This window comes from Cervus elaphus, chromosome 29 (genome assembly GCF_910594005.1).
Source record: "Cervus elaphus chromosome 29, mCerEla1.1, whole genome shotgun sequence".
Lineage (NCBI taxonomy): Eukaryota > Metazoa > Chordata > Mammalia > Artiodactyla > Cervidae > Cervus > Cervus elaphus.
The window spans coordinates 40,162,614-40,306,792 of NC_057843.1; the positions used below are offsets into that span (position 1 = coordinate 40,162,614).

The 144,179-nt window shown below is 41.9% G+C and overlaps 2 protein-coding genes and 1 long non-coding RNA gene across 13 annotated transcripts; 1 reads left to right on the plus strand and 2 right to left on the minus strand.

Moving 5' to 3' along the window:
* Positions 1-21,418: 21,418 nt before the first annotated feature.
* Positions 21,419-71,705, plus strand: PUM3 (pumilio RNA binding family member 3). 10 transcript variants are annotated; one of them, XM_043891001.1, is made up of 19 exons: positions 26,232-26,333; positions 27,129-27,238; positions 30,827-30,918; positions 31,674-31,889; positions 35,964-36,099; positions 36,695-36,770; positions 40,905-40,998; positions 41,249-41,315; positions 42,496-42,670; positions 43,633-43,736; positions 44,661-44,739; positions 46,891-46,989; positions 48,052-48,105; positions 51,742-51,822; positions 63,088-63,230; positions 63,831-64,053; positions 66,077-66,164; positions 68,453-68,555; positions 71,403-71,705. In XM_043891001.1, the coding sequence occupies exons 3-19, from the start codon at positions 30,837-30,839 to the stop codon at positions 71,533-71,535; spliced, it is 1,953 nt and encodes a 650-aa protein (XP_043746936.1). In that variant the 5' UTR covers positions 26,232-26,333; positions 27,129-27,238; positions 30,827-30,836; the 3' UTR covers positions 71,536-71,705. The 10 variants fall into 10 exon arrangements, with proteins under 10 accessions (XP_043746940.1, XP_043746943.1, XP_043746936.1 ...); XM_043891003.1 differs by having other exon boundaries at positions 68,465-68,555; XM_043891007.1 differs by having other exon boundaries at positions 30,827-30,867.
* On the minus strand, positions 21,572-26,030 carry LOC122685963. Of its 2 annotated transcripts, none has more exons than XR_006338589.1 (3): positions 25,872-26,030; positions 24,634-24,718; positions 21,572-23,910 (listed from the first exon to the last, which is right to left on the minus strand). It is a non-coding gene; the product is annotated as an uncharacterized LOC122685963 (long non-coding RNA). The 2 variants fall into 2 exon arrangements; XR_006338590.1 differs by having other exon boundaries at positions 25,867-26,030.
* A 50,665-nt stretch (positions 71,706-122,370) lies between the features above and the next one.
* Positions 122,371-135,955, minus strand: KCNV2 (potassium voltage-gated channel modifier subfamily V member 2). Its single transcript, XM_043890560.1, has 2 exons — positions 134,543-135,955; positions 122,371-122,652 (listed from the first exon to the last, which is right to left on the minus strand). The coding sequence occupies exons 1-2, from the start codon at positions 135,953-135,955 to the stop codon at positions 122,371-122,373; spliced, it is 1,695 nt and encodes a 564-aa protein (XP_043746495.1).
* Between the last annotated feature and the right edge of the window lie 8,224 nt (positions 135,956-144,179).

Below are 144,179 nucleotides of genomic sequence, written 5' to 3' on the forward strand. Positions count from 1 at the left end.
TATGGATGTAAGAGTTGGACTATAAAGAAAGCTGAGCGCCACAGAATTGATGCTTTTGAACTGTGGTGTTGGAGAAGACTCCTGAGAGTCCCTTGGACTGTAAGGAGATCCAACCAGTCCATCCTAAAGGAAATCAGTCCTGAATATTCATTGGAAGGACTGATGTTGAAGCTAAAACTCCAGTACTTTGGCCACCTGATGCAAAGAACTGACTCATTGGAAAAGACCCTGATGCTGGGAAAGATTGAAGGTGCGAGGAGAAGGGGACGACAGAGGATGAGATGGTTGGGTGGCATCACCGATTTGATGGACATGAGTTTGAGTAAGCTCCGGGAGATGGTGATGGACGGGGAAGTCTGGCGTGCTGCAGTCCATGGGGTCACAAAGAGTCGGACATGACTGAGCAACTGAACTGAACTAAACTGATATAGCTAAGTGGGCTTTCCCTGGTGGCTCAGTCAGTAAAGGATCTGCTTATGTGTATGTGTATATGTATATATATATATTTTATGGGCATAGTTGCTTTAAAGTACTGTGATGGTTTCTGCTGTACCATGGAGTGAATCGGGTATGTGTATACACGTATCCCCTCCCTCTTGCCCTGTCCCACCCTCCCAGGTCATCACAGCACTGAGCTGAGCTTCCTGTGCTATACATTATGTTCCCACTAGCTATCTGTTTTACACATGGTAGTCTCTGTATGTTAATCCCAATCTCCCAGTTCATCCCACCCCCTTCTCCCCACCGTGGCTACACTTATTATATGTTTGATATCGTAGTTAATAGAGATTCACTTACAACTTTTGCACAGAGATGAAGGCTTTTGCAGAGAGATGAAACATAAGGCTTCTTTTTTTTCAAATTCAAAAGAGGAGAAAATATTTATTTTTGTAAAGTATTCTCTACCCTAAATAAAAAGGCTAAAGTGCATTTGCATTGCATAAAATTAAGATATGCATACAGAGTGTGTTACCTGTAATTACCAACCAAAACTTAGATTCTCTGTTGGACTCGTCTAATCCTTAAGTCACCCTCTGCAAAACTTACCCAGGGTATTTTTGTTCTTGTTGCATCAGTAAAATACAGTGGTAGAAAAAAAGACTGAATAATAGAAATCCAGGAATTACTTACATTCCCATTCTATTCCATCCTGGCTCATCCCTTTAATGAGTATTATTTGAGCATCTATTCTACACTCAGCCCTGTGCTGGGCACCAGGGACACCGCAGTGAAACACAAGTCTCTGTCCTTTTGTAGGTCAAGTTTTAGTGTGGGAAACAGACAACAATAAAGTAACTATACAGATGACTTCGATAAGCATAAGCAAGGTGAAGAAAGTAAAGCAGAACGGGGGGACGGAGATTAACAGGATGAGGGTAGGACAACTTTGAGACTAGAAGGCTGCCTGTTTTCTGTTACTGTAACATTTGGACTTTGCAGGCTTTCATCAATTACTACACCCTCCCTCTTCCTCCTCCACCTCTGGAGGGGGAAGAAAGGGAAGAAAAAGGAAAGGACAAATGACTGAGCATTGGTTCTGGGACTGGGTGAGACTCATCTTGATTTTGGATAAAGAAAGAAAAAGAGGAGCCAAGGAGCCCGGGAAGCGGCTTTGGCTTTAGCTGCCAAAGAGGAGGGGAGAGACTTCAGGAAGAGAATGTGGTAAAGAAATTGCAGTGCTTCAGAGGCTTGACCAGAAAGGAGGGCCAGGAAAGGAAGGGTTGTCATGAACTCACTCCTGCTTCGACTGGAACCTGGCTAGATGGAGTGAAGTTTTGCTTTCTTCAGTTGGCGACATGTGTGATTGACTGGTTAAAGAGTCATTGAACAAGGATTGTTAACCTGGGGTCTTCCAGTCTCTAAGAGGTCATTAAATAGAATTTAAGCAGTCCATGAAGTGAAATTGTAAGAGAGAACAAAATCAAATATATTTTCATTAGGTTCTGCCTCTAAAGTAAAAATCTGTTTCATCAAAAATAATCACCACAAACATCACTTTACAGTTGATGCAGATACTTTGAAATGTGGTGACTCAGTTGATAAAGAATCTTCCTGCAGTGCAGAAGATAGCTTGCAATGCAAGAGACCTGGGTTTGATCCCTGGGTAGGGAAGATCCCCTAAAGAAGGAAATGGCAACCCACTCTAACATTCTTGCTTGGAAAATCCCATGGATAGAGGAGCCTGGCAGGCTACAGTCTATGGGGTCACAAGAGTTGTACATGACTTAGTACCTAACCACCACTAACTAAAGTGAATCTATTTTATCAAAAATAATCATCACAAACATCACATACAGTTGTTGCAGATACTTTGAAATATTATTTTTAAGTTAACTTTTTTTTTAATGTGGACCATTTTAAAAGTCTTACTGAACTTATTACAATATTGTTTCTGTTTTATGTTTTGGTTTTTTGTCCCTGAGGCATGTGGAATCTTAGCTGCCCCACCAGGAGTCAAACCAGCATCCCCTGCATTGGAAGGTGAAGTCTTAACCACTGGATCACCAGAGAAGTCCCTGAAATAACCATTTTTGCTCATTGCTATTTCAGAACTACAATGTACAAGAGGCTCCCCCTGGATCTAATTTATTGGATTATTAAAGAAGCACATGTATTAGTATATCTCACATTTTCTTTATAGTCTTATGATTGCATTTCAGTATAATTGGCTTAGTTTATAATCCTTTCATTTTAAATCCTGTGCATTTAAAAACATGATGCTGAGGAGTTCAGAAGCCTAGCAGACTGCCAGAGGGCTAAGAACTCCCATATTAAACTCTGTGAAGAGCTTGATTGGGAAGAAGAGAATCCTTCAATTTATTCCATGCCAAGAGAGCCTGCAGAATTGCCTAAGAACAGATCCGGCCACATTCATTCCTTGCCTCTGGGGCTTCAGGCACTGGACTTTAGGTGAAGCTGATAGTAAAGACTCTATCTTGCTAGGGAGTCACCCATCCTGTGGGTTTAGAGACTGTCAGACATTTCAGGGGAAATAGTGCCATCTAGTGGCTAATGTTCTTCGGCCACACTCTTCTGTCTTAGGGGTAGGGAACTTTCAGGGTGGAACATTTAGAGTGATCTGTCCATACCCATAGAAAAGAAATGCAAAAAGGCAAAATGTTTGTCTGAGGAGGCCTTACAAATAGCTGTGAAAAGAAGAGAAGCGAAAAGCAAAGGAGAAAGAGAAAGATATTCCCATTTGAATGCAGAGTTCCAAAGAATAGCAAGGACAGATAAGAAAGCCTTCTTCAGCAATCAATGCAAAGAAATAGAGGAAAACAACAGAATGGGAAAGACTAGAGATCTCTTCAAGAAAATTAGAGATACCAAGGGAACATTTCATGCAAAGGTGAGTTCGATAAAGGACAGAAATGGTAGGGACCTCACCGAAGCAGAAGATATTAAGAAGAGGTGGCAAGAAGACACAGAAGAACTGTACAAAAAAGATCTTCATGACCCAGATAATCACGATGGTGTGATCACTCACCTTGAGCCAGATATCCTGGAATGTGAAGTCAAGTGGGCCTTAGAAAGCATCACTACAAACAAAACTAGTGGAGGTGATGGAATTTCAGTAGAGTTATTTCAAATCCTGAAAGATGATGCTATGAAAGTGCTGCACTCAATATGCCAGCAAATTTGGAAAACTCAACAGTGGCCACAGGACTGGAAAAGGTCAGTTTTCATTCCAGTCCCTAAGAAAGGCAATCCCAAAGAATGCTCAAACTACCTCACAATTGCACTCATCTCACACGCTAGTAAAGTAATGCTTAACATTCTCCAAGCCAGGCTTCAGCAATACGTGAACCGTGAACTTCCAGATGTTCAAACTGGTTTTAGAAAAGGCAGAACCAGAGATCAAATTGCCAACATCTGCTGGATCATCGAAAAAGCAAAAGAGTTCCAGAAAAACATCTATCTCTGCTTTATTGACTATGCCAAAGCCTTTGACTGTGTGGATCACAATAAACTGTGGAAAATTCTGAAAGAGATGGGAATACCAGACCACCTTACCTGCCTCTTAAGAAATGTGTATGCAGGTCAGGAAGCAACAGTTAGAACTGGACATGGAACAACAGACTGGTTCCAAATAGGAAAAGGAGTACGTCAAGGCTGTATACTGTCACCCTGCTTATTTAACTTATATGCAGAGTACATCATAAAAAACGCTGGGCTGGAGGAAGCACAAACTGGAATCAAGATTGCCAGGAGAAACATCAATAACCTCAGATATGCAGATGACATGACCCTTATGGCAGAAAGTGAAGAGGAACTAAAAAGCCTCTTGATGAAAGTGAAAGAGGAGAGTGAAAAAGTTGGCTTAAAGCTCAACATTCAGAAAACTAAGATCATGGCATCTGGTCCCATCACTTCATGGCAAATAGCTGGGGAAACAGTGGAAACAGTGGCTAACTTTATTTTTCTGGGCTCCAAAATCACTGCAGATGGTGATTGCAGCCATGAAATTAAAAGACGCTTGTTCCTTGGAAGGAAAGTTATGACCAACCTAGACAGCATATTAAAAAGCAGAGACATTACTTTGTCAACAAAGATCTGTCTAGTCAAGGCTATGGTTTTCCCAGTGGTCATGTATGGATGTGAGAGTTGGACTGTGAAGAAAGCTGAGCACCGAAAAAATTGATGCTTTTGAACTGTGGTGTTGGAGAAGACTCTTGAGAGTCCCTTGGACTGTAAGGAGATCCAACCAGTCCATCCTAAAGGAGATCAGTCCTGGGTGTTCATTGGAAGGACTGATGCTGAAGCTGAAACTCCAATACTTTGGCCACCTCATGTGAAGAGTTGACTCATTGGAAAAGACCCTGATGCTGGGAGGGATTGGGGGCAGGAGGAGAAGGGTACGACAGAGGATGAGATGGCTGGATGGCATCACCAACTCGATGGACGTGAGTTTGAGTAAACTCCACAGTTGGTGATGGACAGGGAGGCCTGGCATGCTGCATTTCATGGGGTCACAAAGAGCCGGACATGACTGAGTGACTGAACTCACTGACTGACTGAACTGTGCGTAGCTCTGGGATTTCCCAGGTGGCACAGTTGGTAAAGAATCTGTCTGCCAGTGCAGGAGACAAAAGAAATGTGAGTTCAATCCCTGTGTTTGGAAGATGCCCTGGAAGAGAAGGAGACAAAAGAAATGTGAGTTCAATCCCTGTGTTTGGAAGATGCCCTGGAAGAGAAAATGGCAACCCACTCCAGTATTCTTGCCTGGAAAAATACATGGACAGAGAAGCCTGGCAGGCTACAGTCCATGGGGTCGCAAAGAGTAGGACATACTGAATACGTACACGCGCGTGTGCACACACACACACGTGCATAGCTCTACCCTTTGTTTCCACTGCATGTGTCCAGTCTTGCCAATTCCAGTATCATAGATTTGAATTGGAAGGACTGATGTTGAAGATGAAACTCCAATACTTTGGCTACCTGATGTGAAGAGCTGACTCATTTGAAAAGACCTTGATGCTGGGAAACATTGAGGGCAGGAGGAGAAGGGGACGACAGAGGATGAGACGGTTGGATGGCATCACCGACTCGATGGACATGGGTTTGGGTGGACTCCAGGAGTTGATGATGGACAGGGAGGCCTGGCGTGCTACGGTTCATGGGGTCGGAAAGAATCGGACACGACTGAGTGACTGAACTGAACTGAATAATTAAGAATTATTAATTATTACAGAATAATTAATATAATTATTTATCTATAATTATTTATCTGTAGATAATATCTACAGAATCACTTTATGTCTTCTTTTAAGAAATGTTCAGTAGCACACAGTAATTGGCAGTGTTTAATTTCTTGTGTTCGTGGGGCTTCGATCATGGTGACAGTCTCCCCCAAAAAAGGATTTTCATTTGTAATAGTGCTTATGTGTGTGTGTTAGTCACTCAGTCATGTCCAACTCTTTGCAATCCCATGGGGTGTAGCCTACCAGGCTCCTCCATCCATGGGATTTTCTAGGCAGGAATACTAGAGTGGGTTGTCCTTTCCTTCTCCAGGGAATCTTTCTGACCCAAGGATCGAACCTGGGTCTCCCACATTGTGGGCAGACTCTACCATCTGAGCCAGAGCATTTCAAATGTAAGGTGTATAGAGAGATAGGAGAGCTGCGGGGGAGTCCTTTTCTGTCTGGACTCCTGGAGGCTCCAGGTGGTGTTGATCTTGGTGGATTCTGGGTTTCTGTCACGCCGAGCCTGGGATTGCTTCCTTGCTTTGGTCAGCTTGTCCTTGAGTCACCAGTTGTGACACTGGTCCCTCACATGGGCCCTGCTACTTCTCCCCGCCTCCCCTGTCATTCCTCATGACCTCCACCGCTCCCTCCCTGGTCCAAGCCACAGCCTTGCCTTTCAGCTTGTCGTAACTGCCTCCTAACTGGGATTCCCTTCCTCGTTTGTCCCGAGTCCATTCTCCATGTGGCCGAGAGTGATCCTATAAAAACACAAGTCAAATCCTCTGCTCGAAATCCTTCTCACTCGAAGTCAAAATAGAAGTCTTCACGGGATCCTGTGAGGCTCTGTAAACAGTGAGTGAGTGAGTGAGTGTGTGAAGTCGCTCAGTGTGTCCGACTCTTTGCGACCCCATGGACTATAGCCTACCAGGCTCCTTCCTCCATGGGATTCTCCAGGCAAGAATACTGGAGCAGGTTGCCATTTCCTTCTCCAGGGGATCTTCCCAAACCAGGGATCGAACCCAGGTCTCTTGCATTGGAGGCAGACGCTTTAACCTCTGAGCCACCAGGGAAGCCCTATAAATAGACCTACCCCTAACTCTTACCTCACCTCCTCCTGTCCTCACCCTTGGCAGCAATACTGCCTTCCTTGCTGTTCTTCAACCAAACCAGGCATGTCTCTGCATCAGGACACTGAACTTACTGTTCCCTCTTCCTCATACACTGTTCCCCCAGGAACCAACATGGCTCATTTTTTCATTTCTTTCACAAGACCAGAGACCCATCCCCCTTATTTAACTTTTCTCTGTAGTACTTGTCACCATCTAACACTAGATGCAGATGGGATGGCAGGTATTCTTGCCCCCTTTTGTAGAAGATCCAAGAAGATAACTGACTTGCCAGCCAGGAGGTCTAAATTAGGATTTGAATCCAGCTTGGGCCCCAAATCCAGGACTCTTTCCCACCACAGCAGAGCAAAAGTCACCCCTAAATGAGGTTGTAAATCCATCCAGAACTACCTTCTCCTTCATGATATGTTTCTAACTGTGTTTCCTTCTCCGTGAGACTGCAAAACATGAGAACAGAAACCAGGCTGCCTTATTTACTCAGAGCCTAGTGCAAGTTATTTGTTGAGCAAATGAACAATGAATGAATGAATGCAGCCTTTGCACCACTGGCCCATTTGCTCTGTTGTTCTCAGCAAGTTCACTGTCAGACTGGGTGGTTTCGTCGTGTTTTGGTGGCTGCACTGGCCAATGACTGTTCCACTCAAATGCTGGTTTTACTCCAGAAACACCTGAGCTCACATTTTATCTAGATCAGAGGAGCTGCCACAAACTCTCTTTTCTTCCCTTTTGCTCAGCCCATTTCTGCAGCTGAATCATTGACTGAGGCATCGGCATGAAGAAATTAAATTTCTGTCTGCCCAAGAGTCCCACACCAGCCGACCTGTTACAGGTAGGCCTCCGTGGAGTTAGCTCTCTTTACCAGCAAGTCAGAGCGGAAAGAGAAGGGAAGGGTGATCTTCATTAAGATGTTTCATCCATGAGTTAGTTTCTTTCTAGATGATTCTAACAGCTCCGTAAAAACAGGAAAAGTCTCATCACCTCTATTCAGTGATGTTATAGTCACATTACAAGTCTGTGACTGGAGCTGGGAACAGTATTTCTCAACTCGGCGTCATTGACAGTTGGGCCCGGATGAGGCTTTGTTGTGGGGGTGAGTCCTGTGTGTTGCAAGACTGTAGCAGCACCCCTCACCTCTACCCTCCAGATGCCAATCACCCCCACCCCTGTGTAGTTAATTTTGTGCCACTGTCTGGGGCACTGTGCCCAGCTCTGCTCTCAGATGTTATTCTGGTTGTTTCTGTGTGGGTCTTCTGGATGAGATGACATTTATTATTTTTCCTGTTATTTATTATTTTATACATACATTTTAAAATTTATTCATTTGCTTGTGCCAGGTCTTAGTTGCAGCACGTGGGATCTTTAGTTGGGCCTTCACACTCTAGATGTGGCATGTGGGAATCTAGTTCCCCAACAAGGGATTGAACCTGGGCACCCTGCCTTGGGAGCGTGGAGTGTTAGCCACTAGACCACCAGGGAAGCCCCTATTTTTTATGTTCTATACAATATTTATTTGTATATATTAATAAAAGTAATGTACTGTTAAATAAGTGTAATATTTGAAGTCTAGTTGATTTAAGATGCTAGTTTCAGGTATATAGCATAGTGAGTCAATACAGATTATACTCTATTAAAAAGTCATTTTCTCAAGAAAATGACTATAATTCCCTGTGCTACATAATATATCCTTGTTGCTTATCTATCTTATGTATAGTAGTTTGTATATGTTTTCTTTTTAAATTAATTGCTTTTTAAATCAACTTTTATTGGAGTATTGTTGGTTTACAATGGTGTGTTGGTTTCTGCCGTATAACAGTGTGAACCAGTTATGCATGTACATATATCCCCTCTTTTTTGGATTTTCTTTCCATTTAGGTCACCACAGAACGTTGAGTGGAGTTTCCTGTGCCTTACAGCAGGTTCTCACTAGTGACTGTTTTATGCATAGCAGTGTATATCCGTCGATCCCAATCTCCCAATACATCCCACCCCTCCTTTACCCCGCTTGGTAACCATACGTTTGTTGTCTACATCTGTGTCTCCATTTCTGCTTTGCAGATAAGTTCATCTGCACCATTTTTCTAGATTCCACATCTAAGCGATACTATGCGATACTGGTTTTTCTCTTTCTGACTTAACTTCATTCTGTATGACAGTCTCTGGGTCCATCCAGGTCTCTGCAAATGGCACTATTTCATTCCCTGATGGTTGAGTAATATTCCACTGTATATATATACCACATTTTCCTTATCCATTCATCCATTGATAGACATTTAGGTTGTTTCCATGTCCTGGCTATTGTAAATAGTGCTGCTATGAACATTGGGGTGCATGTCTCTTTTTGAGTTATGGTTTGCTCTGGTTATGGATGAGATAACATTTAAATTGGTTGACTTTGAGGAAAGCAGATTGCCCCTATCAGGTGGGTGACTAGAACAAAAGACTCACCTCCTACAAGCAAGAGGGAATCCTGCCAGCCGATGGCCTTTGGACTTGAACTGCAGCGTCAGATCTTCCCTGGGTCTCCGTGTTGATGGCCTTTCGCCTTGAACTACAGGTTTCGGACTTTCCAGCCTCCATAATCATGTGAGTTGATTCTCTAAAATAAATTCCTCTGTGTGTGTGTATACACATACACAGATTCTATGGATTCTTTCTCTAGAGAACTCTGACGAATACAACCCGGTAGTAACAATCCAGAATATCTCCAGGCATACCGGGTGATTCCCAGAGGGTAGAGAAGTCTCAGTTGAGAACCACTGCTGCTGACAGGTGAGGCTGGCATTCTTTCATGGCATAGTTCCTGACAAGGCTGACCTGGCTAGAATAGTCCAGAACCAAATGAAAGCTAAAATACTTCCTGGAAGGTGTTCTGTATGTGTGGTTCCAAGCCTGGTCTGACAGCAGAGGTTTCAAGGAACCTCTGGAATAATCTTGAGCTAAAACTAGTCAACTTGGCCTTGAGCCATTAAATTCTCTCTTCTAGAAGAACTGTATCATATTTGCCTAAGTTTTACTTCAAAGAAAAATTAAAGCATATCACCTTTGAATCTAGTCTTTATAGATACTCTTATTTATAAGACTTTCTCTCAATTACCTTGTGTTGATAAATAGCATATCGCTTAGAGAAGAAGAGCCATAAATTAGCTGAAATCAATATAGATTTTACATATGAGTAGAAGGATCCTGAGATAATCAGTTTTTTTTTTTAAGGGGGCAAAGAAATATTATTCAATCATTATTACTGGGTGGTAAACTTGAATGTTCTAAGTCCTTTCTGAAAACAGTATTGGGTGACTCCAAAAGTACCTCATGAGAAAGGCTGGGTTGGATAAATTGCAAACTGGGATCAAGATTGCCAGGAGAAATATCAATAACCTCAGATATGCAGGTGACACCACCCTTATGGCAGAAAGTGAAGAAGAACTAAAGAGCCTCTTGATGAAAGAGGAGAGTGAAAAAGTTGGCTTAAAGCTCAACATTGAGAAAACTAAGATCATGGCATCCGGTCCCATCACTTCATGGCAAATAGATGGGGAAAGAGTAGCAACAGTGGCTGGCTTTATTTTGGGAGACTCCAAAATCACTGCAGATGGTGACTGCAGCCATGAAATTAAAAGACACTTGGAAGAAAAGTTATGACCAACCTAGTTCAGTTCAGTCACTCAATCGTGTCCGACTCTCTGCGACCCCATGAACTGCAGCACGCCAGGCCTCTCTGTCCATCACCAACTGCCGGAGTTCACCCAAATCCATGTCTATTGAGTCGGTGATGCCATCCAACCATCTCATCCTCTGTTGTCCCCTTTTCCTCCTGCCCTCAATATTTCCCAGCATCAGGGTCTTTTCAAATGAGTCAGCTCTTCGCATCAGGTGGACAAAGTAGTGGAGTTTCAGCTTCAACATCAGTCCTTCCAATGAAAACCCAGGACTAATCTGCTTTAGGATGGACTAGTTGGATCTCCTTACCGTCCAAGGGACTCTCAGGAATCTTCTCCAACACCACAGTTCAAAAGCATCAATTCTTCGGCGCTCAGCTTTCTTTATAGTCCAATTCTCACATCCATACATGACTACTGGAAAAACCATAGCCTTGACTAGATGGACCTTTGTTGACAAAGTAATGTCTCTGTTTTTTAATATGTTGTCTAGGTTGGTCATTGGAGAAGGCAATGGCAACCCACTCCAGTACTCTTGCCTGGAAAATTCTATGGATGGAGGAGCCTGGTGGGCTGCAGTCCATGGGGTTGCGAAGAGTCGGACACGACTGACGCGACTTAGCAGCAACAGCAGCAGGTTGGTCATGACTTTCCTTCGAAGGAGTAAGAGTCTTTTAATTTCATGGCTGCAGTCACCATCTGCAGTGATTTGGGAGCCCCAAAAAACAAAGTCAGCCACTGTTTCCACTGTTTCCCCATTTATTTGCCATGAAGTGATGGGACCGGATGCCATGATCTTAGTTTTCTGAATGTTGAGCTTTAAGCAAACGTTTTCACTCTCCTCTTTCACATTCATCAAGAGGCTAGTTCTTCTTCACTTTCTGCCATAAGGGTGGTGTCAACTGCATATCTGAGGTTATCGATATTTCTCCCGGCAATCTTGATTCCAGCTTGTGCTTCCTCCAGCCCAGCATTTCTCATGATGTACTCTGCATATAAGTTAAACAAGCAGGGTGACAATATACAGCCTTGATGTACTCCTTTTCCTATTTGGAACCAGTCTTTGTTCCATGTACAGTTCTAACTGTTGCTTCCTGACCTGCATACAGGTTTCTCAAGAGGCAGGTCAGATGGTCTGGTATTCCCATCTCTTGAAGAATTTTCCACAGTTTATTGTGATCCACACAGTCAGAGGCTTTGGCATAGTCAATAAAGCAGAGATAGATGTTTTTCTGAAACTCTCTTGCTTTTTCAGTGATACAGTGGATGTTGGCAATTTGATCTCTGTTTCCTCTGCCTTTTCTAAAAGCAGCTTAAACATCTGGGAGTTCAAGCCAGGCTTCAGCAATACGTGACCCATGAACTTCCAGATGTTCAAGCTGGTTTTAGACCAACCTAGACAGCATATTAAAAAGCAGAAAGATTACTTTGCCAACAAAGGTCTGTCTAGTCAAGGCTATGATTTTTCCAGTAGTTATGTACAGATGTGAGAGTTGGAGTATAAAGAAAGCTGAACGCCAAAGAATTGATGCTTTTGAACTGTGGTGTTGGAGAAGACTCTTGAGAGTCCCTTGGACTGTAAGGAGATCCAACCAGTCCATCCTAAAGGAGATCAATGAGTGTTCATTGGAAGGACTGATGTTGAAGCTGAAACTCCACTACTTTGTCCACCTGATGCGAAGAGCTGACTCATTTGAAAAGACCCTGATGCTGGGAAAAATTGAAGGCAGGAGGAGAAGGGGATGACAGAGGATGAGATGGTTGGATGGTGTCACTGACTCAATGGATAAGAGTTTGAGTAAACTCCGGCAGTTGGTGATGGACAGGGAGGCCTGGCGTGCTGCGGTCCATGGGGTCGCAAAGAGTTAGACACGACTGAGTGACTGAACTGAACTGAAATGTACCTCTATTGATGACAAGGATATTTCCATCAAAAATGAATATGAAGGCTTTATTAAAGGAAATGTGAATGGAAGCAAACAGTATTTCCAAATTTGTATCTTATTTTAAATGTGCCTTTGAGTTGTTCATATCACTAAATAAATTTAACATCACAAAGAGACATTTGACTCCTTATAGATATTGGTTCCCTATATCTATAAATTTGGCTCAAGTGTATTTTTGCAGACTGTCTTGCTGACACAGGAAGGAACCCTGAATAGTCAGCATCCTTGGCATTCTTAAGGCAAAGGGATCAAAGTCACCCAGCTCCTCGCCTTCCTCCTTCCACCTTTCTGCTCTGCCTTTTTCTCCACTTCCCTTTCCCATCCATCCCCACCCCACACATCCCAGCCTCCTCCTTGGTTTCCTTAAGCTCCTTGTTTTCTCCCTCTTCCTTTCACATATGTACTTTTCAAAGATCTCCACCCCCTTGTGCTTATGTACCTATTCTTTTTCTATCAAATTTGATGGAAAGAAGAGAAAAATTTAGAAGAAGGGGATAAGATTGATTCTTCTTCCATTCGTGTGAGTGTCAGCAGGAGAGGCCTCCACAAAGGAACCAGGTCTGGGGAAAGTCATGCAGAGGACGGTTCCATCCTTACACTTGGCAGAATGTCACTCACTGTCCTCCCATGTGCATCTCAGTACGGATGCATAGTTTCAACAAAGCAAACAGAGAAAGAAAAGTCAAGATTATATAGTTCTTCTACTGCAGGGATGAATTTGCTGTAAGAATCAGCATTTTTTCCTTTGAAATCAGCTTGGTTTGGCTGCATGTCCACCCATCAAAGGTAGTGAATATTTTCAGCTGGGTCTTAGAATCCTCTGCCTTCCTCATACATCCTAATGAGTCCTGTAGGACGTTGTTGTTGTTCAGTCGCTAAGTCGGTCTGACTCTTTGCCACCAAATGGACTGCAGCATGCCTGGCCTCCCTGTCCTTCACTATCTCCCAGAGTTTGCTCAAACTTATGTCTATTGAGTCGGTGATGCCATCCAACCATCTCTCCCTTTGTTGCCCCCTTCTCTTGCCCTCAATCTTTCCCAGCATCAGGGTTAGCCACCCACAGAACTGAGGAAGGGGACTTTAATCTTTGTGACAGTGGCTGAGGAAATGCCCATTTCCCAGGTTTCATGACCTTCTGAGGCAGGTCCCTCCACTTCACCTTGAATCCCCCGCATCTCTGGAGTCCCCGAGCCCACCCCCACTGCACTGCACATCATATTCCCCTGATTTTGCTCTTCTGGTACCTCAGCGTTTTCCCTCCTGGACATTTCAGCTCTTTTCTTCCAGGAGCATATCCCTTTCCTTTCCTTTTCCTATTCTTTTCCTTCTTTTCCCTTCCAAGTGTGACTGTCTTGCCAAGGAGCACACGGGTGAGAAAAGGAGGTAATACCTCTTATCTTCTTAGTGACAACTATGAGAATGAAGCTGAATGAATGCCTCAGTAAATTATTCTCCCATGCTTCCATCTTCTATCTGCATTCTTTGATGAGTTTTCTCATAAGCTCCTGCTAGAAATATTTGAACAAATGATTAGGTTGTACTTACCTTCTTTTTTATTTATTTGTTTATTTTCGACTGCACTGGGTCTTTGTTGCTGCACGCAGGCCTTCTCTAGTTGCAGTGAATGGGGGCTACTCTCTAGTTGTGGGGCATAGTCTTCTCAATGCAGTGGCTTCTCCTGTTGCAGAGCACAGGCTCTAGGCACACAGGCTTTAGTAGCTGTGGCACGTGGGCTTAGATGCCCTGCAGTATGTGGAATTTTCCCAGGGCAGGGATCGAACTCGTGTCCCCTACATTGGCAGGCAATTCTTAACCACTAGACCACTAGGGAAGTCCATGTATTTACCTTATTTTTTATCTCCATTATTCATAGGTAATGTTCCTTGATTTACATGATCTCTGCGTTACTTTTCCTCATGTTCCCATGGAAAAGATGAATTGGCTAAAGGGAGCAGGTCTGGAATTTGGACGTGTGTTGCTCTCTCACAAGTATATAAACTTTATCACACCTTTGCCCAGATCCTTTCCCAATAAGTGTATTTTATAGGTGTTTTTGGGCTTCCCTGATAGCTCAGTTGGTAAAGAATCTGCCTGCAATGCAGGAGAAGCTGGTTCGATTCCTGGCTCGGGAAGATCCACTGGTACCCACTGCAGTATTCTTGGGGCTTCCCTTGTGGCTCAGCTGGTAAAGAATCTGCCTGCAATGTGGGAGACCTGGGTTCGATCCCTGGGTTGGGAAGATCTTCTGGAGAAGGGAAAGGCTACCCACTCCAGTATTCTGGCCTGGAGAATTCCATGGACTATAAAGAGTCAGACACGACTGAGTGACTTTCATTTTTCCCTTTCATAGGTGTTTTTAAATGATTAGTCTTATACATACTTATTTTCCCTAATGTGTTCAAAAGAATGCATGTGGGACCAGTTGGACTTTTTTCAGAGGTTAACTCCAGTCATTAAATAGGTTGAGTCACTTGTGACCTTATAAGGCAAAGGTCTATAACACCAAGGCTTGCAATTCTTCCTTTATAGAAGCTCTTAAGCTGTCCCTTCTTTTCATTCCCTGTTGTCAGCACATTGGTCTGAACCCATGTGACTCTCTGGCCGAGAGGTCTCAATCTATTGCTGTTGCTGCCTGTAGCCAAACCTGCCACCAGCCTGTCTGGACCACGCACCTTATCTATTTTGCACACTATCTAGCCCCCCATTGCCAGCAGGTGCATTTCTGACTGAGGGCTTCTCTGATGCTACCAGATGCCATCATAATGCCTGGGCATCAGGCGGGGAGTTCTGGGGAACCTCGAATCCCCGCCCCCAGGAGCAGCCCTCAAATCGGTGACTGCTGGGAACTCATGTATAAACACCTCGGCTCCTGCATCCCGTGGGGGGACCCCTCGGCTCTCTGTGTTCTACACTGGCTCCCAGAGTCCCCCAGCAAGGTTAATCTCGTTACCCAGAGTGGTAAGGTACCTGACAGAGAACACTTTGCTGGCTGCCTGTTATTTCCTACCTCTCCCCACTAGTCCCATACTGGTATTTCCTGGCATCACCCCCCAAAATCACTTATTTTCACTTGAATCTTCATCTCATTGTTGACTTCTGAAGGAACTCATTCTGAGACACTGCCTCTCATGTCAGCTCCCACTAAGCAGTCGTGTTATATTGAACTTTAAAAAAGTTCAAGGAGGTTAAAAAACAAAAACTTTGTTAACATCATCTCCGCTCATAAATCATTGGCAACTTGCAGTAGATAAAGTACAGATGGTCATAGTCTGTGGCTTGAGATTCTATATCATGTGGCTTTTTTCTACTCACTATAATCCTGTTTCCTACAACTTCCTTCCACTGAGAATGGAGCTTCCAGCCATTGCCAGGGGACACAGTGCTCGCCTGCACCTCCAAGCCTCTGCCAGCACTGTTCCCACTACTTGAGCACACCACCGCCACCCCCCCCAACCCCACCCATTTCAGTGTATCTAAGGCCACCAACCATCGTGACCATTGTCCTCTTTATGGGCCTTTTTGCTGAACACACTACAAAACTTTGGTGCGTTGCCTCTACTTCTTTATTCTGATATTTACCATATTTTTGTTTATTCCCACCCTGGCCTCCCACCTGAACTCTAAAGCCCTCTTAGAGTAATGTAGCCATTTTCTGTCTTTAGGACCTGGAAGGTAGCTCTACAAATACTAGATGAGGAGACAAAATTCATACTCTGCCATTTATTAAATGTGTGACTGTGGGCAGTATATATACATCATCTCTTGGAGCTTGTTTCTGTATTTGTGATATATCTGTAAGGTAATACTACATACAGTTTGGATGATTTGAGTGACACAATACATGTGAAAAATGCTCTTAAAACTATCAAATGGTATCTAGTTAGTCATGATTAAGTGGTTGGCAGATAGTTCCTCCTGCTGCTGCTGGAAGTGGGAATGATCAAGTTACATAAGACAAGCAGCTCCCTAGAGATAAAGAATGAGTGTCAGGAAAAACCAGCAAAAAAATAATATATCATCATGATGAGTTTTATAGAACCAGTTCATGGGCAATAAAATAGCATGATTCTATCTACTTCACATATTCATTAATCCTGCAAAAGTTTATTGTTTGGATGTCAGATCATTTTTCTCCCCTCCATGCTCAGCGCTTCTTTTTCACTCAAGAGTAAAACCCAAAGTCCTTAAAATGGCCCAAAAAATCCTTTCACCCTCTGCAAACCACTCCCACCCTCCTCCTGAACTTATTTCCTGTTACACTTCTCCCTGGCTGACTCCAGCCGCCCACCCATCCCTCCCCTGTTCCTCAAAGACAGAGTCAGGAGGGGTGATGACTCCTGCTCTCGGTCCTTTGCTTCAGCTCTTTCCTCTGCCTGGAAGGCTCTTCTTCCAGATGTATGTTTGGAAGACTCCCAAATCTCTCCTTAGTGAGACCTACACTTACCACCTTATTTGATAGTATAACCTGTTCTGGTCTGGTTCTCTCTTTACTCAACTCCATTCTTTTTACTATAGTACTTCTAACATATCTTATCATGCCCTTGTTTATTGCTTGTGGTTGTTGGTGTTTTTTATCAGGAAGGCTTAGATTTGTTGACTAATAGATATCCCAGGACAGTGCCTAGGACAGAATAGCCACTGAATGAATATAGTTGCCAAATTTGTTGACTTAAGTTCTTACTGTGTGCCCGCAAATAAAATAGCTGTGATCCTTATACTTGTGCAGTTATAGCTTAACAGTGATACCCATCTAACCAATCTTATCGACAACTAGTTATGTGCCAGGCAATGTATAAGGCCTTAGAGATACAGTGGGCTTCCTTGGTAGCTCAGATGGTAAAGAATCTGTCAGTCATGCAGGAGACCCAGGTTCGATTCCTGGGTCAGGATGATCCTCTGGAGAAGGGAATGGCAACCTTCTCCAATATTCTTGCCTGGAGAATTCCATGGACAGAGGAGCCTGGTGGGCTACAAGTCCATGGGGTCGCAAAGAGTCTGACACAACTGAGTGACTTTCACTTTCACTATAGATACTACAGCAAAAGAAGGACAGTTTCCTTGCTCTCAGATAGCTAATCCTTGTGAAATGATATGACGTTTTAAAAATTCAGATGTTAACATATGTGAGATACTCGGCCACCAAATTTAAAATTCTCGATTGCTGTTTTCACCTCCCTGTCTTGCAGACAGTCCCCACGAGCGCCCCGTCTTGCACATAGTCAACCTCAGCAATAAGGTGTCTTAAAACAAACACTAGATTGTGTAGTTCCCAAAACCTGACTTCTACTTTCAGTGTGAAGTCATATTTTAATTGTATAGTATAATTTACTGTCCAAGGAGCTATTTTTTGAGATTTTTTTGAAGACCTGTTGCTTTGAGTTGCTAAATACTAGATAATACATTGAAGAATATATGGCAGAAATTAATCTTGTCCCCTCTCCCCAAATATAGAAAAGACATAACATTAGGCTTCTAAAACCCTGGTGACCATTCTGGTTCTTGTCCTGGTCTTGCCATTAAACCAGTCACATAACAGTGACAGGCAGAGAGTGTACGGCTCAGGTCTTTCTTCAAGAGGACACCTGCTGTAGGAGGTGAGAAGTGGGTTGGCTGAAGGCCTCCACGCTCTTAAACCTTCAGCATCTGCAGTGTCCAGACCAAGACCAGGGGCTCTGGGGCTGCTGCAAGCCACAACAGGATGGGGAAGGATCGTACAGGAAGAGCCCCCAAGAACAGCTTTGAGGATTCTTTGGGCTGGCTGGTGAAGACTCAGAGCCAAGACTGGGGGGTTCGGTGTCTACAAGGAGAGTGGACGTGGAGGATTCCCTGCAGAGTGACAATGAGAACTGGAATCAGATGGTTAAAGGCTCACGGAGGAGGTGGAGGCATCCCTGGTCACTTGCAAAGAGGCTGCTGTCTCTGGCAGGGGAAGAGGATGACATGAAAAGCAAGCCCAAGATTTCAGGAACTGTGCATCTCCAGAATGTTTCAGTGCTTAGCCAGGGCATCCTGCTACACAGGAGCCAGAGCCCTGACCGGGACAACCTGACACCATGAGCTGTGAAGTGGGTGCATGAATGGGTGCCCCCAGTTTGGCTCTGCCGACAGCCCTGAACATGCGAACTTGCAGAGGTAGCCCGCACTGCCTTGTTAAGATCCAGACTCTGCTTGAGCAGGAAGACACCATAGAGGCCTCTCCCTACAAGACAATACCTGCTCCCTGACCCCCTGCCCTCAGGAGCAGCTCCCACTGCCTCTCCTGGCTGCCTGGCCAGTCACCTGGGTTAAACCCAACAGAGGGCATGCTGAGCTTGTTGAGGGAGGAGAGAGATTATCCCCCAGAGACCAGCAGGAGTTGGCCAGCATACACTGTCAGGGGAGAGGCCCTCCGAGGGACTGGGGTTTGAGGGGGTTGGAAGGCCAAAGAGAACAAGCGGGAAAACTTTGATTTGGACTCACTTTCTAGGAACATGGGATTTAACACTCCAGCATGAACCCCGGAAGAAGGAAGCAAACACTAAGTTTTTACTCCAATCGCAGAGCAGAGGTGAAATGCCTGAGTTACCGCAGCAGATGGTAAAATAGGATAGAAAAAGTATATGGAAAATAGGATCAGAAACAGTTCACACTCCTTGGAATGAACAACGGTATTCATTTACAGTTTTGCACCAGGGCTGTGTTAGCTCGCCCACCTTCTGTCTTAATATAGTCCAAAGAGATCTGGGCCATCTGGACATCCCGCAGAACAGCACACCAATTCATTACATTTGTGAAATAAAGACATGACTAGTACGCTCGGGACCTTGGTAAGAAATGTGTGTTCAAGAAGATGGGAAATAAATGCTGAAGAGTTTCAAGGACAGGCCACTTCAATAAAGCTTACAGGAGTCCTAAGAGTAGGAGTGAAAAAAAGGCGGTGCACATTTTTAGGGTCAGGGACATGTCAGGGTATCCCTCCAAAGTGAAGACACATGGTTGCATCTCGGATTCCCTATTACAAAGAAGGAAGTACATGCCTGGGGAGCCTTTTCACATTCTGGCGCCCAAGTACTTCACATCTAGGAATCCTGCTCTGTCTGGTCCGTGCCCTGGAGGGCATGGCAGACTGCCAGCTTTGAGTGGAGCCTGGGGCAGGAAGGACTGTACAGCAGGGCCAAGATTAGCAAAAGCAGCCTCCCCACTTAGAGCAGAACATCTGTAGACCCTGTGGTGTGGGACGTGTCAGTGGTAAGAAAAGATGCAGCATAGCGTTCATGGTAAGCCCAAGGAGAATCACAGCTTAGAGCCTTGGGGTTCTAGAGCAAGGCCAGAGCATCTATAATGGGGAATTAATTATATGCATCTCCTAGCATGTTACTGAGATCTGAGAGAGGCAGTGCGTGACCATAGTGTCCAATGGCCGTCCTCCCACAGCTGTCCACTGGGGGGTGGGTTCTGGCTCCCCTGTCATTCCGTAAAGTGCAAAGGGCCCAGCAACAATCCATTAGAACATGGAAATAGTATGTCCTAGCTTGAGCCCAAGGAAGACCAGAGGGCATGAGTGGGCTGCACAAATAGGAAGCCTTGATCTCCGCATCACCCACGTGATTGCATCAGCCCTCCTTCCTCAGCTCTCTTCTGTGGCCATAGAGCCTTACAAATAGCTGATGGAGGAGGAAAAGGCCCCAGCAGAGTTGACAGGTGAATTGGCAAGGTTTGGGGGTACAAACTGAAAGTAAATAGTAGCATTACAACCTCATTCAGGTGAGAGACAGTAGAGGGGGGAATCTTCCTAATGGGCAAGAGTATACCTAGTCATCCAGGTTATGGGGAAGAAGAAATGGCCCAAGGTGAGAGCATGTAGAAATTGCTGTCATTGGCCAATGCCCCAACCCGCCCAGCACCTGGAAGGAAAAGGACAGTGGGAAACAAGGTCCAGGGTAAAGGCAGATGGGAATGGACACAGCAGGTGACCATTTTCACATGATAATGCCCAACGAAGTGTTAGTTGCTTAGTCGCGTCCAGCTCTTTGTGACCCCATGGACTGTAGCCCACCAGGCTCCTCTGTCCATGGCATTCTCCAGGCAAGAATACTGGAGTGGGTAACCATTCCCTTCTCCAGGGGATCTTCCCAACCCAGAGATCGAACCCAAGTCTCCTGCATTGCAGGGCAGGCAGATTCTTTCCCATCTGAGCCACAAAGGAAGCCCTCAAAAGGCATCCACAATAACCACTGAAAAACCAACAAGACAAGCTGATTCAGCCAGTTGACATTAGTGAGCTTGCAACACTAGACACTCTAGAGCTGGCCAGGTGGGTACATGAACGTAGTAGCCAGCGTGACAGTGGCAGAGGCTACAGGTGGGCCAAGCAGCGTGAACTTCCACTTACCAAAGCCAGTCTAACTACTGAGTCCTCTGAATGGAGACCCGCCAGCAACAGAAACCAGTGCTGGGCCCTTGAACTGGCACTGTTTCCCAGAGACCAGCAGGTCACCTGCTGATGAGCTGATGACATTGGGCGCCTGCTGCTCTGGAAGGGCCAGCTGTTTCTCCTCATAGATAAAGAGAGTCCTATTTCAAGTATGGACTTGCTTTTCCTGCCCGAGCCTCAGCCAGGACCACTGTCCAGAAGCTAAGAAGCACCTGATCTATAGTCATGGAAAACTACACAACATAGCATCTGAGTAGGGAACACACGTCACAGCAAAGGAGGTCATGTGATCCACAGACACATTACACACTGCTCCCCCAGAGGCAGCCATGCGACACAGCTGCGCTTTGGCTTTTTAAAGGTGCAGCTGAAGCACCAGCTCAGAGGCCGTCATCTACAAAAATGGGATGCTGTCCTCCAGAATGCAGAATAAATCCAAGCGAGAGATCTCTATATGGTACTATAAAGACGACAACTACATAGGCCTGGGAACTAAGGAGCAGAAGCAGGAATGGCCCCACTTGCTATCATTCTAAATGGTCCTCTGGGGCAATTTGTGCTTTCTGTTCCTACAGTTCTGGGCTCTGCAAAGGAGAAACATTCTTGGCAGAGGGTAGAGCAAGAGTTCCGCTGAGCTATGGATGCTTCCTGGATGTTCTGGACTCACTGTGTCCAGGACCAACAGTGAGAAGAGGAACTCCTTCTCAACCATGTTGGCAGCAGTGATGAACTCACATCAGCGGGAAGAGGTAAGGCTGCTTTTCTACATCAGGGATGTGTGCGATCACTGTAGGGCCCAGGTGATCCACTCAGGCGCCTCTCAGTACTTCTTAGCCCCCATGGTCACTGCAAAAGGATCTCTGTAGTAGTCTTCACCTTACAAGGGTATGATTACCAGAGTCTCAGAACCTTCAATCAAAAGATCTTTTTACCACACCTTTCTCCTGTTCATCAGTCCCTTTAGATCAGGATTTGATCAGTATTGTGGCCTGAGGCTTCTGACTTAATCCTGTTCTCTCTCTCCTTGTCTTTCATAGGCTTCCCACCCCCAATACATGTCTTGGCCTTCTAATTCTATCTTGGCATCTGTTGGAAAATTCAAAGTGACCTAATGGGTTTAGGTTATTGGTTAATCTTTTTTCCATCTTGAAATAAGGAGGAAAACTGAGTAGGTATATAGAGCTAGACATCATTGTTAAGTACTGACTTAACATTTCTATAGTTTTTAAAAGTAAAATGGGAGAAATAGTTATAAAATGATTCATTTATTAATGAGCTTGCTCGGAAATCAAGGAAATCACAAGTCAAAACCAGTCACTAATTTGCAGAGGAAATACCTTCCATAAAGCCTGAAAACAAAAGTTCAGCAAAAAGTTAAACCAAACACATGTTCATTGTTCCCATCCTTGCTAAAACCTGGTACCCGTTGCTTGAGGAGTTATGTTCTATGATAGTGCAGTGTTAAGTATGACTCATGGGCTTTAAGTGATACTAATCTTTGATATGATCTTTCATTAAAAGTGGTATTTTATACTACAATCAGATACATTTTCATCTTATTGATCTGATATTTCTGTGGCTCTTAAGAGTGTCACCAAACAAAGTATAATTAGGACAAGGTCAATTTTATGTTTGGTGGTGCTGGTGGTTTGGTCACTAAGTCATGTCCAACTCTTGCGACCCCATGGAGTGTAGCCCGCCAGGCTCTTCCGTCCATGGGATTTCTCAGGCAAGAAAACTGGAGTGGGTTGCCATTCCTTTCTCCAGGGGATCTTCCCGACCCAGGGGTTGAATCTGGGTCTCCTGAATTGCAGGTGGTCTCCTGCATTGCAGGTGGATTCTCTACCAACTGAGCCACCATCTTATTGATCTGATTTTTCTGTGGCTCTTAAGAATGTCATCAAAGAAAGTAAAACTAGGACAAGGTCAATTTTATGTCTACTACACAGTAACTGGAAATTCAGAATGCACAATTAATGTTTATATTTGTGCACTTTTTAGCAAATGTGTATTGAAAGACATAATCCACTCTACTCAGAAGCAGTTCTTTTTTACTAAAGGAAAATGTGTTGCCAACTGCTCCGTTTCCATGGATTTATGATTCTAATAGGTCCTGAAAATAAAACCCAATCGTTGCCAAAGTCCCACTTATGTTTTACATCAATAACATGCCCTTTATCCCTGCTTATGCATTGGGAAACACAAAAAGAACATCGTTAGTTAAAAATCCATTAGTTAAAACTTTAAAGAACTGATTTGGAGGGAGGGGAGATGTGTGGGAACTGACACCTAACACTTTATTTTTATGAAAAAGAGGAAAATTGCACAAAATAGTAACAAATTGGAAAAAAAAAAAAAAAGCGAACTTTTTCCAGAATACATTTGAAAGCTTATAGTTCAAATTTAAACCGTTTTCAATATGTAATGATGTTAACTCACTGCAGGAAGTCTCAAGCAATAAGAGAGATACAGTTATATCTAAGACATTCTACTTAGAGAAACAAGTGCACTTTACATTTAATTCTCTAATTCTGCTGACCACAAAAAGAGGAACCAGAAGGTTACAGGGTTTAATCCTCATTTAACTGGAAAATCAAATCAAATCACCAACTTGAACTCCATTCCCTAAATAAGCAGCTCAATTTTAGCCACACCTTAGTGTGATCTGGGGGAACTTTCCAAATTCTCAGTGGCCAGGTCCCACCTCAGACTAATTAACTCAGAATTACTGTTGTTGGGTTTTTTTTTTTTTAATCCACAGGTGATTCTGATGTGTAGCCAAGATTGAGATCCACTACCTTGGATACCACAATAATTTTAAGTTTTAGCTTACTAGTTAGAGTTATTTTAAGTTTTAAACCAGATTAAATAACAAATCTCTGCTGCTGGATGAAAGCATATTTGCCAAGTTACCTGTAATTTTAATACAGTACTGGAAAAAGAATGGAATCCAAACGCTTGGTTAACAGTATGTCTGATGGTCTTCCAGTCCTGGGGGTAGCTGTGTGACTGAGTTCTAGGCGTTTAAATAGATGGGAAACACTGCCAGGTCTTCTCCCTCTGGGATGAAAGGATAGAGCCCTATTGGGAGGAAAAAAGAGGATTTCATCTTTTCTCCATTCTCCTAGCCCTGAACTCTGATATAAATATGGAAACTGAGAAGTATGTGTTGCAGTCAGGAAACAATAGAGAAATAAGTCAGACAGAAAAAGACAAATACGGTGTGATCTCACTCATATGTGTAATCTCAAAAACCTGAACTCATAAAAGCAGAATAGACTGATGGTTGTCAGAGGTTGGAAGGGAAGTGGGGGCATGGAGCATAGGGGAAATGGACAGGTATTAGATATTTGAAGAATTAACTTGGTTAACTGTAAAATTATAGAAAACTTTTGTTGTTGTTATCCTATGAAACTACAAGATACTTCCAACTGACTCCAAACAAATCAAACACTCAAGTTAATCTTACTGTAAAATTTTTGACAGCACACAGATTTGGTAAATAACATCATAATAATAATCTAGGACTTAGGTATGTGACTTTTTTTTCTCCCTGGTGAGAAGGCAGATGAACAGAGTTTGATGTAATAGATTAGCCAGAAAGTTTGTTTGAGGGTTTTTCAGTAAGATCGGATAGAAAACCTCAAATGAACTTTTTGGCCAACCCAATACGTTTGACAGCTACATGGATCTGTCTGAGAGGATGTGGGGTGATGCAAACTGTGGTGTTGAAAATATAAATGTATCTCTTTCAGGTAGGGTGTATACATGAAGATTTTATCATTATTATTGGCTAGTATATACCATTCTATTTGCCTAATAGGTGCTGCAATGGACCTTCTGCTGTTCTTATTCTGTATTCTCTCCTCCTGAGTTTTCACTGGAGGATCTGTGAATTAGAGATAGTAGTCCATAGTCAGTCATGTTGAGTTTGGAGTCAGACTGACTGGATCAAAACTACTGAATGTTTCCCCTTTCTACGTAATTTGACGGGTAAGACCTACTTAACTGTTCTTATGAGACTTAAAAGAGCTTATCCAAACATAATACTTAAGGCACACAGAAGTACTTAGCAACTGTCTATGTGCTGAATAGTGCTATAGGTGTTTGGGAAGTAATGATGGTCCCTGTCCTCAAGAAGCAAACTGTAGTGAAATACCAGTCTCAAACCTGATGCCTTAAGAGGTGGGAAACATGTGATTTGGAAGACAGTAAAATCTGATGCTTGACACCCCTGGGATCAAGTCCTATTCCTCAACTTTCCCAGTGGCCCTCCAGACGATATATCAGTGTACCATCCCGCAGAACCTATGAAAGAGACTGCTTTTGGGAACAGGATCTTTGCAGATATTATTAAGTAAGGACCTCCAAATGAGAGCATCCTTGATTATCCTGATGGGCCCTAAATCCAAAGCCAAGTGTCTTTATAATATATGGAAGACAGGAAGACATAGAAGAGAAAGACATACGAAGACAGAGGCAGAAACTGCAGTCATGTAGTCCAAGCCAAGGAATGCCTGGAACCGCTAGAAGCTGGAAGGGACAAAGAATGCTACCCTAGAACCTTCAGAGGGTGCACAACCTCGGTACTAGCATGATTTCCAGAACTGTTAGAGAATAAATTCTTTTGTTTGACCAGAGCAAGTTTGTGATGTGTTTCTTCATCTGTAAGATGGGGATAACATCCTAACTAGTCTGATTTCCTAAAGCCTTAAGTGAGGTAACTATCGTCTGGAGGAACTCGCAGAGGTTTAAAATTGCAAGCATTTCTTGAGCGCTTGTTCAAATCATTTATTGTGCTAGGCGCTTTCCATGTATGACTTAGCCATCTATAATTTATTGATCAAGTAATCAAGGTTCAGAGAAATTGAGGGATTTGCCCAAAGCCATCCAACTAAGAAACAGAAAGAAACGAGACCGCAATCATAGCCAACTACCGAGATGTCCCTTTAATGCTCCCTGCTACCCTGATGGTGGGTAAGAGTGAAGGCAAAAAGAGAAGGGGACGACAGAGGATGTTTAGATAGCATCACTAACTCAACTGAACAAACTCCAGGAGATCGCGGAGGATAGAGGAGCCTGGCGTGCTGCAGTTCATGGTATCACAAAGAGTCAGACACGACTTAGCGACTGAAGAACAAGTAGAAGCCCGGCCAGCCAACCTTCCACTTCCACAATCGGTCAGCCTTCACTAGAAGCCGCCCGCTCTGCGGCCGGGAAGGGAAAGGGTTAATGAACGTCACTTTGAGTAGCCACCAGCACGTCATTGACCACGGATACTTTCTAGGGCCAAAACTCCCGTGGCGCCGCACTCGCGCCTCTAGATGACGTATGACTAGACGCGGACCAGTAGAAACGCCGAATTTCCATTTTTCCGGCTCCTCCCAGTCCCTTAACTCTAGCTCGGCTGAGGAAGAAGGGAAAAAGGGGGCGGAGCAAGGCGGGGAAGCGGAAGGTGCAGAGGCGGAGCCGGGCCCCGCGCTTGTCAGGGCCACACGTGTGCGGTGAGTGTTGGGGACTCCGCGGCTGCTTCGGGAGGGCCTCGCTCCCTGCCCGGTGCTGGAGTCGGAGGGTTTCTGAGGTAGAGGTTTCACCCTGTCACCCGCCGGGCGGCTTTCTGTGGCCGTCTCTGTTGTGGGAGTTTGGGGATTGACGGGAGCCTGGGGACAAGGGCGAGTGTACAACTCGTGTCCCTACCACGCTGCCTAGAGAGTGCTGGGTTAGCTTTTATTACCTTCAGCCTCTAAAGTCCGGGTCCGGGCTAGTTCGCTTTCAGCCTTTCTGTTGTATGTTTGACACTCACTCTGCGCCTGGTCAGGGCCCGGTGCCCAGTTTGCAATCTGAATGTACAGTTGCAAGTGGTACGCGCTGGAAGGAAACGAACTGGGTGCCGAGATAAAGGATAGGGGAGTCTAAGGAAGTGATCTTTAAGCCGAGACGCGGAGCGTGGCTAGAGGCAACCCTGAAATCTGGAGGCCCATGGAAAACTACCTTCAGCAGAGGCAGTGGCTTGAGCTGCGTCCCTGAGGTGGGAGCTGTAGAGAGGTGACCAAGGTAGTGAGCTGGAAGTTCAGACATATAAGATAATACGGGAAGGTGAGTCGAGGTTCTGTAGAACTTTGAAAGCCGTGGTGGGAGTTTTGATTTTCTCTACAACGGAAGAATATTCCTGTTTGTAGAGCACAGGAAAGGCTTATAAGCAAAGGAGAAACACAATAGGCCCGGGTTCTTTTTGGAAAATGTATAATAATTTGGAATGTAAATGATTATATAGTTGGATTATTGATGCTGTGCATTAGGGCGGTGGTCGTGGAGATCGAAGTTGAAGGGTTAGAGGTGTTTTTAAAAGATTGGAGAAGACTTCCTGAAGAGTTGAATGTAGCAGAGGAAGAAGAGCAAACTATTACAGGTAAATCTTGGGTTTTTTCCTTGAACAGTGGAATGGATGGTGGGCTACTGATGAAATGGGCAAAATTAGGTTAGGATGTTATTGTTTGGGGGTAGTTTGCAGTGATTATATAGTTAAAGAATTCAGTATTTTGGTTCTGTTGGGTGGAAAGTGCCTGTTAGACACTTAAAAGTTTCAGGGGAGCAGTTAGATACACAAGTCTGTAGCTCAAGGAGATGTTCCTGATGGAGAAATGCATGGGATTCCAGCGTAGAAAGTCATAGGATTGCATGAGATCATCAGAGAGAAGTGAGGAGAGAAAGGAATGCCAGCATTCAGAAGTTGGATATTGAAAGGTCAGTACTTTCAAAGTGCAGTGCTGAGTCTGCTGAGAGGAGTCAAGATCACTCAGGATCAGTCACGTGTCCTTCTGTGTCTGGGAAATCTTTACTGTTTTCTTTCATGGTTCTCTCAGCTCTGTGACTCTCAACACTTTCTGTGTATTTTGGTTATAATACTTAGGTATGCCATGTTTTGATTTTCTCCTTGTCTGTCTCTATTACAGCACACTGATTTTGTTTGTTTGTTTGTTTGTATATGTATATTTAGAAACCCATTACCTTTCTAGTACATAATGTGTAGGTATTCAATGCATTTCAAGTTCAAAATGTTAAGTTATAAGCTCATCAGAATGTGCCATAGGAATAAGGAGAATCATTTGAGAAATAAGGAAGGCATATGGAGGGAAAATGATTAGAAATTGTCATTTAGGCTGGATTTGAAGGATGGGTACTAATAAAGAATGGCTTTAAATTTTGGTTTATGAGAAAGAATACTGAGGGAATAAAGTTTTCTTCAGTGTGGTGGTGTGATGTGGGTGAGTTAGGGCCAAATTTTACCAGGGCTTCCCTGGTGGCTCAGCTGGTAAAGAATCCTCCTGCAGTGTGGGAGACCTGGGTTCAATCCCTGGGTTGGAAAGATCGCCTGGAGGAGGGCATGGCAACCCACTCCAGTATTCGTGCCTGGAGAATCCCCATGGACAGAGGAGCCTGGCGGGCTACAGTCTGTCAGGTCCCAAAGAGTCGGACACAACTGAGCGACTAAGCACAGCACACAGACTGAGTTTGAAATTTTTCCTGTAAGCAGTGGGAGACTTCTGAAGGTGTTGGAGCAGGTAAATAACATGGAATAGATGTAATAATGGACGATTAATCAGGCAGCAGGGGTGGAATCATAGCAAATTGAATCTAACGGCAGAAAACAATCTGAACAAGAGATAAAGTGTCTGAATGGGGTAATGGAAGGGGAAAAGGAGATGATTCCAAGACACTGGAATGTGATGGTTGGATGTTATGGTACAGGGTCTACAAGCAAATGCATTTTGTTAAATGAAAGAAGCAAGACCCCAAAGGATGTATACTGTCTGATTCCATTTATATGACGTTTTTGAAAAGTCACAAAGCTAGAGGGTAGAAAAAAAGATCAGGTGTTGCCAAGAGAGCCAGAAGAGGATGAGTGCAAAGGGGCTGCACAGGGAGCCTCTAGGAGTTGTGGGACAGTTCTGTAAGGTGCTTTGGTGGAGGATACATGACTGTGGGTTTGTCAAAATCAACACTGTACACCAAAAAGAATGATCTTGACCCTAGGCGAATGAAAAGAAAGTCAACTGCCATGCCTGGAAATGGAATGCAGACCTAAACAAAATGAATCTAACTAGTACAGATGTATATCCAGTGGTTAAGACTCCAAGCTTCCAATGCAGGGGACTCTGAGTTCGAAGTACTGAGATCCCACATGCTATGCATCACCTGCTTGCCTCCCCACCGCCAGTGACCTCACTAAAGGAGTGAAGGGAAAAGATTTGACCTAACTAACTGAAAAGCAGTGTTTTGAATGGATACTGTTTGGGAAATGACAAACTGTAAATAAATATATTGTAGTTGATAAATTTTGTTTTTACCAACCATAACCCTGTGGCACATGTTTCGTGTTCAAGACATTGGTGTGAACTTAATGATACAGAAATACAGGTTTCTATGTACACAGAAGACTAATGTACATACATATATTACCTAGCCTTGTCTAGTCAAAAGACCAAGAAGCAGTGACACCACAGTGACAAGCATACCTAGCACTCAGATCTCAGTACGAGGAATCAGGGTTCCTTGAAGAATGACTGACTTTAGGACCTGTGCAGGGATACAAAGAGGTAAACGTGGAAGAAGTGCCAGAAATTAAAGATGTGCTAAGAAAAAAAAGGATGGACCATGGTAAAAGGACACAGAAACTTAGAGATGTCAAAACTGGAATAGTTTTAGCAACAAAATAAAGATACTATGAGTCCATAGAGGGGATAATATTTTCTTTTTTGTTTTAATATATTTTTTAAAAATTGTTTCTGAGGTTGAACATTTTTTTAAATGTTTTTTGGTTATTTTTCTCTCTTACACTTTACCCATTTTTCTATTCATCTTTCCTTGCTGACTTCTCAGAATCCCATGTATATTTAAAGTCACTAACCTATATTATATGTGCTGCAAAAATTAATGAGGCTTCTTTAAGGAAAATCAGATTCTTAGATTCTTTTAATTTGCTAATTTAAGCCATTAATCACCAAGCACAAGCTAAAGTAAGCAGGATTTTCTAACCAGGTTGAACTACTTTTTCCTCATTAATTGTTTTCATTTAAGTGTTTCCTAAATGCCTTTCACTCCAGAACCCTTTTTTCTTGTACCTATTAATATTTTAAGAAATGTGTTGTTCTTCAATGGACAATTCTTGTCTAGAAAGATCTGGAATTGTCAGGGATCCCTTACATCTACTTTAGAGGGTCAGCTTTAGATATTTTGAAATGGGTTGAACCTGCAACTTTGGAAGGTACAGAAATAGACAACACATAGTAGCTTTTGTTCTTGATAAATTCTGCTTTCTGGAGCTTTGGGCAGCTGAAGGGTTGTCTGTTATTTATCCTGTGCACAGTGGGGTCTCAATCCAGAAATAACTTGCTAGCCAGGTTCCTTTAAAATGAAATATTCCGTATGTCAACAGTCTTATCTTGGAGGTCTTTGAAAATTATTAGTTGCCTCTAAAAGAATAACAAACATTTGAAGTTGTTTTTTGTTTTAGCTACATTGGGTTACATAGGAAACTTTTAGATTTTAGATAATCTTTTGTATTATTTCATTAAATTTGAATGTGATTAAGTGTAGTGTATTTGTTCCTGGCTGGGGAAATGGTAATACTGTCAGTTTCTTGTCACAAAAATCCTCCTGCTGTTGTCAGAAATGCAAACACTGACAGTTGTAGCCTGCTTAGTGTAAATAATGATTTATTTGTAACGTTTACTGTCACTATAATGTTGCCTCCGAAACCTCGCTAGTCAAGGTGTGTGTGTGTGTGTGGGGGGGGTGTTCTTATTTCTGTATTGGTGTCTAATTTTACTTTTTCAATCTTAGAAATAGTGATTGTGTAGTTCCTGGACTCCTCAGGGACACAGATAACTTGTCCTGCATCTGTGGTCAAGGAGTAAATGGGGCAGTGACGACTAAGGACCTTTATTGGATGAGAACAATTTAGTGATCATTTCTGGATTTTGTTTTTGTTTTCCAGAGTTGCTATAATGGAAGTCAAAGGGAAAAAAAAATTAACAGGTAAAGATACAAAGACATCACAAGAAAAAAACAAATTTCATAAAAACAATGGTAAGATACTCAAAACATGCTTCCCATGTGGTTGTTTTGTCTATTGAAGGGAGGGTTTGGTGGGATGAGAGGGGATGTAGCAGATTCCAATCTATTCGTGGGTTAGAGTTAGGATTAAAATAGTGGACAAAGTGTCACTGTGTATGAGTGATTAATATGTTTATTGGCAAGCCAAATCTTCAGGATTTCTAATTGTGATGTCTTTACTATTCCATCAGGTGTCAGTATTGCAAAGTAGAAAAGTCAAGAATTGTATCAATGACTAATTTCCTAAGCAGTCTTGGTGTTTTTTTCTTGTAGCTAGAAATTTTGCGATATAAACATTTTGAATTTGTCTATATGATGTACTTTCTAAGTTTTAAATGTTCATTTTATTCTTAGACTCCTATTATGTTGTTAACCCCCAAAATACACACACACATGAAGACGTAAATAATATCTCATCTTGTGATGTGTGCTTAAAACAGAAATATACCTACCTGACAGTAGTGGGTTATCTCTAGAATTATGAGTAGTTTTTACTATGTATTTCTATACTTTGTAGGTTTTCTATAATGAACCTGTGTTATAATTTTATCATCAGAGGAAGTTTTTAAATTTTGTTGTAATTTTTTAAGTCCTGTACTCCATTTTGAGAGAAGGACAAAGTATGTTTCACTAAAAAATGTGTAATGTTCTGTGACAGATACAGCCCAGTGGATAAAAGATCCAGGCCCAGGATCGTTGAACTAATAATTATTTATTATTGTCACTAGATTCAGGTTCTTCAAAGACATTCCCCAAAACAGTTAAGGAAGGTGGACCTAAAATCAGATCTAAGAACTTTGAGAAAACTGCCACAAAACCTGGGAAAAAAGGTGTGAAGCAGTTCAAGAATAAGCAGCAAGGGGATAAAATACCAAAGAACAAATTCCAGCAGGCAAATAAATTCAACCAGAAGAGGAAATTCCAGTCAGACAGTAAAAGTGATGGTAAGCACTGATTTCTTCAGCGTGGTTTTTACACAAGCCTTGCCCTGTCTCATGTGAAGAGCTGACTCATTTGAAAAGACCCTGATGCTGGGAAAGATTGAGAGCAGGAGGAGAAGGGGACGACAGAGGATGAGATGGTTGGATGGCATCACCGACTCAATGGACATGGGTTTGGGTGGACTCTGGGAGTTGGTGACGGACAGGGAGGCCCTGTGTGCTGCAGTTCATGGGGTCACAAAGAGTCGGACACGACTGAGCGACTGAACTGACCTGCCCTGCCTGCACCATTGTGCACAGGGACTCTTGAAGTCTGTTAGAGACCTCCTGTTCTTGTTCCGTGACAGGCAGTATCTCGGGTAGAGATGGGAAGGTGGTAGATGGGATTAAATAAACAACAGAAAGCATCTTCTCCGTTTTCCAGGGTTGCTACTAGTGTCTTTATTTTTACTCTCCAGAGTTGCTATTAGTGTCTTATTTATTTTTACAAAATTGTCCTCTAGTGCTTAGAATTCCTAGGCCCTTGCTAAATTCCCCTGGCTGTGGAGTTAGGCTAAGTTGTAATGGGCTTTATACATTGGAATCTCAATGAAGCGTTCCTTTCTGTAGGCTGACATTAATGAACTCATTCATTCAGCAAACAAATACTTGAGTTTTCTGCACACTGTCATCAAGAGACAGTGAAAAGAAATTAATCAGTGAGGGTACAAGCCCCAGGTAATCAGCATGGAAGCCAGCCTTAAATAACCAGTGTCCTGGTGAATGAGAAACATGTAGATACTGCTGTCACAGAGTTCAGGCCATTCTAAGAGTACCAGCTTACCATATGGCTCAGACCTGGTAAACCGTTCCAGAGAAGGTATATAATACACATGATAGATTTGACCTGAACTGGTGCAGGCTAGGTTGCTAACTGATTAGAAATGCTGGCCAGGCTCTTCTTTGTCTATTGAAACAAACTACTACTCTCTTCATCATGGTGATGTTCAAGGGGTGGTCTCTAACTCAGAGCGTTGCTCTCTATTGTACAACCAAGATGCTGTGCATCTTGCTGACCTGCAGGTGCCTTCTCTGCAGCATCAGGAGACTTTCTCTGCTGTCTTTCATTCCCTTTTTCTCCAGCATGCTGGAGCCTGACACTGCCCTTTTGCTGCCAACTGAGACCACTGCCAAGGGGCCTTCTTAGTCCAGTCCTTTAGCCCTGGTCCTTGCTCTCTGCTCTGCTTAGGGCTGCTCACTGGAGGGACAGCAGCCTTAAGACAGAGACGTAGGGAGGGAGGAGAGCAGGGAAATTTTCATTATTTCTCATGAGGCCTGAAGGATTTTTTCTTGGTCTAGCCCTTTTCTCTTTTCCCCTTTTCTTCCAGTTTCTATTGCCTATCTACTCTTACCTTGCTTCTCTCATAGATCCTAATTCTTCCTTTCCACACTGGTATTCTTTTTTTTTTTAATTTTCTTATTTTTTGGCTGTGCTGGGTCTTTGTTGTGATGTGCAGGCTTCTCGTTGCAGCCCATGTTCTAGAGAGCATGAGCTATCCAGTTACAGCTCACAGGCTTAGTTGCCCAACAGCACGTGGGATTCCCTGACCAGGGATTGAACCCACGTTCCCTTCATCAGAAGGAGGATTCTTAACCACTGGACCACCAGGGACATCCCCACACTGGCATTCTTGATACCTGCACTTTAAGTGCACACACATTCTTATTAAAGAGTGCCCCTTGTTCCTTTTGCTATAGGAGATAAGTTCCCCGCATCTCAAAGTGGAACTCTGATTTCCTCATTTTAATACCAGCAACTGAGGGGGACTGGATACTGGTCATTCCCAAAATTGGTTATATCTACTGCAGCCCAACATGGCATATGTCAAGGCTGCCCAAATACTTTTACAATTAAATGAACTGTGGATCGGTTACTATCCTCTGCTGTATAGTATATGATGTCCTAATATTAATAGTAAATATGCCTCTGTTGCCTGTAATCCTCTGTTATTAGATTGGGAATAAGTAAGTGAGCAGTAAGGGGAGTAAAATACATTGTAGTATATGATATGCCATTAAAAATTACATTCTTGAGGAATATTTAGTTTCATGGAAGAATACCTAGAGTATAATAATGTTTAAGTAAAGACATCAAGGAAATTATTATTATTATTATTTTCCATTTATTTTTATTAGTTGGAGGCTAATTACTTTACAGTATTGTAGTGGTTTTTGTCATACATTGACACGAATCAGCCATGGATTTACATGTGTTTCCCATCCTGAACCCCCTTCCCACCTCCCTCCCCATCCCATCCCTCTGGGTCATCCCAGTGCACCAGCCCTGAGCACTTGTCTCATGCATCCAACCTGGACTGGTGATCTGTTTCACACTTGATAATATACATGATGCTGTTCTCTCAGATTATCCCACCCTCACCTTCTCCCACAGAGTCCAAAAGTCTGTTCTATACATCTATGTCTCTTTTTCTGTCTTGCATATAGGGTTATTGTTACCATCTTTCTAAACTCCATATATATGCGTTAGTATACTGTATTGGTGTTTATCTTTCTGGCTTACTTCACTCTGTATAATGGGCTCCAGTTTTATCCATCTCATTAGAATGGATTCAAATGTATTCTTTTTAATGGCTGAGTAATATTCCAGTGTGTATATGTACCACAGCTTTTTTATCCATTCATCTGCTGATGGGCATCTAGATTGCTTCCATGTCCTGGCTATTATAAACAGTGCTGCGATGAACATTGGGGTGCACGTGTCTCTTTCAGATCTGGTTTCCTCAGTGTGTATGCCCAAGAGTGGGATTGCTGGGTCATATGGCAGTTCTATTTCCAGATTTTTAAGGAATCTCCACACTGTTGTCCATAGTGGCTGTACTAGTTTGCATTCCCACCAACAGTGTAAGAGGGTTCCCTTTTCTCCACACCCTCTCCAGCATTTATTGCTTGTAGACTTTTGAATAGCAGCCATTCTGACTGGCGTGTAATGGCACCTCATTGTGGTTTTGATTTGCATTTCTCTGATAATGAGTGATGTTGAGCATCTTTTCATGTGTTTGTTAGCCATCTGTATGTCTTCTTTGGAGAAAAACATCAAGGAAATTAATATAAAATATGTGTGGTGGGAAAAGACAAGAAGGAAATGAAATTTTAGTCTCTAGGTTTTAAGATTATAGGAGAATTTTGTTTTTTGAGTTTATTTTCTAATCAGAGAAAGGGCAGTATCTAGAAATAATCAGTTCTCCTAAGGGTTCTTTGCAGGGTACTCATGTAAATAATACCCATCTTATTAAGTTGTTCTTTGTTTGGCCTCATTGGGATTTTTTTTTTATTCAATTAATAAGTTGCTTAGATTGTGAAGATAAAAAAATAAGCAATAGAAAGATACTTTCATAGGATGACCCTAATTGTAGAGAACTTAGAAATTTTCACTGTGCATTGTCATGAGTTAGAGACAGCAGAGAATATTAAGTTTCAGAGCCATATCTGGGTTTACATCCTGTCTCTGCCACTTAGGAGTTAAGTGACCTTGGATAGGGAGTTTATCTACCCAGTGTTTCTTTCCCTGACATGAGAGGGAATAATAACAGTACCCACCTCACAGAGCTGTTGTAAAAATTACTTAATACATAACAGCACTCAGAGTAGTGAATTTGTGACTATTGTTTTTCCTATGTTAACTTGGACTAATTTCTGTTTTCATTGAGAATTGACTATACCTAACGTGCAATGATCTTTATGTTCTAAAGTAAAATTTTATTTTTACAATGGAAAAAGATGCTTAAAATTTTTAATTGCTTTTATAATCCTTTTAGTTTCCTTTTTTTTTTTTCTTAATAGGTGTCCTGTTAAGAATCAATTTGTTGAATGAGTGAACAGTTGGTATCAACCAAATTTAAAATATGTAAACTGCTCAGAAAATGAAATAAAGTTTAAGTTGATAGGGAATGTTTTCCCCCTTCTAGTTCCTACAATGAGTATTGATCTTGATTACTGATTGCCATAGGTACCAAATTTGCTGGGTTTATGGCACTGAGAATGTTAAGTGTAATTGAAAATAATTTCTGTAATGACTAGAGTCAGCAGTCAAGAAACCCAAATGGGATGAATTCAAAAAAAAGAAGAAAGAACTGAAGCAGAGCAGGCAACTCAGTGATAAAACCAACTATGACATCGTCGTTCGGGCAAAGCAAATCTGGGAGGTCTTAAGAAGGTAATGCTAGCTAATGACGTCTTTATTGAGCCCTTGGAGATGATGGAGGAGTAACAGTGTACTTTGTAAATAGTGAGATGTCCTAAAATAAATGGCATAGCACTTCGGTTATTTAGGGAGTTTTCATAACACTCCAGGAGAAGCATCACTGTCTGGATGTGTGCCCTTTACAGAAATGCGTGGAATCATTAGGATGGCATCAAGATCTGCTTAGGAAACTGTATGAGAGTTAAAATGGATTTGATGTCCTTCCTGAGAAATTTCTGAGAAAATGGAGGATAGTTCTTTTTGGCTAGGTTTTGAAATACTTGCGTATTTGGTATCTTGGATTTGTTTTATTATTTGCTTTGCTTTGAAGTTCTGGCTGTTAAGATTTAGATTGATGCATGAAATTATACCTTGTGAGATGAGTTTCTGCCTTTGAGAAAATTGCTTTTCTCTAGCTGCTCTGGAATGGTAATTTTAATGTCAAAGGTTTGCTTTCTTCGAAGGGAAGATCATACTGAACTGTGTGAATGTACATTGGTACGGTTTTTAGTTTTGTGTGTTTAAAATAATGTCTTTACTTAAGCTATGTTTCCTGCCTCTTTTATAGAAAAGATTGTGATAAAGAGAAAAGAGTGAAGTTGATGAGTGATTTGCAGAAGTTGATTCAAGGGAAGATTAAAACTGTAAGTAGGGCGTACTCATAGTTGCAATTTTAAGAACTAAATTGACTCTCTCTCAGTAAAGGGTAGTTGATTATTTATTACAGATGAAATTGTTTCTGTTTTTAATATATTTGGCCTCAGTTTTCAAATACCTTTTATAATCTCTCTGAAAAATTTAATAGAGACCTTACTGCTGGGAAATTGCAAAAAGACTATCAAGTATTTGGCTGTTCATTTTAAAATAATTTATTTAAAATAAATCAGTGTTCTCTTGGCTTGGCTGTTAAAGAATCTGCCTGCAATGCGGGAGATCTGGGTTTGATTTCTTGGATTGGGAAGATCCCCTGGAGAAGGGAAAGGCTGCCCACTCCAATATTCTGGCCTGGAGAATTCCCTGGACTATATATGCCATGGCGTCGCCAAGAGTCAGACACAACTGAGTGACTTTCACTCACTCAGTGTTCTCTTAAAGTTATCTCAGGGAATTTATTAGTTCAACAGTGTTTGTTAGGATGTCTTACTGTGAACTCTGTAGGTTCTAAATGCTGGCTATTTTGAATGTGCAAAGCAAACATATTACTTTCTTCCTTGCTTTTATAAGCATTATGCAAAGATCTTTAATATAGTAGATTTGGGAGTTTTAAAGTGATTTTCATTATTGCTGTTTAATCCTGTTTTATAGTAAACTTCTGTTGATTCTTGTGTATTTGGATAAATACTTAGTGATATTTGGTCTTCCCTGATGGCTCAGATGGTAAAGAATCCACCTGCCACACAGGAGACACAAGAGATGCGGTTTCAATCCCTGGAGAAGGAAACAGCTACCCACTCTAGTATTCTTGCCTGGAGAATTCCATGGACCGAGGAACCTGATGGGCAACAGTCCATGGGGTTGCCGAGTTGGAGATGACTGAATGGCTAACACTTTTACACTTTTAGTGATATTCACTTGTAAGCCAACAGACTCAGTATCTTTGGAGACCCTGAGGGCCTGCCTTTGTCATACATATACATAGGTCTAAACAAATGCTTTATTGCAGTTTGAAGGACTGTCTTCCAATAGCAAGTTTCCAGCTGTTGCTTTCTTAAAGCCAGCAAGATCTTTTTAGGATAGAACTAGCCATCTCTAACAGTAACCTCTTATGCCCAATTTATAAATAATGCACGCTCAAGACGCTTCTCATTTACCCTTAGGTTATTGTTACTACTGATGCCTGTGGACTCGGGAGTTAATCTGTGCCTTCAGACAGGACAGCCCATTTATTCTTTACTGTGTGCCAGCAGTTATGGTAACCAGTGCATACTTTGTATCCTTTCGCTTAGTCATCATCCCTATTAGACATTTGATAAATTCAAGGGATTAGAACTTGTAAACAGTGTACCTGAAGAACTATGGACGGAGGTCCGTAATATTGTACAGGAGACAGCGAACAAAACCATCCCAAAGAAAAAGAAAAGGAAGAAGTCAAAGTGGTTACCTGAGGAGGCCTTACAAATTGCTAAAGAAAGAAGAGAAGCGAGAAGCAAGGGAGAAAGGGAATAGTATATCCAACTAAACGCAGATTTCCAAAAAACAGCACAGAGAGACAAGAACGCCTTCTTCAATGAACTGTACATGAAACTAGAAGAAAGCAGCAGAAGGGGAAAGACTAGAGATCTCTTCAGGAAAACTGGAAATATCAAAGGAATATTTTGCTCAAAGATGGGCACAATAAACGACAGAAACGGTAGAGACCTAGTAGACACTTGACGAGATCAAGAAGAGATGGAAAGAATGCACAGAAGAACGATACAAAAAAGATCTAAGTGAACCAGATTGTTATGATGATGTGGTCAGTCACCCAGACATTCTGGAGAGCAAAGTCAAGTGGCCGTTAGGAAGCACTGCTGTTAATAAAGCTAGTGGATATGATGGAATGCCAGTAAAACTATTCAAAACCCTAAAGGATGATGCCATCAAAGTGTTACATTCAATATGTCAGCAAATCTGGAAGACCCAGCAGTGGCCACAGGACTGGAAAAGGTCAATCCTCATCCCAATTCCCAAGAGGAGTAATACTCAAGAATGTGCTAACATCGGACAATTGCGCTCATCTCCCATGCTAGTAAGGTCATGCTTAAAATCTTGCATGCTAGACTTCAGCATCCTGTGAACCAAGAATTTCCAGATGTCTAAGCAGGGTTTAGAAAAGGAAGAGGAATCAGAGAGAAAATTGCCAACATTTGCTGGATCATAGAGAAAGCTTGGGAATTCCAGAAAAACATCTACCTCTGTTTCATTGACTACACTGAAGCCTTTGACTATGTGGATCGTAACAAACTGGAAAGCTCTTAAAGAGATGGGAATACCAGACCATCTTACCTGTCTCCTGAGAAATGTGTATGCGTTATGGAACAAGAAGCAAGTGTGGAACAACTAATTGGTTCAAGATTATGAAAGGAGTATGACAGGGCTGTCTGCTGTCACATCATGAGATGTGATATACGCTGAGCACATCATGAGAAATGGCAGGTTGGATGAGTTACAGGCTGGAATCAAGATAGGCGGGAGAAATATCAACAACTTCAGGTATGTGGATGATACCACTCTAATGGCAGAAAGCGAAGAGGAGCTAAAGAAAGAGCCTCTTGATGAAGGTGAAGGAGGAGAGTGAAAGAACCGGCTTAAAACTAAATATTAAGAGAACTAAGATCATGGCATCTGGCCCCATTACTGCATGGCAAATGGCAGGGCTGGTGGGGGTGGCGGTGGGTGGAGAACAACAGCATCTGGGCTCAAAGAAATTCTTTCCAGAGTTGTAAGGATAGCAAGTTTCTTAATTTCTCATAAACTTACTTTCATCTATAAATATCTAATAACACCAACTCACTTTTAAGTCTACATCGGAAAAATAAATTTAAACCACATATATTGGTTACATAGTAGGTAATCAATATATGCACAAAACAACCTAATTTTTAAAAAAATTATTTACTTATTTATGGCTGCACTGGGTCTTTGTTGCTGCACCTGAGCTTTCTCTAGTTGGGACACACAGGGTCTACTGTAGTGATGGTGCAAAGGCTTCTCATTGCAGTGACTTCTCTTGTTGCAGAGCATGGGCTCTAGGCACATGGGCTTCAGTAGTAGCAGCTCCCAGCTCTAGAACACAGGCTCAGTAGTTGTCGCACATGGGCCTAGTTGTCCCACAGTGTGTGGGATCTTCCTAGACCGGGGATTGAACCCATGTCCCCTGCATTGGCAGGTGGGTTCTTAACCACTGGACCACGAGGGAAATCTCAGACTGACTTTTTAAAATTATTTTTAAATTTTTATAAAAAAGTCTAAGCAGACCTCCCTTAAGCAAATTCTTCTGCAATCTGTGACTTTGATGAAGATACACCTTTACCTTCTGATTTGTTAGAATTAAAAAATTTAAAGACAGACTTAGGAACAGGTAATAAGCACTATTGAAATAGACTAGTATATAAAAAGTAATATTGCATGACTGATTATCTATGGTTATTGCTTTAGAAAATTGATCGGCAGGTCCATCCATGAGGATCTAATCCATCCAGTAGTTGTGAGGGGGTTAAGGTTGGAGAATCAGATTTGAAATACTTTTCTAGGAATATGACTGGATGTATATTCAGGAATTATAATGAAAATGTGAGAAATGGAGTGATTAGCTCATAATATAATTGCCAGTGTGTATCTGGATATAATTATGTAGCAAGACTTTGGTTGTCAAAGCCAACCATTCCTAGATCATTTATATTAAAAAAAAAAAAATCACAGCGTAATAGAATTTTTGCACTGGAAAATTCCTCTTTTAGGGAAAGTAACTGTCAGAGAAATGAGAAATACAGTATTTATAATGATTGTACAGATTTGGTTTGGTTTTAATTATAATGATAAAATCTTTAAAAATAGTTAAATCCATTCCTATCTCAATGCCATACAGTAGCCAGCAAAACCAAAGAGTGCCATTCTGAACAATTAAATAAAGAATTTTACTCCCAAGTAATGTAGATTTGATTAGCCATGAAGACCCTATTTTTTTTTTTTTCCTCACAAGAAGTTGTAAAAGAGGGAGCAATACATCATAAGTGATATGATAGAAACATACATTTTCAGGGAGAATTTGTCTAAAGGCCCCAACTGTTTTCCTACAGATTGCATTTGCGCACGATTCAACTCGTGTGATCCAGTGTTACATTCAGTTTGGCAATGAAGAGCAAAGGAAACAGGCTTTTGAAGAACTGCGAGGTATTCTTACATGTATTTTGTAATCATTGGTATAAAGTTGCTTGTTTTCTCCTGAAATACTCAACACTGTGTTGAAAAAGAATTCTGTTGAGGAATAGCAGAGCGTCCTCTGCAGGACCTTTTCACTTTTTGTTTGTTTTTTGCCTGAGACAAATAGGGAGCTATTTGTTTGTGTTCCCAGGATTGTGCTTTCAGTTCTCTCCTTGTTTCTGGAGGTTACCCAATCATTGTAATGTATTTTGTTTTTCAGGTGATTTGGTTGAGTTAAGTAAAGCTAAATATTCCAGAAATATTGTTAAGAAGTTTCTCATGTATGGGTGAGTTGTTTTATTTATAAAATATTTTAATTAGTTTTTTTAAGATTTGGATAACCTATTGTGTGCAAATAAATGTTTCTTAAAAATCTGTGACCATAATAGTAGCCTTAAGCAGATGTTTGCAAGGAGTATGGTCTTAAAAAACAGTTATTAAAAAAAAAAAAGTTATTGAAATAATGTAGAAGGTAGTATTGCCTTCTTTGACCTTACAAGTGTATCTTGAAGTCCTGGAAGAAGAGAAATGGTTATAATAAACTTTTAATTAGTCACTAGTTATTTAGAGGTTGGAGTGGTAGGAAGGGCAAATGAGTAGACCTAACCAGGGTAAAGTGGGTTAGGAAATGTCAAGATAGGAGGATTTCCTAAACCAGGTGGAATTAATACTTGTCTTGCCCTCCCAAGTGTAATAATGTGCCCAAATGTGCTAACCAACAACAAAGAAGTACAGCTGGAAAATTCCTAAAAACTGTATTCCTGACTAGAATTATTGGCCTCTTGATTATTTTAGGATAGAATAGAAATACTTGTGATTAAGTCCTGTTTTCAAAGAGAATCCTGGAATATGTTTTATTCGTATTCTGCATCTTTGACTTTTACCTTCTCCTTTTCTCCTTCTACCCAGCTTCTTTCAAGCTAAACAGTTTCCTGATAGGAACTGACATTTATTGAGCACTTACTATGTGCTGGTTACAGTTCTCAGCGTGTCTTAACTCATTTATCCTCACAGTAACCGTATTCTTTCTATTTTATGACTGAAGAAGCTGAAGCACAGAGCAGTTAAATACCTTGTTCAGGCGCTTTTAGCTGGTCAGCGGAGCCAGGTTTCAAACCCAGGCAGGCTGCCCCCCAAGTCACATAGAAAATTTGCTGGTGGTCCAGTGGTTAGGATGCTTTCATTTCTGAGGGCCTGGGTTCAATCCCTGGTTGGAGAACTAAGATTCCCATAATTTGCACAGCATGGCCAAAAAGAGGGAAAATAGCAAGGAAATACAAGGTAGAAATACAAGGCAATTTGATTTTCCTTCTCAGAGCATTTCTCTGGGGTAGTCACTCCCCCCACCCTCCCCCCCCCCCCCACACACACAATGATGAGAGGTCTCAGGAGAAGTGCGTTGTGTTTTATCACCACCCAGCTTTCTCCTTGTATCACTTACTTTTCCTGTGGTCACATCGGATTTAGGAGTAAAGCACAGATCGCAGAGATAATGCGAAGCTTTAAAGGCCACGTGAGGAAGCTCCTGCGGCACGCGGAAGCGTCCGCCATTGTGGAGTACGCCTACAATGACAAGGCCATCCTGGAGCAGAGGAACATGCTGACAGAAGAACTCTATGGGAACACATTCCAGCTTTACAAGGTGATGCTTCAAGACAGTTTTTTCCTCGAGACTTACTTTTCCTTTGTGCTGTTCTTTACCTTCCAGTGCCCTATTTTCAGAATATATTTTTCCTTTGGTTGGTCCTTTAAGAGACTGTCCCCTAACCTTTATCCTCTTGGAGTGTTTTGTCTCTGGTGTATTGAGCAAGTGATCATACTTAAATTTCTCTTTCCCAGAGCATGATCTTTAAATCCCCTATAAATTAAAACTGCTTGTGTTACTCCTTCACAGGTACTCTTGAACTTCTGTACTAGAAGTACGCTTCAGTACTTCTATTGCTACAGTAGTCAGGTAGACCTAGGAAAAAGATTCTTAATCATCATTGGAGCTTTGTAAACACCTGCTAACCAGCCCTGGTTGAAGGGCATCGAGCTCCGTGTTGGCTGTGGATGACCCTTCTCCGGGTCCTACGCGGAGAGGACGCAGAGTAGAGAGACCCAACCCTGGGTGTACTACAAGGTAGTGGGACTAGGACAGTTAAGGGATCTAGTGCAGACCTTAGACGCAAGTACACACATTGATCTCAAGGGAGATGGATTGGTTCCTGGGTTGCTTCTGCTGGGCAGGTTCAGCTCCTGGCTTGAACTTAGTGCTCCTTTGTCACAGTCCCTCTAGGAATATCCAACTAATCACAAAACACATGGTGGCAAGAATTTGTTAACTGACTACTTGACCTTGTGAATAGGCACTTGTTAAGTGCTTGGCAGGTCTTTACTGGCTGACTTGTTGAGTTGGTTGGTTATTTAGCCTGTTAGTACGATAGTGTATATCAAATGAGAATTAGATAATCAGGAATTACTCTGAGTGTATCCACAGAGGTGCTTTTGTTATGGGAAATCTAAAAATTTGTTTATGTAAAATGACTCTAATTGATTTTCTTTGTTCTAAAGTTGGAGAAACATGATCAAATTTAGAGGGGTTTGATTTTTCTTCTCTTGCAGTCAGCAGATCACCCAACTCTGGACAAAGTATTAGAGGTACAGCCAGAAAAATTAGAGCTTATCATGGATGAAATGAAACAGATTCTAACTCCAATGGCCCAAAAGTAAGAAAACTTTTTTTGTTTTTTATTAACAAATAGAATTTGAAAGGGAGAAGTTTTATGTAGACTTTGCATAGGAAAGGTAAATAGTTTGCCAGTTACGGTCTACTGTATAAATTGGATTGTGAGACTTAAAAAGTCCATGCATGTGGCCTACTTGGCATTAGGGCATTGCTCTGAACCCTTCCTGGGTTGTGAATCCTGGTGTTTCCCTCAATTACTGACTCTGTGCCCTTTGGCAATTTAACTTCTCTGTGCCTTAGTTTCCCTACCCATATAATTGTGATAATAGTATTTATTTCATAGAGTTTTATGAAAATAAAACAAGTTAATATTTCCAAAGTGCTCAGAACAATGCTTTGCCATTAAAAACAGCTTATTTTTGCCTTCTACTTGGATATTCCATGTGAACTTAAATTTGGTACCTGATCATTAACCTACACTGTACATCTGAATTCATCATGTGTCACACTAGGAGGCTTGGGTCAATTAGGTGTTGTTGCAATTGCTGATACTGTTTTGATCTGTTTAGGTTTTAACTGCTGAAATGTTTTTGTAAAACGGATACATTATAAAGGAGATGTGACAAAAAAAAAATAGCCATTAAAATATAGTCCACATGTGTCCATTGTTGGGTAAAAGAAAGTTAATGGCTTTATTTAAGAAAATTGAATATATTTTGAACAGCAATTTCATATTTGCTGATTAGGTACTAGAAATTTGTAGTCTGGTCTTGGTTGTAGATGGCACTATTTTTACAGGTCTGAAAGTTTTTTTTCAAGTCTTGGTGTTGCTGAAGATAATCTATTTATGACGAATGACATTTGCTAAAACCATTTCAGTTGTTTTGATTATTTTAGGACAACAAAGGTTACCTACCTCTGTATTATTATACTACCATTTCTGACTCTTTTTTTCTGTTTTCAGAGAAGCTGTGATTAAGCACTCACTGGTACATAAAGTATTTTTGGACTTTTTCACCTATGCACCCCCAAAGCTAAGATCAGTAAGTTCTTGGTTTTAGTTTTTAAACTGAAACATTGAATGCTGAGTAAAAATGTGAAATATTGCTTTGATGTATATTGGTGTTGTTTCCTTATTTAGAAAAGATAATACTCTCTACTTCTTTTGAAGAAGTCGCCTTCTTCCATTTAGACTTTTTAGTCTATGGAATTTAGACTAAATTCCATTTAGACTTTTGCTAGAAAGACAGTAGACCTGACCATAGTTTTATCAGTTCCATTGAATTTTCATATTTTAATTATAATCTAGAGAGTATACTCTAGCTTAACATAATCAGAAAATTAACTAACACATGGAGGAATATTCAGCATTCAAGGAGTTTGAAATTCACCTTTATTGATACAAAAAAAAAAAATTATATCGGTGTTAAAAGGTGACTGAAGGATACTTAGGTAAAACTAAATGGACCGTGAAAGACTGGACCTTATATGAGAGTGAAGGTAAATTGCACTGCCCTTCAAGTCAATGATGGGAGTATAGATGAGAATTCATTTAGTCCCTTGAATTTTGCTTGCTTCATCATACTGTGAATTCATTGTCCATTTGTTCTCATTCTAATAATAAGCAATAACCAAATAATGAGATTCACACTTTTTTTTTACAAATATGCCAGATTGAACATTCGTAGGAATTTTGACCCTCTCAAAATTGACATGCAAAATAGTTTTACAAGTGTAGCCACCTATCTAAGCACGTAGTTTGTAGCAGCTGCTGCTTCTCTTTGGGAGGATCGGGCTTGTTTCCTGCCCAGTATCTCACAGTTCTGGATTTTCTGAGGCAGGACTTTATTTTCAGAACTGAGAAAATGATCATTTTAATATATTCCATAAAGTCTTTATCTTTTTAGTGTTGAATGTTTTTTAATAATAGCCAGAAAATATTTGGGAACTTAGTGTAAATATAAACAGACAAATCTTTGTGGCCCCTGCGGCATTTTCAATAGAGAGACTTAAAAAAAAAACTTTGGAGATGAAAGAAGCATGATTGGAATATATGTGTAACTCCCCAACTGGATAGCTTTGAAGAGATTTGTAAGTTTAGATCTGTAAGCTAAAAGCTGTACTCTTGAAAAGGGTTGTAAGATAGTTAAGGGTGGAATTTTTTGTTCCTTATTGATAAAAATGGGCTACTTTTCTCCTTCCTGGCAGGAGACTTTGTGTTTATTTAATATAAATTTTTAAAATTGGGAATGGACTAAACTGGCCCTGCAGCTATTGGCTGGCAGAACTCATCCTGTCCTATATGCTTGTCTTCCAAATATAATTACAAAATATATATATACATTGAAAACAGAGAATAAAGACTGAAAATAGCTAAAATTACCTCATAATACTTTAATGACTGGGTTTTACTAAAAGGTAAGTGAAGGCCTAGTCTAAATGTCAATACAGAGATTAATTTTCCTTAAGAGAAATGTTACTTAAGTGTCTTGATGGTGAATTATTAACGTGATTTCCAGAGGTGATCCATTGATAAACTAAAAGAAAAACGTTTTCAGACAAAATTATTATTTTGACTTTCTGCTCATTATGTATGACTTTTTTGGAAGAACGTTTTATTTATTTTATCTGGCTTTTTAAGTTAAAAGCTCTCTTCTTATACCACAGCCAGTTCTTAGATTTCTTTTTTCTTGAAAAGTCATTGAGAATATACTATATATTTACAGTTAACCCTTGAACAGTATGGGAGTTAGGGGTACTGATACTCCTGTCCTCAGTCAAAAACCCACCTGTAATCATCCCTACCCCATCAGGGATGGGGATTTATCCAACTGCAGATGGTATAGTGCTGTAGTACATATTAGTGAAAAAAATTCATGTGTAAGTGAACCTTTCTGGTTCACATCACACTCAGGGGTCCACTGTATACATACTTTTCTGAATAGACTTTGATGAAGCTCAGGTATTTTAATAGAAATTGCCTGTGGGCAACCTTTACTGCTCTTGATAGAAAAAGAATGTTTCTAGGAAGTGGTTATATGTATGCATGCCTGTCTACAAAATTAAAAATTAAGTTGTTTGCTACCTGTACTCTCTGCCTTTCATTCTCTGTGCATTACCGCTCCTTACTAGACAGACTGTGAAAAAGCAAAAGGAAAGAGTAAACCAAAGCCCTGACCGCATTTATTCCCCAGGAAATGATTGAAGCTATCCGAGAAGCAGTGGTGTACCTGGCACACACACACGATGGCGCCAGAGTGGCCATGCACTGCCTCTGGCATGGCACGCCCAAGGTAAGTGTCGGTCAGGAGCTGCCTCTCCTTGGACCTTTTCAGTCTCCGTGGGGTCTTGCCCTGTTGTGCACAGCATTATCTTTGCAAAGTTGTGCCTCAAGGCCTCACAGAAACTGGCTCCTCTTTGAGCCTAAAACCTTGTGTTGTCATTGTATGGGAAGGGATCTGTCAAGCAAATAAACACAGTATTTGTTGTTTAATTGCTAAGTCGCATCCGATTCTTTGTGACCCGATGGATTATAGCCCGCCAGGCTTGTCTGTCTATAGGATTCTCTAGGCAAGAATACTAGAGTGAGTTGCCATTTCTTTCTCCAGGGGATCTTCCCAACCAGAGATTGAACCTGTGTCTCCTGCGTTGCAGGCAGTTTCTTTACCACTGAGCCATCAGAGAAGCCCAGACAGTGTTTAAGTTCAGGTTTTTAAAAGTGTTAATACCTGTCAGTTTCTTTGATTCCTCAGTTAACGATCTTGGTGCTGGGAAGGAAGAGGAAAGAAAAGAAAATGTGCAGCCATACATTGCTCCTCTGGGTCTTAAGTACTTTGAGGGAAATGCTACAGATCCATATTAATTACAGAAGCTTAATAGAAATGATCCTCATTTCCTTAATTGGTATAATTCCCCTTTAAAGGACAGTTGTACTTTGTCCAGTTTTTCATACAAATGTAATCTCTGTTCAATAAATAATGTATTGAATGCCACCTGTATGCTTGACTTTTATGCATTTGAAGACAGCTCAGATATTGGAAGAGGGATCTCAGTTTTTAGTATAAAGGAAGGTAGTTTCACCAGACTTGCCTTGCAGCTGATAATTTCATGGTTCCATATTTATGTCTCAATGGAATGTCACAAAGAAGTCTAAGATTATAGTAGCTCTGAGAGGAATTCTTATAGTATATTACGTTTTTTTGTTCTGGCTAAATAACTGTTTTCACTAATGAAAAGCACTCCAGTGGAAGTTTAGGATTGTATAAAATTTCTAACTATGAAATACCTTAATCTATAGTTATTCTATAACAAAATCTGTAACTGTAAGTTCATTGAGACAATTTTTCTTTTTTAAGGACAGAAAAGTGATTGTGAAAACAATGAAGACTTATGTTGAAAAGGTGGCTAATGTAAGTATAAAAACTGCATATCTCTTTTAATACTTTTTAATAGTAAAATGCATTTGTATCTGTTATAGGAAATTAGAAAAATTTAGAAAATTATCAAGAAAATTACTTGTTATTTCATTTCATTTAAATCTAAATATATGCCTATACATGTATTTTTACATATTATTAAATTTACACAAAATAGTTTGTTTTTCATTTGACATTGTACTTTGGCAATTTTCCATTTTTATTAGATAATTTTGAAGACCTTAATATTTAGTCTCTGGGAAACTGCACTTCAGAAACTTGTTACCCATTTTCATTATCATCAAAAACATAACAGAAAGTGAAACTTGTCTCTTTTTTCTTCAATTAAATCATTAGTGTGGTCAAAGAAAATTTTATTCAAAAACATAACAGAAAGTGAAACTTGTCTCTTCAATTAAATCTTTAGTGTGGTCAAAGAAAATTTTATTTCTAAGTTTTATAATTCGTTGAAATCTTTTGGAGATGTTTTAAAAGCTTTTCAAATGAAATTAGAGGATATAAAATGTGTTTCTTTTGAGGAAATAATTACCTCAAAAAATAATATCTCTGTATTTAAATAAACTAAATCATTTTCCATAGTAATTCTAATAAGTAATAAGCATTAGTTTTCAATTTTTGAATTATTTTATATATTATGTTTTATAGCTTCTAATTTGCAGGTGAACTAAAAATGAGTGATATCAGCAACTCTTCCCTGTAAAAAATTCCAATAAGCACTGTTGGCATCTAGTGAATACTTGATATAGTAAATGATAATTCAAACTCAGATAAATTAGATCTCTGAGATTATATACATACCTGTCATCTTCTGTAGGGTCCTAGACTAGGAAGAGAGTTAGTGTAAAACCACGTAGAAGGCAGCCAACTTGCTTGGAACAAAATGGAATAAGAGATTCTCTAGTGAGTTGTTTTCAAAGTAGAAAAATTTTTATGATTCATAATTCATCATTAAATCTTCTTGTATAGCATTTTTTCTTTTTTTTTTCCATTCATTTTTATTAGTTGGAGGCTAATTACTTTATAATATTGTAGTGGTAGTGGTTTTTGCCATACATTGACATGAATCAGCCATGGATTTACATGTGTTCCCCATCCTGATCCCCCCTCCCTTGTATAGCATTTTTATTTGATTATTTTGATTTAGAAATGAATAAAAATAGAATGTTACTGGCAAGTTCCCTTATTTGGAGGGGTGGATAAATTAGGAGTTTGGGATTAACATATACACACTATTATAAAGAGAGTGAATAATCAACAAGGATCTACTGTGTAGCACAGAGAACTCTATATATATATAGCTGAATCACTTTGCTCTACGGCTGAAACTAACACAACATCGTAAATTGATTGTACTCCAGTATAAAATAAACATTTAAAAATAAAATGATATCAAAAGAAAAAGTTATGAAAGATGTTAATAGTAAAAGACAGGCTTCAGTAATAAAGTTAGATTGTTTTCCAATTTTGTTATATCAACAATAATTTTTCTTTGGAGAACCAAATCCCCACAAGGCATTGCAAAGTTAACAAATTAGCAATGCAGTGCCTGCTTTATCTTAAGGAGTTGCTTCTAAGGGGGTGAGATAAACTAATACTGTCCATGGGTTTGGTCTCTGGGTTATTTGGAAGTGTTTAATTTCCATATATTAGAACATACTCTGTATTATTTCAGTCTTTTAAAATTTATGACTTATTTTATTGCACAGCATATGGTCTATCTTAATATCTTGAAAAGAATACGTGGCTGTAGTCCTCTATAAATGTCAGTCAGATGAAAATGATTGGTAGTGTTTTCAGATCATGGATGTTTTTACTGACTTATTTATCACTGTCTACTTCTGTCAGTTGCTGAGGAAGTGTCATAAAACTTACAGCTATAATTGTAGAATTGTCTATTTCTCACTTAAATTCTGTTCCATCTTCTGTATTCACCCAGTGATATTTTGCACTTGGGCACACTTCTGTGTATGGGACTTAAAGAACCAGAAAACCAGTGGTTGTATGCTGTAAGCACAGTGTTCGCTACTTTGTTTCCTTCACTTAATTCATCTTAGGGATCATTTTATTTCTATATATATATATATCTTTCTCTACCTCTTTCTTGTTACTGACTTTATATTATATAACTTCCATAGTTCATTTAACCAGTCCCTACTATTGGACATTTGGGTAGTTTCTAGTTTTTTATTTCAAATAATTCTCTAGGGCATAGCCTTTGCTCATATGTGGAAGCATGTCTGTAAGATACCTGCCTAGAACTAGAGTTGCTAGATCAGAAGGTACGTGCCTTTTAAATTTTTAGTCTACTGTCAGTTGCCCTTAAAGAGGTTGAACCACTTTACATTCTCATTAGCAACATAGAAGTGTGCCGGCTTTTCCCCAGACCTTTGCCAAATTAGTGTATTATCAAGGGCTTTCACTTTTGTGTATAAGCTAGGTAGCAAATGGTATTTTGTTTTAATTGTTGTCCCTAATTTATGAGCATTATTTCATATACTTAAAGCCATTTGTACTTTGTGGACTGATTCTTCATGTTCTTAGCCCCCTTTTAGTTTATTGTTGATCTTATATGTATAGTAAAGATGTTAGACTTTTGTTATTTTTCTCCAGTCTGTTTCTGATTGAGATGCTCTTCCTGCCATATTTGTCAGATATGGCTCTGAATGAGTATTGATTGCAGGTGGATTCTTTACCAGCTGAGCCACCAGGGAAACCCATTGGTTGGTAGCAAAAGTCAAATACCTCTAGAGTTTAAAAAAAAAGATTGATATCATCATCTGGGATAGAAAAGAAATATGCCACCAGCTTTGAAAACTCTTCTTTAACATAAAGTAGAAATTCTTTAAACCTTTGGAACAGTGTCGTCATTATGAAAATAATTCTGTTATTTAAAGAGTGACAATTCTGAATGTCCTAATGTATATTTATATAGTCTCATGCTGCTGTAATTTTTAAAAGCAATTCACTTTATCTTTATTCTCATATGCAGTATATAAGTATATTCTTCTAGTGTTTTTTTGGTGTTTCTATTTTAATTATATAAGATTATTTTAAAGCAATTGTGTAATTTTTCAAAAGAAAGTGAAAAATCATTTGTAAATCCTTCAACCCAAAGGTGACAATGTTTTTCCTTCCAGGATTTCTTGTGTGTGTATTATGTATATCTTATATATATTATTTTATTACACCTAAGTTTATATATTTTTATTTTCATGATTGAAATGCTATACATAGTTTAACGTATTATTTTATAGTCCTTTTTTCCTCCCACTTTGACTGTAATTTTCTTTTGAATTTAATTTTAAAGTAGCTATTCATTAACAGGATACCTGTTTTTGAGAGGTATCTGGTTAGTTTCAAAAATGAGTCTCAGCTATTTGATATTGAAGAATGTGCTCATCTGTTTCTTTCTTTTTGTTACTCAACCTAGAATGTAATTAACTAGGTCCTGATAAGAGAGCACGTTTCTTTGAGTGACTTTTATCTATCCCATTTCTATTATGCTGGATAAGTTGTCAGGTTGATAACCTTAATAAAGTAACTCCATGGGTGAAAGAAAAGGGAGAATCTGTGTATCTTTTAACCTTTACTGGTTTTTAATTCCTGCAGGGCCAATATTCCCACTTGGTTTTACTGGCGGCCTTTGATTGTATTGATGATACGAAGCTTGTGAAACAGATAATCATATCAGTAAGTAATTTGCATGGTCTTGAATTTAAGTTAAATGGATATATCATTTTTAAACATTTGAGTTTGATTTCACACATAGATGTATAAAGTGTGCTTTCTGTCAGTATTTGTTATTTTTTAGTTGCCTTAATTAAGCCTAATTTGGGGGGTTGCTTTATTCCTGTACAAACCATAATCTTGTTACTTGATATTACTAATTAATATTGCTTTAAACATGTGTAAAAAGACTGCTTAAATTAGGATAGCATGACTTTTTAGACCATATGATTTTGGGTTGGCCGAAAAGTTCGTTTGGGTTTTTCCATACAATATTACGGAAAAACTCTAATGAATTTTTTGGCCAACCCCAGAGTAAATGAAAAATCAGCACTGCAGTGTTTAGATTTGATCAGAAATTTATTTACATAGTAATTCTTCAGTTATTTAGGAACTTATGTCCCCCCAGGCAGAAGATATCCACGACCATTTTCTCTCTCCCTTTGGAGAAACTACCTCTGCACAGCTTATCAATAATCTGTGCTGCCTTATCAATACATTGTCTTGACTAAATTTGCCCTCTGAAAAACTGAATATTCTCTTTAAAAAAAAAAAAAACTGCACCAAAGTAGAAACTGCATTATGAAATAATTTTCTTTGTTCTTAATTACTGCCCACTTTTCTGACTTCTGATCCTGTGATCTGCTTTTATTTTTCCTTCCTTTATTTCTAGTGGACAAGTGGTTTTGGGCATGTGATACAGGTTGTAGGGGAAGGGATAAGAAACTGCAACATGGGTAGCAGCAACTAAACCTGGAAATGTTTTTAAAACCACATGATCTGTATAGATACCAATTGTTCATCTGAAGGGTGTTAGACATGGATGAGGTCATTGCAGACATCTTAGTGACAGAAGCTGCTTCCACACTGTCTGCAGGGAGCAGCATTTGAATGTTCAGGAAGAGGATTGCCCTGTTGGCTGTGGTGGTGCTAAGGCCTCTCTCAGTCCTATCTGGCCAGTAGAGCTGGGTGATTAGGGAGAATATCCTAACTAGTGAAGGGGCAGGAGATTTGTTTTCTTAGAAGCCCGCTGTATGCTCCAGTGTGTGAATTTCTCATGCCCTTGCTGTCATTTTCCAGCTTTTCCCTTGACTGTTTTAAGATTGTGATGACTTTCTCTGGAATAGGATTGTGGGAAGAAACAAGCTGGCAAGACCTTCATGTCACTAACTGAGTATTTTGACACATTCCTTGTGACTTTATTACCCTTTTGACTCCAATCAATAATGCTTGTTTTTCATTCCAGTGACAGAAATGTGAGGCCATAGATTGGCTAATGAATAAAGTTGTTTCATGAAAATGGAAACAGACTGGGCTATTGAACACTTGCTTTTGTTTAATATTTTCATGACAACTGAAATTTGCATAACTGTTCCAAATGGATTTTAAGAGAAACCCAACTTCCTTCAGAATTTGCCACGATTGTCTGCTAGATTAATTTTTTTCCAAAGATTTATCCCACTTACAGTTGCTTTTGAAACAGTTTTAATTCCTTGTGCTTATCAGCTTGATTCCCACAACTGTTTAACCCCATTCCTAGTGACTTTCTCATACTTAGGGCAGCTTACCCTGAAAATGGCCTCATTTGCTGATGTCCTGCCTCTAGCTGACAAATGCTCATTGGGTTTCTGTGTATCATTAAACTCTGTAGCTAGCGATAAAATTCTGGAATGCTAATTGTGCTTGCATTTTCCCCACCCATCCACCACAAAACCTGTGGCAGTTATGCAGTGCTTTTTAACAATACCCAGGAAAGCTTAGTGTTGCTAAGCATTCTGTTTAGGGTAACCAGACTCCTGAAATGTCAGGTTGAAATCACAGCCTGGTCAGCTGAGCCCTCACCTTTCAAAATGGATACTCACTGTTTCCCACCTACTTTGCTTTCCAAAATAAGCAGACTTAAAAATCCAATCCTGGAATTGTTGGTGTGGTGCAGCTGCTTTGAGAGCAGAGAGTCTCTTGAAAGGAAGTAAGTACACCGACCAGTTGCTCTTTGAGAGTGAATAAATATTGATGCATACTTTTAAATGTTTTATCTCTAAAATGCTGTACAGTTAGGTATAAAGGATAATATCAGTGAACACCCAGCCTCCCGACTGATTGGGCATGCAGAAGTAAAACTTCCCAAAGAGTTGAAGTTCAAGACCCTTGTGTCCACACACACACACACACACACACACACACACACACACACACACACACACACACACACACACACACACACACACACACCACCACACACACACACACACACACACATATCCCACCACACACACACACACACACACCCCCCACCCCCCTTCCCATCCTCTCATACTTGTTCTGATGGATTGGTACTTATTATTTGCATGCATTCCCTTATCCTTTTGCTATATGTAAATGTTTACAGCATTTACGTGTTTACAGATTCTATATAAGAGATGTGTGCTTTCTCCTGCAACTTGCTCTTTCCTTTGGCATTGTATTTGTAACTCATAATCGGGGTCGACAAGCTTTTTTAGTAAATGGCCAGATAGTAATTATTTTAGGATTTGTGGGCCATATCTGGTCTCTGTAGCATATTCTTGTTTGCTTTTTTTTTTTAAACAGCTCATTAAAATGTTCAAAAATATATATTCTTAACTCACAGGAAGCACAGGCCATGGTTTACCCACAGCTGTTCTAAACCATTCATTTTTCAATGCTGAATAATTTTCTACTATATGAATACACCACAGTTGATTTTTCCATTTTTCTGTTGATGGACATTTAGGTGGTTTATAGTGTTTAAAACTTTAAACACTGTTATTATTTTTTGCTATTCCAAACAGTTCTATAATTAATCTTGCATGTCTCCTCGTTTCTCTGAGGCATTTACTTAGCAGAACTGAGGGTTGCCAGATATGCTGCCCATATGTTTATGGAGAGTCATGTGTCTGCGTTTCCCGCCCAGCCACTACAGAACCTGTTGCATTATGCAGTGCTTATAAAAATAACCAAGAGAGCTTAGTGTTGCTAAGCACTCTATTCAGAGTAACTGGTTTTCCTGAAATGTCAGGTCGACATTGTAGCCTAACAGCACTCCTCCTTTTCTCTTTAAAACCAAGCTCCAGTTTAATCTCCACATAGTGTTCTCTGATCTCCCAGCTGGACCTGCTGTCCACGTCCTTTAAACTCTTACAGGTTTTTGTCTTTGCCATCTGTTCATTTAGCAGTTAGTTGTGGTCTCACCCAGGGCTTACACACTCAGAAACATTCATTGACCAGGCAGGTAAATGAGTGAGGCAGGCCAAGTTGGAGGGGTGGTGGGGGCGTTGTGAAGAAAGAGGGGGGAGTGTCCGTGCCTTGTCCAAGGTGATAGCCACCCCCAGTTCCCATCTCTGGGAATGTGAGCCCCATGGTGATAGGTCTTCCAACTTGTTTTTCTTTCTAATTGTGAGAAAATTTCCTATCTTAACCATTTTTAAGTGTACAGTTAAGTGGTATTAAGTATATTCACATTGTTCTGCAACCAGTGTCCATAGCTTTTCCATCTGACAAAATCAAAACTGTACTTTTAATAACCACATCCCAAGTTTTTGAGGACAGCCCAAAAGTTGGACTTTTGGATAAATCACCATATTTTTTAAACAAAATAATCACTGTCAATGATCTTTCTTTTTACATTTCTGTTTTTATTCATTATTTAAATCTCTTATTTTTAGTTTTAACTTTTTATTGTATTTTCTTGCCTATCCCGCTAGATTTTAGCTCTTTAAGGTTTCTTAAAGAGCATTTCTTTTTGTTCCACACACAAGCTCCCACGGAGGAACGTGCACCATGGATGGGTGTGGATGGGCATTTTGCATTTCTTTCTTCCACTAAAAATCCATATGTGCTCTAACCCTGCTTCCAGTGTGTACCTTTCATTTTGACTTTTACCTTTCCTTCTTAAAAGAGTGTGGCAAAACAGGAATGCCAACGAATCTGACAAGGGTCCATCACAAGGTCAGAATGGCCACAGGTTTTCACAAGGGAGTTCTTTTGTTCTTCTTTCACTTTTCTTCTGTGTACATACCTTCTTGCACTTCATTCAGTTCAGTTCAGTCCCTCAGTCGTTTCTGACTCTTTGCAATCCCATGGACTGCAGCATGCCAGGCCTCCCTGTCCATCACCAACTCCCAAAGCTTGCTCAAACTCATGTCCATCGAGTCAGTGATGCCATTGAACCATCTTATCCTCTGTTGTCCTCTTTTCCTCCTGCCTTCTGTCTTTGCCAACATCAGGGTCTTTTTCAGTGAGTCAGTTCTTTGCATCAGGTAGCCAAAGTATTGGAGCTTCAGCTTCAGCATCAGTCCTTCCGAAGAATATTCAGGACTGATTTCCTTTAGGATTGACTGGTTTGATCTCCTTGCAGTCCTAGGGACTCTCAAGAGTCTTCTGCAATACCACAGTTCAAAAGCATCACTTCTTTGGCACTCAGCTTTCTTTATGGTCCAACTCTCACATCCATACATGACTACTGGAAAAGCCATAGCTTTGACCAGACAGACCTTTGTCAGCAAAGAAATGTCTCTGCTTTTTAATATGCCATCTAGGTTGGTCATAGCTTTTCTTCCAAGGAGCAAGTGTCTTTTTTTTTTTTTTTTTAAGGTTTTGTGAGATTTATTTATTTATTTATTTTCATTTATTTTTATTAGTTGCAGGCTAACCATTTCACAACATTGCAGTGGGTTTTGTCCTACATTGACATGAATCAACCATGGAGTTACATGTATTCCCCATCCCGATCCCCTCTCCCACCTCCCTCTCCACCCGATTCCTCTGGGTCTTCCCAGTGCACCAGGCCCGGGCACTTGTCTCATGCATCCCACCTGGGCTGGTGATCTGTTTCACTTAGATAATGTTCATGCTGTTCTCTCTAAACATCCCACCCTCGCCTTCTCCCACAGAGTCCAAAAGTCTGTTCTGTACATCTATGTCTCTTTTGTGTTTTGCATATAGGGTTATCATTACCATCTTTCTAAATTCCATATATATGTGTTAGTATACTGTAATGTTCTTTATCTTTCTGGCTTACTTCACTCTGTATAATGGGCTCCAGTTTCATCCATCTCATTAGAACTGATTCAAATGAATTCTTTTTAATGGCTGAGTAGTATTCCATGGTGTATATATACCACAGCTTCCTTATCCATTCATCTGCTGATGGGCATCTAGGTTGCTTCCATGTCCTGGCTATTATAAACAGTGCTGCGATGAACATTGGGGTGCACGTGTCTCTTTCAGATCTGGTTTCCTCAGTGTGTATGCCCAGAAGTGGGATTGCTGGGTCATATGGCAGTTCTATTTCCAGTTTTTTAAGGAATCTCCACACTGTTCTACATAGTGGTTGTACTAGTTTGCATTCCCACCAACAGTGTAAGAGGGTTCCCTTTTCTCCACACCCTCTCCAGCATTTATTGCTTGTAGACTTTTGGATAGCAGCCATCCTGACTGGCGTGTAATGGTACCTCATTGTGGTTTTGATTTTCATTTCTTTGATAATGAGTGATGTTGAGCATCTTTTCATGTGTTTGTTAGCCATCTGTATGTCTTCTTTGGAGAAATGTCTGTTTAGTTCTTTGGCCCATTTTTTGATTGGGTCATTTATTTTTCTGGAATTGAGCTTCAAGAGTTGCTTGTATATTTTTGAGATTAATCCTTTGTCTGTTTCTTCATTTGCTATTATTTTCTCCCAATCTGAGGGCTGTCTTTTCACCTTACTTATAGTTTCCTTTGTAGTGCAAAAGCTTTTAAGTTTCATTAGGTCCCATTTGTTTATTTTTGCTTTTATTTCCAATATTCTGGGAGGTGGGTCATAGAGGATCCTGCTGTGATTCATGTTGGAGAGTGTTTTGCCTATGTTCTCCTCTAGGAGTTTTATAGTTTCTGGTCTTACATTTAGATCTTTAATCCATTTTGAGTTTATTTTTGTGTATGGTGTTAGAGAGTGTTCTAGTTTCATTCTTTTACAAGTGGTTGACCAGTTTTCCCAGCACCACTTGTTAAAGAGGTTGTCTTTTTTCCATTGTATATCCTTGCCTCCTTTGTCAAAGATAAGGTGTCCATAGGTTTGTGGATTTATCTCTGGGCTTTCTATTCTGTTCCATTGATCTGTATTTCTGTCTTTGTGCCAGTACCATACTGTCTTGATGACTGTGGCTTTGTAGTAGAGTCTGAAGTCAGGCAAGTTGATTCCTCCAGTTCCATTCTTCTTTCTCAAGATTACTTTGGCTATTCGAGGCTTGTTGTACTTCCATACAAATTGTGAAATTATTTGTTCTAGTTCTGTGAAAAATACCGTTGGTAGCTTGATAGGGATTGCATTGAATCTATAGATTGCTTTGGATAGTATAGCCATTTTGACAATATTGATTCTTCCAATCCGTGAACACGGTATGTTTCTCCATCTGTTTGTGTACTCTTTGATTTCTTTCATCAGTGTTTTATAGTTTTCTATGTATAGGTCTTTTGTTTCTTTAGGTAGATATACTCCTAAGTATTTTATTCTTTTTGTTGCAATGGTGAATGGTATTGTTTCCTTAATTTCTCTTTCTGTTTTCTCATTGTTAGTGTATAGGAATGCAAGGGATTTCTGTGTGTTAATTTTATATCCTGCAACTTTACTATATTCGTTGATTAGCTCTAGTAATTTTCTGGTAGAGTCTTTAGGGTTTTCTATGTAGAGGCTTACCTCAAGAAACAAGAAAAAAGTCAAATAAATAACCTAACTCTACACCTAAAGCAATTAAAGAAGGAAGAAATGAAGAACCCCAGGGTTAGTAGAAGGAAAGAAATCTTAAAAATTAGGGCAGAAATAAATGCAAAAGAAACTAAAGAGACCATAGCAAAAATCAACAAAGCTAAAAGCTGGTTTTTTTGAAAAAATAAACAAAATTGACAAACCATTAGCAAGACTCATTAAGAAACAAAGAGAGAAGAATCAAATTAACAAAATTAGAAATGAGAATGGAGAGATCACAACAGATAACACTGAAATACAAAGGATCATAAGAGACTACTACCAGCAGCTCTATGCCAATAAAATGGACAACTTGGAAGAAATGGACAAATTCTTAGAAAAGTATAACCTTCCAAAACTGAACCAGGAAGAAATAGAAGATCTTAACAGAGCCATCACAAGCAAGGAAATCGAAACTGTAATCAGAAATCGTCCAGCAAACAAAAGCCCAGGACCAGATGGCTTCACAGCTGAATTCTACCAAAAATTTAGAGAAGAGCTAACACCTATCTTACTCAAACTCTTCCAGAAAATTGCAGAAGGTAAACTTCCAAACTCATTCTATGAGGCCACCATCACCCTAATTCCAAAACCAGACAAAGATGCCACAAAAAAAGAAAACTACAGGCCAATATCACTGATGAACATAGATGCAAAAATCCTTAACAAAATTCTAGCAAACAGAATCCAACAACATATTAAAAAAATCATACACCATGACCAAGTAGGCTTTATCCCAGGAATGCAAGGATTCTTTAATATCTGCAAATCAATCAATATAATACACCACATTAACAAATTGAAAGATAAAAACCATATGATTATCTCAATAGATGCAGAGAAAGCCTTTGACAAAATTCAACACCCATTTATGATTAAAACTCTCCAGAAAGCAGGAATAGAAGGAACATACCTCAACATAATAAAAGCTATATATGACAAGCATTCATATGCTGCATTCACAGCAAGCATTACCCTCAATGGTGAAAAATTGAAAGCATTTCCCCTGAAATCAGGAACAAGACAAGGGTGCCCACTCTCACCACTACTATTCAACATAGTGTTGGAAGTTTTGGCCACAGCAATCAGAGCAGAAAAAAAAGTAAAAGGAATCCAGATAGGAAAAGAAGAAGTGAAACTCTCGCTGTTTGCAGATGACATGATCCTCTGCAAGTGTCTTTTAATTTCATGGCTACAGGCAACATCTGCAGTGATTTGGGAGCCCAAGAAAATAAAGTCTGTCACTGTTTCCATTGTTTTCGCATCTATTTGCCATGAAGTGATGGGACCGGATGCCATGATCTTAGTTTTCTGAATGCTGAGTTTTAAGCCAACTTTTTCACTCTCCTCTTTCACTTTCATCAAAAGGCTCTTGAGTTCTCTTTGCTTTCTGCCATAAGGGAGGTATCATCTGCATATCAGAGGTTATTGCTATTTCTCCCGGCAATCTTGATTTCAGCTTGTGCTTCATCCAGCCCAGCATTTCGCATGATGTACTCTGCATATAAATTAAGTAAACAGGGTGACAGTATACAGCCTTGATATACTCCTTTCCCAATTTGGAACCAGCCAGTTGTTCCATGTCCAGTTCTAACTGTTGATTCTTGACCTGCATACTGTTTTCTCAGGAGGCAGGGAGGTGCTCTGGTATTCCCATCTCTTAAGAATTTTCCACAGTTTGTTGTGATCCACACACAAAGGCTTTGGCATAGTCAATAAAGCAGAAGTCGATATTTTTCTGGAACTCCCTTGCTTTTGCTGTGGTCCAGTGGATATTGACAATTTGAACTCTGCCTTTTCTAAATCCAGCTTTAACATCTGGAAGTTCTCGGTTCACATAAAGTTGAAGGCTCGCTTGGAAAATTTTGCGCATTACTTTGCTAGTGTGTGAGATACGTGCAATTGTGTGGTAGTTTGAACATTCTTTGGCATTGCCTTTCTTTGGACATACCTGCTTTAGAGTAAAGCAAATAAGGGAAAGAAGTTACAACAATTAAAATTGTTTTGATTTTCTCTAAGTCAGAGGGAAAATGAATTGAAAACCTGTACATTTGAACCTTTGTTGTTGGAGTTCTCTTTTGAGGATATCAGGTTCATGACTCCATCAGCTTTATTTAATCTCCATAGTTAAAGGTGCTGTACATTGAGAGGACGGTATAGCATTTCCCAGTTTGCAGAGTGAATTTTTTTATTTACTCCTGGTAGTGGCCCACAGATTGGGCAGGTATATCAATTTCCTTTTGCACAGAGAAGGGAATTGATGTGTAGGGAGGTTTAAGGTTTTTCCAAAGGTTACACAACTTGAACCCAAAGACCAAATTCAACACAAATCAGCTGCGCTATATAGCTCCCTCTTCCTGTCTCTATGTGTTCTGACACTCAGTGTTCTCCAAGTGATCATCTAGAAATTTCTCTCCTTTGTGTACCCCAGGTCAAATAGAAATGAATTAGTACTCCATAATACAGCATCGCTCAGACTTTTTTTTTCCTAAGATAGTAGGAGTTGGGGGAGAATTAAATGACACCACATTTTTAAGTAAACATTTTTTAGTTTCTTAGGATTGTTAGTTTATAAACATGACACTATTTCAAGAAACAGACCAACCTGAGTGTAGATACTAAATTCCTTAATTGCAAACTGAAATGTAGTTAAATTTCAGTGAATTTGGGGGCTAGTCCTTGAGTAGTAATTTTTCATGGGTTTTATATGCATCTTGTTAAAGTGAAACCATTTCTGCCTGAGCTAAATACACTGCACTGGCCCTTAAGTGTAGAAGCTATAGAGAAGGCCAAGTGCATTGAAGAATACATGATGGCTTCATGCCACCCCCCTTTTCTTCCTATACCAAGAGAAAATAGCTAATCAAATAGCAGCCATTGATAGTTCTTCACAGCATCCCCCCCACCCCTTCCCTTTTTGGTTTTTTCCCTTCAAAAAATCAAGTGTTTTAAAGGTATAATACCCCAGAGGATTTTTTAAAGACAGCAAAGTTATGGAGGTCTTTTAATGATTGTAGAAATTCACTTAAGCTACATGTAATTCTCAGTCTCTTCCTTCAACTGATTAAAGCATTTGTTTTCTTTTATGACTTAGTTAAACTTGAAATTGAAAAAGCCACATTAAAGGTAGCCCATATTTGTGGCACTAAATGCTTCTTTATCAGAAATCCATATATCGAGTCTACTTTGAGGCAAGTTTACCTTGAAATTGGAGAAAAGCTCCCATCCCCTTGATAAACTTACATTATTTTTCTGTCTTCCAATTTTTTACTGAAATTTTAAGTTCATTTTTTCTGAGTGGTTTAAATTTGTATTCATTTTGAGGTAGTGATATCTATTGTACCTATTTTCCAGCTTGTTTTTTTTTCCCCCCAATAAAATTACTAATCTCATTCTAATTGATAGGCACTTAAGAGAATAGCAGATCTGAGTATAACATCTCCTAGAGAATTCCTTTCCTGATGAGGGGGGTACATGTTCTCTTTGAGAGAGACTAGAGTTGGAAAGTCAGGGGACCAAGACTAGTCAGAGCCCTTTTACTGACACCTCAGTGTCATCCTGTGGGTCACCTCCTCCCTTTCGGGGTTCCTCATTTCTGTAAACATGGGTGGTTGGGCTGGAATTTTTCTATGGCCCCAACCAGTTCTGAAGAATCTCTGGTGTTCAGATGCACGTGGCTTTGAATATAATTATTAGGTTTGTTTTATAAGAAATAGGAATGTTAGAGAGGGGAAGGCTAATGATTTTTCTGTTGCATATTTAGAATAAAGGAAGTTTTACACAGTGATTCCTCTGTCTTAGTAAACATCACCAAATCTATACGGGAGCTCATTTGGTGTGGGGATGACATTGCCTTTGTTCCTTAAACAACTAGAAAAGGAGGTTACTGTTCTTGGTAACTTGATGGGAAATGTCATAGAAAGCAATTATGTGTAACTGCTCCATAGAGTCTTTCTGCAGTTTTTTCCCTTCCCCCCTCTTTTTGTTTTCCATGCGATACTTCATTTGCTATGAATAAGTAGCCTAACTTTAAAAGCCTTTATCCACTTGTTCTATTTAACAGAGTTTCTTTATCTCCGTTCACATACATCTCAGTGGGGAAATTCTAGGAAGAATGGTCCCGATCAATGCTGATGCTGCATTTAAGTGCAGCTGCAAATTAACTGTATCTGCTCAGTGGCCCCAGCAAGCAATGTCCCAAGTAATAGCCGCCTAAGAAATATTGGTTACGATGAATGAGTTAGCTCCTTAAGTCCTTGGGCTTGGTCAGTCAACTATAAATGGATTGTTCAGTAATGCTAGTCCCAGTAGAGAAGCAGTTCTGTGTTCCATGTGTAAGAAATTTCTTTAGCTTTAATGAGATGATTTCAGAACTAGCTGTACATTTTTCATTATGTTGGAGGAAAGTTATGTATCCTTCTTTTCCATTCATATTCTAAGCATAATTTAAGTGTATAGTTTCACTTTCTGCTTCTGTAATTTTACAGGAAATTATCAATTCCTTGCCGAACATAGTAAATGACAAATATGGAAGGAAGGTCCTGTTGTATTTACTAAGCCCCAGAGATCCTGCTCACACGGTACGAGAGATCATTGAAGTTCTGCAGAAGGGAGATGGTAATGCACACAGGTAAGGGCTTAAGCCCGCTCGGGTTGTTCATTCATTTTGAGTGACACACATGTCCACCTCTCATGCTTCCTCCCTCAGACTCCAAAGGTGAATTCCATTTTTAAGCCTGTATTTGTGGCAGATTCTTAAAAGTTTTATCCTGAAAAGGGAATGAAAGTATCCTGCCTCTGAGACTCAGCACATATTAGGTGTCTGGGTGTGTGGTTTTTTATGATTTTGCTTTATGTTTAAAGCAACCAGTTAATCAGGTCCTCTAGAGAGAAGAATCCATACTATAATCTAGACATGTGTTGTCTTGTGAGATATTTTGTTGTTGTCTTTATTTGGTTTGGGGTTTTTGTGTGTGTGTGTGTGTGTGTTACACAAGGCGAGCTTCACTTACTGAGTGTCCATTCTGTGCCAGGCACTATTTGGATCCTGGGGACCCAAAAATGAAAACTATCCCACCCTCCAATTGCTTATCCATATGCATAGCAGAAATCAGACAATTATAGCAGAGCAGGACATTAGCTCTTAAAAGCCTTAGAGGTTTCTGTATGAGGAAAGCATTAACTCTGCTATTCATCTTCCCTTGATTCTTCATTCATCATGTTCCCACAGTAAGAAAGACACAGAGATCCGCAGACGAGAGCTCTTAGAGTCCATTTCTCCAGCTTTGGTAAGCTACCTGCAGGGACACGCCCAGGAGGTGGTCCTGGATAAGTCTGCATGCGTGCTGGTGGCTGACATCCTGGGCACTGCCACGGAAGACGTGCAGCCTGCCATGGACGCCGTCGCCAGCTTGGCAGCAGCAGAACTACATCCCGGCGGCAAGGACGGAGAGGTGAGATGCCACCGTGAGACGGGCGGGACAGCCGCTTTGGCCACAGAAACTCCCATCTCTGGGAACACTGCTAGAAAGAGCCTTTTAATGATCATTCACTCACCTCCTATCTACAGTACATTAATGCTGTTAACACTCACTTTAATACTCACTGTCTTTTGATGACTCTACATTATCTGCAGAGTAAAAACAGACTCCTGTTGATGTTGTCCATGACTGACCCAGGCTGCCTTTCCAGCATTCTCAGTGTTCTTAATTCAGTTTAGAATTTGCTGTGGACTTTTGTAGTTCTTCATTTCTGTGTACTTCTTTTCTCAGTCGCAAGTGCTGCCCATACTTCCATTTACCTGCACTCTTCCTGCAGAAATTGCCTTATTCATCCTTCCGAGTCCTCAGAATCCTTCTCCATGAAGTCTTTCTTAATTCCCTGTCAAGCAGAAACTCTGTGCTCTTTCCTTTCCTTTTTTTTTTTTAACTATTATTTATTTTTGGCTGCGTTGGTCTTTGTTGCTGTGTGCAGGCTTTCTCCAGTTGGAGCGAGCAGGAGCTACTCTCTAGTTGCAATGCACAGGCTTTCCATTGTTGCAGAGCACAGGCTGTAGGTGAGTGGGTTTCAGCAGTTAGGGTGCACAAGCTTAGTTGCCCCATTGGCACACGGTATCTTAGTTCCCAGACCAGGAGTTGGACCCATGTCCCATGCATAGACAGGCAGACTTTTAACCACTGGACCATCAGGAAAATCCTCTTTCTGATTGCTCTTGCTTATGTTATTTGGGCCTTGTATCATTCTGTCTTGTATCTCAAGTTTATCGGTTCATGCACCAGTTATGTGCTAGGCAGTGGTCCACACTCCCCCTACCCCCACCTAAAACAGAGAATGCCATTTGGGGAAACATTATAGTTAAATAAATATGTGTACACAAATCATTATATACGAACGGGAACCAACTTGTCCTCAGAGGACTTCCCAGGGCAGTGAGACCCAGAAGATGGGTAGATGAGTGAAGGAAGAAGATTCTAGGTAGAGAGAAGAGCCATGTGCGGCCTCCTGGAGGAAGTAAAGAGCTCGGCAGGTTTGAGAACAGCAGGCACAGGGGGCTGGAAATCAGTGAGCAGAGGGAAGGGGAAGGCAGAAGCCAGATTCTGCTGGGGCCTCGTCCTGTGCAGGTTTGTGAGCTCCTGATGGAAAGACATGTTTGGGGAGCCGACCGTTGTCTAACACAAGAGATGCGGAAAGAAATGGGCCGGAGGTCTTAGAGATGCCCTGACTCCTGCCATCATGGAGCAGATCCTGTTAACAAATTGGGACGATGCATGTGTCTTGAAAGTTCCTCTGTATGGAGATAGAGCTTGTCTCCCACACTGGACACGGAGAGGTTGATCTCTATGCAAACAGTTCATATGGCCCTTGAAAAGGAGGGAGGGTAAGCTGAAGGATGGTTTCCTATCCTGCTCACCAGGCAGCACTCCTCAGGCACCTGTACTTAGACATCGTTCAACATCGAGTTTCAGTGTTTCCATGTGTTGCTCCTCAGAACTGCATATGATGATCTGAAAAGTGGTTTGTGTGATCTTAAGACGAGCCTAGTGGTAGAGCTGTTCAATCTGGAGCTTGTGAAGCTGAGTGTGAGCTGTGTTATCTTGAATAACTGTCTTCATTTCGGTTGGGGTTGGAGTAGGTCTTTTCTCTCCAGGAGTAGTAGTCATTCTCAGTAAAGACCTCTTAAGCCTTGTTACCTTGAATAACTGTCTTCGTTTCTGTTGGGGCTGGAGTAGGTCTTTTCTCTCTAGGAGTAGTAGTCATTCTCAGTAAAGACCTCTTAAGCCTTGTTGTCTTTGAATAACTGTCTTTGTTTCGGTTGGGGTTGGAGTAGGTCTTTTCTCTCCAGGAGCAGTAGTCATTCTCAATAAAGACCTCTTAAGCCTTGTGGAACTTTTAGCTCGCCTGAGACCTTATCCATATGTGGTGATATCAGGTGGATGAAGGCAGCTTCTTAATTAATGTGTTTTTGACCTCTCACAGCTTCACATAGCAGAACATCCTGCTGGACATTTGGTTCTGAAGTGGTTAATCGAGCAAGATAAAAAGATGAAAGAACGTGGAAGAGAAGGTAGGCTGTGCAGCTTGACCTCTTCTGGTATTGTATGTGAAATTTCAGTAATGTTTGGCATCCTTGAACTTTATGCTGGTCATTTAAGCTCAGATGAAAGCTTGTTGAGTCTTCAGACATGATGTCTGTAAGAAATGATTTAGTGGTTACTGCTTTTTCCCCTGGAGATATGTCTCCTTGAATCCTTCCATTTTCTTTCCCTTTCCCACCCTCCCTCCCTCTTCTACTACTTCAGACCTCCAAACAGGCTTGTCCAGTGCATTAAAATGCCATTTGGTTCTTTGAGGATGGTGAGAGCTGAGTAGGAGGGCCCGTTTGTGAGTATTATCACCCCAATTGAAAAACATATTTATCTCTAGTTTTGAGGAAAGGATAACTAGAAGAAAATTACCCTTATCAGAGATTTTGAACTGATGCCAATTTGGCCTTGGAATACATATGACCAAAGAGCAAGCCAGTCCTTGGCACTTCATGGTTTTTCATAAACCTTACAGCTGCTCTGTAGAAACTCAGCTCCCCAGGAGGACAGTATCTTTTATCTAAGTGAGAAGTTGCATGTCCTTCCCCTGTCAGTCCTGTCTCTTTGACCAGACCTTCTCTTTCTAAATTCAAACTCGATTCAGACTCTATTTTAGCCACTAAAGAGATTTCCTCCCGCTGAGTTAAAACAGTTTGGGCTTTCTATTACTGTGTCTGGAAAAAGTGACAGATCATGAATTTATGTCTTGAGGCAAGTTGCAGTGCTGATGGCTAGCAAGGCAATCACTGAGGCAGTAGAGCTGTCACTTCTCACTCTGTCTTTAAGAAGATAGACTTGGCCCTATTTCTCACTGTAACTTTTTTTTTAATAAAAACATCTTCTTGTAATAAACTTTGAAGAAAAAATAATATATTGAATCATCATCTTCATTATTAAAAAGTTGATACATAGTTGAGCTGAGTTTATGTCAGAAAAAGTTTTCTTGCTTTTAAAATGTGAAGAATTTTCTAGTGACTTTTCTCCTTATTTCAATTGCACTGGCAACCCTAAAACACATCTACTTGGACTCGAAGTATTCATCATTTTCATGTAGTACCAAATGCGTGGCTAGCAGTCTTGGTTATCTGTTGATGTGTAACAAGCTGCCTCAAAACCTAGTAGTTTTCAGAACAGCAGTCATTTGGTCGGTGTTTGGTGGAGCTCAGAAGCTCTACCCCGAGTCATCCAGGGCTGCTTGACTTGGGGTTGGAGTATCTACTTACACCATGACTGGCAGTGGCTAAGTCCAGCAGTCTCAGTCCCTCTCTCTAGCGTGCTGAGTTTCCTTACAACATAGTGGTCCAGTTTCCGGACAATGAAGTAGGTACATGGTACTTCATGATTTAGCCTCAGAAGTGATTTAAGGTCACTTGTACCATACTTTGAAGTCAGTTACAAAGGCCCACCCAGTTCACAAGAAGATACCAGTTCCACCTCTAGATGGGGAAGTGGCACTATTCTAGAAGCATACGCAGGAAAGGAGATGTTGCTGTGGCCACCTTTGGAAAATGTCATCTGCCTCACCAGCTGGTTTCTGACCCTCTTGAGCACGAGCCGCAAAGAGTGAAATAGCCATAGACCCCTTGGTTTTTAAAGGTTCCTCACTATTGGATATCTTTGAATGAATTATACGTAGGACCTACCCAAGATAGCTGCCTTTACAATAGGTTGTCTCTACTTCCATCTGTACCAGATCCTGGTATTCAGTTTCTCCTTTGTCCTAGAGTTAGTCATGCTTAGATTACCCAGTGAATACGATAATATACTCCTAAAACCTTGGGAATCAGATGTACTGCAGTAACAAATGATGAATGGTATTTTTGATGGAAGAACAAAGGTTTACTGTTGTAGAGAGAAAACATAATCGTGTTCATGGCACCTTCGGAGTGAGCATTTTCCTTGAGGAGCAACTTGATTTTAACCAAACACTGCTGTTACACCTTTACTTCCTAAATAACTTTCAGATTAGGGTTAAATCATTAAATAGTACAAAGAAATGCAAACCTGACCAAGTGAGCATTTTATAAAAATTCATTGTTTCTCTTGAGTAATTACTGCTAAACATAGCTGGAGATTTGGGTCAGGGTTGAAAGAAATGGCTATATTAAAAATGTGTTATGTCAAGCTGAGCTGGAATTTTTCATGTTAAGTGATATTGGGTGAGAACTCTATTAGCTTTCTTATTAAAACATGTTTCCCACTCTAAGAGTAGTAGAGAGAGAGTGATTGGGAGTTTAAATACTGGTATATGACGTTCATGAAGTTTCAGTTTATTTTACAGGTTGTTTTGCAAAAACACTCATAGAACGTGTTGGTGTGAAGAACCTGAAGTCCTGGGCTAGTGTCAATCGAGGAGCCATTATTCTCTCTAGGTATGTAGAGTGTGTGTCTTTCCTGCTGAGGCTTCTTATCCTTAATGCCTGTTGGTGCAAAACATGGTTCTTTCACATTTATTTCTCGGTTGGAATGTCTGTTTTCAGTAGTCCAGCATTCCTCTCAGTCACCCTTGGTCTGAATTTGCCAAATATTAGAGAGTAAATATCACTTTTTCCATATGTCCTCTTTTGGATATCAAGGATCATAAAATTACGGCATTTACAAGGCATCATTTGATTGTTTCACCATATTTTTTGTTTTGACCACAGTATAATTGTATGCTTTTTTAATGAACTAGTTTTGTTCCTCTGGACTCTGATGAAGGTTTTTTTTAAATCACAACTGACTTTACATATAATTCTTTGTTTTCAACTATTCTGAAAGGATTCAAGAAGCATTTGCTATTACAGTCTACCTACTTATCTTTGTTTCTAACTAAAATGATAGAAAATTGATGATTTGTGAATTGAGACATATGGTTAACTTGTATATTTTTGCCTGGACATATGTTGAGTTTATAATTTACAGGGCATTGACATTGCCATGTATTCTGTTCCCAGATAAAACCCTTCTAATAAGGATATTCATTTTAAAATAGACTCTGTGTTGTTTTAAAGCAATCACTGTTGATTTTTGCCCCCTGCTGTGTCATCAAGCTTTGGAAAAAACAGTTACCGGTTTCAGCTTGAATTTCCCATAGTATTTCACATGCAAGATCCTCTGCAATTTAATTTGTATTGTTTATACATCATATGTATTTCTTCAGTTTATGTTTTGATTTGGTACACATGTACTCACAAATATATACATTCCAAATGGGCATTCATTTTTTTTGGTTTATTAGTATCTCTAGATGCACAGGTGATATTGATCACTAGTTTATTCCTCATTAAAATTAACTCATTTTCCAGTTGATGTTGAGCAGCTGGAGTCCATTAGTTGAAACATGAATTTTTTTGACATGGATTTCATTACTAGGTGTTTGCAGTGTTAACACCTACTGACATATTCTTTCATTACACACAATTAACTAAAAATTCTGGCAGTGCCATAAAATTAATTTTTTAAGATTGATCATCAATCAGAACTCCCCCTGGGTGGATTTCAAACATGAGAAGGATATTATAGGTTTATTGTGAGTACTCCTTAAAACTAAAACATGAAATATCTGAGGTTCTAAGAGAAGTGAAGCTGTAGATAAGTTAATAATTGATTATTATAATTATTTTTTATTTGGTTATAGATTATTGTCATGTGCTTGACTAGTTTGGCAAGATTCTTTGCTTGTTTATATTTTTCTTTAAACTCATGCAGTACATATATGTGTTTTTGTTTTTGGTTTGTTTGCTTTGCTGTATCTTTTTAGGAGTAAGTGGAAAAGCCTCATTCTGGGTAAACAAAAATCAGCCTTGTATGCAGTCTGAAAAATAACTCAGGGAAACATTATTCTCTAGCATTTAAATGCATGGGTTCATTCCTGGCTCACTGTGTGGCCTTGCACAAATTATTCGACTTTTCTGAGCCTTAATTTTCTTGGATGTAAAATGAGATTAATAATAATCCTAGGTTGTTAGGAAAACTAAATGAGATAATGCATACATGATGCTTAGCATTAGGTCTAATGCGTATGTTCAATAAATATTAACTTGTATTACTGTTGTGCACGATGTGACTGTGTGTTTAGCCAAGGTATATAAAATAAAAACACCGAGTGAGTCACAAGTCTGTTAGGAGGGCACCTTTCAGCTTTGCAGGTGGCAGGCAGAACTCGTTACTCATCTCCCACAAGCATTGGAATGCTGTTGGGGGCTGCTGATTTCCCCTCTTCTCTATGGACATTCTGGAAATATTGCAGCCAGGATCTTTCAAAAGTGCCAAGTGATTACTTTCTAGGATGTACTTCAGTGGTCAGTAAATGTGGTCATGAGGAAGTCAGGGGAGAATAAGAAATTCAGCCCTGGTGTTTGGCGACAGAGTGCCTGTGACCTGGCCCCTATCTAGAGAAAGGGGCCTACTTGTTGCCAGCCTGCAGGGCTCCGCTCACCTGGGCTAGAGTGCCCCAGCAAGGTCTCAGAGAGCAGAGCTGACCTTATCTTATTCAGTGACTCACATCGATCGAGTACTTAGCTACGTGTCAGGCTCTGGCTAGGTGCTTTAGGTACGAGATCATGTGAGCCTCAAAAAACAACCCTGTGAGGTAGAAGGTGGATTCTTTTGTTGATTCCATTCTAGAGGCCAGCAAGTTGCAGCCTTTGAGAATTTTAACGCACGCTTTTGGTTGTATAGTTACTAGAGTGTCAGAGGTATTTTTCAAATCTGTACAGGTAAGGTCTAAGGTAAAGCTCGTCGCCCCTTCATTCAATGTTTTAGCAACAGAGTGCAGCAAGAAGGCCATTCATTAACTGCTTCCCTCTTACGCGGCCCACCTCCCTCCATGCACACCTACCTGCAGATGTGGACTCAGCTACTCAGTAAGCACTTCTTGACTGTCTGCTCTGTACCACAGTGCCATGGGATAGATAAAACACAGGGTCTTTGCTCTTCTTGAGCTTATCTAGGTGGAGAAGGCAAGATAAAATAAATGTAATAAACAATCTTAATGCAGCGTGTTCCGTCCTAAGACAAAGTAAAAGCAGGACAAGCTATGTGGTTTTAGAATAGACTTCTAGCCCTCATCATTCGTCTGATGAATGAAAAAAAAAAAACGTATTTATAGATATAAGACTTCTCTCACATGTCAGTGAATTTTTTACAGTGTGTGTGAAGGTAGTATTTGCAGACCAATCTAAGAGGCTTTATGAAATACATTTTTGTTGTTGTTTATTTCTGTCTTCTCTCTTCAGCCTTCTCCAGAGTTCTGATCAAGAAGTTGCAAATAAAGTCAAAGCTGGACTGAAAAGCCTGATTCCTGCCTTGGAAAAACGCAAAAACACCAGCAAAGGAATAGAAATGCTACTTGAAAAACTGACTGCCTAGGTGGAAACAGTTAAGAACAAGGTGGAATCATTTTTCTTGTTCTGTTTTCCAGTGCAGGAAAGAAGGGCTAGGGTCCATCTTACTGGTAATTTGGGTGCTCTGTATATGTTTCTTCTTTGTATAAGAATCTATTTATAAAATGGTTTCTAAAAATGGCCTTTTTAAGAAAACAATCTCAGCCTTCTCTTTTATCATGTTGAATAGTAAGCAAGTCACAATGGAAAAGGATTGACAGTCATACACAAGGACCAAACAAATTCATATGAGGTAGTTGTATGCATTGATTCAGGGGGAAAGACACCTTTAGTGAACAGGAGTCTGAGAGGACTTCTTGGAGGAGGAGGAATCAGAGAGCTTCAGATGAGGCCATGTGTGAGTGCTCAGTCGCTCAGTTGTACCACGTCTGACTTTTTGTGACCCCACCGCATGAACCGTAGCCCACCGGGTTTCTCTGTCTCTGGGATTCTTCTGGTGAGAATGCTGGAGTGGGTTGTCATTTCCTCCTCCAGGGGATCTTCGCAAGGATGTGGTGGATGAGAGCCACAGAGAGTCCTTGGTGGGAGCAGTGCTTCAGGAACCATTGGGGCCCAAGGGACACAGGGATGGGGCCTCCCTACATCTAGGGCAGCTGCATTCCCAGCTGCCTGATAGATTGGACACCGTGTTAGATTTTGTTAGAAACAAGCAACTGCAGTAAATTAAGATTTGTAGGGGAAAATGTGCTGGGTGAATTAAAGGATCACGCAGGGTAGCAGTGTGAATATCAGGGTCACAGGGAAAATCTTCCTGTCTTTGAAATTGGGCCTTCCAGCTCTTTCTAATGAGACTCTTTCTTTTGGAACTTTTCCCTAAAGTAGTTGAGGCCTCCAGAGTTTGAGTTAGAAGGAAGGTTATGCAGATTTGTTAATAATGCAGCAGTTTGAATTTAAGTACAAGTCGGCTGTTTGAATTTTAAAACTACACTTGACTCCCAAGGAACCAAACTTGGAAGGGTTGGTAGACCTTGGAAGGGTTCGTAGTCAGGCTCACGTAGCCCTGCCTAGGAATACTGACTGCTTTTGAAACCAGCTTCAGTGCTTTCTCTAAGTAGTCTGCTATAACAGCGCACCCACTTCATTCTGCGCCAGGGTTACACCTGAGAACAGCTGAGCCTTTCCTGCCAGACTGCCAGGTCCCAGGACTACTTCCAACACAGGAGATGTCACCTGCTGCCCTTTCTGGCAGGTGCCTTGAAAAGAGCCTATGACCGTGGTTCTCTTTTGTGTAGATTGTCTACCTACCCACGCCCCCATCCCCACTCCCAACTGGGCCTAAGGGTGGAGATGTGGAACTGCTGGGTCTGGGGTGGGGTGATGAAATATAATGGGGAAGAAGCTTGCTTTTGTTTGACCAGTGTATTGTGAGTTTGTTTTCCATATAATGGGCCCATTTAGAAAGAGAGGGGGACAAAACTCTGCTATTTGTTCCATCTATAAGACTAAAATAAAATAACATCCGCAGTTTTGAAAGTGAAGAGTATTAGGAAGCATATATCAAAAACAGAAACCCTTTGTCTGCCCTACTCCTTTTCACTCTTGGCCTTGTCCTCCCCAGAAGCAATTTTCAGTTCTTTTTTAGCTTTGCTAGGTGTTTAAACAAAATTTTTGAGGTTTTAAAATATATATATGTTTTAAACATTTTCTTTTAACTTCCTATTATGGCAAAATACAGAGTGAGACCTTTCACCACCACTGTTCCCCTACTTCTTTTCTTTCCATTTCCCAATAGAATTGCATCATTCTTGAAAAATTGGTGATCAGTTTATATAATTATGCTGACGTCAGTTCTTAAATACTGAAGGAAGTAATGAACTGTCATGACGTTTCCTATACTAATTTCTTTTTCCTGGGATTAATAAATTGCCTCGTTTATTTTTATTTATTTTCTTTCCTGCATTCCTATTATTTTTCTCAAACTGTCCATCAGAATTGTTTAAACTCTTCTCCAGCAGGCCCCCTTTTCCTCTATTTTTTTCAGCCTGGCAAGGCTCCCATGTCACTGGGGTGTCTACCCTTTTCCCCATGGCTCTGATATGTCCCTCCTCATGTGCTTCGGGTGGGTCAGAAATGTGCTGAGATTTTAACAGCTTCAACCCTTACTCCACGAAGCCATTACACACGTCTCCTTGATTAGTTCACATCAGTGTTCTTTTGCAAACTAATCCCAGGGGCCCTTCCCTTAAGTCAGTGATGGGTTTAAGGAGGGCCTTGACCAATATGCTTCTCAGAGGAGAAGTATATTCCTGGGACAGTTTCCTTTGGTCTCAGGCCCACAAGGAACAGAGTCCCCTTCCTGCTGACTGACTTCAGTATATGCAGAAAGCACACTGGGGGTGGTGGAGCAGAAGGTTGAAGAATCTGAAACTTTGATGGTGAACTGCTGAATAATCAACTGCCCTACTACTGAACTTCCTGCTACGTGAGAGAATTAACTTTTATTTATCACTTAGGCCATTTCGAGTTGAATCTTTGGAAATTTGCAGCCCAAAGTGTGCTTATCTTTCACTGAATAGTAATTTCCACCCTGTCCAGTACATCAAGTCAACTGGCAGACACCTCTCCTGGAGCCAGCTGGCTTTCATCCTGGGCCTTCCGTTCATGTCTCTTATGGAAAGCCCATTTCCAGGATCCTGTGCATTTCATCTTCTTGCTTAACATCCTCTTTTGAATGGGGCACAGTCTCTAGTAGCTTCCTGAGAAACAATGCATATGTGGTCAAAATTTAAAGTCTGAATGTCTTTATTCTACCTTTTCGCATCTGAGCACCTATTTTAGCTGGTTATAGAATTCTAGTTTGAAATTAATTTTGCTGTGGAATTTTGAAGACATGGATCAGGATTTCCTTCAGCTTGCACAGTGACTGGAAATTCAGTACCATTCTTATTCTCAGTCTTTTGTGTGGCCTCTTTTGGAGGGATGAGAGGGTTTTCTCTGAAAGGTTTCAGGAATGTATCGCCAGCCTCCTCGTATTTCAGGATCTTGGCATTGCTATCTATTGTGTGTTACCTGCTCTTCATTCTTCATACTGGGTGCTTGTTTAGGGTTTTCGTTGGAGAAGGCAAGCCCTCCCATCCAGGGACTGTGTTTGTATTATCTCCCTAACGCCTACTTCCTCCAACCCTGTTTTCTGTATTATTTGTCTTTGAAGCTCCTATTTTGCAGATTTTGAATGCTGATTTGATCTGCAAATTTTTTCTTTCAATTCTTTGGCCTTTTGATTTGCTTTCTGGGTGAAATATTTCCTCCACTTTTTCTTTCAGCCCTTCCATTGTCTTTTATGTTCATTTTGTTTTACTTTGCTTTGTCTTTTTTCTGGTGTCTGCACTTTTTATTTTGGTCTCTCACATTTGAGAGCTTCTGGGAGAGATCTTTGGCTTTCCTTTATATATATGTGTGTGGGCCCAACCACTCAGTCATGTCTGACTCTCTGTGATCCCATGGACCATAGCCTGCAAGGCTCCTCTGCCCATAGAATTTTCCAGGCAAGAATACTGGAGTGGATTGCCATTTCCTCCTCCAGGGGATCTTCCTGACCCAGGGATCAAACCTGCGTCTCCTCCTTATGTATGTAAAGCCCCCCTTTATATACATAACACCGCTAAAACTGATCAGATAAATGCAGGACCTTCTGGAGTGTTGACAGTTCATTGCACAGGTGATGAGATGTGGCTGCTGCTGTTGGACTGGAGTCCTCCGTGTGTTGGGATCTGTAGGGCTTCTGTTTGGACCTTTCGGTGCCTAGAGGAGACGCCAGCTGGCAGCCAGAATTCTGGTTGCTCAGCACTGTTCAGGTCTTCGTTCACCGACCTGTTTTGCATACAGTGCCTATCTGTCATGCTCTCTTGTATCTGGGACCCCATAGCTTGGAGAAACTGAACCACTGGAATCCGCAAAATAAACTCAGTCTTTTGCCATTGTGTGGAGTGGTAGCCTGTTTGAGCCAATCCCCCGTTTTCATCCTAGGCCTCACCCCAGCTCTTTCCAGTACTTAGCACCTCTTCTTGCTGAAATTTTCTGTAATCACAGAGAGAATTAGCCTGCTTCTCTGCATGTACCTGCTATTCAGCTTTCTGGGCCCTGCTACTTTCCCCACAACTTCCTCTTCTTCCAGATATTTGTTGCTATTGTTCAGTAACTGATGACTTCTCTCCTGTTTCCACTGTTGTTTTAACTTTATACTATTTTTATTTAATCTTAACAGAAATCAACAGATGGTTTTAACCACATTGAGAACAACCTACCTGACTGAATGGAGGCTGTATTTTCCATGGAAAAGTTCACTGGATTTGAGAAATGTTTTTAATTTTAAATTTTAACTTTTGTAGTTTTCAGATTGCACTTCTATCCTTTTCTCGGGGATTTAACAGACCTGGAAGAAAGGAGAATCTGTTCCCCTTCCAGTTCAGTTCAGTTGGTCAGTCATGTCTGACTCTTTGCGACCCCATGAACTGCAGCACGCCAGGCCTCCCTGTCCATCACCAACTCCCAGAGTTTACCCAAACCCATGTCCATTGAGTTGGTGATGCCATCCAACCATCTCATCCTCTGTTGTCCCCTTCTCCTCCTGTCCTCAATCTTTCCCAGCATCAGGGTCTTCTCAAATGAGTTAGCTCTTTGCATCAGGTGGTCAAAATATTGGAGTTTCAGCTTCAACCTCAGTCCCACCAATGAACACCCAGGACTGATCTCCTTTAGGATGGACTGGTTGGATCTCCTTGCAGTCCAAGGGACTCTCAAGAGTCTTCTCCAACACCACAGTTCAAAAGCATCAATTCTTTGGCACTCAGCTTTCTTTATAGTCCAACTCTCACATCCATACATGACCACTGGAAAAACCATAGCCTTGACTAGACAGATCTTTGTTGGCAAAGTAATGTCTCTGCTTTTTAATATGCTGTCTAGGTTGGTCATAACTTTCCTTCCAAGGAGTAAGTGTCTTTTAATTTTATGGCTGCAATCACCATCTGCAGTGATTTTGGAGCCCAGAAAAATAAAGTTAGCCACTATTTCCACTGTTTCCCCATCTATTTGCCATGAAGTGATGGGACTGGGTGCCATGATCTTAGTTTTCTGAATGTTGAGGTTTAAGCCAACTTTTTCACTCTCCTCCCTCACTTTCATGAAGAGGCTCTTTAGTTCTTCACTTTCTGCCATAAGGGTGGTGGTATCTGCATATCTGAGGTTATGGATATTTCTTCCAGCAGTCTTGATTCCAGCTTGTGCTTCCTCCAGCCCAGCGTTTCTCATGATGTACTCTGCATATAAGTTAAATAAGCAGGGTGACAATATACAGCCTTGAGGTACTCCTTTTCCTATTTGGAGCCAGTCTGTTATTCCATGTCCAGTTCTAACTGTTGCTTCCTGACCTTTAAGGCTAGGTTAATCCCCTTTAAGATTGGGGTAGTGTGTGTTGGGGTAGTGTGTGTTAGCCTAGTGGAATCAGGCTCCCTGCGTGCAAAGGGTAGGTTCTTTAAAACTGTCATGGCACTTCTGTTTCTATTTGCAGTGAAGTTTTGAAAAGGTTACATCTTAATTAGAGCAGGTTAGTCACTCTTAATTATGTCTTACAAATACAGGACTATGTGTTTATTTTTAAAATAATGGTTAAGAGAGGACAAGGTCTCAGAAAAAGGAGCAACCATTTACACCGAACCACTAATCAAACTTTTTATATTAAAATTAATGAACTTGGGACTTCCCTGGTGGTCCAGTAGCTAAGACTGTGTTCTCTTAATGCTGGGGGCCCAGGTTCAATCTCTCATCAGGGAACTAGATCCCACCTGCTGCAACTTAACAGCCAGAGCAACATATATAAGTAAATAAACATTTAGAAAAAAAAAAAAAGCTAATGGACTTAAATCAACAAACATAAAAATCTGCCCCTTAAACTTTTTTTTTCCACTTCTGAACTGTTGAACCTTAGGAAACTAGGTTTATAATCATCTCCATCTGTTAAGGACTGAATTAATTGTGTCCCCTTCAAGTCTGTGTATAAAGAGCCTAACTGTGCCCCCCACCCCCCCGCCCCCCACCAATCTGACGGTGTGACTGTATTTGGATATAGGGTCTTTAAAAAGATAATTAGGGTAAAATGAGGTCCCATGAGTGGGCCTTAGTTCAGTATGACTGGGTATGTCCTTATAAGAAGGGATCGGGACGCACATAAAGAGGCCATGTGAAGAGAAAATATCCTTCCCCAAGCCAGGGACAGAGGACTGTAAATGAAACAAACCCTGCTACACCTTCACCTTGAATTTCCAGCCTTCAGAACCTGTGAGGTGATAAATGTCTTTTTTTTTTTTTTAAGCTTCCCATGGGTGCTAAGTCACTTCAGTCGTGTTTGACTGTTTTCAACCCTGTGGAAGATAGCCTGCCAGTCTCCTCTGTCCATGGAATTCTCCAGGCAAAAATATGGAGTGGGTTGTCATTTCCTCCTCCAGGGGATCTTCCTAACCCAGGGGTGAAACCCATGTCTCTATGTCTCCTGCATTGGCAGGCAGGTTCTTTACCACTAGCATCATCTGGGAAGCCCCCTAGTCTGTGGTATTTGTTAGGCAGCCCTAGCAAACTAATACGTCATCTTTCCTTTTCTAAATTTAAAACTGTCACCACCACAGTGCCACCAAATTCCGTAACCTTTTTCCCAGATGAATTCTTAGGGTTGTAAATGCAGTCTTAAGCAGGAGATATATACTGTGTTCTTTGGATCACATGTCTTTTATGAATAGTAACTAAAACAGCCTCTCTGTTCTGCATCCCAGAGTGTACAGACAGACACTGATTACTCTGTGCATGTTTGTACCCAAAACAGTGATTGGGAAGATGGTGCCAATATTTTCGCTCCCATCTGTGTGAAGGAAAGGTGTTTGGAATCTTTCATCAAAATGTTTTCTAGTGTTTTTAAACATGGGCTCATGCTTATTGTTGAAGTGGACAGAGAAAGCTGCAAAAACATGGTAATGAGAAATTTTGGCCCATGAGCTCTTGTTTTTAATTACTTGTTTAAAGTTAATTCTTTCTTGGGGGAAATGATTAGCTCTTCTGCCTGATATGTGACAACACTTAAGTGGAAGGTGATAGAAACCTGGTAAGGTTATGGGAAGCATCTGACTTTGTGCTCTTGATGACTATAATTAAGCATAATGAATAATTTAGATATTTCAAATGACTTCCAGATGCTTGAAAACAGGACTTTCCTTTTACATAGAAATCCTCTTGCATTTAAAACTCATGTTGTTCTTAATAAACCTTCAGTAAAGACACTGACTTACTGCTGTTACATTCAACAGTACACAGTGATAGAATAAACGTGATTTATCAAGACCTTTGTAGCAGCAAGGAAGTGCTTTTCAGGGACTGAGCATGTCTTGGGTTTTACTTTTTCTTGCCAAATCAACTATTCTGTCCTATCTATTGTTTAACACTTAAGTCTAGTTCTAAATGTAGATCTGTTGGAACCCATTATATGGATATCTGCATGTAATACAACCTGGTGGACGTGAGTTTTGGTCTGGGTTCCCCTCCTCCCACATTTCACAGCCATCCTCCCAGGGTAGGGTGAACCCATCATGACCTGCTTTAACCAGATGCATGTGACCCAAGTCTCCCAAATGACACTGAGCAAGTAAGCACAGTATTCTTTTTAATAAATAGCATCAAATCAGAATCTGGCATAAGACCAAAAGCAGCATTTAGAGCTCTGGGGCTTCTGAGACAACTTGTGAGAGATGATCTGCCTTTCCCTAGGGTCTCAAGCTCCTTATCCAGGCAGGCAGCCCCAGGCTGCAGTTACATTTCATCAGTTCTAAAAATGCACTCTCCACCCCAGCTCATGCCACCTTCCTGCCCACCCACCAAGTGTGTGTGTGTGTGTGTGTGTGTGTGACTGTGCTTGCCACCTCCTTGCCCACCCCCAAATGTGTGTGTGTGTGTGTGTGTCTCGTGTCCGATTCATGGACTGTAGCCCTCCATGCTTCTCTGTCCATGGGATTTCCCAGGCCGGAATACTGGAGTGGGTTGCCGTTTCTCACCCTCATCTCCTGTGTCTGCTGCATTGCAGGTGGATTCTTGACTTCTGAGCCACCTGGGAGGCCCATCAAACATACATTTTAACAAGTCTGAAAGGATGCACCTTACAGTTGGTGGCATCTTAGTCTGGTCATTTTCTTAACATCAAGGTGGTGTTACAGTTAGTAAAATACTGAATCCATCTTTTCCTCTCTTTTTAATGAGCCTGATTTCTTTCCTGTGGTAGCTTTTTACCTCTCTCAGAACTTCATTTCCGAACTCCCAGGTGTCTCCTGTCATATATTTACATGCAAATAATACTCCTTTGCAAAATGAACGTCACATAAAATTAGAGGTGGTAGAGGATAGTGTTAGGAGTGCTGGCCTAGCTACAGTCACATTGTGACATGAAGCCCGGCTGTTAACTGGATGGATGGGCAAGCTACATAGCCTCTCTGCTTCCGTTTCCTCATTTGTAAAAAGATGATACACACTTCAGTTCAGTCGCTCAGTTGTGTCCGACTCGTTGCAACCCCATGGACTGCAGCATGCCAGGCCTCCCTGTCCATCACCAACTCCCAGAGCCTGCTCAAAGTCATATCCATTGAGTTGGTGATACCATCCAACCATCTCATCCTCTGTCGTCCCCTTGTCCTCCTGCCCTTAATGTTTCCCAGCATCAGGGTCTTTTCACTTCACTGGGTCACTGTGAGGCTTAAGTTGAGTCTTTACATGAAAAGGATGGAGAACTGAGCCTGAACACACAGTAGGCCTCACACTTGGCCAGGCTTCCTAGTGGAAGAATCACGGGAGGTTGCAGAAGGTCGGAAAGGCTGCTGTTGTCACCCAGCTTGGAAGTCAAATAGTAAGTTCCCATTTTTGAGGGTTTTTTTTTTTTTTTGACATCAAACACTTTAGCAACCATTGCCCCAAAATTCAATATTACATTTGTTCTTTTGAATTTGTATTGGGTAAGAAATCACCTAAGGCGGCCCAGGAATTCATCACTTTTAAATACAGATTTTACAATTTAAAACAGCTGAGTGCCTTTGAAAGGCTCTTAACTCCAGTTAGTAGCTAGTGCTTGGGGCAAGGTAGTGTTTGCAGGCCCCCAGCAATTTCTCCTGCCCGCAGGTTGGGAAGCAAAGGTGAAAGCACTCAGCCCAAATTGGCTCCTTTTCAAATGCAAACAACCCTGGTAGGAACAGCACCTCCAGCTGTCTCTGATTAACACCTTCCTTCAGAGTCTAGCGGCTTGTTCAGGTAGAATGCTGGGAGCTAGGCTGGTTGAAGCGGGAGTTTGTTTCCTTGGGAAGGACTGGGGTAAGTTGAGGTCATTCCCCAGGGCCAGAAAGCCTAGAACCGCAGAGAAGTGTGGGGTTTCAACTTGGGTAGTGGTCTAGGCATCCGGAGGTGAGTGTGAGTCAACACCTGGAGACACAGTGGGCTGACTCAAGGCGACTGTTTCTTTTTTAACAAGAAGGTTCACTGCAAATGGGAGTGGGTTTTGAGTGCCTTACCACGGTGAAAAGCACTTGGAGTTTGCTTATAGAAGACCTGTCTTGGAAGCTCCACCCTGACTCTTGACCAGGAATGTGGGTAAGTCACAGTCTAGAAATTTCTCTTATTTATAAAAACAGAGTTCAGTTGCTCAGTCATGTCCAACTCTTTGTGACCCCGTGGACTGCAGCACGCCAGGCTTCCCTGTCCGTTACCAACTCCCGGAGCTTGCTCAAACTCGTGTCCATCAAGTCGGTGATGCCATCCAACCATCTCATCCTCTGTCGTCCCCTTTTCCTCCCACCTTCAATCTCTCCTAGCATCAGGGTCTTCAAATGAGTCAGTTCTTCGTATCAGGTGGCCAAAGTATTGGAGTTTCAACTTCAGCATCAGTTCTTCCAATAAATATTCAGGACTGATTTCCTTTAGGATTGACTGGTTTGATCTCCTTGCAGTCCAAGAGACTCTCAAGAGTTTTGTCCAACACCACAGTTCAAAAGCATCAATTCTTCGGTGCTCAACTTTCCTTATAGTCCAGAAAACAGAGATAAGACCTAAATATTTCAGAGGACTGAACTCAGAATCCAACAAGATCGTGTATGTGACGGTGCCTCGTAAAACCTTGTAGGTGTTCATGATTCCCTAGATAGATTAGATACTCCTTTCCTTGTTTGGTTCCCAAGTCCGCGGTTACAGTGCGCCAGAGACTCTGCCAGAGGTGCTGGGTGGACAGAGGGGAGAAAGAGGGCCGGTAGTTCAGGGGAATAACGGGTGGTTTACCTGGAAGGAGCTCCCAGCCCTCCTCCCCCACAGTTGCGGTGGGACAGGCAGGCCTGACCTGATTTCCCTTGTGCTGTGACTGTACAGTTCAACAAGTCCTGCATTTGGAATTAGGTGAGAGCTCAGCAAAATGCTTTTGAGGGCTGGCCTCGAAATCAGTATAATTACAGTTGAATGAAAAGGGCGTTGGATAGATGTGTGCCTGGTGGTTTTGGGATGGGACCCTTCGAGTCCCGGTTTGCCTTGAGATGCCTTGGGAGCAGCAGTGTGGTAGGAGGTGGGGGCAGGGAGAAGGGATTCTTGACCAGCCAGCCACCTGGGCTCCGACGAGAGCAGCTCCACTTAAGAGTTTGGTTTCTTTTGTAACCGAGTTCTGCTGTTAAAAGCCAAAAAAACACTGATAGTGTCATCTCCAGCGTCCCTTCTGGCTGAAGGAGTCCATGTTTGCCTAATTGCCGTCACCTGAAGTGTGTCCTCGATAACTTGTGCAGTCAGCAAGCAGGGCCAGAAGGGAGGCAGTCGACTGCAAGATTTCCTGTGAAACCAGTAAGGTTTAAACATCAGGGCCCCATGCTTGCTGGGCATTCCGAAAAGCCTGCTAACCTCATTTTGACTTTGTAATTTAAGTTTTTTCTTAAGGGGAGATCCTAAATTATATAAGCTTTAGGCCCCATGAATCTTGGATCCTCCCTTGTGTTAGACCCAAGCTTCTTAAAGTAAAGACATCACTGCAGACCCATCATAGTGAACTGAAAGTGCATCCTTAAGACAGAACAAACTAGCCATTAGGAATGGGGTGGAGGTTGCTTTGCAAGCTTAACCTTATTAAGTGATGGCAAAAACTAGTGCTGGGTTATTCCTGCTAATGAAGAATGGATATAAAATATTATTACTCATCTCCACCAACACTTGTCAGGGTAGCATAGCTTTGACGCTAAGCTACACATACTCTGTAACAATTCCCCATAGAATACTATCATGCAGTGCCTGGATGTGAAATTTACTCAGAAGTTTTGGTTATACTTATTATCATTAAGTGATTAGTCGAGATGGACAACTAACTTCCTATCTTGGTACCTCAGAAATAGAACCCAAGTTCTTGGCTAGATGGATTGTGTCCAACTCAAAAACATTTCCTGCCTTCTTCATAGAAAAGTTTTTGCCAATGAGATGTAAGAGTAAATGCCGTACTCATTCAGGAAATCACATTAAAGGAGAAAGAATGTCCTCCTCTGGTCTTTTCTGTTACTCCTTTGAACTCAGATGTGATGGCTGGAGCTAAAGCAGCTATACTGAAGAACATAGACAAGGTATTTTACCCTGTGAGTGAAGGTGTGTGAGCAGAAGGGAGCCTGTGTCCCTGAAGTTGCTATACTAGCCTTGGACTGCCAGCTCTCACTCTTATAAAGGCAAGATTCTCACATCATCTGGATGGCTTCTTAAAACTGGTCTAGGCCCTATCCCCAATGTCTGATTCAGTAGATAATGGTTTGGAGCCCCAGAGTCTACATTTTTTAAAAAATTCCCATTTGACATGGATCATGCTGGTCCCAGGTTCATGTTTTGAAAACCAAGGTTTTATGTGTTGAGGGAAATAAACTTCTCTTGTTTAAGCTACTATTTGGGGCTATTTTGTTACTAAAGTTGAGTCTTATTTAACTTTAGTAACTAATGCTTCTTGCTCTGCTGAGTGAAAGAGCAGCAACATGATTAAAATGCCACTCAAAGTGAAGCAGAGATTAGATAAATTGCAAATGGAATTTTTGTCCTCTGCATCTGTCAAATGAGTACTGGGCACCTAGTATGTGCTAAGCATATGCAAAAATAACTAAGACATGGTCATGATTTAACAACAGTTTCCTCCATGATTTGATACTTGTGTGGAATTTCATTGAATCAGACTCATAACTAGTGTGTGCAAGAGAGTGATGAACCAAGCCAATGAGTCCCCATCACTCAGTCTGGAAATGGGGAGGGGCACAGGGCTGGAGAGAGGGGTCCTTACAGACCATCGCATTCTGTGATAGTCCACCTGCATGTTGGAATTCCAGGAAGCTTTAAAATACTGATGCCGGGGACGCATCTCCAGGGATTCTGATTTAATTGATCTGGAGTGGGGCTTGGGTATTGAATTGTTGAAAGTTCTTGTGTTTCTAATGTGAATCCTGGGTTGAAAAAGATTGATCTCAACCAGTCCAGATGCCTGGCTGGCCCTGGAAGCCTGCCTGAGGCCAGGTACAAGGCCAGGTTAATTTTTTTTTTGCTGGATGGGCGGTTCTGTTGGCATACTCTACTCCCAGCCCAGTGACAGAGAACTTGCTATAGTTCATCAGTTTCCCTAACAAGATTTTCCTTGGTGACAGCAAAACAGATCATTTTAATTAGCAGTAGATAATGAGTCTAAATGGCATTGAAGTAGTTCCAGAATCTCCCTTAACTGCCCTAAATAACATCATCCAGGAGGTACTCTGGGATTTATTATTGAAGTATCTGTAGTAAGGGCACAGCGGACAAGTCCACTTACGTGAGATTATTCTCCCTGGTTTTACCTTGAACATACAGTCGCTTAGAACCAGAAGCTGTCAGAGCTGCAGAGGTTGAAGTGTCTTCTGAGGTCCTCATCCCTTATCTGGTGCTTGTATACCCTTGTCCCCGTGAGGTGGCTGTGACCTGCTGGTTACAGGGAGTTCTTTCTCAGTCTCCTCCACTCAGAAAGTCCTTCCTTACACTCAGCTAAGAAGGTCCCCTATAACTTCTCTTGATCTCAATTCTACCCTCTGGGAATTCACTCCCTGCCCATCCCGCCCCGCCCCCCCACCCCCCGCCCCCCGCAATTGCTGGAGGACAAAGGCATCTCTGGGGACACACTAAGGGATTTGAATAGCTGTTGTGTATGGGATGAATACTAACCGCTGTTGGCCTGTGACTGCAGGCGCTGGGAAAAGAACGCATTGTCTTTTCTACCCTGAGAGAGCTTGCAAGCAAATTTCCCCTCCCTCTGAATGTTTGTGAAATGGCCAGTGGATATTCTTGATTCACATTTCTCTCAAGAAAAATCTTGCTAACCTTTAAGCTGTTAGCCGTGCAGATCTTCTTAACCACGGTGCTAGTGGTCTCTGGGGTAATCTTCTGATTCAGAAAGAAGATCTCTGCTTTTCTTCCGTAACTGGCCGGACCTCACTTGGACAAGCTGTTCCATCTCCAGATCTGAGCTGCTGTTTGGTAAACTGAATCAGAAACATGAAATTGCACCAGCCAGAGACTCCAGGTCCAGTTTTCTTGCATCTTTTAAATATAAGTTTCATAATGCAACAGATTATTGCCTAATGGCTTTTCTGTGGGCCAATATGAACGTATTAATTTTGTTTTGTCTGTAGTTAAAAAGTAGAATTTGGGGTTTTGGCGTTATTAGGTACTTATTGATAGAGGTACTGTACAGTCACATCTCATATTTTCAGTTCTGATTGCTCCGATGCCAGCTGGAATACTGCCATGTACTTTTGACACTACTCACCCAGAGTTAGTGACACATCTGTAGACTTAAGGGCATGGTCCCCAACGAGACTACCCTTTCTTCAGGTGCTACCCGCACTCCTGACCACTGGCTACAAATTCAGAAGTTTCCACAACCCCTGAGCTTCAGTAATTCACTGGAAGACTCACAAAACTCAGAAAGGCACCACGTTGGGAGTATAGTTTTTTTGGGGGAAAGGATACAAATCAGGACAGGTCCAATGAAGAGATGCTTTGGGCAAGTAGGGGGTGGGTCTCAAATGTTGGGGCCTCCATGCTGTCTCCTGGTGGAACCCTACTCAGTGCATCAGTGGATTTTCAACTCAGGGAATCACACTAGCTGAACTCTAGGGTTTTTAGTGGGAGTGACAGATAGAGTTGGACTTCCCTGGTGGCTCAGCTGGTAAAGAATCCACCTGCAGTGCGGGAGACCTGGGTTCGATCCCTGGGTTGGGAACATCCCTGGAGAAAGGAATGGCTACCCACTCCAGTAGTTTTGCTGGGAATTCCATAGACAGAGGAGCCTAGCAGCCTACAGTCCATGAGGTCTCAAAGAGTTGGGCACGACTGAGCAACTTTCACTCACTAGCTAGTGACTGGGTTAAAGGATATCCTATGATCCAGTTCTGTCCAATGAGATATGAAAAGAGAGTCTTAGGTGGAATCACTGGCTATGGGTTTGGACTTAATCTGCAGTCCCCCTCCCCTTCTTGGAAGCTGGAACTGGCTCCAAGTCCCCAAATTCTCACCATATGGTCTTTCTGGTAACTGGCCCCCATCCTCACTCATCTCTTAGCATAAATTCAGGTGTGACCCAAGAAACTCAAATAAAATGACACTTCTATTACTTGGGGAATTATAAGGAGTTAAAGCCTTTCTCCCAGGAACCAGGGACAAAGGCCAGTCCATTTTTTTTTTATTACGCAGCAGGATGATGGAACTAAATGTGCTTGTAGAGGAGTGGGAGGGAAGAGTAAGGTGCTATCAGCAGGGCATCCACTGTTCCACTTAATCAGTTTGTGCCCAAAATGAATGTGAATAAGAGACTTGAATCAGTGGTGATTCTATTGGGTCCCTACACACTTCTCAGGGTTTTTTTTTTTTTTCATGCCAGAGCTTAAAACACTGTGTGCTTCATTATATTGTACATTGAAAATTTTTTTTATTGGAGTATTGTTACTTTACAATGTTGTACTATTTTCTGCTGTACAACAAATTGAATCAGCTGTACGTATACATATGTCCCCTCTTATTAGGGTTTCCATCCCATGTAGGTCACCACAGAGCACTGTGTAGAGTCCCCTGTGCTATACAGGAGGTTCTCGTTAGTTAATCTGTTTTATACATAGAAGTGTATATGTCAATCCAAGTCTCTCAATTCACCCCACCCCCGGTGTTGCCCCTTGATATCCATACGTGTGTTGTCTAAATATGTGTCTCTGTTTCTGCTTTGTGAATAAGTTTATCCCTACCATTTTTTCTAATTCCATGTATATACTTTAATATACAATATTTGTTTTTCTCTGACTTCACTCTGTGTGACAGTATCTAGGTCCATCCGCATCTCTGCAAATGGCTTAGTTTCATTCCTTTTTATAGCTGAGTAATATTCCATTGTATCTATGTACCACACCTTGTTTACCCACTCCTCAGTCAGTGGACACTTAGGTTGCTTCCATGGCCTGGCTATTGCAAATAATACTGTTATGAACATTGGGGTACATGTATCTTTTGGAATTATAATTTTGCATTGTACATTTATATATACATATCACACATACAAACCTATGATCTATATTAATCATTCTAGATAGGTAATTTTCAAGATCAGCTACATGTGATTTTTGCTATCCCATTATGCAGTATACCAAACAGGCTGTTCTGTACCTTTCCAGATATTTGGTCATCCAAGTTCTACATGAGCATTTCTGGTGGCAAAGAGTTCCCTGATTTGAGTCAGCCCATCCAGTTGTTGGGCAGCCTTCGTGGTTGGAGAGTAGTTTCTTATATTGAACCAAATCTGTCCCCGGTCCTGCAACTCTACCCTCCAGAGTCACATGAGAACATCCTGGGTTAGAAGAGGACTTTGAGCACTTGAAGACAGAGATCCCTGAATGCTCCTAAGCCTGCTTTCCTCCAAAGCAAACATTCTCTGATTTCTTCAGCCACTGTTAACACATTTTTCTACATATTGATACATGGTTTTAGGACTTTCTTGTGAATATTCAATGTCTCTTGTAAAGTGCAATGTCAAGAACTGAATACAATACTCTGAGTAGTAGTTAAATTATTATAGAATAGCTCTTACAGTTCTTGAATTGACACTCTATGCTCATCGATTCTTTCATCCCGAGATTACTTTTTTTTTTTTTAAGCTGGATTATAATTTCTCAGTCTTTCTTGCATTTAGTGGCTACACATTCCTTGGATGCCCAGCATCCAGCTCTCTTTCTTCTGATAGCTCCTGATTTGGCTGGCCACTTCAGCATTTTCAGTCTCTATACCCAGATATAGGAAAATAACCCAGGACTGAACAATCAAAGCGCTCTATTCCCTTCATCAAAGTGAGTGGGTCTTTTGTTTAAATTATTGAGGAAAGGGGGCTCTCTCCACTGGCATTGCAATGCCAGAATGATAAAAGCCTTGAGTTACTACCGAATGAAGCCGACATGGAGGAAAGCTGAGCCAAGGGAGAGCAGCCCTGGGGGGGAGACTGAGTCTTTGTGACGTCATCTGAGCAGGTGTCCAACTCCACCCAAGGCTCCAACGTGGACTGTCTAATTACTTAAACTTGCTGGGAGGTTTTGTTTGTTTGTTTAAAGCAATTTTAGCTCTAGTCAAATAAGTCCTGACAATATATCCTTTTCTGTTCGGTGGTGTGGTAGTAAATGTTTAACAACTAGTTCTTCTTGGGAGGGAAAGGGAGGGGCCTGATTTACAGTGCTTGCTAATTTCCATAGTCTAAATACCCCACCATGACCAGTTACAAGCTAATGTGTCAACCTGTTTACAGATTTTCTAAAAACTTAATGATCTGTGTCCATAAACCAACACACTACAGCTTCTATGTCTTTACTCAAGTTATTAATAAAAATTTTGATCAAAACCAAGCCAAAGATCAAGCTCAGAAGCCAACTAGGGAGCTCTCTTCTGTTGTCCAAGTTGTCATGGAAACATCAGTCAACACTCTGAGCAAGCCCAACAAGCTACAGATTTAAATCTTCTTGTTAACATTTCAACCCATGTTTCTACTTTGTCCACTCTCATGAGAAAATGTCAGAAATTTTGCAACTGGCAAGTCAACTACATTCTTGCTTTGTCAGTCATTGCGAGAAGTGAAATCACCTTGTCATGGCTTGCTGAAATGACCCATGCTGCAACCTGAAGATTGCCATTTTCCATTCTAAATGACAAGTTCAGTCCAGTTCAGTCGCTCAGTCGTGTCTGACTTTGCAACCTCATGGACTGCAGCACACCAGGCCTCCCTATCCATCACCAATTCCCAGAGTTTACTAAAACTCTAGTCCACTGAGTCAGTGATGCCATCCAACCATCTCATCCTCTGTCATCCCCTTCTCCTCCCGTCTTCAATCTATCCCAGCATCAGGGTCTTTTCAAATGAGCCAGTTCTTCACATCAGGTGGCCAAAGTATTGGAGCTTCAGCATCAGTCCTTGCAATGAACACCCAGGACCGATCTCCTTTAGGATGGACTGGTTGGATCTCCTTGCAATCCAAGGGACTCTCAAGAGTCTTCTCCAACACCACAGTTCAAAAGCATCAGTTCTTCAGCACTCAGCTTTCCTTATAGTCCAACTCTCACATCTAAACATGACTACTGGAAAAACCATAGCCTTGACTAGATGGACCTTTGTTGGCAAAGTAATGTTTCTGCTTTTTAATATGCTGTCTAGGTTGGTCATAACTTTCCTTCCAAGGAGCTTCTTTTAATTTCATGGCTGCAGTCACCATCTGCAGTGATTTTGGAGCCCAGAAAAATAAAGTCAGCCCCTGTTTCCACTGTTTCCCCATCTATTTGCCATGAAGTGAAGGGACCAGATGCCATGATCTTAGTTTTCTGAATGTTGAGCTTTAAGCCAACTTTTTCACTCTCCTCTTTCACTTTCATCAAGAAGCTCTTTAGTACTTCTTCACTTTCTGCCATAAGGGTGGTGTCATCTGCATATCTGAGGTTATTGATATTTCTCCCGGCAATCTTGATTCCAGCTTGTGCTTCCACTAGCCCAGCATTTCTCATGATGTACTCTGCATATAAGTTAAATAAGCAGGGTGACAGTATACAGCCTTGACGTACTCCTTTCTCTATTTGGAAATACTCAAGGCTAAGATTTTTACTTATTACTTGCCAATTGTTTCTGGATTTGAAATAGCTCAACTGGAATTCCATCACCTCCACTAGCTTTGTTCGTAGTGATGCTTACTAAGGCCCACTTGCCTTCACATTCCAGGATGCCTGGCTCTAGGTGAGTGTGAGTGATCACACCATTGTGATTATCTGGATCATGAAGATCTTTTTTTGTACAGTTCTTCTGTGTATTCTTGCCACGTCTTCTTAATATCTTCTGTTAGGACCGTACCATTTCTGTCCTTTATTGAGCCCATCTTTGCATGAAATGTTCCCTTGGTATCTCTAATTTTCTTGAGGCGATCTCTAGTCTTTCCCGTTCTATTGTTTTCCTCTATTTCTTTGCATTGATCACTGAGGCTTTCTTTCTTATCCCTCCTTGCTATTCTTTGGAACTCTGCATTCAGATGGGTATATCTTTCCTTTTCTCCTTTGCTTTTTACTTTGCTTCTTTTCACAACTATTTGTAAGGCCTCCACAGACAGCCATTTTGCTTTTTTGCATTTCTTTTTCTTGGGGATGGTCTTGATTCCTGTCTCCTATACGATGTCATGAACCTCCATCCATAGTTCATCAGGCATCATGGAGGTGATGGAATTCCGGTTGAGCTATTTCAAATCCTGAAAGATGATGCTGTGAAAGTGCTGCACTCAATATGTCAGCAAATTTGGAAAACTCAGCAGTGGCCACAGGACTGGAAAAGGTCAGTTTTCATTCTAATCCCAAAGAAAGGCAATGCCACAGAATGCTCAAACTACCACACAATTGTACTCATCTCACACACTAGTAAAGTAATGCTCAAAATTTTCCAAGCCAGGCTTCAGCAATACATGAACTGTGAACTTCCAGATGTTCAAACTGGTTTTAGAAAAGGCAGAGGAACCAGAGATCAAATTGGCAACATCCGCTGGATCATCGAAAAAGCAAGAGAGTTCCAGAAAAACATCTATTTCTGCTTTCTTGACTATACCAAAGCCTTTGACTGTGTGGATCACAATAAACTGTGGAAAATTCTTCAAGAGATGTGCATACCAGACCACCTGACCTGCCTCTTGAGAAACCTGTATGCAGGTCAGGAAGCAACAGTTAGAACTGGACATGGAACAACAGACTGGTTCCAAATAGGAAAAGGAGTATGTCAAGGCTGTTTATTGTCACCCTGCTTATTTAACTTATAAATAAGTTAAATACAGAGTACATCATGAGAAACATTGGGCTGGTTGAAGCACAAGCTGGAATCAAGATTGCCGGGAGAAATATCGATAACCTCAGATACGCACACCACCCGTATGGCAGAAAGTGAAGAAATACTAAAGAGCTTCTTGATGAAAGTGAAAGAGGAGAGTGAAAAAGTTGGCTTAAAGCTCAACATTCAGAAAACTTAAATCATGGCATCTGGTCCCATCACTTCGTGGCAAATACATGGGGAAACAATGGAAACAGTGGCTGACTTTATTTTTCTGGGCTCCAAAATCACTGCAGATGGTGATTGCAGCCATGAGATTAAAAGACACTTAAAAAAAAAAGACACTCCTTGGAAGGAAAGTTATGACCAACCCAAACAGCATATTAAAAAGCAGAGATATTACATGGCCAACAAAGGTCCATCTAGTCAAGGCTATGGTTTTTCCAGTGGTCATGTATGGATGTGAGAGCTGGTCTATAAAGAAAACTGAGCGCCAAAGAATTGATGCTTTTGAACTGTGGTGTTGGCGAAGACTCTTGAGAGTCTCTTGGACTGTAAGGAGATCCAACCAGTCCATCCTTAAGGAGATCAGTCCTGGGTGTTCATTGGAAGGACTGGTGCTGAAGCTGAAACTCCAATACTTTGGCCACCTCATGTGAAGAGTTGACTCACTGGAAAAGACCCTGATGCTGGGAGGGATTGGGGGCAGGAGGAGAAGGAAACGACAGAGGATGACATGGCTGGATGGCATCACCGACTCGATGGACATGAGTTTGAGTAAACTCCGAGAGTTGGTGATGAACAGGGAGGCCTGGCGTGCCGCGATTCATGGGGTCTCAAAGAGTGGGACACGACTAGTGACTAACTGAACTGAATTGTTTCTGGAATCTGTCCTCCCCATTTGGAAAACTTGAACATGGTCTCTGTCCAGTCTTCACTTTCACAGATTATTTTGGGTGTATGCCTTGGGTGAAGTCAGAAATGACTAGAGTTGGAATTTTGTTTAACCTCTGTCAGTTTTTATTTTTGTAATTTTGCCAACATCTATTTTCCCTCCAAAAGATCTGCAGTTTCTTATTGGTGTATAGGCCTGCCTTATGTAAAGAAACTAGAGTTCTTTTCTCATCTATTCTCCAGTCTTGATGTGTGTCTCTCCTAATAATGTTTGCTGTGGCCTTTTGGATAAGAAGTGTACTTCTACTGCTAGAATTTTGGTTCTCTGTTTTTGTCTCAGCCACATGCCTTTCACTGTGTCTATTTCAGGTCTGTGGATTTCCAACTAAATCTGCACCCTCTTGACATTTCATATGACCTTTCTTATTCTTTTACTAAGTATTTCTTTTCAATGATTCAACTTTACATGGGGTCATACTTTAGATCCTCAGCCCACCAGGTTTCCTTGACACTTGTAAGACTGTAGTTCCCTCAGATTAAAATCCACATTTGCTTTTGTCATTCCTTGTTTTTTGTACATCGGTGTGAAGACATGCGAGGTCATCAGTACCACAGCTGAACCTGTTGTCTGGTTTCCTAGTGGGAATGATTGCCATTTTATCTAGTTGTTTTTCTCTGATGCCTTCATCTTTCAATTTAAAGAACCCTTTTTCAAGTTAGATATCTATGGGTTGGCAGGCACATGCTTCCTGCTCCCATGGTGATCTGATGACCACATCCCTGGCTGGGGACTCAGGATTCTCATGGCTTTACCATGGCCTTCACAGCTGGTATCCTGTTCCTGGACATCATCTACACAGCCAGGGCCTCACCTCCCAAATCCTCTTTACTCCAGCTGCCCCCGGGGGAAAAGAATGGCAAAGTAAGACCTATGCAACCAAGTCCCTCAGCTGTCAAAGTAAGACCTATGCAATCATTGGCAGGGAATATCGGCTGTGACACTCGAGAGGGAGTCTTTGTTCTTAGGGCTCTAGTCCCATCTTGGCTACTCACTGACACTGTGACCTTGGACAAGCCACTTTAAGACCTCTGGGCTCTTTTTTTTTTAATTTTTATTTTATAGGTAGAACTAGTTGCCTGCGGTGCCTATAGCTCAGGGTTATCTTCAGAATGAAATAAGATGGTGTATGTGAAAGTGTTTGTGAACCGAGCATTACACACAAGTGAGCTTCTGTTGTTTACATGACCAAGGCTTCTTGTGAAATACAGGATGTGAAATTGAACCAAATTTGTGAAACCTCAACATACTAGTTGAGATACTAGTCCACTAGTATCAGGAGGTCTTATTTCACTGATACAACATCACAGTGGAAGGAGAAACAAGACCAATCCATCTGCTGTACTCTTTAATCTTCCTTTCGTCTTAGTTGATATCTCTACTAGCAGAGGCACTCAGCTATACACAGAGCAAAGAACTTTAAGACTAGCAGAATTGGTGTCATTTTTAGACAGGTCTAAATAAAACAGCACCCTCTGAGAAGCACTGCAATTAACCACTTCACCATCACTTTTTTTTTTTTTTTAATTTTTTTATTAGTTGGAGGCTAATTGCTTCACAACATTTCAGTGGGTTTTGTCATACATTGATATGACACCATCACTTTTAACAAGCTTTTCTCTCCATTCCTGACCCCTGGGGAGAAGAGGAGACAGGGGAAAGATAAAAATACTGGTTTGCTTTCGTATTGGTAATTTAATGTCAGTAATTTACAACTGGTAAAATTAATTGCTGCACTTAGCAACATGGGTTGGTTAGAAGGTTGATGTAGAATCCATGGGTTACTCATAAAGTCTCAAGGAACGGAGAGGCCTTTTTTCCAACCTTGAATCAACAAATGATAGACTTTCTATCATGTGAACATTTAATGTCTTGAGTGTGAGAGCCCATGGGAAGGTTCATGCACAGAGCTAGAAGGCTCTGTGACATGTTGCTTTGTTTAGCTGTGGCAGTTCCCACCCATACTGAAATTAATTTTTAACTATTCATGCCAAATTTCCAGACTCCACATGTTTTTGTTTTTGTTTTCTTCCTGGTTCAGCAATATAGGTATGGTTAGCAGTGTTGAACTTTGGGAAAGTTGAATTCTAACTTATATTCAATCAGAGACACCTTCAGTCTGGCAATTTGAAGAAAGGGCCACGAATGAAAGCCATCCAGATACTCTTGAGATCAGAGCAGTGGTCTGTCTCCCTTTCATCCACTACCCCAACCCCACCTCATTTGAGAGATGCCCTGAAGTCAGGAGCTCTCTCCAACAAATAACCGTGAATGTCTGTTTGGCCTCCCCGACCCCCACCTTCCCCCTCAAAGAGCAGCCACAGAAGTCCTGGGCACTCTGACATACCTTGGCTAATGAAGGCTCAAAAGTGGTCCTTTTAGTACTAGTATCACTTGAAACAAACAGCATCCCCCTTGCCAATTCAACCTGAGATGAGAAACTCAAAAGCAACAAACTCAGTCTGCTCTAGGAGCTTCAGAGGCAGCTGAAAAGATGTGATGGACACTTGGAGTGTCCATCATCTAGTGTCCAGCATCTAGAAGTGTGAGTAACACAACCTCAGTAGGTGAAAAAAAACAACATCTTTCCATCTTGGCAACCTGTACTGGAATCCTAAAACCTTCAAGGTAAACTTCACATTTATGCAGATAAAAAAATCTGAGGCCCAGAGAAAGGATCTAACCCAAGATATTCCAGCAAGTTCTGATTGGAGGTGAGGATTATAATCAGGTTTCTTCTCTCCCATGAGTCTCATTCTCCCATGGGATTTTAGAGCAGGGAATAAGGAAAATGAAAGAAACAGGAGTGGCTTCATTTTGGTTGTAGAGGAATTTGAAATTTATGAAAAGATGCAGGAATCAAACTCTTCACCAAGATTCACCAGTTGTTTATATTTGCCCCATGTTCTCATTTTTGTCTGTATATTTGCCTATGTGTATTTTGAAGTCATTTGAGAGTAAGTTAGAGATAAGTCCCTTTATCCCTAAATACTTTGATATATACATCTTTCCTTAGACAAGGACATTTTTTCACATAATCCTAGTGTTGTCATTAGTTGCTAAGTCATGTCTGACTCTCTGCAACCCCATGGACTGTAGCATGCCAGGCTCTTCTGTCCTTCACTATCTCCCAGAGTTTGCTCACATTGATGTCCATGGAGTTGGTGATGCTGTCTAACCATTTTCTCCTCTGCCGCCACCTTCTCCTGTTGCCTTCAGTCTTTCCCAGTATGAGAGTCTTTTCCAATGAGTTGGCTGTTTGCATCAGGTGGCTAAAGTATTGGAGCTTCAGCTTTAGCATTAATTTTTCCAATAAATATTCAGGGTTGATTTCCTTTAGGATTGATTTGATCTCCTTGCAGCCCAAGTGACTCGAGTCTTCTCTAGCTCCACAATTTGAAGCATCAATTCTTCAGCACTGAGCCTTCTTTATGGTCCATCTCTCACATCTGTGCATGACTACTGGAATAAAACATAACTTTAACTATACAGACCTTTGTCAGCAAAGCGATGTCTCTGCTTTTTAATACACTGCCTAGGTTTGTCATAGCCTTCCTTGGGAGCAAGCATCTTTTAATTTCATGGCTGCAGTCACCATCCACAGTGATTTTGGAGCCCAAGAAAAGAAAATCTGTAACTGCTTCTGTTTTATTCCCTTCTATTTGCCATGAAGTGATGGGACCAGATGCCATGATCTTACTTTTTTGAATGTTGAGTTTTAAGCCAGCTTTTTCACTCTCCTCTTTCACCTTTATCAAGAGGCTCTCTAGTTCCTCTTCACTTTCTGCCATTAGGGTGGTGTCATCTGAGTTGTTGGTATTTTTCCTGGCAATCTTGATTCTAGCTTGTGCTTCATCCAGCCCAGCATTTCACATGATGTACTCTGCATAAAAATTAAATGAGCAGGGTGGCAATATACAGCCTTGATGTATTCCTTTCCCAATTTGGAACCAGTCCTTTGTTCTATGTCTGGTTCTAACTATTGCTTCTTGAGGTATGTCAGGAGACATGTTAAGTGGTCTGGTATTCCCATCTCTTTAAGAATTTTCCAGAGTTTGTTGTGATCCACGCAGTCAAAGGCTTTGGTGTAGTAAACAAAACAGAAGTAGATGTTTTTCTGAAATTCTCTTGCTTTCTCTATGATCCAATGAATGTTGGCAATTTGATTTCTGGTTCCCCTGCCTTTTCTAAACTCAACTTGTACATCTAGAAGTTCTCAGATCACATACTGCTGAAGACTTGCTTGAAGGATTTTGAGCATAACCTTGCTAGCATGTGAAATGAGCACAATTGTGAGCACTAATTTGAACCCATAATATTAGTTAGAACATTCTTTGGCATTGCCCTTCTTTGAGATTGGAGTGAAAACTGACCTTTTCCAGTCCTGTGGCCACTGCTGAGTTTTCCAAATAAGCTGGCATATTGAATGCAGCACTTTAGCAGCGTCTTCTTTTAGGATTTGACATAGCTCAGCTGGAATTCCATCACCTCCACTATCTTTGTTCTTAGTAATGCTCCCTATGGCCCACTTGACTTCACATTCCAGGATGTCTGACTCTAGGTGAGTGACCATACCATCGTGGTTATTCAGGTCACTTAGACCTCTTTTGTACGGTTCGTCTATGTATTCTTGTTACCTCTTAATCTTTTTTGCTCCTGTTAGGTCCTTACTGTTTCTGTCCTTTATCATGCCCATCCTTGCATGAAATGTCCCTTGATATCTCCAGTTTTTTTTGCAGAGATCTCTAGTCTTTCCCATTCTATTGTTTTCCTCTGTTTCTTTGCATTGTTCATTGAAGAAGGCCTTATCTCTCCTTGTTATTGTCTGGAACTCTGCATTCAGTTGGGTATATCTCTCTCTTCCTTCTTTGCCTTTCCCTTTTCTTCCTTCCTCAGCTATTTGTTAATCCCTGTCAAACCATTTTGTGTTCTTGAATTTCTTTTTCTTGGAGATGGTTTTGATCACTGCCTCCTGTACGACGTTATGAACTTCCATCCATAAGTTCTTCAGGCACTCTACCAGATCTAATCCCTTGAATCTATTCCTATCCTCTACTGTATAATCATAAGTGATTTGATTTAGGTCATACCTGAATGGCCTAGTGATTTTCCCTGCTTCAGTTTAAGCCTGAATTTTGCAATAAGGAGTTCATGATCTGAACCACAGTCAGCTTCAGGCCTTGTTTTTGCTGACTATGTAGAGCCTCTCCTTCTTTGACTGAAAAGAATATAATCAGTCTGACTTTGGTATTGACCTTTTGGTGATGTTCATGTGCAGTGTCATCTCTTGTGTTATCAGAAGAGGGTGTTTACTATGACCAGTGTGTTCTCTTTACAAAACTCTGTTAGCTTTTGCCCTGTTTCATTTTGTACTCCCAAGGCCAAACTTGCTTGTTACTCCAGGTATTTCTTGACTTCCTAGTTTTGCATTCCAGTCCCTGATGATGAAAAGGACATCTTTTTTGGTGTTACTTCTAAAAGGTCTCGTAGGTCCTCATGGAACTGCTCAGCTTGTTTCTTTGGCATTAATGGCTGGGGTATAGACTTGGATTACTGTGATACTGAATGGTTTGCCTTGGAAACAAACCGAGACCATCCCTGTCATTTTTGAGATTTCATCCAAGTACTGCATTTTTTTTTTTTAATATATTGTAGTGGTTTTTGCTATACATTGACATGACTCAGCCATGGATTTATATGTGTTCCCCTTCCCGATCCCCCCTCCCACCTCCCTCTCCATCCCATCCCTCTGGGTCTTCCCAGTGCACCAGCCCCCAAGTACTGCTTTTTGGACTTTTTGTTGACTGTGAGGGCTACTCCATTTCTTCTAAGGAATTCTTGCCCACAGTAGTAGATATAATGGTCATCTGAATTAAATTCGCCCATTCCCATCCATTTTAGTTCACTGATTCCTAAAATGTCGATGCTCATTCTTGCCACCTCCTGCTTGACCCTGTCCAGTTTACCTTGATTCATGGACCTAACGTTCCAGGTTCCTTTGCAGTAGTGGTCGTAGCCGCATCGGACTTTACCTTCACCACCAGGCACATCCACAACTGAGAGTTGTTTATGCTTTGCCCTAGTCACTTCATTCTTTCTGGAGCTATTAGTTATTGCCCTCCTCTCTTCCTCAGTAGCATATGAGACACCTTCTGACCCAGGGGGCTCATCTTCTGGTGTCATATCTTTTTGCCTTTTCGTACTGTTCATGGGGTTGTCATGGCAAGAGTAATGGAGGGGTTTGCCACTCCCTCCTGCAGTGGACTCCAGAACCCTCCAGGATGACCCATCCACCTTGGGTGGCCCCGCACAGCATGACTCTTAGCTTCAATGAGTTATGCAAGCTCGTTCGCCACAACGAGGCTGTGGTCCGTGAAGGGGATGATTATAGTACAATTCTCAAAATCGGGAAATTTGACAGAGATGTAACACTATTTTCTAATCTACAGTCTATATTCCAATCTTGTCAATTATCCCAATAAAATCCTTTATGGCTTCTTTTTTTCAGTCCCTGATCTAGTCCAGAATCACCTATGGTATTTAGCCATTATGCCTCTCTAATCTCCTTTAATCTGCAGTAGTTCTTCAGCATTCCTTTGCCATAATTGACTGTCACATTTTTTAAGAGCACAAAAGAGTTATTCCAGCCTGACCCTGATTTGCCTGATTTAACCCAGAATTTGCCACGTCCAGGCAGTAGTAGCACAGAAATGATGTTGTGTCCCAGGAACATTAGGAGGCTTCTTCAGTGTGTCCTGTTTTTGGAGGTGTTAACTTTGAGCTACTTCTTTTTAAATTAGTAAGTGATTTGGAGGAATGCATGCTGAGACTGTGTAAATACTATGTTTCTTCTCAAACCTTTGCCCTTGGGTTCTGGCATCCACTAATGATTTTCTACTTCCACTGTTGGAAAAGTTGGTTCTTTAAGTATAGTCAGATAATATTTGAAATATTCCCTGTATTTTTCCTTCTGGGGCTAAGGCCAAGTTTCAACATCCCCAGAGAAGGGTGGATGCTGGAGACCTTTAAGACCAGAGTAAAATTCTTGACTTAGTGTTCCAAAATGAGCTCTTGAAAGCCACAGCTGTCCATTTTGTACCTTCTTCCTCCTTCCCTGCTTTCATTCTCACTTCTTTTTTTTTTTGAAAGGTCGGCTTTGATTAGTAGCAAAGCTAACCCTAGCAAATAATTAATTCAGGGAAGAAACTTCATTGGATGCTACAACCTGTTGGGGAAGTCATTTGCTTGATGCCAAGAATCCGCCTGCAATGTGGGAGACCAGGGATCGATCCTTGGGTTGGGAAGATCCCCTGGAGACGGGCATGGCTACACACTCCAGTATTTTTGCCTGGAGAATCCCCATGGACAGAGGAGCCTAGGAGGTTACAGTCCGTGGGGTTGCAAAGAGTTGGAGATGACTGTGAACTAAATACACACACACACACACACACACAGTATTCTTGCCTGGAGAATCCCCATGGACAGAGGAGCCTAGGAGGTTACAGTCCATGGGGTTGCAAAGAGTTGGAGATGACTGTGAACTAAATACACACACACACACACACACACACACACGAGGATTACATCTCAGATTGCTTATAGATTTCAAATAGAAGAATGAACCTTTGAAGGATAGGTCTTGCAGTTGTCACTTTATCCAAGTAATCAAAGCTAGTAGCAAGACAACCTGACATTAAATGCCTCCTCCTGTGATACTTCCTCACTGTATTTAAAATGAACATTACCGAAGAAGCATTTCTGCCAAAGAGGTTTAGTCTGAATCTTACCTAGTCTCTAGATTCAATTTATGATTTATCAGAAATACATGGTAAAGAGAGCAGGTTAAATGATATCACAAGAAAGCTATCAGACAAATTCAGAATGTGAGACCTTTTCCCCCATAGCAAAAAGTAAAGGCAAAGGGGTTGTGCTAGATAAAAATATACTAAAGAGATAAAACAACCAAGTGTATTGGTTAACCTTGATAGGATTATGTTTTGGATTTGTTTGTTGAGCCATAAAATAGGTTATTGGCATACTTGGAAAAATTTGAATATGGACTGGATATTAATGAGTTGTTGGAGTTGTGACTTAAGAAATTGCCAAATTTCTTATTTGTGATAATGTTATGGTAATTATACGTGAGAATTTATTTAGAGCATACATGCCAAGATATTTAGAGGTGTTGAGTCATGACTCAGGGGAGACTCATTCTTGATCAATTTCTGCACAGTCTTGTGAGCAAAGACACTAACAACTTTTGGTCCAAACAATCTTTTCAATGACATTTGACTAGCAGACAGCTTTGGAAGATAGAGTGTCTCTAAGTCAAAGGGAGAGGTTTGTTTTTTTTAGACTATAGTGTAATAAAAGTAGATTCTCCCTCTCAGGTGAAAGTTAAACAAGTTTCCTTGCAACCCGTTAGAAAAGATTCGGGCTTCCTGAGTTTGGAGTTCTTCAGTTGTGACACAAAACTACTGTGTGTGCAGTACCTCTCCCCCCAGACCACTCTGTGTTATCCCGCAGGGAACTGACGGCAAGAGACGCCAATGTGAACAAGAAGCTCATGCCACTTGCTATGCTGTGAGTAGTAAAGTCCTTTGTCTCTGACACCAAAATCTTGTGTCTTCTACCAACATCTATATAAAACTATGGTTGTTGGCTTGCAGCCTGGGGAAAACTCCCTCATATCTGATGAAGGAATTGTATCTAAAATATACAAGGAACTAACACTTAAAACTCAATAATAAAAAACAGCCCAATTAAAAAGTGAACAAAAGATCTAAAGACATTTCACCAAAAAAGATATACAGATGGTAAATACACATATGACAAAATGTTCCACATCTTATGTCACTGAGGAGTTGCAAATTAAAACAACAAGAAAATACTACCGTTTCTAGGAACACATGAAGGGGCTTCCCTAGTGGCTCAGCAGTAAAGAATCTACCTGCAATGCAGAAGCCACAGGAGATGCAGGTTCAATCCCTGGGTCAGGAAGATCCTATGGAGAAGGAGATGGCAACCCACTCCCGGGTTCTTGCTTGGAGAATTCCATGAACAGAGGAACCTAGTGGGCTACTGTCCATGGGGTCGCAAAGAGTTGGACGTGACTGGGGTGACTTAGCATGCAACATACTACTACATACCTATTGGGATGGCCAAAATCCAAAGTACTGACAACACCTCATTCTGGCAAGGATATATAGAAATAGGAACTCACATTCATCACTGGTAAGAATGCAAAATGATACGCTACTTTGGAAGACAGTTTGTCAGAGAAGAGTGAGGGAGAGCCAGTGCTATAGGTTCTTGAGAAGGACATCCGCAGTCTTCTTACCTGATTGGGTTGAGGGAGTGTGAAACATCAGATAATTGACCTCTGTAGACAAAATTTCTACCTTCATTTCTAAGGATGTATTTGAGAGAGACTGCAGGCGTCTTAAGGAGCCCCAGGTGTGGGGACACTGGTCACAGCAAAATAGAAACAGTGGCATGTTGAGGCAAGGAGAGCCTTCAATGGCACTCCAGATCTGATCTCCTGTCGTGCTGCAGGGGACATGTTAGCAGCCAGGATGACTGTGGGCTGCTCGAGGGCCTTTGTGGTGGGCATGGGGAAGGCACAGAACAGCCTGCATCCTCCACAGGCAGGATGTCCGGGGACAAGGGGACCTGAACAGTGGATTCCTTAGGTTAAGAGATGAGGCGCAAAGAACAGATGGATGAGTCACTTCAGTGAAAGATGCCTTCAGAGAAACAACTATGGCCAGTTGCCCACCCTGCCCCCATCCACCACATCATGAATTTACATAACCTCCTGTGTGCCTAGGTGCTGCTTTAGGATGAGAGAGAGGAGGAGAATAATCCATATTTCCACATTTTCCCAATCAAGACTGGATTTAAATCAGAAAAGAATGAGTTACCTCAAACCAGCTAGCCAATACAGTGATTAAAGGAAAGTTACATTTTTAGTTACATATTAGCCCAACTTGTACAAAAAGATATTATATTTTTTTAAAACCCTGGACCAGCTTTTGGATTCTCATTGGGTCCAGCTTTCTGTGGCCATCTAGTCAGCAAAATTCTTAAAATGGCTAAAATTTTAAATGATAAATGAATAAAATAAAATTTTATGCCTATAACTGTTGGTCTGTGTAACTGTCATAGAGTAAATGTTTGTCCCCTCCAGTTTCATATGTTTAAGCACTAAGCTCCATTATGGCTGTACTTGGAGAAAAGAAATACTAAGGTTAAATGAGGAGGTAAGGTTGGGACCCTGGTCTGATAGGATCAGTGTCCTTATAAGAAGAGACTTTAGATGAGGTATTTTGTTATAGCAGTCCAAGCAGACAAATATGGTAACTCACAGCCATCTCTAATCTGATTCAGAAGCCTTATTTATTTATTTTTTTTTTGAGGGAACAGCAAAGGGAGGATACAATATAACACAGCAACAAAACTAAAGTCTTCTTTTGTGTTTTTTCCGTATTCAAAATTTTGCATATCCTGGTAGGTCCCCAAAACTCTCTTCTCCCTTTTTTAAACTGCACTAATCAATATAATATTGACTGTGGCTTATAATAGATGTGGCTTTTGGACACTTGAAATTTAGTAAGGCTGATTGAGAACCTGATTTTTTAAAATTTAATTTAAAAACAAAAACAATGTAAAGCATTTTGCCATTAAACACAAATGTATTGTTTCAGCAGGACTAAATTTAACTCTTAATTGTTGCATCACTTAATATATGATGTTTGTGGTGCGTCAGTGGGCACTTTTTCTGATGTTACTCATGCACATATCACTGATCTAGTCAGTGACAATGGACTGCTTCAGTTCAACCAGTTTTTTTCTATGTATTGATATAGTATGGTTTTTTTTAACATTTTATGCAGAAAACATGAGCTATAGTAATTCCCATGTAAAATCGTTTTTCTCATTAGAGGAATGCATATAAACAAAATTTTAAATTTAAAATAAAGGTGTACTACTGATGCAAAATTGAAAGGACTCCTGAAGAAGGAAATGGCAACCCACTCCAGTATTCTTGCCTGGGAAATCTCATGGACAGAGAAGCCTGGTGGGCTACAGTCCATGGGGTCACAAAAGAGTCAGACACAACTTAGCGACTAAACAACAACAGTAACGATAAAGAAATACAAGAATTGCAAGGCTATGACACCAATGCCACTTTTAACTTTTGTCTTCTGTCTCTGGAGCTCTTTTATATGTGCTATGGTCATTTTATCATTTGAGTTGGATGTTGCATTTGTGTAAAACCCTTGTTTGGATTGTATAAAGGTGAAAAATACCAAAATAGTTGTCAAATGAAAAATTAATCTGTGATCCTGAACTGAGGATAATCTGGAGAATTAGTACATTCATCACATAAAGTGAAATATGTTGTTATACTCTGACCACCTTGAATAATCTAAGTGTTTTTAAGCCCTTCTCCATTGTACTTTTATGCTATTCATTTGACTGGAATCCTGTTGCTTGGTCTTAGAGACATTTTTGAAAGAGAATTGAAATGTTTTCTTCTCTGTTCCAGATGTTTGCAATAATGTGTGACTGACTTAAATTCTAACAATAAAAAGATACTTTGTCACAGGGGAAAAAATATTGAATGGAGACAGAAACTAGTACTATGATGTCTTAATTGGTTTAGACTGCTATATCAAAAAGTACCACACAAGATGGCTTAAACAGTCAAATTATTTGTCACAGTTCTGGAAGCTGGGACGTCCAAGATCAAGGTGCCAGCAGATTTGGTGTCCAGAGAGGACCAGCTTTCTGGTTCATAACAGCTTGTCTTCTGCCAGTGTTCACATATGGCAGAAGGGGCAAAGGAGATCTCTGGGGTCCCTTTTAGAAGGGCACTAATTTCATTCATGAGGTCTCCACCCTTGTGGCCTAATCACCTCCCAAAGCCCCCATCTCCAAATACCATCCTGTTGGGAATTAGGTTTCAGCATGTGAATTTCAATAGCATATGCTAGAAGAGCTTTTTAAAAGACTGGAAGGAGGTATGTTGCAAATTTCACAAAGAATGGCAATTGCAGTTTGCTACAGCAGAACAAAATGAAAAGGATGTTTGTTGTATAAAAAGAGACACATTAAAAAAAAAAGAGAGAGAGACATATTAAGCCAATAATAGTGAAATTTTCTCTCAGGAGTCAAAGGAAAAAAACCCTTACAGTATTAGTTATCTGAAATAAAAATTAAATGTTCAAAATGTTTTAAAATAATTTTTAACAGGGTTTGAACTTGTAACTTTGAACTCTTGAATGTGCACATAAACAAAAAGTTATAGAAACTTTGTTAGGAAATTATGAGAAGCCAAAAAATATAAAAGTTAAAAGATCTTGAATTAAACAAAGAATTGCCCAAAGAATTCAAGATCTTTTTAATAATATCAAAGATAATTAATCTAAAATTTGAAAAATGGCAAGTACTTTTCTTTAGTTTTAAATGAATCATATGCTATAAATGATATTGCCCAATTGTACTTTGGGTTCATTCTGTGTCAAGGGACTTTCAGATTTTTGGAGAAACATCAATTTGTGACTTAAAAGGTTGTGGTATAGATATTTTTAAAGAAGACTCTCCTCCAAATAAAGATTTCTATCAAGATGGATAGTGTTCCAGCTTACATTAGATCAAAAGTTTGGATTGTATTTTTTTTTTTTTAGTTGAAGTATAGTTGTTTGTTTATAATTTTATATTAGTTTCAGGTGTGCAATGTAGTGAGTCAGCATTTTTAAAGATTGTGCTCCATTAAAAGTTATTACAAGATAATGGCTATAATTCCCTGTGCTATACAAAATATCCTTATTGCTTATCTCTTTTATACATAGCAGTTTGTATCTGTTACTCTCATATCCCTAACTTGCCTCCCCCTCTTCAGTGTGATAAACACTAATCTGTTTTTATGCTTTCTTTTTAAAATTTTATTGGATTTACAAAGTTGTATTAGTTTCGGAATTCAGTGTGGTTTTATTATGAGAGATGGATGGTGCCCTTATTGCTGCATTCTGCTGTGTGGTGTTGACAGTGCTGAACTTTATCTGAGCCCTGTGTCCCTGGGAAAGGATACCATAAAGGACCCTCATACTCACTGTTTCTAAGACCTACCTGCACCGTTCCTCACTGACTATGACTCCCCTATTTACTTGGTCCTATAACTCCCGTTTGCTTTCTTCAAAGTTCTTCCTTCATTCAATGAAATGTCATAAAAGTTGATTGAAAGGTACTAAACTGTTCAACATGCAAAGGGTAGTACTTTGCTGTATCTTCATCCAACAAAATTTGGCATTTTTATTAACGAGGATCATTTGTATTTTATTAGACCTCCAGAAGTTAACATCCTTTCTCTACAGCACTGCACAATAGTCAAGGACACTGGAAGGTACAGAGCTCTTCAGAATCAGATAACCCTGGAAGGTTCTCTAAATACCTCACATTCTTTGGAAGGGACACTCAGTAGTCTTTTTCCCATTACAAAATTTTTCACAATTTTTTTTAGCATGTAAATTGTATGCATTTAAAATCTACGAGGTAAAGTTCTGTATAACAAGAACTTGGTAGAGAACATAACTGTCCACTATCTAATTGTTATCAAATAGAAATTTTATATATCTCTCTCTACATATATGTGTATATATATTTACACATATATATACCTACTTGGGGTACTTAGACAAAAAAAAAAAAATTGCATTCCATTCATTTTTCTCCAAGACAGTGTAAACTCAGGCTTTGGAACTAGACAGGCTTCTCCCAGAATGTTCTGTGTCTGGAGCACAGTGTTTCAGTCCGTGTAGGAATGTGTTTACTAACTTACATCCTCAGCTCACACCTAGGGACACCACTAGAAGCAAACATACAAAATTGAAATCATGTGACTTGTAGGGATGTTTTGTGCTATAATGCACACTTCGGTCTAGCTGCCACTGCCCTCAGCCCTATCTGTTGCATCCTTGAAAGACTCGAAATGCAAACAGAAGACTCCCATCCCTCCTCATTTACACTCCCACCACAGGGAAGTCCGTGTCCTCCTTGTCTGTCTTTGCCTAGAGTTCCTGAGAGTCAGAGTTTCTGAAGATGGGGGCCCAGCATCAATATTTTTAAAGATAGCAGACAATTGTGATCTGCAATAAAGGATGAACAATGTTACGTTTAGTTTGTAAACCTTCTCAGAGAGCAAAGATTTCTTTGTTACCCTTAATCAGGACACATCCTATAAAGTTAAGAAAGTGTAACTTGATTGTGAAGTTGGGGTATAGGATATTAGAGTTAAAGGGAATTTGTAGTCCAAAAGGGACAAGGACTTGTCCAGTCACTCATCCACTCAGTGGTACAGCCAAGAATAGCTGTATGATGGGCAGAATTTTTAAGATGATGTCTATGACCTTTGTTTGCTGGTGTTACTTCTGTGATGGTTATGTCGCATGACACAAGGGAGATTACCCAAATGGGCTTAATCTCATCCCAAAAAGCTCTTTAAAAGCAGTGCATTTTTTTCTCCAGCTAGGGGCAGGAGAAGACGTCAGGAAAACTGAAATACAAGGCAGTTTTGACAGGAGGGCAATTCTCTGTTGCAGAGATGGAGGGGGCCTTGTGGAAGGATCTTTTAATGTTATGATATAATAAGTATATATTTTGTGGTCGTCCCTGATTCCTGGCAAAGAGCTCCCAAAACCTTTATAATTTCCTGAGTGATAGGGGTGAGAAGAGTATTTTATGTTAATCAAGCCCCTTTCAGCCACACTGGAGGTTATGCTAAGGAGGTGATTCTTGATGGGCCTCTGGATAGCATCAGGATGCTGGGAGGTTCCTCTGGGATTATAGGGTTGGGCTTTCCAATTCCATTCCCCTAACCCCCAGGGAGGAGAGAGGGGCTGCCGATCGAGTTACCCACTAATGGTCGGTGATTTAATCAAGCATGCCTCTGTAATGAAAAAGGAAGAAGGTGAAGTCGCTGATTTGTGTCTGACTCTTGGTGACCCCATGGACTGTAGCCTGCCATGCTCCGCCATCCATGGGATTTTCCAGGCAAGAATACTGGAGTGGGTTGCCATTTCCTTCTCCAGGGGATCATTCTGACCCAGGGATTGAACCCAGGTCTCCTGCATTAGAGGCAGACCCATTACCGTCTGAGCCACCAGGGCATCTAGCTTCCTCTGTAATGAAACCTCCATACAAATCCAGAATCCTGTAGGTTGGTGAGCTCATCCCGCTACTGGGAGGCTGACTCACCCCCCAGAAGCCTACGTGCTCAGGGCTCTTCTCAGTTTCACCCTACATACCTCTTCAGGCTGCTTTCTTTTTTATCATTTTTATAACCTTTATAATAATCCAGTAGACACAAGTAGTGTTTCCCTGAGTTCTGTGAGCTGTTCTAGCAGATTACCAAACCTGAGGAGGGGGTTATGGGAACCCCCCAACTTTATAGCTAGCAAGGTGGCTAGAAGTACAGGCTTGCCTGGGCTTGTTACTGGAGTCTGAAGTGGAGGCATCTTGTGGGGCTGAGCCCTTAGTCTTTGGAGTCCTCCACAGGTAAGACAGGAATTGAATTAGACTATTGGGCATCCAGCTGGTGTCCACAGAAAACAGGGGAATTGCTTGGTGTAGAAAGCCTACAGATTTCATAACCCAGGTGCTGTTGCTAGAAACAGATCACAGACCTTGAGGAGCTGAAAGTGATCCCTAACCAACAGCCAGGACAAAGCCAGGAACCGTAGTTCTACAAAGGCAAGGAACTGAATTTGGCCAACAATTGCAATGAGCTCAGAAGCAATTAATGCACACAACCACCAAGTGAGAGCCCACCCTGGGCAGCATCTTCATTCTGGCTTTGTGAGACCCTAGGCAGAGACTCCAGCCAAGTTCTTCTGAGCTTCTGATCCATAGAATTGAGATGGTAATATTTCAAGCTACTGAGTTTGTGGCAATCTATTATGTAGCCGAAGGAATCCACTATACTTGGGTCTTGGAGCCTTTTCCTTCACAGCATTCGGTATCTTCATAGACTGACAGATAGCTGGTGCTTCTGTGTGGCTCATGAGGGTGCAGGGGTTTAGAGAGGTTAAGGAATTCAAGCTGAGCTATCATTTCTGCTAGTGAAAGCCATTGTTGAGTGGCTGCCAGGAGCCAGGCATCAAAAAGTGCGTGCTTTGCATTTGTTACTTGCGTCTCAATCACTATACATAAAGTGTATGGAATTTCCCATTTTTCAGTTAAAAACCCAAGGCACACTATGACACATAAGTGGCCCAGGATATGCTGCTGGTAAGCGCAGAGGTTCAAATCAGGTCTGTCTGACCCTGTGGTTTTGTGCTGACGACACCAAATGCTCTTGTATTAGTTTGGTAGGGCTACTCCAGCAGAGTCCCACAAACCGAATGACTTAAACAATAGAAATTTATCTCCCAGTTCTGGAGGCTAGTAGTCCAGGATCAAGGTCTCAGCCTGGTTGGCTTCCTCTGATAGCTATGATGGAAGGTTCTGTTCCATGCCTCCTCCTGTTTCTTAAAAAATTTATTTCATATTTAAAAAAAATATTTACTTATCTTTGGCTGCATTGGGTCTCAGTTGCAGTGCAACGGGGTATTTATTGTAGCCTGTGTGCTTGTCCCTAGTTGTGGTTTCAGAGTACAAGAGCTCTGTAGATGCAGTGCTCAGGCTTAGGTGTTCCAGGACATCAGGGATCTTAGTTCCCCAACCTGGGATCAAACCTGTGTGCCCTGCATTGGAAGGTGGATTCTCAACCACTGGAGAGTCTGGTAATTTGTTGTCAATCATTGGCGTTCCTCAGCTTGTAGAAGCATTACCCTGATCTTGCCATCACATGGCATTCTCCTTATGCTCATCTGCTCTGTGTTCAAATGTCCTGTTTTTACATGGACTCAGTCATATTGGACTAGTGCCCACCCTAGTGACCTCCACCTGGGACTGACTCTCAGCTGCAGTCCTTCAGAAACACACCAGTGTGCAGGTGTGTGTTGCCTCGCCCCCTTAATGCTAGAGGTGGAGATTGAAATCAGTATCCAGGCCCTAGGAGAGGGATTAAAGGAAACTCTGGGTTTCTTTTCCTGCCCTTTCAGTCTTCCTGTTCCTTATCACTCCATCCCATGCCTTCTGGCGGTCTCAGTCTCCTCAGATCCCTGTGAAAGGAAGTTGTCAAACCCTCCCAACCTGTTGCCCCTGCTTTTGCTATCAAATCCTGCCTGGTCTCTGCAGTGTGATCTAGTGCCCGCCGTTTCCCACTGGGTGAGTCCTACTGGTGGGTGAAGGGAAGGGTGGGTGGAGGTGTGACGGCATTGATGGGGCTTCCTGTGACAACGGGGCACAGGCTGCAAGTCAGAAAACACCTGCTACCATCACTTTTCTTGCTTGTTTCTTCTTTTACCAGAGGTGAGCTGATCAACAGGGGGAAAAAAAAAAAAAAAACACTGCCATTTGTGAACCTTATATTGTGAGCCAGGCTGTGTTCTAGGGACTTTATATACAAGACCTCATTTTATTTTCCTTATGTTACTCAGTGTTTTATAGTTTCCAAAGTATATTTTCTCATCTGAACTTCACTGCATCCTTTGGAGAGTTTATTTCCACTTTCGGACGGAAAGTCACTAGACTGATATCACCCGATATGTGATGTAGGTAGGACTGAAACCTAGTTCACAGAGGCAGCCAGGCTTTCCCATGGGAACAATTGAAACTTCCTCCTGTTCTGGGGGAACCTTTCAGGATTTGTCTCCTTCTAAGGCCCCTGTGGAAGGCGGCCACATCTACGAGCCCTGCCCCATCCTGACATTTGTATGTACGTTCCTCTCTCACCTACATTCATGCAGGCATACACATGAGCCCTGTGATCTCACTTTTGGGAAGAAACCATGACATGAATTTGATAGGCTCTCTTGAGGGTTCTACGTCCTCCCCATCAGCATGTACCACCCTCTGCTCCCAGGAGACCCATCCGAGGTATGCCTCCGCTCAGGGCTGTCATAATTCCTAGCTGGGGCTTCTGTCTTGAGTCTTTGCTATCTATTCTTTGGGGAGTGCAGGTCGGGCAGGCAGTGGGTGCTCTGTGAAGAATGGTGGTGGTCTGTTTTTATGTATTAGAAAACTATTGCTATATAACGAATTACCCCAAATCTGGCAGCTTGTAACAACATGTATGTGCTATCTCCTAGTTTCTGTGGGGCAGGAATGCAGGCAAGATTTAACTGGGTGCTTCCGTCTCTTATGAGGCGGCCATCAAGCTGTCACCCCAGTCCTGCAATCATCTGGGGCTGGTAGGTCTACTTCCAAGTTCATTCCAGGGGTGGAGTTGTTCGGAGGCCTCAATTGCTGTCTGACTAGCGGCCCGGATTCCCTCCACCACGCAGGCCTCCCCACCGAGCTTCCTGATGGGCCTCAGAACACGGCAGCTGGCTTCTTCTAGAGCTAGTGACTCGAGAGAGAGCCCAAGGCAGAAGGGGCAGTCTCCTGTTACCTAATCTCAGGTGTGACATAGCGTCGCTTCTGCCTGTCCTGTAGATCTCATCGATCAGTGCTGGGATGGTGTGGGAGAGACTAGGCAAGGGGTGGGGTCAGTGGGAGCTGTCTTGCAGGCCTGTCTGCACAATCTATGCAAGTATTTAAAATTTTCAGAGAGCTTCTCGTACATACCTCATTAAAAAATTTTTTTATCCTCATGGATTTAATCTCATTTTCCCAGTAAATTAAAAGCCTGTCAAAGGAAGAGAATGTCACATTTCTACATCTCTTGCCCCTTGCTACCCACAATCCTCCCAACCCATACTAGTAAACAAAACAAAATAAACTGAGCTTCTATGGATTTGGAAAGAGTATTTTTGCATGAATTAGGTAGGCTGCTTTTCTTTTGGCCTCTGTGAAGTGGGATGCAGAGAAGAAAGGGCTGGACCAGATGTTCTCTAAGGACCCTTCCAGCTGCAAGATCTTGTTCTAAAGTGGATGGGACTGTCCCCATGTGACTGGTGCAAAAACCAAGGCAGAGAAGGGAGGCAACCCAACTCCCCCAGTGAAGTCTATGGCAAAGCTGGGAGCTGAGCAGCAGCCTCAGGGCCCTTGGGACTGGTTAAGTCTGAGCCAGCCAGCACTTTACCTGTTGTCTTAGTAGCTTTACTAGTACTACTAGTTCTCTGACCACCACCACCTCTGCCATTCACTCCGTACTTACTAGTTGCCACATCTATTTCAAGGGTTTATGTTATTCACATGAGTCATAATAATCTTAGGCCATAGGAATGATTCTCATTTCCCAGGGAACTGACCTAACCTTCAGTGAGTTTTTCCCAAATGATTGGCCCCAAGTCACCAAGGAATGAGTAGAAAGCAAGGGTGTGACATTTCGAGGAGGGGGGAAGGTGTAGGGAAGCAGGATGCACCAGACGCTGGGGGCCTTCCTCCCAGCCTCCCCTCCCCTTCCTTCCCCCTGGAAACATCTGGCAAGGCAGCTTCACTGCCGGCATCTGCCATCACCCCATCACCCTATGCCGAGAGGGTGAAGTGACCCCTAGGGACACCCATGTGCAGGATGACTTGGACTCTGGAACTGGCTGACTGTGTCTCACGTGGGTGGACTGCTACACTCTGAGCCAAATACAATATAGGGAAGAAAATGTAGTGTACTGCTTTACAGAAAATGTGACTTCAGGCTGCAGAAGCAGCTGTCAGTGTGGTGGGCTGAAACAGGAGTGAGGCCTCCGAATGCAGTCTCTGGGTGGCCGCCCTCCTCTCCTCCTGTCTCAGGACGTTCACCTCTCATTCCCTGGATTTAGACTGCTCATCTTGCCCTCCTCCTTGACATGCTCTGGCCTACCAAACAAAGGCCTGAGTGCATGCGTGTTAAGTCGCTCCAGTCCTGTCCAACTCTGTGCGACCCCATGGACTCTAGTCCCCCGCCCAGGCTCCTCTGTCCATGGGATTCTCCAGGCAAGAATCTGGAGTGGGTTGCCGTGCCCTCCTCCAGGGGATTGGCCCAACCCAGGGATTGAACCCATGTCTCTTACATCCTCTGCATTGGCAGGTGGTTCCTTTACCACAAGCGCCGCTTGGGAAGCCCTCAGTAGCAGCCCTGAAAACTTCCAAAAGAAGTTCCAGCTTCTCCCTGAGGCCAGGGGCTCTGAACACAGAGGTCTGCTGATTCACTCGAGAGACTATTAGAAGAAGAAAATTATCTTGTCATGCTTGGGAGTCTTTTCCAGCAAAGGGAAGGCTAAACTTCACAGCTCACTCTATCATCTTTCATGTGTTCCTTGCAGACACCTTATGCTTCCAGAATTTCTCTCCCAATCTCATATGCAGGAAACTGAGGCTCGGAGACATTCGGCAACTAGCCCAGGTTAGACAATCAGTGAGCAACAGAGTCAGGATTCGGACTCAGGCATGTGTAGCCTGAGCCACCGGCTGCGGGCCTGACAGCAGCGAGTGCCTATCACACGCCGGGCTAGACACTTTCTGGCTTTGATTTTAAGCCTTGCAACAACCCTGTGAGACAGGTGTTTGGGGGCCACTTTATGGATGAGAAAACAGACTCAGCAAGGTTAAGGAACTTGCTCAAGGACACAGAGCTTAGCCTTGGCAGGACTCAAGAGGCATTTGGAATGCCCTTGTAGGACCTCCCTTCCTCCAGTCTTCAGGACCAAGAGGCAATTCCAAGCTCTAGGTGCTCCAGATTAGAACAGCCCTTAGTGAGACTCCACACTTGCATCAGGACGATGCAGGGTGGATCCAGGACCGCATGTCCCTCCCTTCTGCTCACGGCTTCATCACCGCACCTGCCCCGAGACCAGCAGGACCATCTCCCTGCCCCTTCAGCCATGGTTATGACAGTCACCACAGATCCCCTGGAGGAGGAACACTCCAGTGTTCTTCCCTGAAAAACCCCGTGGACAGAAGGGCCTGGTGGGCTACCGTCCATGGGGTCACAAAAGAGTCAGACACGACTAAAGCGACTAAACAGCAGCAGCATAGGAAGCCTAGGACTGCTGGGGCGTTACTCAGCCCCTGACTTTCATTCTGATACCCCCTTTCTGATCTAATCTCATCTCATCTCCAAATTCTACAATATTTCCACGCTGGTCCCTGGAATTAGTGTCAACAATTCCCTCTATGCTCTTAGCCTTTCCTTTGCATGTTGAATGCTCTTGCCTCCGTGATCATATTACATGTTTTGCCATGGGGGCACATTGGATGGGATGGATTGTCATCTCATGGGACTGTTCTGCGCTTTGCAGGGCATTTAGCATCCTTGGCCCATCTGTACACTATGGTTTATTTGCCTCCATTGTACTTAACACTAAGATAATACAGATTTTCATTTTTATTTATTCCTCTGCGGTGGAAGTTTTATGAGGGCAGGGAGTTTTGCTCACTGTAACCCAGTGTCTAGAGCAGTGCTTGGCACGCAGATGGTTATCCATAAATATTTGTTGAATGAAAAAAATGTGCAAGGGCTGCATTCTGAACTCAGTCCAGTCAGACTACAAAGTTCCTCCTCCAGCTCCATGTTCTTTCAAAATGAGCTCTGGTTAGGGATTAGGCTGTGAAAGCTACTGAGTCAGTAGCTTTTCTCTGGATATGGGGAGGAGCATAGGGAAGGGACACCAGGGAACAGCCAGATGTGGGTGATTGGCAAAATAGTACCAACTACAGTTTTGAGCAAAGGTGAAAATTCAGAGGGTTTGCTGATCTCACAAGGGCACAGAGCCAGTCTCGCTGCTGCTTTATTCTGTTCTCTGTCTTCTTTTTCTTCCCTTCTTAATCTCCCTCTCTTCCCTATTCGATTTATTGTCCTATTTTTCTTTCCTCTTTCCCTCTCTGCTTACATTTTCTTACCTCTCACTCCTTGACCCCTTTTCTCCTCTCCTTAGCTTTCTCAAAGAACAGAGCACATTATTTTTTTGCAAAGAATTTTAATTTTTAATATGTGGGAAGAATGAAATTGCCCCCTTTCTGGAGATTCCCTTGAGCACCCTGCTCTTTAATGAAATAAATGGCCTGGAGGAAGATGCAGTGAGTGGAGGGTAGTTGGTGGGTCTGTCCACGCTGAGATTCTCTCTCCCTCCCTGTTTGGCCTCTGATGTCCTTGGGAGATGGACAGGGCTGGGCAAACTTACCACTGGCCCTGGGATCTGTACTACTTCTGGAAAGAAAGAAATGACAGCCTAGGGATGTTGAAGAAATTTGAAAGCCCTCTTGACGGTGAATCTTGAAGCTGGTAGAAAAGCATAACCCTGTTCCTGAATGCCAGGTTTTCATTTCCTTGGATAAGTTGGCCTAAAGGATGCTGGTTTCTCTGCCTTCTCAATGAATTAACCTCCAACTGTTGCAAGTGGTAGAACCAAGGGGTATAGTTTTGATGGTGGGACACCCACCCCACCAGGGGGAAGTGGTGGTGACCAGGAACGTGCACCACACAGAATTTGGTGGGCTTCATCAGGATGTGTGTGCAGTAGCATGGGAAGAATAAGGACCGGTCTCCAGTGAACTCGAGTGCAAATCTTTGCTGTGTTATTTTCTGCCTCTGAAGCCATGTTCATGTTACTTAACTGCTTTGTGCCTTAGTTTCCTCTTCTATCGAGAGGAGATCAGGACTGGAGATGACGTGTGATAACGGTAATGCAGGCAGTGATGCAGATGAACGTGAATTAGCACGTTTACTCTGTGCCAGAACCGTGCTAAGTGTGCCCATTAGTCCCCATGAAGTGCCCAGAACACTGTTTGGCACATAATGGCCATTTAATACCTTTTAGGTGGCATTATATGCGGTGCTGTGTAGCAGAATCACTTTGGGGATATGACCCTTTAAGACACATGATTATTTGAAGTCATTTCTCTGTAGTGAGATGGAGAAGTTCAGCTTCCCTGGAACCTTGACAGAGAAAAGACTATTCATCTAGGTGGATTAGGTTCTGGCTGCAGAAAGAAACAACTACAAAATCTCAATAGCTTTACCCAACAGAAGCATATTTCTCACTACATGTCAAGGGGGGTCAACCCAAGTTCTGCTGATCATTGTCACTCAGAGCTGTGGGCTGATGGATACTCCATCTCGAAATTTGTTTCCATAATTACCCAGTCAGAAAGAAAGGAAGGCTGGAATACAGATGCAGCAATTAAATACTTCTGTCCAGAAGTAATACATGTCTCTCTTGCTCATATGTGTTTGGCCAAGGCAAGCCACTTGGCCACACATAACTTGAATGTGGTGGAGAAATACAATCTACCATGCATATACTCTAGGAGAATGAAAGTATTTAACAGCTCAGTGACACCATAGAAGGGCATGCTCTGGATGTTAATGTCATTGTTTATAAAGAATGGATAAGAGCTACCATGAGCTGAGTACCTAGTATATGATAGAGTGTGCCAAGGACTTAGCATTCATGTGTGAGCTAATCACAATCTCATTACGGTAAGGCAGAAGTGGAGGCTCAGGCATGTTTCCTAACAAAGGCATCATAGGCATTAAGGATAGCATGCACACAGTCTGCTCAGGTTTCCTGGATTTACAGAGAAATCCTTAAAAAAAGAATAGTGCACTAGGAGACTCAGAGACTGGTTTCTAGTCCCACTTCCTAATTTTTAAAGTCTGAGCACGTGTGAGGATGGCAAACACGTCTTGAGTGTCAACTCTGACAGATTTGTGTTGGCTGCTGGAGAGCCGCAGTAAGAAGGCTTTCCAGTGGGAAAGAGTAAAGTGAGATTGATTAACAATGTCTGCTGTGGGCATGGGGGGGGGGGTGTGGCAGCATGAAAAACAGGTGTTTGCCATCTCTGGGCATATTTCTTAACTTCTCTGTGTTTCAGCTGTATCACTTACGAAGCAAGGTTAATGAAACTTGTGTGAGGGAAAGTAGTAGATTGTTCAGGATGGTTTCTTGATGTCTTCAGAGGCCACCAAAATGTGTGTTCCTAGCTGCAAATATTGCAACTTATTGTATGCACACTCTTCCATCATGAAGTCATGAGAATCCATTTATATGTGTGGGATGGGACTGAGGAAGGCAATTCAACAGTCATTGAAAATTGCTCCTAAGGAGAGTCGAACTGGAGGCCTTTGACAGGAAGGATGAATCACTTATTGGCAGCTAAGGGAGCCAATCATCACTGTCCAACCAGACTTTTATGAACTGGACACGCCTCCTGGTCTTTAAATCCAAGGGCTCTGTTTCTCAGTCTGGGGTGATATGTTGGGGAGACTCAAGTCCTCAGATAAACATCTCATCTTTTCAGCAGTGATTTAGGGAATATGAGCAATATATTTTTCTTAAGATAGGCAACGTGGATTAGGATCCAAATGGAAAATAGATGACACACTCAAAGGATTTAATCAAAGAGAGTTTAATAAAGGTTCTTTTAAAAGATCCAGTGAAGCATACTGTAAATTGTAAGCATTTTTTGAGCAAAAATCAATTTGAACTGAGCAGTGCCAAACCAGAAGTGATTATTAGGAGTCTTCCCCCAACAAGGTTTCCCTGGTGGCTCAGATGGTAAAGAATCCACCTGCAATGCAGGAGACCTGGGTTCAATCCCTGGGTTGGGAAGATCCCCTGGAGAAGGGAATGGCAGCTCACTCTAGTATTCTTGCCTGGAGAATCCCATGGACAGAGGAGCCTGGCGGGCTACAGTCTATGGGGTCCCAAAGAGTCACACAAGACTGAGTGACTTTCATTTTCATTTCCACCAGCAGGAGCTGGAGAAAAGACTTAAAGAGAAAAGACAGAAGCAAAACAAGGACATTATTTGGCTGAGTATGGCCTGAGCCTTGTTTGGGAAATGCTAGTTGGCTATTTGTGATTGTGCTGAGATGTTTATTTTTTTAACTTTGAAGCATTTATTGGCTGATGCAATGCCAATTTATTGGCTATGCAATCAGCCTATTGCATAGGCTGATGGAGTATTAGAACCAACTTGTTCTAATATCCTCCCTCATTTAACAGTTCTATTTACAGACAGGGATTCCCTGGTGGCTCAGATGGTAAAGCGTCTGCCTGCAACATGTTCGATCCCCAGGTTGGGAAGATCCCCTGGCAAAGGAAATGGCAACCCACTCCAGTACTCTTGCCTAGAAAATTCCATGGATGGAGGAGGCTGGTGGGCTACAGTCCGTGGGGTCGCAAAGAGTCGGACACGACTGAGTGACTTCACTTTCACTTTATTTACAGACATGTGCTCAGGATTAAGGAAGCCAACAAGGGGTGGTGAGATGCTCGGGGATTAGCAAGAGCAGGAGAACTCCATCACCTAGTAGGCCCTCAGGGTGAAGGTTGGGCGTCACTAAATGATGATGATGGTCCTTTTAGAGCTCTTTTAAAAATGTATTTATGTATTTATTTTTGGCTGTGCTGAGTCTTTGCTGTTGCACGGGCTTTTCTCTAGTTGCAGCGCACAGGATTCTCATTGTGGTGGCTTTTCTTGTTGTGGAGCACCGGCTCTAGGGTACACGGGCCCTGGTCGTGGTGGCACATGGGCTCTAGGGCACAGGCTCAGGAGCTGTGGCACAGATTTAGGTGCTCTGAGGCACGGGGGGCTTAGTTACTCTGCGGTTTGTGGGATCTTCCTGGATCAGGGATGGAAACCCAGGTCTCCTGCACTGGCAGGTGGATTCTTTACCACTGAGCCAGTAGGGAAGCCCTAGAGCTCTTCTGTTGTTGTTGTGCCTGCTTTAGAGAATTTTATCTTCTTTTCTCTTTAACAAAGGAGGCCATTTCAGCCCACCAGTTGGACTGACAACCTCTGCTTCCAGTTCCATCTGTGTTGTCCTGGAAACCTGTCTAAGCTTCTGGGCCAGAACAGGGGGGTTGTCCTATTTTCTTCTCTTGGTACCACTCTCCCACCACAAGCCGAGCAGCCCTCTTGACCTCAGAGCAGAGGCCTCCATGAGGGTGAAAAAGGAAAGGCTTTTAACTGCATCGCCAGCCATGGCAGCCTGCAGCCATATGTGGCTATTTATGAAATTAATTACCCACTCATCTGCTGATGGACACTTAGGCTGCTTTCATATCTTGGTTATTGTAAATAATGATCCTATGAACACTGGGGTATTTATATCTTTTTGAATTAGTGTTTTTGTTTTCTTTGGTTAAATACCTCGGTGTGGAATTGCTGGATAGTATGGTAGTTCTATTTTTAATTTTTTGAGGAAACTCCATACAAGTGTGCGAGGGTTCCCTTTTCTCCTAATTCTTGCCAGCACTTGTTATTTCTTGTCTTTTTGACAATAGTCATGCTGACAGGTATGAGGTGATACCTCATTGTGGGATATATACACAGTGGGATATTACTCAGCCTTAAAAAAGAATGAAATGTTGTCATTTGTGACAAAGGATGGAGCTGGAAGGTATTATGCTTAGTGAAATAAGTCAGTGAAAGAAAAATACTATATATTTTCACTTACTTGTAGAATTTAAAAAATAAAAAACAAAAGCAGACTCAGATACAGAGAACAACCTAGTGTTACCTGTGGAGCAGGGGTAGGGGGAGGGCAAAATTAGTGAAAGGGATTAAGAGGTACAAACTACTAGGTATAAAAGAAATAAGTTACAGGGTGGTAATGTATAGCACAGGGAATATAATCAGTATTTTATAGTAACTTTGTATGAAGTAGAATCTATGAAAATATTGAACTACTGTGTTGCACACCTGAAACAAATATTTTACTAATCAATTATACTAAACTAAATAAAATGAAAAATTTAGGTCCTGGGTCACACTAGCCACATTTAAAGGGCTCAGTAGCCACACATGGCTTGTGGCCATTATGCAGTATTAGTGTATAATGTCTCCATCATCACTGATGATTTTATTGGACAGACTGGTCTGGATTCTTGTGCACGGCCCTGGATGGCAAGATGGCTAGCGACAGGATTCTGACTTCACCCACAGAATTCTCTCCCTGATGATAAACAACCTTCTTTGGACTGGTACAATTTTTCTATTACATATTTTTCTGTATATCCAGCAAAGTAGCAGAGATAATGATAATTGCAGCCACATGTATTTCGTTCTTAATATGTGCTAAACAGGGTGCTAAGGTTTTTAAAGACATTATGTCCTTTCATCACTCCACAACCCTAAGGAAGACACTACTACTGTCTCCATTTTAACGTGGCAAAGACTAAGGTTCAGAGAAATTAAGTGACCACACAGCTATTCGGTTACACCACATGAAACTGCCAATATTTATCTTTTTTTTTTTTTTTTTAAAGAAAATAGCAATTTTATATTGTTAAACTTCATAGTGGTTGGCAGAGTCAGATTTTGAATCCAGTTTCATTGTCAAGGTCAGTGTGGCTGAGCCTTTTTAAGGGACCACCTGGAAAACTGCTTCCTTAGGACTGTTCAAGTATTAAGTGAAATAACACTGATTCTGTTCCTGGTGCATGGTTGGGCTGATGAAATGCTACTTCTTTTTGTTTTTTCACCCTTTGGTCAGTCCCGCTGTCTCAGGAGGCAGAACACAGCTGTCTAAGCAGATAGGGCCAGTGAGACTGGGAGGAGGGGGCCTCTGCCATTGACCAGATTCCCTCCCAGGGACCTGGAAAAGTTCATCTTCCTCGCCAAGACCTCCCCACCCTTCCCTCCGCCACTCCCACCCCTATCTTTCATGGAGCCTGTTCTGCTCGGAAGGGTCAGGGTCATTTCCTCTGGGTTTTGAGCAGAGGGAGGGGTGATGAACACTGGCCCTTCCTATTCCTCAGGCCCTCAACAGCCCCAGAACATGCATTTCATCAGCACACCCCTCCCAGGGAAGGGCTGGCCGCAGCACTGAGCGTGTTAGCTGCTTCTGTAAGCCGTGCACCAGACCTCCTGCACGCTGTAACCCTGTTTTCATGATTGTTTCTGGCAAGGAGCCTGATCTGAAATTCCTCCTCCTTTTATTTGGCTAGAGAGGCGAGAAGTCCCCCTTGGCTGAGGGGCCTGATGTTTGGGTAGGGTTTTAGGACCTGAGGGGTAATTTCCATCCACACGAGAAACCTTTGTCTCTCTAAAGCAATAGCATGGGGCTGCTGGATTTAGCAGATGAAGCTACAGGATACCCAGTTAAATTTTAATTTCAGATAAACAACAGATAATTTTTTAGTAAGCGTATAAACCATGCACTATTTGGAATGTACTTCTACTAAAATTATTTGTGGTTTATCTGAAATTCAGATTTACCTGGACATCCTGTTTTATTTAGCTGCCTTCCAATAGCAGGACTTCTGTCCATCTTTTAGGTACCAGGTCGTTTATAATGATGTTAAGGATGTGTTGTTGTTGTTGTTTTAGTTGCTAAGTCACGTCTGCATGGACTACAGCCCACCAGGCTCGTCTGTCCATGGGATTTCCCAGGCAAGAATACTAGAATGGGTTGCCATTTTCTTCTCCAGGGGATCTTCCTGACAAGGATTGAACCTGCGTCTCCTGCATTGGCAGGCTGATTCTTTACCACTGAGTCACCTGGGAAGCCCGTTAAGGATGCTTAGGACTGAAGAAAGCTAGATCTAGTTTTCACCAGATACACCCTACTTTTTATATTGAGAATACCTCATGGAAGGGGCAGAGTGGAGTGACTTAGACTACAGTTCTCCTATGTGGTCTGTGGCCCGGCAGCAATCAGCATCACCTGGTACTTGGTAGAAAAGCACATCCTTGGGCCCCACTTGGACCTCTTGAGTCAGACAGTCTGGGGGCGCCTGGCACCCTGTGTGTAACAAGTCCTCCGCTTCCTGCTGATGCAGTCTGAGAACCAACGGTTTGGACTCTCAGCAAGAGCTTTAGGGATCAGACACACCTGGGCCAAAGCTCAGTCCCACCATCTACTGCTTGTGTGAACTTGGCCCCATGACTTGACCTCTCTGAGCCTGTTTCTTCCTGAGTATAAAAAGGAATATAACACTTTATTTAGGGATGAATGAAGGGGTAAATGGAGTTATATATTCTAAAGTGCAGTCCATAGTGCCTGTAAGTGTAAGAATGCACAAAATGCTTCTCTTATTTTTTTTAAACTTTAAAAAATATTGTTAATGTTCTGGTCACACCATGTAGTATGTGGGATCTTAATTCCCTGACCTGGATCGAATCCATGTCCCCTGTATTTGAAGTGTGGAGTCTTAACCACTGTACCACCAGGGAAATCCCTTTTACTCTTATTTTTATAATGCAAGTGGAGGTCTGATCATGCCCTGAGACAAAATTGATGGTCAGCATGACAAGCCCCTTGTTACAGAGGAAATTTCTTTTTGTTCCATTAAAAAGTGCCTCTAATGCCCAGGACTTTACTTGCCAACAGTCCTGTGCAGGGAGGAAAGAATTAAGAGGACAAGGGGACAGGGAGAGAAAGAACCTGTAGGAATTGGTTTTCTGACCCACAGATTATACCCAGAACAGAGGGCCATGCTCACTTAATTCACTTTGTTCAGTGTATAGCTCAGAACAGTTGTCCAAAGGCAGAGGTTTTTTCTGTTTGCTTTTGTCTATTCATGGAAAGGAGAAGGAAAGGAGGCTCTGAGAGGTGAGGACACATGGGGACTCCTGTCAAGGGAGGGAGTTAACACCCTCAGACATGTTTCACAAGTCAAGTCTGGGGCGCCCACATTACAGCTAGCCCAGGGTTCTCAACTTTGGCACTAGTGATGTTTTGGGACAGATAATTCTTTGTGATAGGGTTGTCTGGAGCATGTTGAGCAGTAACTCAGGTCTCTACCTACTAGTGCCAGTAGCCCCTCTAATCTTCTATCACAGTGCTGACAGTCAAAACCATCTCTCGACTTTGCCAAATGTACTGGGGCAAGGGGTGAGGAGGAGTTGTCAAAATCTCCCTTGAAAGAGAATCACCAGTCAAGAATTGACCACACAATACCTGCTCTAACAATTTTAACAGCTACCGTTTATTGAGCATTTATAAGGATCATCTCCAATCCCCATGCTCATATTGTAAGGAAAGCTTTCCTTTTAAAGTATAATTTAAAGTTGAAACTGAGGCTCAGACAGTTAAAAGTAACTTGTCACAGATAGAACAGCTGGGAGACCTGGACTTCTGACTGAGGTTGGTCTAACTCCAAAGCTCAGAGAGTTCCTGCTGCAACACTCCCTCTCTCGAGACAATTAGGAATGTTTTTTTATTTCAACCAGGAAATTCAAGTCAGCTCAAGTCCAAAAGTATTTACTGAAAAGCCACAAGAAGCTACAAGAGAAATACAAGGAACTGCTGCTCCTCTCGAGGAGTTTTCAGTATCAGTGTCATTGAGCAGGTCAGACTTTTATATAGCATCACTAAAGAATAGCAGGAGGCAATCTGAGTTTGGGCCAAAATGAACATTTCTAGAGGTAGAACTTTGTGAACTGAATGCCTTTTGTGTGTGTCTGTTTCACATGCGCTTTCACTGTCAATCCTATAATAAAAACCAAAAAAAAAAAAAAGAAAGTGGAATGAAGCCTTGAAGTTCATGGCTTCAACCAGCCACACGTACTAAGAAATATTAATTATCTAGCCTTGGGGTGGCCTGTGAGTTGCTTCCAGCCAAGCACTCTGTTATCTTCTTTCTGGCTCTTTGCAAGAACTCCACATTCCCCCTCTCCCTCCGTATGGCCGTGTACTCGTAAGCCTTGAGCTTGCTGTAGTAATCAGAGAATTTGTTATAGAGGATGGATATGGGCATTCCATTGAGGATGATTCCAAAAGCAATGCAGAGGAAGGCAAAAAGCCTGCCCAGGTGGGTCTCTGGGTACATGTCTCCATAGCCCACAGTGGAGATGCTCACCTGTGAGGGAAGGAAAGTAGAATGGAATTGTTAGCATCGAGAGGGAGAAGTAGGGAAAGAGATAACTAGGAGGAAGGTGCCTTCCATCTCCCTGAAGGTGCACGTGGGTCATATAACAGCTCCCCGTGGAGCCAGTTTTCGAAGGTACCAGGAATTTTGCGTGCAAGACTTAAGTCATGGAAAGAATACAAGCTTTGGAGCTGAAAGGCTTGGGTTTAAATCCTGACCATCACTTATAAAACTTTCTTACATACAGAGGAGGTAATGCCTACTTTAAAGGGTTGTTGTGACGGGCACAGAAGAGAATGTGCATGAAGCTCCTGGTGTAGAATAGGCTCAATGAATGTAGGTCTCTGCCTCCCTTCATCTGGGGCCAAATTTAGAACAGGGTCCCTGGGTTTGCCTACATGATACATGCACTAGAAAGAGCTTGGGCTCAGAACCAGTCAGACCTGGGTTCAAGTCCTCACTGACTCTTCCCAGCTGAGTGACCTTGGGCAAAACTTTCAGAATTTCTAAGCCTTGGTCCTTGCATCTAAAACAGGAAGATAGAAGGTATGGTACAGATAAGCAACAGAATAGTACTCAACCATAGAAAGGAATGAAATTGAGTGATTTGTAGTGATGTAGATGAACCTAGAGCCTATTATACAGACTGAAGTAAGTCAGAAAGAAAAACAAATATTATGTATTAACACATATATGTGGAATCTAGAAAAATGGTACAGCAGAAATAAAGACAGAGACATAGAGAACAAACATATGGACACCAAGGGGGGAAGGGAGGAGGTGGGAGGAATTGGGATTGACATATATACATGACTATGTATAAGATGGATAACTAACGAAAACCTACTATGCAGCACAGGGAACTCTCCTCAGCGCTCTGTGGTGACCTAGAAGGGTGGGATGGGGGGCTGCGTGAGGGACACTCAGGAGGGAGGGAATATATGTAACTTATGGCTGATTCACGTGGTTGTACAACAGAAACCAACACAAGATTAGAAAGCAATTATACTCCAATTAAATACACTAAAAAAATAAAACAGGAGGATCATAACTAACTCTCAGGGTTCTCAGGAAGGCTACATAAGAAAATGATTATATGTATATGTATGGCTGAGTCCCTTCACCGTTCACCTGAAACTACCACAACATTGCTAATTGACTGCACCCCAACAGGGGCTTCCCTGGTAGCTCAGATGGTAAAGAATCGGCCTTCAGTGTGGGAGACCCAGGTTCCGTCTCTGGGTCAGGAAGATCCCTGGAGAAGGGCATGGCTACCCACTCCAGTTTTCTTGCCTGGAGAATGCCATGGACAGAGGAGCCTGGCGGGCTACAGTCCATGGGGTTGCAAAGAGTTGGGCGTGACTGAGCGACTAACACTTTAACTTATACCCTAATACAAAATAAAAAGTTTAAAGTTCAGGGAAAAAAAGATTATAAAGTGCTTCACACTATCAGGCACACAAAAGACATTAAAAATCAGCCTCCTCTTTTGTCCTCCTCTCATCCTTAAAAGAGGGGCAACTCTCATACTTCTCATACAGCATATTAAAAAGAAAAGACATTATTTCATCAACCAAGGTCCGTCTAGTCAAGGCTATGGTTTTTCCAGTAGTCATGTATGGATATGAGAGTTGGACTATAAAGAAAGCTAAGCGCCAAAGAATTGATGCTTTTGAATTGTGGTGTTGGAGAAGACTCTTGAGAGTCCCTTGGACTGCAAGGAGATCCAGCCAGTCCATAGGAAATCAGTCCTGAATACTCATTGGAAGAACTGATATTGAAGCTGAAACTCCAATACTTTGGCCACCTGATGTGAAGAACTGACTCATTTGAAAAGACCCTGATACTGGGAAAGATTGAGGGCAGGAGAAGGGGATGACAGAGGATGAGATGGTTGGATGGCATCATCAACTCAATGGACATCGGTTTGGGTGAACTCTGGGAGTTGGTGATGGACAGGGAGGCCTGGAGTGCTGCGGTTCATGGGGTCGCAAAGAGTTGGACTTGACTGAGCGACTGAATTGAACTCATACTTCTCAGAGCTGTTAGGTAGTTTGAATGAGATATTTTATCTTTAAGGTGCTTTAATTGCCAATGTCTGGAGAAACACACTCGTTATTCTGCGAAGGGACTTTTGTAAGACATCACCGACCACAAATATGTTCACCCTGCATGAAATCCTTCCCATCACACTTGTCACTGCTTTAAATTCCACTAATTAGAGATTTATTTAGGTTAACAAGCTTCTGTTTTAAAATGCAGATACCCATGGGACTAGTTATCAGTCAATGTAGCCAGAGAAAGCCCATGAAAATCTCTTGGGGCCTGTTTTTTATGCCTCATATACTAAGACTCCCGTTAGTCCCCAGACTCTTGGCAGAATTACTAGACGTCTTTTAGGCAGGGCTGTTGATTACAGTTGAAAAGACTGTGCATTGCACAACTCCAGGGGGCAATGTCGGCTTCATCGATTTGTGTTGTTGCACAATTTTCCAGCGTACGGTTGGTTATAAATGTACAGATCTGATCACCCTGTGGGTCTGTACAGAGACAGCCTCTAGTTTAGAAATGTAAACATTTTTGTTTTAATGACGTAAGGGTCAGTTTGAACTTAAAGTGTGATTGATGAGTTAGAATGAAATGGACAAATGGGCCAGCTGGGCAAATCTGGTGTCCCTGATAAGAACCAGAGCTTCATGCAGCCCATCAAAATGGGAGGTTGCAACTCCTCTTGGGACAGGTGACACACCACCTCTCACGACTCCATCTCCAGAGAGAGACCTGCGGAGGCTATGTGTACTGGGGGGGGGAGGGGTGCTCCTCCCCCAGTGGAAAAAATTCAAGCCTGCATCTGAGAGAGCCAGAAGGGTGTAGACTAGGTTAGGAAGCAGCTGTGGCCCTAGGCCACAGCTGTGGGATTGGGGTAAGTGGCCTGAATTCTCTCTACCTGTTTCTACTTTTGAAATGTGGAGAGAGAATCATAGTGTATACCTCTGAGGGTTGTTATGGGAATTAAAGGAGTGGCTGCTGCTGCTGCTGCTAAGTCGCTTCAGTTGTGTCTGACTCTTTGTGACCCCGTGGACTGTAGCCAGCCACGCTGCTCTGTCCATGGAATTTTCCAGGCAAGAATACTGGAGTGGGTTGTCATTCCTTTCTCCAAGGGATCTTCCCCACTCAGGGATTGAACCCGCATCTCTTACATCTCCTGCACTGGCAGACAAGTTCTTTACCACTAGCGCCACCTGAAGGAGTGTCTGGCGCTGGTGTATAAGGGATAATGTTAGTTGTGCTCATTAGTCCAACAGACTGGGGAAGAGACTCATGATGAATGCTGTTGGGGGAGACTGGATGGGCCACCATGTCTCTGGTGGAGAATCTCCTTTTCCTACCTTCTGGACTAAAGGGTGATGACAGACAGTGATAACATAAGATCATGGGCTAATCTTAAAAAAGAAAAGAACAGTTTGCATTGTGTGTGTATGTGTGTGTATTTCTTGTCATTGGCCACGCAGAAAGTAAAAGAACCGGAATAGTTAGGGAGTTTGGGATGGATATGTACACACTGCTATACTTAAAGTGGATAACCAGCAAGGACCTATAGTACAGCACATGGCACTCTGCTCCATGTTATGTGGCGGCCTGGAGGGGCCGGGAGAATGGATATATGTATATGTGGCAGCCTGGAGGGGAGGGGAGAATGGATACATGTATATGTGGCGGCCTGGAGTGGAGGGGAGAATGGATACATGTATATGTGGCGGCCTGGAGGGGAGGGGAGAATGGATACATGTATATGTGGCGGCCTGGAGGGGACGGGAGAATGGATACATGTATACATGTGGCGGCCTGGAGTGGAGGGGAGAATGGATACATGTATATGTGGCAGCCTGGAGGGGGCGGGGGAGAATGGATACATGTATATGTGGCAGCCTGAAGGGGAGGGGAGAATGGATACATGTATATGTAGCAGCCTGGAGGGGACGGGGAGAATGGATACATGTATATGTGGCAGGCTGAAGGGGAGGGGAGAATGGATACATGTATACCTGTGGCTGAGGCCTTCTGCTGTCCACCTGAAACTCTCACAACATTGTTACAAGCCAATATAAAATAAAAAGTAAAAAAAAAAAAAAGAAAGAAACTGCATCTGCTCTCTATCCCGGTGTGTGAACAACTTCCATATGTCACTAACCCCATTGCTCACACCTCTTTGTGAGTGTTTAGTCGGTCCACTTAGCTAGAGTCTGGATAAAAGGGTGAGTGATAGGAAGGGGTAGTTCAGATCAGGAAGCACCCATGAAAGGCCAAAGCAGAGGCTTTGGTCTAAACCAGCCCCTCAAGGATCCAGGACTGGGAGGGAATGGGTTGGAAACATGAGGACACACAGAAAGGAAAATAACAAAGTGCCTAATTTAAACCTTTGCTCAGTCCCCACACTGGCTTTGATTCTCTCCCAACTCCAACTTCTTTCTTTTTAAATTTTTCTTGGCTGAACTTTGAGTGAAAAGTCAGAAGCAAAGAGAATTGGCTGAAGAAAGATTCAATATTTGATGTGCATAATATGGTCTAAATATTTTTGTATGTCTTGGATCTCTATTTTTAGACAAGAGATCTCTTCTGCTAGGAGACTGTATGACTGATTCTGAAGAGTTCGTTCAAAATGCAGAGCTAATTTATGCACTGCCTGTTTGGGGGATAATCTGGCTTAACTGGTGATCTGGTTCTTGCTTCTTGGCTCCAGAGGAACCCAGGATTCCTTGGCTTATGGAAACTTCTTCTCCACATTCCACAGGCCAAGCCATTTCTCCCTGAGAGAGCATTAAAAATGGAAGGTCCCAGAATGACTCCAGTGACCTCACAGAGCGAGTTCTCACGTTAGCAGGACTTGGGTTTGGACATGTGATTGAAATTTCCACCATCCATCTTAATATCCTGAAAAAATTGGCTGGCTCAGCCACTCTACCATTTTTTGAAAACTTACATATTTTTCCTAGCTCTTGGGTTCCCAAAGCCAGAATGTAGCCTTTCCCTACAAATCCTGACCCGCTCAATGTTACAAGGAGGACAAGCATCTGATTTGTCTCTGAAACTTTAGAATAACTATACTTGAATTTCTCCTTCAGCAAGGAATGGTTAGTTCCTTCATAGTGACCTCATCATAAATTACATCTTGTACTCAGTTGCTCAGTCATGGCTGACTCTTTGTGACCCCATGGACTATAGCCCACCAGGCTCCTCTGTCTATGGAATTTTCCAGGCAAGATTACTGGAGTGGATTGCTGTTTCCTACTCCAAGATTATGTCTTGGCACCTAGTGATCCCTACAGCCAGGAATAATGGTTTCAAGGAATAAAACTGATTTCCCAAAGAATTAATTCTTCTTAATTCCCAAAGAATTTGAGGTACTAAAGACTAACATCTTCCAGCTCAGATTATTGCATACTTCATGTTGTCTTTTAATGAATTTAGCTTCAAAGACTATACTTAGCCTACCCATGCGGCTGTGGCTACTACAAATATTTTAGGAATTCCTTCTTGGGATTATAATCTATACAGAGAATTCAGTGGTATGACCTTGAAACAGGTGTTCTTATCCACCTTGAGAATTAACCTTAGGGCTGGTCTTAAACTCAAGGGTCTTGACTATTTAAAAACATTAAATCCAGCCTCATTAAGGGAAAGATTTAACCCCTTTGAAGTAGTGGACCCCTGAAGAAGTAAGTGGACATGTTGCAGATGTGACACGTGCTCAGTGGAACAATTCCTCGATGGAATTCAAAAAATGTTTTGACCAGTGGATGCCCTGTTAGAATGAGGTCATGGGTAATCTCCTTGAGAAGCACAGCCAGTCTGCTGTGTGTATGAAAGTTCTGAGAGGCACATGAATTGTACCATGAGGGGGAGGCTGTCCAGAAGTTAAGGCTAGTTTGGACTCTGTCCCTGGAAAGGCACACAAGAATGATGATACCTTCACATTCTCAGCTTGCTTGGCACTCTTCTCCCTGTCCTCTACAATTCTATCATGTACCGCTCAAGTTATATTGGCCAACAGGGAGAGCTTACAGAGCTAAAAGGGGACCACCTCAAAATCAGGAGTCCACCAGACCAAAAATCACAGAAGTGCCTAAGAACCTTTGCCCAGTTGATGGCTCCTGTGCTATTTCTGAAGGAGCCAGGAGAACTTTTAATGCCTTCTGTGCCAAACCTTTACTCCTTATTTCTGGGCCCCAAGCCCCATTCCCTTCTGTGCACTTTTCTGTAATTCAGCAACTGGAAGGATGCAAATCACATTTTCCAGGTTCCCTTGCCTGCTGTCTTGTGGTGAGGTTCTGCCAGTGAGAGACACTGTTGGGAGGCTAGAAGATGGAGTGAGGAAGTGAGGGTCTCCCTTGCTGCATCCAGTTTCTGTCATCATCCTTCACCAGTGACAGAGAGCCACAGCTCAGGCATCTTTCAGCACACCCAGCACCAGCCTCGTGGTGCCGTCTTGGGTGTCCTGTCATCAGCCACAGCCATAGCGGCTCCTTCTCTGTACTCCTAGGTTCCAGTAACTCTACCTTCTCCTATTTGCTCCCCTAATTCTGGGGCCAACACTGTTTCCTATACTTGCCAATCTTTAGGTTATCTCACTTTCCCCTTTTTGCTCTTCCAGCCTATGTCTCAATCTCCCTGTATCAAATGCCCTCTGTTTACAATACCCTGGTTTTGTTTTCTATTTTCCTGATTCACCTTTCAAATGGGCCTTCTCCAAGCCAGCAAGTGATAAAAATAAAATGAATCTCAGTGATCCTGTAAGAGCCACCTATTTGCAAGGAAATGATAACAGACTTGAGGAAAACAGAAACAAGAACAAAGTCTGTGGGCCACAATTATGTGACGCCTCAGTCAGAGATAAATTTTCTTTTTTAAGAGTTTTTGTTAGTTTTTAAAGACATGAGTTCATGATATAATTTCCTATCTGGTTTCTACAGCTTTAACTTGCTCTGCCAAGCTCAAAAGGAAACGGTCTGTTCAACCGTCCTGTTGTTCCTTTTCTCCTCAAAAACACAGCCACAACGAAGGCCGATGCTTACAGCTTGATCATAGAGCTAACTGTGCTTGTTAAGCTGTGCCATGCATTCCCCACACCCAGGCAACCCAGGGAGCCTCAACAGGGCTGGAGCTCCTCCGGGCCTGGGCCTGTTTATCTGCATGCTCAGAAGCTCTCCCAAGATCGAACAACTGACCCTCTTGTGCATCCTATAGGCTCTCTCTTTTCCCCAGGAGAGAAGGAATCAGTTCTGTTTTATTTTCCCCTGAATGAATCTGGAAGCAGAGATTATTGTTTCCATGTGATAAAGACTATCAACTAGTCAGATATGGTAGCTTCTATTTACTGTGGATAGCGTACGGGCTAGTACTCTACATATGTTTCCTATTACATTATGCTTACAAATAACCTACATGTGACAGATGAGCAGGGTCTCTCTTCTAATGCATGAGCATCTCCAGACATGAGTGTCCATGAGGGATTTGTTCTCCAGCTGTAGGAGAATTCACAATAATGAAAATTGCCCTGCTTCTCTTAAAAACCCTGGGTTGAATTACTGAGAAAGGTTGCAGGATCCTTGGCATAGAGACAGAGGAGATTATTAAAAACAAGTCAGATGCTGGGTTGTCTGAGAGCTCTAAAAACACATGGAAGGAGGGATTAGAGAACCCGTTCCTAATATGGGTGAATATACCACAAAGATTATAGCACTGCAGTGGGGCAAGGAAATATCAATACTATTTTTCTTTACCTCATCTTTATATTTTCAATGTGTGAGTATATGTTTTCTGAACTATATATTTGAGAAGTAATATCTTAATGCAGTAGGTTGATTATATTACAAGACTCTATTCTTTATGTCTTCCGTATCCAGGTTCTTTGCCATACAACTTTGTGGTGTTTTCCTATAGTGAGTGGGCTAATTTGCTCTGCCCTTTGACCCTGAGTTTGGTCTCGTGACTTACTTTGGCCAATGTGTTGAGCATGTGACAAGGACAAAAGCTTATGAGAGTCTGCATGACTGGGCTTGCACACTCTCTCTCTTGCCCTTTGCCACAGCCATGGATACATGCCACCTGGATGAGGAAAGACCTAGTCAGCCTCTTCATCCCAGATATCAGCCAGCTGACCATCAGACTGGGACATGAGTGGCTGACACCAGTCCAAATGACAAGAACCTTGTGGTTGAAACCAGCCCGAGTTGCTGACTTGCAAACTCATGAGCCAAAAAGATGCTTGACATTTTAAGTCACAGAATTTTGGAGTGGTTTGTAATGAATCATTATTACAGCAATAAGTAGCTTATAACTTATGAATAACTACACATTTATCACGTGTGTGCTCAAAATTTTTTAAATTATGAGATGTATGATCTCATAATCATACATTAGGATTCTACTTCTCAGATTCTCATGTCTGCTCAGTCATGCCTATTTAGATGAGCTTCTCCTCACCATTCAAGCTCTTTTTTTTTTTTTTTAAATATATGTACACACTGCTATATTTATGTATTTATTTATTTTTGGCTGTGCTGGATCTTTGTTGCTGTGCGAGGGCTTTCTCTAATTGCAGAGAGCGGGGGGCCTACTCTCTAGCTGCAGTGCATGGGCTTCTCACTGCGGTGACTTCTCTTGTGGGAGAGCACAGGCTCTAGGCTCATGGGCTTCAGTAGTTGCGGCACTCAGGCTCGGTAGCTGCACCTTGCTGATTCTAGGGCCTGTGGGCTCAGTAGTCACAGCTTGACCACCACTCAAGCTTTAATAAATGTCGTCTTTTCCAGGAAGGCTTCTCTGACTATTCCACTATTATATCAAAGGTAGATTATGCCACCCAGATCACTCTCTATCCTATAAAAACACGCTAACATCTGAAATGATTTATTATCTCTCGCCATTAGGATGCAAACTCCATGAGGGAAAGAATTTCACTCCCCCCGCCCCCCCACCGCCCGCCCTCCACCGCCAATCACTCAGTATCCCTAGAGTTTAGAATACTCCTTGGCAAACTATGTGCTCAGAAAAAAATCTTGCTCAGTGAATGAAAATGGGTTTTGGGGGGTTACATGAAGATCCTAATCTTATGCATCTTTTTACTTTGCATCTTCTTTTCTTTTTGCTTTATTGCAAATATGGGCCCTTAGTATACAATATACAATGTCATCAGAAATATATAGATGAAATGGGTTAATAATATGTTGGTCCTGAGGAATAGAGCAGTCCTCAAATCTTCAAGGAGAGTTGCTCCCATTGTTTTCATAGGTTAGTTCAGAAACAAATACAGGCAAATCAGTCTTTTCTCTAATTCATAATGATTTTTACTAGTATAACTAATTCTTAGAGAACAAAATGGATGAATACCATTGGTAAAGGTTAAGGTTGGTTAATGGTAGGTTGACATGAGCAAATTCTGGCCTATGAAAACCATGCCTTATAGAGATATCAAAAGAAAAATCACACTGGTAAAAGTAATAATTGGTAAACTTTGTTATAGATAGAAACTGAGTGATAATTCAATTTTTACTGTCAAATCTATAGAAAATACCAACTTTGAAATGATTTTAGTTAATATAAAAAGGGGGATAAGTTGAAAAATTTTAAGTATTAGACATCAAACAAATCAAGACATTAAAGGAGATTATTAGGCATTCACTTCAGGAAATTTTTTAAAGAGAAAAACTCATTAGCAACAGAATTCTCATCATAAATTTTATATTAATATACAAAAGATTAAAAATTATGCATTAAAAATACAATATCAAAGAGCCCACTAGGTCCAGTTTACATATGCTAGCCTTCTAAGATATTTGGCTGAATGAAAACTTGACTTTCTACAACTTGGCTTTATGCCATCAGCCTGTGGATTTTCTTTTTCCTCCTTGCTTCACTCATCTCTAACATCAATGTTGTTTGCCAATGCATGTGTTTGGCCAATGCATTGGCCAAAATTTATAAACAATTTTTTATAAATAAAAAAATAAATTTTTTAATCCAATAAATTGGATAAATCATGCTCCATTCGTTTCATCAGTACACATGGTTATCTACTATGGGGATGACCTTTCATCATTTGGAATATGATCAGAGGAGCAGCATTTGGCTCAAATGCTTATTTGGAAGAGCCAAACATCATTCTGTCACCAAGGAAAGCTCACAAATCTTGTTGTACACGTGAGTATACTGCTTTCCAGGGAAGTGAGACTCATTGAATTGTAGAGCTCTACACCCCTTCCTCTTGGAGATGAGAAAACTGAGGCCAGGGAGAAAGGGGACGAGCTTTCACAGTTAATGAAAGGGTCACACATTAGGTAAGGTCACAGTTAATTATTAGAAGATCTGTCACTGGAACCTAAACCTAAATTTTCCATCCTACTATGCTATACTATTAGTAGGAGCCCTGAATAGGTTCCCATCAGAACTTTACACCAGACTGTGGGTTATAACATCTCCAGTATTAATGTCAAAAGTATCTATTTTCTAACACAGCAAAAACTGGTTATATTTGCTTAATGTCTTTAAAGGCATTACAAACAAGCTAATTAAAAAATAAGGAAAGCATACGCCTAGTTCCTTCCTACGTGTGCATGTGGCATGTGTTTGTATGGTAAATCACTTTAGTCGTGTCCCACTCTCTGTGACCCTGTGAACTATAGCCCACCAGGTTCCTCTGTCCATTGAATTCTCCAGGCAAGAATACCGGAGTGTGTTGCCATGTCCTTCTCTAGGAGATCTTCCCGACCCAGGAATGGAACCTGCATCTCCTACGATCCCTACATTATAGGTGGATTATTTACCGCTGAGCCACCAAGAAAGTCCCTTCCTATGCACACATGTCAATTTATTCATTGACTTAAGACCCAATCAACATTTCCAGGAATTCAGGGATTTTCCCAAGGATTTAGTCTAGCACATGAGAAACAGATGTTTGAGTAAATGGCATAAATTATTATAAAAGGCAATCAACAAAGAAAAGGCAATCACCAAAGAAAATAATGACAAAAATAACTCATGCACTAACTTCAAATTAAGCAAAGAATGCTGAAAAACTCAAGCTTGAGAAGGGCAGTGCTGGGGAGTGGAAAGGGCATGGGTTTTGCAATTGGGCAGGCTTGCGTTTCAATCCTTACTTTGCTACATTTATCTGTGTGTCTACACTCAATTTCTCTGCACCTCAATTCCTCTAGCTGTAAAATGGGGCAATAATGCCACGTCCAGAAATAATTTTTGTGATACCAGAGCAAGTTTCAGTGTTAGATGCTCAGATTTAGCTAGAACCAGTGAAATTTCAGGGAGGGTTGACACTTTTCAGCCAAGTCTTGTTGCCTCCTCTGCAGACATCAAGTTTCCTTCAACACTTGAAGGAAATTTTTCCTTTTAAAAAATAGTGATCCTAGCCACTTCATATGGTTGTGATGCTGAAATAAGTTAAGCATTATATACCACTCAGGACAATAGGTATTCAATAAGTGACAGATAACACCAGTGATGATGATGAAGTTCCTCAGGCTTCATCAGTGAACAATCACTGTTCCTTAAAATCAGCCTGTCAGGGGTATTAAAACTAAATCTAGCTTCGGCGATTCCTAGGACCACGTGAGGACCACGTCAAGCTTCTTGGACTTCCTCTTTCTTACTGGACTGTCTTTCGAACCTTTTAACACCCAACCTATTTTGCTGCTGTTGCTTTGTATTTTCTGGTTGAGGACAGTGAGAACGAGAAAGCAATGGCCATTAAACAAGTCAGGGGAAAGTTGATGGAACAAAGCAAGGAGGGCGGCATCCCCCAGGAAGGAGAGCAGCAGCTTCTGCCAAGTTGGGGAAGCGGGAGGGAAAGCTCACGGGCTGTGGTACTCACCGCGGCCCACCACCAGGCGTGGGGGATGCTGGTGAAGTTAGTGCCCTGCACGTCGTGCTCCACGGAGTAGACGGCGGCGGCGAAGGTGAGGATGCCCATGGTGATGAAGAGCATCAGGCAGCCCACCTGCTGGTAGCACTGGCGCAGCGTGAAGCCAAAGGCGCGCAGACCTGTGGAGTGGCGCGCCAGCTTGAGGATGCGGAAGATGCGAAGGAGGCGCATGACGCGCAGTACCTGGCCCACCTTGCCCACGCGGCCCATCGTCTCCAGGTCGTGCTCCCGCGGCGAGCCCCTGCCGTGCAGCTGGTCCTCGCTGGTGAAGCACTCGAGCAGCAGCTGCAGGTAGAGCGGCAGGATGGCCACCAGATCCACCAGGTTGAGGGCGCTTCGCGCAAAGCGCCGCAGGTCGGGCGTGGAGGCCAGGCGCAGCAGGAACTCGAGCGTGAAGAAGGCCATGCACAGCATCTCCACGTGCTCCAGAAAGGGCCGCGGGTTGCCGCCCCCCTCGCCGCGCTCCGGCTGCTGCTGCATCTCTTCCACCGTGTTGAGTGCCAGCGCCACGACGGAGATGAGCACGAAGAGGCTGGAGGCCACCCCAATGGCCTTGGCGGCCACCGATGAGAAGGGCTTCTCCATGAGGTTCCAGAGGCGGCGCCGCTGCGCCCCGTAGAAGCGCATGTCCTCAAAGAGCTCCTCCGCCTCCTCGGCCTGCGCCTGGGCGCGCAGCTCGCGCTGGATCTTGAGTTGCTCGCTCAGGTCGTCGCGCCGCTCCTCGAAGCAGATGCGGCAGCAGCGCGGCGTGTACTTGAGACGCACGCCCCAGTAGCCCAGCTCCTCCAGGAAGCCCCGCGGGCACAGCTCGTCGCGCACCAGCAGAACCCCGGACGCGTAGAAGTTGTAGATGAGCTGGAAGACCTCGGGGTCGCGGTCGAAGAAGTATTCGTCCGTTTGCACCTCGTAATCGTCGCATAAGCCCAGCTGGCGGCTGCGGCTGGTGGACGTGGCCAGGCGGCCCAGGCGCGTCTTGGGGTAGCAGGCCAGCTCCGTGTAGTCCAGGTGGTAGCTGTGGCCGCCCACGTTCACGTTCAGCGTGGTGGACACGAGTGGAGTGTCGGCGCCGCCGCCTTCTGCTTGCTCAGTGGTGGTGGCCTCCCCTGGCTGGCGGTCCTCCTCCTCGGCCGGCTCGTCCTTCCACTGCTCCTCCTCTTCCCCATCCTCATCCTCCTCGATGTAGTAGTTATAGTTGCCCTCGGTCCATGGTGGGATGCTGGCCTGGGAACCCGAGCGGCCCCCCACGGAGCAGATGCTCCTGCGGTGGTGTTGACCGCCCGCCTCCTGGGCCGCGTCTTCACCCTCTGTCGTAGTCCAGGACCTATAGCCCCAGGACCGCCTCCTCTCTGTCTGTTTCAGCATAGCTGGAGGAATGGGAGCCCTGGCTTTGCCCTCCTGGCCGTGGTCGGGTCCCTAGCCTGCTCACTGCCCCTAGGAGTTGGCCACGTGCCCTGTACTGTCTCAGAGAGGCACGCCTGGACCAGCAGACCTGGGGTCCCCAGCATGGCCCTGAGAACTGGCCTTCCTCAGGCTCTGGACAGCCCAGCCCAGCCTGTCTGTTCTGAGCGCATATGCCCACAGCTGTTGACTGCTCTAATCTTGCTGGTAGGGAAGAAGCAAGTGTTAGGAGGGATTTAGAGACTCTTAGTTTCCACCCCACCTCCCTCCTCTCTGTGACGCAGGGGATGATTATGTGGCCTTAAATCTGTAGATAATCAGAAGGTGGCAGAGATGATTGCTAATAAAAGTGTCTGCCAACCCTGCCCTTAGGAAGCGAGCAGTGTCTGTGTGATGAGATGGCATCAACTGAATTTGCTATAGAATGTAGATGCCTGTGTCTTGACACTTAACTGTTGAAGTTGTAGCCTCTGTCCTAGGTAAACCCACCATGAACAGGGACAGAAATGACAACAGAATGCTTAAAAAGTGGACTTCCTGATAAGTTACTTTTCCTCTCAGCATTTACCTTTTGTTTAGATCATCAGTACAGTTCAGTCGCTCAGTCGTGTCTGACTCTTTGTGACCCGATGAACTGCAGCACATCAGGCCTCCCTGTCCAACACCAACTCCCCGAGTTTACCCAAACCCATATCCATCGAGTCAGTGATGCCATCCAACCATCTCATCCTCTGTCATCCCCTTCTCCTCCTGCCCTCAATCTTTCCCAGCATCAGGGTCTTTTCAAATGAGTCAGCTCTTCACATCAGGTGGCCAAAATATTGGAGTTTCAGCTTCAACGTCAGTCCTTCCAATGAACACCCTGGACTGATCTCCTTTAGGATGGACTGGTTGGATCTCCTTGCAGTCCAAGGGACTCTCAAGAGTCTTCGCCAACACCACAGTTCAAAAGCATCAATTCTTTGGTGCTCAGCTTTCTTTATAGTCCAACTCTCACATCCATACATGACTACTAAAAAAACCATAGCCTTGACTAGATGGACTTTTGTTGACAAAGTAATGTCTCTGCTTTTCAATATGCTGTCTAGATTAGTCATAACTTTCCTTCCAAGGAGTAAGTGTCTTTTAATTTCATGGCTGCAATCACCATCTGCAGTGATTTTGGAGCCCCAAAAATAAAGTCAGCCACTGTTTCCACTCTTTCCCCATCTATTTGCCATGAAGTGATGGGACCGGATGCCATGATCTTAGTTTTCTGAATGTTGAGGTTTAAGCCAACTTTTTCACTCTCCTCTTTCACGTTCATCAAGAGACTCTTTATGGAAGATCTCAAATGATCTCCTTCCCATCCAGTCACATGATCACACTTTTTCCCCCCAAATGCATTCCTCCTGGCAGCACTGCTCTAAAGTCTAGTCTGATCTTTGAGTCTGTCTCAGTTTTTCTCTCTCTTTGTGTCTCTTTGTTTTTTCTTTTTTTATGTCCCTGTCTCTCCCTCCCTTATCTTAAAGAATAAGGACATGTTGTAAGGTAGAATGTTCTTAAGGTCTTGCAGCCCCACTCAGCTGCTGTATCAAGTAACCAGACTTCTTTCCATGAAAAAGTCCTCATCACTCTTCAAGACATCACTTAAGAAAAAGTCTCCTTCTGTGTGTAAGACATTGTGCTAGATGCTGGAGATAGAAACTTGATAGAGACAGAGTTGCAGCCCTCAAGTTGTTCTTGGTTTTGTAGGTGATACAAATACATATACAAGTACAACAAACAAGTGAGTGAAATATACAGGGGTAGCAGAGAAGAGGAAGGGATTAGTTTTAAGCAGGAATGTGTTCCTGAATTCAATTTATTGATATTTTGAATAGCTAATATATGTTCATGACAAAATATTTGAAAGGTACAAAGATGCATTATAGTAGAAAATTTCTTTCTCCCCCAACTTGAACTTCTGGCTATTATTGAGTGTACCTCTGAGGTTTTGATTACCCTTCCAGAAATATTCTAAACATATACAAGCAAAAACCTGTCTCCATCTATATCATCTGAATAGCTCTTTATTATTAACACAAATTATAGTAGGAAGTAAACTTTGCTTCCCTTGTGGCTCAGCTGGTAAAGAATCTGCCTGCAATGCGGGAGACCTGGGTTGGGAAGATCCCCTGGAGAAGGGAAAATCTACCCACTCCAGTATTCTGGCCTGGAGAATTCCATGAACTGTATAGGTCCATGGGGTCGCAAAGAGTCGGACACGACTGAGTGACTTCCACTTTCACTTTGCCATTTTCCAATTAACCATATCTTAGAGGTGTTTTCATATCTGAACATAAGTATCTGCCTCATTTTGAAGGTAGCCACTTAGTAGTTTGATAGTAACAGATTTCAGGTTGTTTTCTATCTTGGTTCTTATAAACAATGTTGCAGTTAATCACCTGATGCCCACGCTATTTTACATGTGTTAGGATGTATGAAAGATAAATAGTTAGAGGTGGAGCTCTTACCTCAAAGACCGTGTATTTGTAATTTTGATTGATGGTGTCAGATTTCTTTCATGAAAGTTTTACTAATTGGCAGATCATCAATGTGTGAGGGTATATTATCATACTCCTTGTGCTCTGCCATTTTATAGATGAAAGATGATGCATGAGTTAATTTTACTTTGTATTTCTCTGATTATGAATGCAACTGAGCATCTTTTCGTGTGATTAAGAGCTGCTGTATTTCTTTCTCTATTTTTCACTGACTTGTTGGTATTTTCTTACCGATTCATTGGAGAGCTTTCTATATTATGAAAATAGACCCATTGCCTGGGATATGAATTACAAATACTTTTCCTGTTATCCTTTGGTGAAATTCTTTTCCATGTAAGATATTTACTTTATGACTTCTGGGTGTTATGTGTCTTTGCCTCTCTGCCATTCTTAAAAAATTTACTTGTTATAGTTTCATTTTTCATGCAAGGATTTGATCCATCAGGAATTAATTTTGATGTTGACAGTGAAGTAGAGACCCAGCTTTATTTTCTGGGCTTTTATCTGGATGTTCAAATGCCTTAATTGAATAATCTTATCTTTTCCTCGTGGATTTGTTGTGTTATCTTTATCATGTAGTTCAGTTCTAACTGTGCTTCAGAGGTGCTGGGACAGGTAACAGTTGCTACAAGGTCTGCACTCGATAGATTAACATCGGCAGATGGTGTTTAGCTTCCAACAGGGCTTAGACTTACAAGCTTCCAATAAAGCCTCAGAGGTCAGGCCTGGCCTCTTGAGTTGCTTAGTGAATTTCCAGGGTTCTCCAGTCAGCATACAATATTGATGCTTTTTCTCCAGACACACACTTGTCCATTTTCCAGCACCATCTCTTCTTCAGGCTGTACCATTACAAGAATTTCCATGTGGTGCTAAAAGTCATCTTTTTCCTTCAGAATGAATTATGCTATTATAAAAAGTGACAGCATCACTGTTTTTATATTTTGTTTCCTCTTTTGCAATCACGTGCTACTTTTTACCTAAAACTTGAACACTCTCATGACTTTTTGCATTTAAAAGTTATAGAATTAGTGATGTTTGTAAGGCGTCTCAGAGTCAAGCCACAAATACCACAACCATATGGTAGACTGAGGAGTGTTGCCTTAATGGGCCACACTTGGGTGACCAATACTCTCATGTGTGTGTATTGGTATGAATGTGTGACTTGGATTTTCTCTGATGTGTATGTATGCAAGTACAGTGGTAGATGAACATCTAAATATGGAGGTGCTTCCTAACAAAGAGAACTATCCAGCCAGAGGATGGATTTGTTCTGAAAGCAGTCAGCTCCTTCTGCCTGAATGCATGTAAGCCTCTGTAGGGTGTGCAGCAGAGGGAGACCCAAGCGAGTGGAAAGGTGGGCTGGCCAATCTTCCAGCCCCCTTCTGCCTTGAGATTCCTAAGATTCTAAGTCTTTGCTTGATGTTCTATTTGTCTAGAATTTTCCACTGCCCTTCTCCTCTCTAAGTCCTTGGTCTTCAAAAGTCAGCTCAGATTTCGCCTTCTCAGAGACTGTTCTCTCACATCCCTCTGTTTCCTCGGAATGGGTGAGCTGCCTCTCCTCAGTGCTCTCATTTAAGATAACACATACCACTAGCTTATAATATGAAACACTTCTTTTCATGAAAAGTGATTTTCCCATTATAAAAGTCATGTAAGTGCATTAAAGAAAAATTTTAAAATAGAAGACAGAATGCTAGTATATTTAACAGAACACTAATATATATTAATAACTAGCATGCTGAGACACTTTACTATGATAATGTTTATGACAATCTGTCACATAGGTTCTATAATTATTCCTGTTTTACAGATGAGTAAACTGAGACTCAGAGAAGTTACATGACTTACCAAGGCTACACGGATAGGAAACGGTGGGGCTGGGCTCTGCCCCAGACTAAGTAAACATCATGCTATAAAATAGCATGCACATGAAAATCATCTGTAATCTCACTATCAAAAGACTGCCATGCTTGCTTTGACAGCATACATACTGAAAAGAAAAAAAAGACTATCATTATCAGTCTTTTAACTTGTCTCCTTCATTTGATTATGCGGCTGTGTTGGGCTTAGTCACTCAGTCATGTGTGACTTTTTGCGACCCCATGGACTGTAGCCCACCAGGCTCTTCTGTCCATGGGCATTCTCTAGGCAAGAATACTGGAGTGGGTTACCATGCCCTCCTCCAAGGGATCTTCCCAACCCAGGGAATGAACCCAGGTCTCCCGCATTGCAGGCAGATTCTTTCACTGTCTGAACCACCAGGGAAGCCCAAGAATACTGGAGTGGGTAGCTATTCCTTCTCCAGGGAACTTCCTGACCCAGGAATCAAACTGGGGTCTCCTGCATTGCAGGTGGATTCTTTACCAGCTGAGCTACCAGGGAAGCCCTCATTTGATATATATATATATATATAGCACAATTGTGGTCATATTAGTTATAAAATTATGTATCCTGCCTTTTTCATTCAGCATTTTAACATAAGTATTTTCAGTATTTTTAAAGCACGGTAAGCATTATTTTAAATGGCTACAAAATAGTCCGTACTGTGGGTGTGCCCTCCATAACATAGCCGAGTATCTTTTACTGACATAGATATTTTTTAATATTCTACTATTTTAACTAATGATGTTGTAAAAGTCTATCTATTTAAAAGGTTATTGGTTTGTTTTGGTATTCTAGGTTATTCCTTAAGGTAGTTTTGCCAGATGTTTCAGGCCATTCTCTCTTCATTTTGACCTTCCTGTGGGCCACTTCCACTGTTTCTTCCATTTGGGACACTCTTTCTCACGTGACACTGTCTCCTTCCTCTGGCCAGCTCCTGTTGATCACTCACTCAGTGGGTGGAAGGCTATCTTCCCTTGTCCTCTGCTTGAGGAATGCCTCCCCTAGTCGCCTAAGGCTGAATTCAGCTTTCCTCATATGCACTTCTATAACATCTATACTTTGCCTATCACAACCCTTCTCACAAATGCCTATCTGCCTATAAACAAGACAGGACAGTAAGTTCCAGAAGGGCTGGACAGTGTCTGCTCCATTTACTGTTTTCCCCAGGGTCCAGCCCAGGGCCTGGCACATATATAGCAGGGCTCAAAAGATACTGGCTGAAAGATGAAATATTTCACGTGTATTGCCCACCTGCTTTCCAGTTTGCCTCACTTTACACTCTAACCGATAAAATCTGAGAATGTGTCTGTCAGGGTGCTTTTTGCTACCGTGTTACTGCTGTTATCCTTATTTGATAATCGGTAGATGGAAATGGCATTGCATTTTTGTTTTAACAGGGTCTATATTAATTATTTATTTATGTGTTCCCTGATAGCTTCTCAAGTCTTCTAGGATAGACAGTCTTATAGCGGATCCAGTCTGTAGAAGATTAAAAACATAAATTGAAGACTTCCCTGGTGGTCCAGTGGTTAAGACTCCACTCTCCCAATGCAGGGGGCAAGGGTTTGATGCTTAGTCAGGGAATTAAGATCTCACATGCCCTGAAGTGTGGCCAAAAAATAAAATTAAAAATAAATAAAATCTCAATAAAAAAACAGTTTCCACTTGCTGCAACTCAGACCCTGTGCAGCCAAATAAATAAATACTAAAAAACAAAACAAAAAAGTATTAGATATATATATATACACACACACATATATTGAAAAGATATTCCAAATCTCTGTCTTAGTCCTCACAAATGCATGTGAATCTAGGATTGTCTCAAAAGGAAGTGTTAAAAAATATTTATTACTCTATATTACATGGCCCCAAGCCCTACTTTGAAGGGAAAGAAAACTAGTGAGTTCTGAGACCCAGCCGCTGGGAACCTTTGCTGGGAGTCCCGTTTCCCTGGTGACAGAGATTAACAGGCAGCATGGCATGATCTGAAGAATGTTGGGATTCAAGCAGACTTGCGTTTACATTCTGGTTTTTAAGTTTTGGGCAAACTTCTTAACACTTTTTCTTCTCAGTTTTCTCATCTGTAAAATAAGTTGCTGGAGGATTTCCTGTGAATATAAAAAGAGAAAGTTGTTAGTTCCTCAGTCGTGTCTGGCTCTTTGCGACCCCATGGATTGTAGCCCGCCAGACTCCTTGGTTCATGAGATTCTCTAGGCAAGATTTACTGGAGTGAGTTGCCACTCCCTTCTCCAGGGGATCACTCCAATCCAGGCATCCAACCTGGTCTCCTGCATTGAAGGCATATTCTTTACCATTTGAGCCAAAACAGAGAATGCCCCTCTATTTTCAATTGGCCTTCAGTTCAGTTGCTCAGTCGTGTCTAACTCTTTGCGACCCCATGAATTGCAGCACGCCAGGCCTCCCTGTCCATCACCAACTCCCGGAGTTTACTAAAACTCATGTCCATCGAGTCAGTGATGCCATCCAGCCATCTCATCCTCTGTCGTCCCCTTCTCCTTCTGCACCCAATCCCTCCCAGCATCATGGTCTTTTCCAATGAGTCAACTCTTTGCAAGAGGTGGCCCAAAGTATTGGAGTTTCAGCTTCAGCATCAGTCCTTCCAATGAACACCCAGGACTGATCTCCTTTAGGATGGACTGGTTGGATCTCCTTGCAGTCCAAGGGACTCTCAAGAGTCTTCGCCAACACCACAGTTCAAAAGCATCAATTTTTTGGCGGTCAGCTTTCTTCACAGTCCAACTCTCACATCCATCCATGACCACTGGAAAAACCATAGCCTTGACTAGACGAACCTTTGTTGGCAAAGTAATGTCTCTGCTTTTTAATATGCTGTCTAGGTTGGTCATAACTTTCCTTCCAAGGAGTAAGCGTCTTTTAATTTCATGGCTGCAATCACCATTTGCAGTGATTTTGGAGCCCAAAAAAATAAAGTCTGACACTGCTTCCACTGTTTCCCCATCTATTTCCCGTGAAGTGATGGGACCAGATGCCATGATCTTAGTTTTCTGAATGTTGAGCTTTAAGCCAACTTTTTCACTCTCCTCTTTCACTTTCATCAAGAGGCTTTTTAGGTCCTCTTCACTTTCTGCCATAAGGGTGCTGTCATCTGCATATTTGAGGTTATTGATATTTCTCCCGGCAATCTTGATTCCAGCTTGTGCTTCTTCCAGCCCAGCGTTTCTCATGATGTACTCTGCATATAAGTTAAACAAGCAGGGTGACAATATACAGCCTTGACGTACTCCTTTTCCTATTTGGAACCAGTCTGTTGTTCCATGTCCAGGTTTAACTGTTGCTTCCTGACCTGCATATAGGTTTCTCAAGAGGTGGGTCAGGTGGTCTGGTATTCCCATCTCTTGAAGAATTTTCCACAGTTTATTGTGATCCACACAGTCAAAGGCTTTGGCATAGTCAATAAGGAAAAATAGATGTTTTTCTGTAACTCTCTTGCTTTTTCGATGATACAGCGGGTGTTGGCAATTTGATCTCTGGTTCCTCTGCCTTTTCTAAAACCATCTTGAACATCTGGAAATTCACGGTTCACATATTGTTGAAGCCTGGCTTGGAGAATTTTGAGCATTACTTTATTAGTGTGTGACTTCCCTGGTGGCTCAGACGGTAAAGCGTCTGTCTACAAAGCAGGAGACCCAGGTTCGATCCCTAGGTGGGGAAGATCTCCTGGAGAAGGAAATGGCAACCCACTCCAGTTTTCTTGCCTGGAAAATCCCATGGACAGAGCCTGGTGGGCTACAGTCCAT

Coding starts and splice junctions, on each gene's coding strand:
- KCNV2 (XM_043890560.1), bottom strand. CDS start 135,955: ATGCTGAAACAGACAGAGAGGAGGCGGTCCTGGGGCTATAGGTCCTGG. Junction 122,653..134,542: donor ACGCCTGGTGGTGGGCCGCG/GTGAGTACCACA, acceptor CTTCCCTCACAG/GTGAGCATCTCCACTGTGGG.
- PUM3 (XM_043891001.1), top strand. CDS start 30,837: ATGGAAGTCAAAGGGAAAAAAAAATTAACAGGTAAAGATACAAAGACA. Junction 48,106..51,741: donor ATGTTGAAAAGGTGGCTAAT/GTAAGTATAAAA, acceptor TAATTCCTGCAG/GGCCAATATTCCCACTTGGT. Junction 64,054..66,076: donor CCGGCGGCAAGGACGGAGAG/GTGAGATGCCAC, acceptor GACCTCTCACAG/CTTCACATAGCAGAACATCC.